The sequence below is a fragment of the Falco biarmicus genome, chromosome 4 (assembly GCF_023638135.1).
Source record: "Falco biarmicus isolate bFalBia1 chromosome 4, bFalBia1.pri, whole genome shotgun sequence".
Taxonomy (NCBI): Eukaryota; Metazoa; Chordata; class Aves; order Falconiformes; family Falconidae; genus Falco; species Falco biarmicus.
This window is the reverse complement of record NC_079291.1, coordinates 87,795,884-87,923,591: the sequence shown is the minus strand read 5'-3', so window position 1 is coordinate 87,923,591 and position 127,708 is coordinate 87,795,884. Positions and strand designations below refer to the sequence as shown.

At 52.0% G+C, this 127,708-nt stretch overlaps 1 protein-coding gene across 1 annotated transcript; it reads right to left on the bottom strand.

The window, feature by feature from the left end:
- Window positions 1-16,064: 16,064 nt before the first annotated feature.
- On the bottom strand, window positions 16,065-82,893 carry HS3ST4 (heparan sulfate-glucosamine 3-sulfotransferase 4). The gene is made up of 2 exons (XM_056338705.1): window positions 82,013-82,893; window positions 16,065-20,252 (listed from the first exon to the last, which is right to left on the bottom strand). Exons 1-2 carry the CDS (start codon window positions 82,648-82,650, stop codon window positions 19,616-19,618), a joined length of 1,275 nt encoding a protein of 424 aa, XP_056194680.1. The 5' UTR covers window positions 82,651-82,893; the 3' UTR covers window positions 16,065-19,615.
- Window positions 82,894-127,708: the final 44,815 nt, after the last annotated feature.

The window sequence follows — 127,708 nt, the reverse complement described above, 5'->3', positions numbered from 1 at the left end:
GCTTCTGGTAAAATATCAATGTAATGACTCAGGGCAAATGAAATATAAGGAGGTATCTGAGCTCAAGTTAAGCATCCTAACAGAAACATTTAAATCAATTGTAATCAGTGTTTGGTGTCTCCTGGAAAACCTCCAAGGAAGGTGGTGCAGGGAGAGCTGTGCTTTTCTCTGGGGGACAGGGTGTCAGTGCCATGCCCTGGCAGACCCGGTGGGGATGAGCTGTGCAGAGGTGTGGGGGCAGTCTGTGTTTCCCTCTCTTCATCTCCCAGTGCAGACAGCGAAGGAGGGGAGGGCTTGTGCTCCTCTCCCCCTCCTGCTTCTCCTCTTCGACTTGCAGCAGTGCTTGTCCTGCATGTGGTTCCCGCATCAGTGTCAGACTGTGGGAAACCCCTCTGGGGAAGGGCTGTGGGCTATAGTAGGGTACAGAGGCTTTGCACCACCCTGGACCTCCTCCTGCCCCACGTGGCCTGGGGTCCCATGGCACTGAGCCCCCCACCTCCCCTGCCCTGGTGCTGCAGGCTCAGATCGCCCGCAGCCTCCTGGCTTCCCTTGCCAGTTGCTGCCTTTGCTGATGGACAAGTGCAATTGGATTTCCAAATTACATCAGCTCGGATTAGATTCAATATCCCTTTTCTCTAGCTAGACAACCCTTTAATTCCTTTTCTTTCGATTGTGTGGGGACCCTTCTGTGCACCTCAGACCCTTAGGCAGGAAATCTTTGCTGTGTGGAGGCTGCTCTGTGCTGCCACTGCAATAAACCGGAGACACGGAGCTCCAGCACAAGTGGCGGGAGACTGGCAAGTTTTCCCTTCCAGCACTGAGATTTCTGGAGGCTCCTTCTTGTCTGGCTGAGCTTATCTCCCTTCCAGGAGAACCTCTGCTAGCTAATTTATAGCATAGTTGAGCAGTCCCCCTACATCCTGAGCAAGGATGGTTTGGGAAATTAAATTTTGTAGGAAATGCATCAAAAATCTGATGTCCTCAAGCAAGACATCTGTTTCTCCAGCCAGAAAAAGGGAGGCTATAACTAACTGCAGCAACTCGGTGGTCAGCAGAGAGAGGAAGGAGGGGCAAGTGTGCTGCTGGGGCTGGGGGTGGAAGGGGATGCAGTAAGGGGGGGGGGGGTGGTAAGTGCCTGTGGTCTATTGGCACTGTGAGTGTGGTGCTGGCCTAGCAGCCATGTTACACTGTGCCTGCACTGGGCTGGGCACGTTCCTGATGCTGGCAAATAATAAATAACTATAATGATTATGGAAGCACTGTGCATGTGCCCCTAGGGCTCTGCAAAAAAACTTTTACATCAAAATCCAACCGTAACATTTTCCCCCTTGCCTAATTCACAAAATATGCCCATAAAAACAATAATTTATCTGTACAAGGACAATTCCCTGGGTATTTAAACAAAGATTGATAGCTGCTGACTGTATCCTGTCCTAGCAGAGAGTGAGACCCAGTGGAATTCTCTGGGACTTCGTGCAAATGCAGAAGCATTTGGGGTTTGCATAGTCAAAAATCGTTAAATGATATGATATTTACTACCTGGGATTAAACTCTGGGATAGGTCTGCTCCCACCCCCAGCTGTGTCTCCTAACTTGCTCATGACACCCCCCCTGGGCTCTGGGCCTGGCTCAGGTCCCGGTTTTCAGGAAGGGAGCTGAGAGCAAGTGCTTTCTCCCTGTCTTCAGGTTTGACTTTCATATCATGGCTTTTCAACGTACTTAAATCTGCGTGGTGTTTAAAATTCAGCTATGTTTGTTGGAATTCAATTACCCCTGAAGATTACACAAAGATTATCAAAGTTGTAAACAGCAGAATATGCTCAGAGATCAATGAAGCGCAACAAAGACCATATTTAACAGGAGAAATAAAAGTAAGAGCATGCTGGCAAACTCTGACAGTGGAGCGTAATGTTGCATCATCATGCTGAAGGTTGGAGAGTAATTGAAATCTATGTTATAGCACAATATATCCCTGCGCAGATTTGCAGTCGTGGAACACAATTTCGGCTCTAATATCCAAGCAATTCATTTGGTTTAAGCAGACCCAGGCTCTGAGGTGTTCTTAAGCACCGGTGCAGAGCACTGGCACACTTTGCACAGTGGCAGCTCAGCGGTGTTGCTGCGTGCATTTCCCCCCTGCCATGCACCCTCTCCTGGCAGCCTGCCAGGAGCAGAAACCCTTCACCAGAGGAAATTCAGGGTTTGGGGGGGACAGGAAAATTATCCTTAATACAAATGAAGTATCTTGCCTTTTTTGTTTGGGGTTTTTTGGTGGGAAAGTTTTTTCAGCTCTGCAGCCGTGCCCACAGGGCATTGCTGGGGTCAGCGGTGTGCCGGTTGCCCCCACAGCCGCAGTGTGCGGGCACAGCTGATTCCTGTGCCTGCAGAGCTGCCCTGCTCCGGGGCACTGCCCTGTCCCCGGGGTAACACCCTGCCCGGTGATGGTGCCCTGTCTGGGCAGAGGAGCTGCTGCCTGAGGAGCTTGAGGTGGCTGAGAGCAGCGGGAGGCACTAAGGGTGCTGAGTCCCAGCCGCCAGCCCCTGCCCCAGAATGCGGCTGTCCCCTCTGCGCAGGTGTCTGCTATGGGATGCTGTGCCCTGTGGGACTCCCTCCCCACGAGCACCTTTCCTGGTCACCCTGCAGTGCCCCAGCAGAGATCTCCTTTGGCCAGGCGCATCTCCATCATGTTTTGTGGCTTTCCATTGTCATTCTGGAGGCAATGCAGCCAGCTGATTTTTCTTCTCTGTAATATATTGCCACTATAATACCAAGTCTAGCAGAACAATGAACTCTGGAGGATGGAGATACCTTCCTCCTGTTTTGCAAACTAAACAAAATTTTTATTTGTGCTCAGATTTGTGGCTGCTGCAGGGGGGAGTCTGGGGTGGGGAGGAGGGATGGGTGCTGGGCAGGGGCTGGTGCTCCATCCCTTGGTTGTGCACTGGGACCAGGCGCTCCTGCTTTCATCCCTGCTGTCCCCAGCAGCATTGAGATTCAGAGGATGCTTCCTTTTGTCAAACACCGTGGGGTTTCAGAAGAAACCCTTCAACCCAGATTAATTACTGTTATCTGTACCCACTGGGGCCTGGTCCACCTGCCTGTCTGCTGCAGCCAGAATGTGCTGAAATTCTCATTCTCTTTCTGCCTTTCTTTCTCTCTCTCTCTTTTTTTTCTTTTCCTATTTACTTGTGCTTTAATCTGCATATTATCATCAGTGCAAAGACCTCTGAAATAACATCTGACAAATGATGCCTATTAAAAAAAAACTCTGCACTGTCCTCTTTCACCGCCTTCCAATTTGGACTAGCACTATAACTATGCATCAATAGACAAGCAATATTATGTTAAGAACATGATAAAATACCAGCAGCTTCATAATGGCAGCAGCCAAATGGTAATTTCTGCTTTAGAAATTGGTCATTTATTTTGCTGGTCTGTTCTTATGTTCAAATTAGATGAAGTTTAATATACTGTAAAATTGAATGTATTCTATCCTTTTCAACAAATATGGCATGTATGAAATGATTTATGGGTCTTACAAACCTTAAAATGTTAAATAATCTCCTTTTTCCTGTGCCTTAAGTCAGTGATGCCAAATAGTTTAAGTACAGAGAAGCAAAACTTTATTAGCTCCCATCCTGATCATCACTTTATTTTGCTGCATTTATAGAGGCAGAAACAGTATTTAACATATTAGACTGAGTTTTAGAAGCAGCCATATTAATTGGTACATTAATTTTACCCTATTAACTGTAATTGGTAGGAAAGCGATTCTTCCCTGGTGAATGTTGTAATTTATGTTTTAAATTTTTAATAAAGTCATGATGGCACTGCAGATGCCTGAATGAGGGTGCTCCTCTCAGCTCAAACACCTGGCCGCTGCTGGGCTCCCCCTGGCTGGTGCATCGCAGAGCTGCCCAGTGGCATCTCGGAGCACCAGCCCGTGGCTCTGTCTCTGCCCAGCATCCTCCGTGGCCTCCAGGTCTGCTCCCCCACCCACGGTACCCCTCAGCATACCCCACCGGGGATCTCATATCAGCTCGGTCTTGTCTGAACACAAACGTGCCTCCTTCTGTGCTTCCTCTACAAGGAGTCACAGCCTTGGGTGGGCGTGAGGATGCTGCAGGTCTGCGTCCCTTGACCTGCCGCTCATGGGCCTTTCCAAGGTGTGCACCAGTGGGACGCTGAGGGTGCTACGGCTGGGGTAACCTCCAGCCCTGACCAAAGGCAGGTGTGCCAGCTCCTCCTTGCGCATACACATACCGGGCTGTCACCCCTGTGCAGGATCCATCCCAGCATCGTAACTGTGCACGCTCTGGATTGCTCCAAGGGTTGACAGAGGTTCTTACAATGCCTTCCAGCTTTGCACACATGAGCGTGCCCTGCAGCAAAGCAGGCAGTGAGATCCTCTTGTAGTGATTTGGGTGCAGCAGCCCTTGGAGAAATCCATGCATTCCCCTGAGGTGAGAAGCTTGTCTGAGCCTGAGCTGAATCTGATCTACAAGTTGTTTTCCATGCAGACAAGGATATCAGCTCCTTAACAGCGTAATAAGGGAGACAATGTCACTCTGGCTGACATCGCTCTTCACATGCGCCACCTCTGGGCTCCCTGCCAGCCCACGGGTGAAGCCAGCTTGCGTGGTCCAGTGTCTGATCTGTCTTGGAGCTGGCAGCACAAGGTCCCTCCATCCCTGCAAAGCTGAAACAAACAGAGCCCTGACACTCCTGGCCAGTGAGCAAGATGCTTTGCTTGGAAGATGCAGAGCAAGGGTAAGCATTCTGGATGGTTTTGCTAAAAATTACTGACAATGTGCAAATTCCACCTTGATTTGAAAATAGGCATTTATACCTGTTAAATTCAAAGTTTTCAAATGTCTTGTGGCATCCAAAGCTTGCAGCAGTAGCTTGTGCATATTCAGCTTCCTGCAAGGCTGGTGAGAGCAGCTCCTCCAAAGCGGGAGGGGGTTGGTTTGATGGAGGCTGCTCTCCCCTGCAGGGTATCTGCTCGGCTAGGGGTCAGGAAACAATTCCTCATCCCCAGCTTGATAGCACATTAAACCCTCTCCTAAGGTCTGGCCCCAGATCCCAGGGAAATCACTGAGGTGACTGCCCTGTCTGTGGGGTGGGGTAATGGATGATGCAGAATCAGCCAAGGAGCAGAACAAGGGTGACTCCCTACTGGCCTGTAGTTATTTTAAAACAACTTCTCTCCTTGCCCTTAGCCTTTTCTCTGTTTCCTGATCAACAGCTTGTCCCTGAGGATAAGCCTCAGAGCAGCACAATCTCCTGCAGTCCCCTGGAGCTGCAGCCCTTTGCACCAGGATAATAGAGAAGCCTTTTATTCTGTTTATTTGCTCTATATAATTTTTCCTGCTCTTGCTGACCCTTCTGGGAAGTGTTCCACCCTTCAGTCTCTCTGCTGGGTGCCAGAATTGTTGAGCTTAGGCTATATTTGCATTTCATATCCTAGTTAAACCAACATCATCAAGGTCAGAACACAGTGTTGAATTGGAATAGGCTACGAGGCAGCACACACACCCACACCCCCTCATGGCACAGGAGCAGCACAGAAACCAGACCTCTGCTCCTGGGGGGTGCCTGTCCTTGCCCCAGCCCACTCCCAGCAAAGAGGAAGGGGCTTCTGCCTCGGGCAGCATCCAGGCGGGGGCTGCTTCACTTGGCAGCCTCAGGGTCGCTGGCAGCAGGCGCTTGGCAGAAGGGGGGCTTGGCTCTGGGTTTGCAGCCCAGGCTCACAGGTCTGAGGGCAGAGCCCCTCGGCCAGCCCATCCCTCTGGACAAGGTGCAGGGCGAACACGGGGTATTAAGGAAGCGCCGAGGGACAGACAGGCTGGCTCTCCCCTGGGCAACTCTGGCTGCTCCAGTGATGTCCCCCCTCTCTGGGAGCCTCCAGAACAGCCAGGGCACGGTCAGACACCTGCTCCTGGCCAGCTCTGAGCTCCGCTCCAGGCAGCATGCATGCCTCACTCCCTCCCCTCCACCCCACTGCTCTGCTGTCCCTGTTCCATTTCCCACTCTGGCCAGGGAGGTTGCTCCACTCAGGCTGCCCTTGCTCACACCAACCCATCCTGCCAAGCCCCAGCACAGCGCAGCCGTGGCCACAGGTGACAGTCCCCTCAGAGGAGGCACAGGGCCCATGTTTAAATCCTTCTGTAAAAACGTATGAGGCGAAATAGGCGAATGAGACAGAAAATTCAAGAAATACAAGAAGTATCCCTCTTGCTCCCTAAAGGTAGCTGGAATTTATGCCCCACTTCAGAGCACAACCTCAATACAGAGATGCTAATGTGCATCTCCATGTGTGCATGTGTGTTCATAGAAACAGGCTTTAAAAGACAGCAGCTGTATAGAGTGCAAAGCTACACATAATGATTTTTGCATCCATGCACAGTCTGTATTTCCTTTCATTAAGAAACATTTCTTATGGAAAAGTAGCTGGATTTCTGATGTGAAAAACCAATTCTACTGAAGACTGAGAGCTGTTTAGAATAAACACCAGACACTGTGTGATGGAGACATTGCATGGAGACTTAATGCTGGTCACATCTCTCTTCTCTGCCAGTAAGTCAAGGATGTGTCTTTGCTATTGTATATGGTGACTCATCTTTCAAATAATCATCTCTGGAAGAATTTTGTGCCAAGATGAAAAAATGCCGGATCCCAGAAGCATGTCTTTCCATGAGCACAGCCTAGGAGGGAGCTGTGGGGCAGCCCTGCTTGTCCTCCCCCACGGGGGCTGGGGTTGGAGGGCGCACGGACTGGCATGGTCCACTTGCTGGGGCAGTACCTAGTATGGGCACAGGATGGGGAAGGAAGGAATTAAAATTCTGGCAGGAGGTAGTGCTGCCTTGTGCAGGTCCCACTTACCGTGATTTAGCTGGAGAACAGGGTCAGGCAGCACCCCCAGGCCACTGGCAAGCCCACAGCACTCTGCCATGCCTGGCTGTGCCCACCTGCCTCAGAGCTGGAGCTGTGACCTAGTGAGCATCCTGCCAGCACCTGGAGGTTTCCCTCATCCTCAGAGCAAAATATGCAGATTAGCTGAGTAAGTGAAGTGCTTTATGCTAATTAATTCAAAAGACTCACTGTTCCGTAACATCAAACCTACACAAGGAGGATGTGTTGGAATTAGCTTCCCCTGGAAAACATTTCCTTGCTGCTTAACAAAAAGTTACACAAACTTATTAAACACATAATGAGAAGGTGAATACCAGGGAAGCTGTAGGTGCTCTGAGGGCTAAATCTGAGCAGCTGTGCCCAGGGAGAGAGCAGGACTCCTCAGTGGCACCGGGAAGGCTCCAGCAGCAGTGCATGCCTAGTGATGCTGAAAACTGCCAACAGCATTTTACTTGTAACCCATAAGAAACCTGTGGTGTAAATGGCCCAGAAACCAGCATGGCCAGGCTCCCCTGGCTGCACACACCACCTCCGTCCACTCTGTATCTCACTGGGGTGGTAGCCACATGGCTGGGCCATCTGCATACTCACAGGGTGGCAGAGCTGTCCTTCTCCAGGAAGTTTTAAAAGCAAACCCACAACCTGCTTGTTTTAAAGTACCTGTCAGGGGTAAAGTACACTCACATCTGAAATGAAGCCCAACCCCAAATCACGTGTTTGGTGCTGCCCTGTGATTTAGCAGAGATAAAGCAGCCCTTAAGGTAAGAGAGAAGACAACATTGTGTGTCTTTGTTAATAGTGGGAGCACACTCCAACGCAGCAGCATGTGTCCCATGGCGCTGCTGCTCCCTGCTGCCTTCCAGCTCTGCAGCTCCTCCTCTGCTGCAACATGAGCTGACACCACCATTGCAGGCAGGTCTGGACTCAGACCATCCAGTGCTTGCTGAGGGAATTCAAAGGGAACTGCAAATATCACCTGAAAGCACTACCAGAATTGCTGACCGGGCTGTGGGTCCTCTCCAGAGCACAAAACTGTAAAGCCCTGAGCAGGAACATTTGCTGTCACATGGGCCCAGCTGGGAAGGATGGGTGGAAGAGGCTGCTTCAAAAGCAAGGGGGGAAAGACTTCAGTGGAACTGATTTGATAGCTGCAATCAGGCCAGGAATTGAAGGAGCTCAGAAAAGAAAGACGCAGTTGGGTAGAGGAATGGTAGCAGGCAGTGCACAGCTCCTAAGATATCCTCTGCATGAGCACACACATTTAAATCTCCAGAAGCCCTGTCCTCCTGCAGAGATCACTAGGCCAGCATGAACACAGGGATAGGAGTCTATTATTTGGCCTGGTTTTTTGCTTGTATATTCGAAATGCAAAAACCTTTCCCACCTGAAAGTGGGAAGTCCACCTGATTGAGGCCGATGGTGCAAGTTTGCACAGGGGGTGATGGAAAGCTGCAGTTCCCAAACCGGCTGTGCAGTGCACAAAGTGTATAGGTACACAGGAATGTCCTAAAAACACCCGTGTTCTTGCAAGGCACGGGCTTTAATGGGCAGGCTGCACCCCCATGTATAACGTACCCCAGGAAGGTGCAGTTCAGCTTCTTCGCTCCATGGCACGGGAGGAAAAGTCTCCTGTGCTGCGGGGTTTGAGTCAACACTGAGTCCGTCTCTTCTTCCCCGGCACTGTGCGCTGGTTTGTACCTAGCACCTCCGGAATGCTGACCCATGCGTGTTATGGTCATGGCTCCCACTCATATTGCTGTGTAGCTCTTGTTTTCTGTGTTTAAAATAATAAAGTGGATGCTGCAGTTTTTGGCAGGACCAACGGCTGACTTTCTGCTTTGAGAGCTCTGCTGCTGCAAACAGAGCAAGACAGATGGACAAGCCAGTGGCATATGCCATCCCCTCTCTGAGTTGTATGAAAGGACATTTTTCGTAATAGAATGGGGACAAAACTCACAGTTGTTAGAGTACTTCTAATGTATGTTTCTGGGAACGTGGGCTTGAGGTTGGTTTTTTTTTTCCTTTCTGAAAGTAATTCTCATATTGTAGATCTAACAAATCTGTTTTGCTACATACGTTGTTGTACCTGGAAGGAAAACACCAGACATGATTTCATTATTATAATCTTGGTAGAAGAAAATGTTAGCTAAACTATTTTTGTGTCTTACACCGTAGAGATCAAATGGATGAGCCAAGTGCTTGCTGCTGTGTAAGCTCTGCAGCTCAGGAGCTGTAGCTCTCCAGAAACTGCAAAGTCCCTCTCAGCAGGACCTCCTCTTCTGTGAACTCTGACAGATTGTGTGAACTGGAGAGTGGCCAAACTGCAGCCGGGTAAAGAGCCTCTTTGCATAGTCACTAATGAACTGTCTTTGCAGATTGGTGTCATGCTAGGCGGAGGCTGCTGTAGTGCCAGTGTTTAGGATTAAGAAATTGCCACAGCTGGCTTAGGAGATGCAGTGAGCTTTTAACACAAAGCAAATTTCTGAACAGAAATTTGCTAGACAAACAGGTCAGCCCACGAAGGACAGCCAAAATCATCGGTACTTGTGCAAAACACTATGTTTCTCGACCTTCTTCAAGGAGATCATCTGCTGAGAGTGGCTCATCTTCATCTGGCAGGCCCTGTGGTTGCCTTACTCTGGCAGTACCCATTGCCTGCAACTGATTTTGAAGCCATGGGACAGTGTGGAGCAGACGGTCACAGTGATGAGAAACTAGATTAAATGAGCTAGAATTAACTGTGATGAGACACTTCTTCCCAGGTAAATTAGGAACACTGAGGAAATAGAGAACTTCTCCCTCCTGTACCACACTGCTGGACCTGGGGAGAGATTTCCCATACAGGCACATCATCCATCCCTCCGGCAGCGAGTCAGGCTGCAGTCCGAGCCCTGTCCTGGGTTTTACCCCCCGGCTCCCAGCCTGCTGAGCAGGGGGAGCTGGAGGCAGCGCAGCCCCCCGTGCTTTCTGAGCCTCCGCATCTGCATCTGCCGCCCCGCAGCGCCTGTCGCTGCCCGGTCCGGCTGGGAAGGTCCCCGCAGCCCCGCTCCGCTGCCGGGGCAGGGCATGGCCGGGCTGGGGGGAGCAGAGCCCCTTTGGCGGTGGGGGAACGGGCTGCCCTGGGCTGCGCTCTGCTTCAGCCCCGGCGTCGGGGCTGAGCGCGGGGAAGATGCTGAGCCCCGCTTTCCCTCCCTGCTCTGCACTGGAAGCTGGGTACTCTGCTCCTCCTCGGAGAAGGACGTATCGGGGTGCCATCTAGTGCCAGACCTGCCCGGCCATGCGGGATGCTGGGATGCGGGCACTGCTGCCCCTGACACAGCGAGAGCAGGGCAACGGCCCTGCGCAGGACCCAGGAGCTGCAGTAGTCAGTCCTCACGGCAGAGGTGGGAATTCTTCCACCATCTCCCATAGTGTGACTGGGATGTGCTGCGTGGTCATGGACCACCCTCCCTTCCATTTGTCAGTGAGGAGGGAAATGATGGCAGTGTGTCCTGCGTACAGAAGGCAATGGCTGCTTGGTCGCATGGTCGTACGCTGGCTCTCACCGCCATGCTGGGTCTTTGGCCAGGGTTATATCCCTGGCCTGCATGCCTGGCCCTGCCCAGGGCCCCAGACCCCACTGGTCTCAGACCCCTCTCTGCTGCAGACAGCAGGAGCTGAGCATGCCCTGCTCCTGCTGCGAAGAGCCTGGGGGAACTGAGCCCTTGGCGTCCTGGGCTCGCACTGGGGCTGAGGCACAGCAGGAGGGGAGCGGGTGAGAAGGTCCGCTCATGGCAGAGCCCCTGCTTGTCGGGTCCGCACACATAGTGTGGATCCTGCTGTGAGCAGCCTGTCTCCACCAGAGCCAAAGCTGTGAGCATCGTGTCCATGAGCAGGAGATTCCCCTAAGGAAGAAAGCATGGCTGGACTCTGGCCAGTGAAACTAAAAGCTGCAGGTCACAAATGCAGTGGAAAACCTTAAAAATATTACTCAAAGGGGCTGATGTCCAGGAAATTGTCACGTGAATGGAAAGATTCCTTGAAAAAAGCTGAATTTGTCAGAGGACTTGCTCTCAGATGCTTGTTGTGCTCAGATGAAATCCTTCAAGAGGGGAGTGCAGTCACCCTCAGTGACCTGTGTATTCTTCACTCCTTTCATTAACTGCAACTTATTCTGCAAGTAGCTTTTTAAGATAAAGGCAAAAACCATCTATTAGCTTTCCCTCATTAAACTAGGGTTGAGCTGAGTCCAGCTGCTCGGCAAGGCTTGGTGCTGCAAAGGGTCCCTGGGGAGGGGGATGGATGCTAGTTCCTGGGAAGGGGGAAGGTTGTTATTCCCTGGGGAGGGACACAGGCACACCGGCTGCCCTGCCAGAGGCTGGATTGGTGATGACCACGGCAGCCAGGGAGAGCACGGCTTGACCAGCACCTGACAGGACAATGCAGGCTGCTTTGGCAGCACTGCCCAGTGTGCTTACAGCTTTGTAAGCCCTTGTCTTCTGTGAAGTGTCTCCCGCCACCACTGCTGTGCTTCATTTCACCTCTGCTAATGAGGGGCTGCGAGCCTGGAGCTCTGTTGTACCTGCGGCTCAGGCACCCAGCCAGAGCACCAGCCCACTTGCTGCACGCTGGCCCCACAGACCCTCAAGACAAGCTTTGAAGGATGCTTACACTATTAATGGAGTATATTTATAACTGTTTCTCTCTGTCAGTTGGGTGGAAAATTGCCAGATGTGTCGTTTGCCTTCATTACACAGACATCTCTCGTGTTATCTGGATCAGTGCTTTTAAGCGGTGTGTCACTACTAGGGAAAAGCTCATTTCTTCTGCACAGTGTTGATGTCTGTGGGATCTGCCTTAGAGAGTATGGAGAGCAACACCCTGGAGGCAAGTGTCCATATGGGACAGATCTCTGTCCTCTGCCAGTCTGGGTATTAGTCTCGTGGAAGGAAAAGGGAGTAGCAGAGCTGGGAGCCTCCTAACGGGCTCCAGAGCAGCCAAGGCTGCCTGGACTGGGGTCTGCAGCCTTGCTAAGTAGTACCATGCCCCTCAGGCCACCTCACCAGGGATGGCTGAGGGCTGGCTCCACACCTTGGGGCCAGGCTGGCTCTGGGCAAACGCAGCCAGACTCAGGGATGCTGGGTGGAGTGGCCAGCACAGCGCGGGGCTGGTGCGGCTGGGGTTGGCTGGCCAGAGGGCTCTTCCCAGGGCCAATATGTGCTCCACTGCCAGCATGCTGGTGGCTCCAGGGCAGAGACCACAGCCGGTGGCTCCAGGGCAGGGACCACCCTGGGGCTGTGTCGCATGCTCAAACACAGACTTCAGTGCCTGCTGCTCCTTAAGGCTACAGGATTAATTACCCTTCTTGGCAGCTCCAAGGGCCAAACAGGCACACTGCTTCAATACAGAAGCTTCTGTAGCTGTTTCCTGGAGTTGCTACCATGTGTCACCCACTGCCACTCTGGAGACATCAGGCACCACACATGACCATTCACCAGCTGTGAGCGCTGCCGAGGAGCAGCAAGGGCTCCCAGCTGGGCAGGGGGTCCTGGAGAGCACAGACACCCCATGTGTAGGAGAGGCAACTCAGAGTCATGCAGATATCCCTTCCAACACAGAACAAGGCAGAAAGATAAGAATGGCTTAAACAGAAAGAAATTGTCTCCAAATAAAATGTTTTTCCTCATTTCCCACGATACAGTGAAATTTCTTCACGGACAGATAGTCAGAGTAGAGTCCATTACACTCCATGCTTTTTGCCTTGAAACGTAAATAGCTGCATATCATATAAGTGTTTGTTATGAGGAAATGTGTATGCTAGAAAAAGTTAACATTAAATCATTACTTCATGCAGAAAGATATTGCTAAAGGGAGAGGATTACTTACTATATTAATTCTGTCCTTCAGCTACCCGTACATCTCTCTGCACATAATGACTTTAGTCACAAAATATACTGTTGAAACAACCCCAGTTCCTCTCAGTTCCCATTTCCTTGGAGACTGTGCACATAGTGCACCCTCCCTCCTGTCCCTATGCCCAGGCACAGCAGAGGGGCAGCAGGGCAGCCCACCTCCCAGGCAGCCCACCCTGGGGAAACCCACAGGAGGACCATCCGTCCTGCTTCTGAGGATGGGGAGAAGGAAGGGGATCCAGTGGCTGAAGACCCTTTCCGTCCCTGCACAGCTGCTGAGGGATGGGGATGCCCTCCTCTACCCGAGGGGCTCCTTGGCCATGCTGAGGCAGATGCCCACCCTAATGGTGAGTCAACAAACCAGCCTTCCTCTGCCAACACAGGAGTCGAGGACAGGCTGCACAGCTTGTCCTGCAGCATGGTGAATTAGCAGCAAATAAATGTCGTCTTCCCAGTGGCTGTGGTCTCTTAGGAGTGCACAGCCTCGGCTGCTCAGATCCCCAAACTGGCACGAGGCAAAGCCCTGGCCACAGTCCTCCAATGGATCCCACAGCGCTCCTTTGCTGGGGTGTCTAGCAGATCCTCTCTGACATGGGTGGGACATATCCTACTCACCTGGAGCAGCCATGGGGTTGGGAGCTGGTGTCACGGGGAGCTCTCTGCGTTAGTTTGCAAAGCCCCGATGTCCTTCTCTTCTGCCATGCTAAAGCATCACTGGGTTAGAGCAGAAATTCCTGTTAAGCTGTAGGTAAGTCCTTCCATGGAGAAACTTTCTGATTTAGCAGCCTCTACCCTTGCATGGGGTGCAAATGGGCAAGTGCTCTTATATATCTATTGGGCTATTAGACCACGCGTTATAGCCAAAAATTTCCAAAATATCCATGTTGGTGTTGTAAAGTAATAGTGAAGTGACCCTCAAATTATTTCTTCTGATTTCGAGTCTTTTACCTGAAATTGGAAGAGCTTCTTAAAAGCCATCAAGAATTTTCTAATCAGATTTTTTTTCCAGTGAGTGACTCATAGAGGGATACTTTCCGAGGTCAGCAAAACCAAAAAAACCCTGAGCAAAAGGCATCACAAAAGATGAGGAGGTGAGAGCATCGGTTTGTTTTGATGTTTCTGCCTGGAACAACTGGGATGTCACAGCCTGTTGGCCCAGGGTGCAAAAGCCACCGCACTGCAGCACGGGGTGGGGGGGCACAGGCACCCAGCACCACACCAAGGAGGCAGTGGCAGAGGGCAAGGTGCTGGAAAAAGGACTTTATTCATGCTGACAAATCCATAACAGGTCATTGCAGGTGTGCAACCTGGCCAGCTAAACAATCTCCATGGTGCTTTCCTTCCAGGCTCTGGTGTCAGAGAAAACATTTAGTTCCAGTACGTGAAAGCTGACGGCTGGAGCTCTTCCCTGATGCTCTGGTTTCCTGTATTTGCTGATGTAGGTGCAGAAAGCTCAGTCCTGCTACACACAGGAGGGGGAAAAGCAGTAAGCAACAGGGTCTTCTATCACCACCTATTATGTCATCCTTATTCAAAGACCTCTGTTTGAAACCTGGCATCGGCATATACGGAACATGCTGCATCTTTGCTGGTACCTCTTCAATCTGGTTTGCAAGACATCCAGGAGGATGTGACCTTGGAAGGCAAGCAGAATATGGAACCTGCATAATAAGCATCAGTGGCAGCCTGTTGGGTACAGGGCAGTTAATAAATAATGAGGATGTCAAAGATAACAGCAGGAAAGTGGGAGCAGGTAACAGCTTTGCAGCCAGATTTCTGACAGCCGCCTGGCAACGTTCAATTAAGAGGTGTGTGCCGCCATCCAGCCCAGCGTGGAGCGTGGCTGCTGCCAGGGCCAGGCTGTGGTGATGCCGGCACCAGGGCAGCCTGCAGCACTGCGTTTGCAGCATGTACTCCCAAAGGCCTCTGCTGGGAGAAGGCAAACGCTTTGCAGAGCCACACAGGTCTTCTGGGGAGCAGATCTCTGGAGGCAACGAAAGGCACCTGGCTGCAGCTGCCAGGAGGAGCGATGCTCGCTGGCCCAACAGGGTGGGTGTGCAAAGGGCACGGAGCCCCGCATGGTGCAGGGGAAGGTGATGTTGCAAGAGACAGCCGGATCCGCTACATGTGGGACTCACTTTCTCGGGGCTTGCAAACCAGGAGCACGTTGACTCTGGTCCTGTGCCAAGGGGCAGGCGCTGCTGGGGCAGCTCCTCGGGATTATGGTCGCTGCTCACACAGGTGTTTGTTTCAAGGGTTGAATTAAATCACACCACAATTCAAATATTAGGAATCTGATGACATTTGAGGTGTAATTGATCTTCTGATGACTTTTTAAGCATCTGGTAAGAGGGGACTGCTTTCCAAACAGCAAAATCTACACCAAAATGATCTTGATTTGAATAATAAGTATTCCATCCTTGTTTGGTAAATATACCCAGTGTTAATGGTGCTTAATGGTGCCTGTAATTGGTGTCTAAAGTTATTTAAAGGTAAATTTACTAGAAAATAATTAGCAATTTTATAGTTCGCTACTTCCTAATTTTGTTGATAAAAGTTTTTCAGTGGTTTTTATCAGATGACACAATAGGGCCATGCTGTGAAATAGCTTTTTTTCAAACTAGAGGGAAACTGTGCACACAAAATAAGATAAAAAAATTTTCCCCCTAATTTCTTTGCCTGGCAGCCAACCCTCCCTCTCCTTTTATTATCCACTGATTTATCCTTAATCAGCAGAAAGTGAAACTTCCCAGGCATTGCTCAGTGATTTGTTCTTTGTGACCTTGGGAGGTGAATCCCAAGCTTCAAGGCTAGTGAGGAAAGCTGTCCCCCACTGCAGGGACAATTCTGCTGTCCCCAGCTGAGGCAGCCCTGGGTCTGGGGGCCAGTGGCTGGTCCCTGCCTGCAGAGGAAAGCGAGGGCTGTCCTCTTTGTGGGTCTCTGACCTGGTCCCATGGAAGGCATCTCTGGGGACACTGCCCAGCAGGCTGCAGACTCCCCCATGCCTGGGACCCTGCAGGCAGGGTGCTGGCCCGGGCGGTCCTGGTCCCAGTCCTGGTCCCGGCTGCAACACATGCCTTTCCCCAGCCCTTTTGACGCTGGTGGGCTGCATCCTGCCGGGTCAGGTGGGAGCAGCTGCTCGGGATGGATGGGCTGGTGGCAGGTCATGGCCAGCGCACATCATGGGAGTCTTGCTTGTGGGGTGTTGGTGCTGCTGGGGGGACAGGAGAAATAGAGCAGAGAAATGCAGCTGCTACAACGTTTTATTTTTTAGTGCTGTGGGTTCAAGTGTTCAGTTCGGGATTTTCATATTGTTCAGGTACAGAGTGACACCGACAGACAGAGACGCGTTTGGGAGGAGTTGACAGCACAGCAGTTTGGTTTCAGAAAAGACAAACTCTCCATTTCCAGCCTCTGAACCATAAAGTACCAATTTTTCCAGAACAATGAATCACCCAGTCTGTGTATAAAATTAAATATAATTTATGCTTTGCTAATTGAAATCAAATACAAAATTCAATTTCCTGTGTATTCTAATGCTGACATTTGAATATTTTTTAAAAAAAAGTGTTATTAACCTGACTCTCATTTGGCAGGCCACTCTCTGGCCAGATAGAAAATAATTCCCCTGTCAAGGCCCTGCGTTAACATGGCACATTCGGGGTGCATTTCAGAAAAACAGAAAACCGAATGCCTGCCCCAAGACCCCCATGCTGCCCCCCCATAGGTCCCTCTCCCTACCAGTGCCACAAAGGGGCCGGTGGCACTCTGGCACCTGGGGGTGGGGTGTCCCCTGTGTGTGGGGTGGTTGGTGTCCACAGGGGTGGAGGAGCAAGGTGTACCCTCCCACCAGGTGCTCAACAGTTCCTCTCAAGCTGGAAATCGTAGCCGATATAAAAAATAAACCTCTAAATATATGGCAGAAAGAAGGGGAACAAGAGCCACGGGCAGACAGGTGAGGCACGGGCAGGATCATCACCTCCCATGGACCATGCTGCTGCTGTAAACCATCAGGTAGCCCCTCCTGGGGGGCCGGAGCCCCAGTCCAGCACCTGGTTCCAGCTGTGGGATGGAGCTCCAGATGTGATCGTGCTTTGTCCCAGGGCAGGATGGATGTTCCTGCCTGGCCTGGCCACATGCTGTGGCTTCCCTAGCAGGGTGCTTCATTGGGTTGTAACTCTCAGACAAACACGCGTTTTCAGATCCCCTGTCACTCCAGTGAGGGGCATGATGACAGAGGTGACCGTGGCTTGATGGCAGTGGAGGACCAGGGGCTGTTCCCAGAAGCCAGCACAAGCTGCTCAGGGAGACATGGGGCAGCGCTCAGACCAGAGCAGACCGCAGCTGGGGTGTGTGGGGAGACCTGCTGGGTGGGGATGGGCGGTCCTAGGGGCCCTTTCAAGCTCAAAGAGGCCTTGCTAGGAGAAAAAGGCTGCTCCCAGTTAAGCTGTGGATGGGGGCTGAGAGAGTCCAAGCCCTGGCCACAGAGGTGATGCACAGTGCCACGCCGATGGCCATAACACCAGCAGTCACGAGCAGCCACCAACCTGCCACGTGCCAGCCATGCCATGAGCTGGAACACCGTCGCCCTGGAGCCAAGCCCCTCTGGCAGCAGCCAGGGCAGTCAGTCCCACCATCTCCACTAGCAGGCTCCATTCCACACCGTCATGGCCAGCCTGCCGCTGTGTCTGGGCTGCAGCATGCTGGGAACGGGCAGAAATTTCTGGATATCCCTCTGGTGAGGAGCCTGGACACTGATCCTCAATGAGCCTCTCATCCTCCAACTGAATGTATCAAGCAGCTTGCACCAAATTGTGTTAACAACAGTTTTCACTTAGGAGATGATCTGACATTTTAATAATGTGTGAAACACTGTAAAATTATTCCTATTACATACTTCCAACTTTCATGTAGTAATTTGGGAACTTGTGGGTCTGTGAAAAACTGTGTTTTGTCAGGAGCTGTTTTTAAACCTAATCAAGCTAGTAGGAACTGGCATGACATTAGCAGGGACCTTGCGGTGCCCCTCCAGCATGGCCCACGGTGTAAATTTTCCAAATCACTTCAGCTCTTTTTTCAGCCAGTCCAAGGCACCAGCACCACTTCATGGCGTAACGAACCACACGACAGGCCATGAAACCCAGCGTAGCTTCAGCTTGTTACCCAACCTAACAGTGATTTCATTTGGTTAGCTGGATCAGCAGGGATTTCTTGCCACCTTAATCAAAACTGAGTCTTGGTGCTCCCACAGCTATCTCACGCTGCATTGCTGATGCTTTCCATCAGCCAGGGACTCGCTGCCCGAAAGAGAATGGGGGGCTCGCGCACAGCTACGCTCCACCCAGGAGGCATCCTTACCACTCAGTAAACAAAGTAAGTGGCCAGCAATATTTGAGTGCCCTTAGAAATCACCTGTGTGAAGGGAACATCTCAGCAACAGTAGCTCTGCATTTTTCCTTTTGTTCCCTCTCTTCTTTTTCTCTCAGTAATGGAGATGGAAACGGTGCAGCTGTGTCAATGCGCTGCTGGCCTGCTCTCCACTGGACCCAGCATGCAGCTCTCGTCACATTGCTGGAGGATCCAGTTGTGATATGGGCTTGTTCTACAGTTTCTACCAGGATTTGCAAATTTGGTTGACTTGGTCATTTCCACTAGAAAGCACACATTTTTTGTGTAGAGCAGTGCTCACCCTGGGAATTAATTACATTTTTGTAATTCTGAAGTAAAGATGAAGTCTGCTTTCCTGTTTTGCAAACCCGGCTGTCAACAGCTAGCAGCAGAGATCTCGTTTTCAAGGTGCAAATGAAGGGCAGTGCCAGGGGCCCCGCTGGTCAGCCCTGCCCAGACCCTATGCTGAGGCTGACCCCCACGCCTCTGTCCTGCAGTTCCCACCAGGAATGCCTGGCTCCAGACCACAGAGCCAGGCACAGCACCGTGCTGCCAGGAGGTGCTGCCTGGGCACACGTCTCTCCGCACCATGCCTCAGCAGCCTGGCTGGGTGCTGAGACCCCGGCTCACTCCAAGCAGGTGCCTGGGAATGGTCTTCGCTACGGCTTCCAGGAGGAGGGGGGCAGTCCTGGGGAGGCCCCAGTTCTGATCCCACTGAGCACCCCAGCAAAGGAGGAACACTCTCTTCCAACAGTGTAGATAGATACACCCACTAGTCAGAGGAGAATCGGGCCCAGGTGTTTTGTGGCACTTGGTAAATACTAGTTTTAGTGCAACAAGTAATTGAAACATCTGGTGCAAATGAGATTTCTGTACATAGTTCCTTTGCAGCGTAACTGGCTTTATTCCTTTCACACAGAAATACCGGTGTGCCTGTGGATGCACGTGTCCTGAATTTACCAGATCTGATGCTGCTGTTGGGGCAAAACTAAAAGCCAGGTCAGGAGAAATCAAATCTATGGGTTTGTCCCAGTGCTGCTGGGTTTTGTGAGCACCCTGCTGCTCAGCTAGCCATAGCAGAAGATGCTGGTCCTGCCTGCCTGGCTGTGAGGGGGACACCAGCAGCAACATGTCGACTTGAAGCATCCCATCGCCCCGAGGAGCCCCACTCCCTCCACCTCCTCCTCCTCCCACCTGCCCACTGATCCCTCAGCATCACGGTGGGAAGAGCCCGAGTGCAACCCACAGTGACGTGCCACTAAGGTTTCAGAGGTGGAAACATGGGACAGCTCTGGCTGCAACCCTGAGAGTGCAAGAGTCTTGCACTCACAAGGCTGAGCCTCTTACCCCGAGTGAGTTTTGGGTCTCTAATGATGATTCACTTCTCAAAAGAAAAGAGCTTTTTTCCTGATTTCATGGTTCTACTTATCACTTTCTTCCTGCTCCCACTGGAAATCTTGCCCCGTCATTTGGTAAAACATGACATTGAAAGGTTTGTAAAACTTCCGCAGTCTGTGAATGACGTCTGGGTCTATTTTGGGGTGAGTTCGACCCTTGGATTTTCCCAAGCACCGGGGAGCACTGCTGTCCTCTGGCTTCTTTAGACAGGGGAACCCCTTGGTTTTATTAAAATAAAAATGTTTCTCTGTCACAATCCTCTTGAGGCCTAAGAAGTCCTGGACCTTGGCCATTTCCCCAGCCGGGTCAGTGATGAGCCTCTCGCCACTGACAAAAAGGATTTGGGAGAGGGGAAAGTACTGCAGCCAGTTCTCCAAGTGCAGGGCGTAGATGCCGATGCGGATCGCGCTCCAGGAGGCGTCAATCAGCCCCAGGGTCCGGTTCTTGAAGGCCAGCACCTCAAAGGTGGGGATCTCTGGCTTCTTGGAGAGTGTCTGTGTGTAGTCCGAGATGGCCCGGGTGACTGGGTTCCTCACCACCACGATCAGCTTCGTGTCCTTGGCCATGGAGTGAATGCGCCTGGGGGCCTCGTTGGTGACGAAGTAGCTGGGGGTCTTCTCCATTGTGATCTGGCCGTCCAGTGTCTTGGGCATCACATTCCTGCGCAGAAGCAGAGGAGGGGAGGTTAGCAAGAGGCCAGGCATGGGCGGGCACCTCGGTGTCCCTGCTGCCCCGTGCAGGTGTTGGCGGGATATGCGGGAGGAGGGATGCTGCCACACCTGCAGGCCCCAGGGACCAAAGTACTTCTGGCTTTGCTCCTTCTTGGACCCTGGACATGATGGGCACCTAAAGTGTTAAATCAGCCTTGGTAACACATTATACAGTCAATTCGCCATAGGCATATGTAGACAAAAGTTAATTGACAATAAACCTGTACAATACCTGCCTGTTCAGCAAGCCATCTGCTTCCATTTGCTCAATTAAGCCTATTCACTTCAGAGCCTTGTACCAGAGTGGTGCAGTTAGGATTACACAAGACCTTTTTGTTATGATGACATGCTTTTAAATGTCTCAGCTAATAAAACTTAATATAGAATAAGATCCCTTGCTTCTAGTACAATAATTAAATTTATTTACTATCTTGTGTGTGAGAAAGAATGACTTTTCTTTTATCTCTAATTCACATGCTCTGTCAATAATTAATTGCTGCTGGGTTTTGAGCTTCCTGTGCGAGCACTTTTATTAGCCAAAAGGAATTTGCCTACTGGATAAATTAGCATGTAGCAAGACTTTCCTGGATAGCATATTACCATATTGTAAAATGAAACTGCAGTGAGATAGCATTTATATCTAAGAAAATGAAGAGGTAAATGCTTGTCCCAGCTGCCCCCCGTTAAAGATTATCATAGCAAGACGGAAGGTAGTAAATGCTGTCCTCTGCAAGAGCTTTACAGCCTCTGTCACGCCTCCTCAGCCGCCGGGCGCTGGAGAGGTGGCAGGGTCATATCACGAGCCAGGCACCTACCCACCTCCCGCTCCTGCACACACCATGGCCATGGGCAGCTCCAGCCCTGCCGCCATGCCCCCCGCCCCGCAGGGCTCCACTCTGGCACCTGCTGTGTCACCTGCAATGGAGACGCTCCAGTGGGAAACCGGCTGGGTACTGAAAGCGCTGAGACACCCCACGGCAGCGACCCATGCAGGCACTGACCGCGCAGCGCCGGGGGAGCACCACAGCCTGGCCGCCCTTCCCATCGCCCGCTGCACGGACCGCACGAGGTGACACAACACAGGAGGCCATGGGGCCATGGCACCCGTGGGTACTGCCACATCTGCCCGAGTGCTCCCGTGCAAGGCTTCCTGTCTGCCTGTGCAAAGTTTTACAGGCACAGCATTGGCTGCGGCTTCAGTGTATTTTAACAATTTCTTTATCTTAAGCTTTTCAAATGCTCCTGCATAGACACACTCAAATGAAGCATAGGTTGTTTAACTTGTTGCTGGCTCATTTGCCCCAAAGGCACGATGCCTGCCTGGGAGGCAGGAGGAGCGGTGTCAGCTCCCAGGAAGCACTTGTAGCACTGGCCAGGCCTCCTGCTGCAGACATGGAGGATGGCGGCGATGCTCAAGGTCTTGCAGGATTAGCCCTTCATATTGCAACTATTTCCAGTACAAACATATGGTGAAGGAACAATGTGAATAGGCTGGAAATGGTTCTGTAAGAGCACCTTGGGCACCAGTGACCACAGCGATGCTGACGTCAAACTGCCAAGCCCCAGGAAACAGCTATATTAGCAATTACGTGGCTGAAGTCTGCAAGCAGAGGTGGCTGTCGGGAGAGGACCAGCTAGGTTTGCTTGTCAGTGATGCCTCATACTTGTGACTACTTAAATGCATCAGTTTGCTTTAAACCTCCCTGTAAAGTGTGTATTTAGTGTTGGTGTACTCCATCCACCTGGGCTGGTTTTATGAAGGTGCTGCTGGAGGAGGTGCTGGGTGTCCTGTTGAGGCAAGAGCAACGGTGGGTTTGGTGCTACTGCAGAGCTGCTCGTGCCTTCAGCATTTTTGTTGCAGAGGCTGGTGGGGTCCTGTGGCTCCCATCTGCAGGCAGCATCTTTCCTGTTGAACAACCTCGAGCTGAGTCCTGGCAATGGAGGTTTGTAGGGGAGCAGGCCTGCAGGACTTACCTGTTTCAGGGCCAGCACGTCAGTGGCCAGGCCCTGCCAAGGAGCTCGTCCCTCCAGCATCCTGCCCTGCCAGAGCTGCCTTCCCCACATGGCAGGGCATCTGCAGTCCTGTCTTCTGCCCAGAGCACTTCAATGCTTTGCCCCTGCATTGCATCAGCCATTTGAGTAGCAGCAATATGCAAGAGCAAGCATTAGTCTGAACCATGCATCTTAAGGTATTTTTCCTTTAAGAAAAACCTCAACAAATTAAAAGGGGTGCAAGCACTTGGGAACTGCAGATGCTGCAGAATTACAGAGTGACTTTCATGGGGAGGTATCCAGCACCAGGATTTAACAGCCCTGTGGGAAGGAAGCATCTCTTATGACTATCCACATCACAACAAGGCCCACAGAGTGATCAGGGATTGAGTGCTCAGGTGCCCTGTACAAATAGGGTGCTCTTTGGCTGAGCATGAGGTTGTGTAAGGGAACGGTGTGAGAAAGTGTACAGAAAATGAGGCCACAAGGTTGAGCACATGGGCAGGCAGCATTTGCCCCGAGGGGAACAGGAGGACAGGAGAGCATTGCTGACAGCCAGAGTGGGGCTTCCCCTCCCCAGTGCTGCACAGCACCAATGCTCAAGCTTCCCACCCCAGCTGGGGGCAGTGGCCAGCTGGGCACAGGCACCACTGGCTGCAGGGAGCAGTGGCTGATGACTGACCCTGCAAGGGCATCCCACCAAACCCCCGGAGCTGCTCTGGGGGTCACCTGACATCTCAATCTCTCTGCATGGTACTTATCAGTGTTTGTATTCCCATGGAAATTGCATTCACTCAACAGCACGTCTCCGTCTCCGAGAGCAACTGGCCAAAGACAACCCTCAATTTCATGACATGACCCACTGCAGAAACCTCCCTGCTGCAGAGCTGCACCCTCTGACCTTGGCGGGTACTGCCTTTGCATGCGCAGGGGGCTTGCAGGGCACCAGTCCTTTCTGTGTTGCCCACAAAATACAAGCATGGCTGTGTAAAATTTCTTTTTTTTTTTTTTTTAGTATTGCTTAACAAACTTGGAACTGAAATGCTAGAATTTCTGCACAGAAATTAGGTCTCGGTCTTAACGTGACAGAGTGGTGAAAGCAAGGAAGAAAGCTGCAGGGCTGAATGGGAGGGGGGCTGCATCATCCGTCACCCACCCAGATGCCAGAAGGCAGTGGCACCCTTGGCTGCGCTGCCTGAGGTTTAGCCATTGCAGGCATCTGCGTGTTGCAGCCTGCTCCTCCAGCGAGCACAACTCAGGTGTGGTACTACATCGATCTTGCCAGGGTCCAGGCTCCAGCCCTGGGGGAAGCATCTGGCACTGGAAACCACTTTGGCAGTGGCTGGAGGTAGTTTCCAGCCCTGCTGGGATGAGCACTGCACATAGCCTGAGCCACAGTCCCTGCCCCAAAGAGCTTCCAGAAGAGTGGGAGCCTGTGAGGGAGCAGCAGCCAAGGTGCTGGAGCCTTGGGGCTGTGCGATTGGCATTGGAGAACTCGTGGAGGAGTGAGGCAGAGAACTGAGACCAGGGAATAAAAGCGCTTCCAATCCAGTGACTTTGCCCAGGGCGCTCCCAGAACAGGTTTCTATTGAACCATTAATTACCAAAATCAATGTGTTACTCTTCTGTTCCTTGCTTCACAAAATAGTTATTTTATCATCAGTTATAGCTAGTAATTTGTATGCATTTCCTTTTTAACAGATTCTATCTCAAGGTAGTTGCAGACCATGTTTCACCCCGCTGCTTGCTGTCCTGTGATAACACCCAGAGCACCTCCATGGTACCAGAGGTGCCAGCCCCCAGGGACAGAGGTGCTGCAATTTTCAGTTTTCACCAGTCAGTAATGCAAGCCCCTGAGGAAGGACCAAGAATTTCTTAACCAGGTATGGGATTACTCTGCCCATGTTCCTTTCCTCCCGACTCCTATCACCGAACATTTAATGAAGTCCTGAAGCAGAAACTTTTATACTGCTTACCAATCTCTGCAGTTAGTGGCAACACTAGAAATGGTTAACATGCACAGAGGTATCCAGTCCCTCCTATGTCTTGCTAAATTCTCTGCTCAAAGACATCAAGCAGCAACAGGGTCCATGGACTCATTCCTCAGTGCTCGGGCAGTGTTTCTGCTTTGTGCCAGCCCTTTATTCACTGCTGTCCTGCTCCGTGAGGATGGGAGAACGGAGCTTCCCACCTTCTCCCTTTATCCCAGTCTTCCTTTTGCACCATGGTAAAATTTGGTAGGGCTGGACCAGCTCCAGTGCTCCCTTTGCCAGGTCTCCACAGGACTACTGAAGGTCTCAGTTCATGGCGAGTTCTCCAGAAGCATCCCTTCCAGGCCAGGGGCATGTTTGATCCTGAGCTGATAACAAGGGTGAAGTCCTGGGGAGGCTGACCTGGGGCTGTCCTTGCTTCTCGTGCTGCTGGGAGCTTGGATCAGTGCTTTGAGACAAGAGGGTCAAATGGGACCAACTGGATTGCAGCGAACCTGTGGCACTATGGGGAATGGGATCAGGGAGCTCTGATTTCTGAGTGAAGAGGGCAGCAGCTGAGACAGTGGCAGCCTGGAAAACAGGAGAAGGAACAGTGTGTAGAAGTCCTACCTTGCAAATGGTGCTGGACTGCCCAGCAAGCACTGAACACTGTTACCCCATGGTGTTCAGTTACCCTGCCACCCACACAGCGGCACAGCACACTTGTTTGTGCTGTCTTAGACAGGATAAGCTGTTTTCCTCTGCAATTGTCTGAGCAGAAGGAGAGACCAGCACAGGCAGAACTGGCTGGTGTATGCTCCTGTGAGTCAGACACCCTGGCAGCATGCAGCAGGCTGTCAAATGTCAAAACATGGCCATTATGAGATGCTAAAGCTCTGCTGGACGATGAGCAACGGGCTCTTAGACAATAGGGCTCAAGGGGACCATTGCCATGGCCATCTCTGACCCTCTGCATGGCATATGCAGACCTGCCCTGGCCCACCCTGGAGCAGCCGGAGCACGACCTCCACCAGCACATCTGCTCTGCAGACAAGGGCCAGGGGTTGCAGAGGGGCCAGGCAGCCCCAGGTTGCTCTGGGCCAGGGCGTTAGTTAACACCACTCCCTGCTACTTAGCACCTAGGCTGCAGTGTGAATTGGTCTAGTCACAGCCACTAGCTTATTGGTTTTCTGTAATACATCCTTGTGTCTGATCTCTCTCCCGGCTGACAAGATGCTGTTCTGCAAATAAGTGCCTGTGGACTCTCAAGCTAAAAAGCTCAGAGCAAACGGGGGCTGGCTGGACCCCTGCCCCTTGTGCTGATGCTCTGGCTGTGCAGTCAGACCGGAGGGTGTTTACTGACAGGATTTGCACTGCATTTGCTCTTGCTCCCCCCGACCAGCCTCTCCCCAGCACGGCGCGTTGTCCGCAGCCCCTGGGACGTTTGGGCAGGTACCCAGGGACCCGGAGCTCGCACAAGCCTTCATTTGTTCTGTATTATGTATGGACTGTGTCTGTGATTTGTGGGTTTTTAGACCGCAGTGCTCTGAAAGAGATGAAAGTGAATCAGAATTCAGAGGAAGTTCTGCTGCTTTTCTTCACCCACGCTGCTGCTCCTGCCCATCCAGCTGCTGGCAGGCAGGGGCTGGGTGACTGCCAGGAGTGGGGTTCCCTCTCCTTCCAGGCACTGCCATGCCACAGCAATAGCCCCTCCATGGACAGTTTTGTAAACAAGGACTTTGGTCCCCTCTGCTGTAGGGTCAGGGCAAGACAATTGTCTTGCCTTTTATATTATACTTACTTAGGTTTTACTTTAAATTATGGTTTCAATAAGCTGTTGCAAAAAAAACCCCTCAAGCCTCTAAGCCTTCTCTCTGTGGTGGGGACACTTCAGACAATACGCTGCAAGCAAGTTGTAATGCTGATGTTCAAATGTAAACCAAACACACCAGGAGTTTATAAAAGAAGCATGAACAAACTATTAATTACAATGGCCCCTTCCGATGATGTTATCATGATACACAGGAGCCCAGAAATTGCAGAGCTAATAATCTGAAAGTGTTGCCACATTTAAGGACTGTGTTAAACTCCACGCACAATAAAGACAAATGGATAGATAGGTTGGCACTGAGGAGAGACAGCAGCGAAGTAGCGATCAAGGGAAAGAGGAGGAAAAGCAGATTCAGCTTCTGCTGTACAGTTTTAAGGGTAACACTGGGAGCTGCGGTGTGTCCTCAAGACACCCCTGGCCCTGCAGAGCACCAGAACTACTGCAGCTCTGGGATGCACAAGCAGAAATGATTTTTCCTAGACTCTGCCTTGTTTCAGAGTTACTGTCTAGGTGCTGCCTTTCCTGGGCAGGCACACGGATTACCCTGCTGATCTCCCAGCGTGCACAGGCAGCTATGAGGGAGGCTTGAGCCTGTCAGCCCCAAGAGCCAGCACGTCCTGCATGCATCCTGCTGCATGCAATAACTGTTGCCAAGCACGCAGCAGAGAGCAATACCAGCACCATTGGCTCCTGTTGCTGAGAATAACAAGGGTGTTAAACCTGGAGCAGCCGAGCCTCTGGCACGGCAGGCGTACTCCTCAGAGTGGTTAACCTTCACAGAGCTGCTGCCATGTGCTCTGCCCTAATTGCGCCTGTGCCGGCAGAATGCTAACCAGCTCTGCGTGCTTGGGCAGGACACATCGCTCCAGATCGCTCCTCTCCGGTGGCTGCTGCAGAGCAGTTTGCAGTGCTGGGCTGGGGCTTTGCTCCCAGAGGGGACTGCATAGCCTCTTGGACATGCTTTGGCTTTTCTTGCAGTATCTCTTTCCCTTTTGATGCCAGGCTGACTGATGAAGAGGCACTGCCATGCTGCTGACCATGCCTGATGCACCTCTGCAGAGCAGCCCAGGAGGTGAAGCGCTGGAATGGACACATCTACTCATGGCTCTGCCACTGGTCTCTACTCACCTCCTGCCCCTTCCCTGTCTTCATTGCTACCCACCTGAAAAAAAGGGGCAATGACAACAAGCTGCTGGAAGGAGCTCCACCGCCACCTGGCATTAATGACTCCTTCACTCAGTTAAGGAGATGGGCGTCATTTCTTCATGCTCTTTGGTAGCAGCATCTCTGCGCTGTGCAATGTCAAAATGAAACTTTTATTGCCATTCCTGGGCTTCGATCCAGGAATTACCTGGTCCTTCAAGCAGATGATCAAATATGTATTATTGGCTGCTTGCTTGGGCTTTTGATATGTCTCTCCTTTCCTATTCATTCCCCAGTTCTGTGACCTGGAGGCTAACGAGGGCCAGGCTGCTCTGCATGCCCCCCGGCACCCCCACTGCTCATGCGGCTCCCTTTGTGGGATGGGGGACTCGCTGCCATCCGTTCTTCAAGTTTTTTTGCTCCGTGCATAAAAAGGGCCCCCAGCTGCCAGGCAGCAATGGGCAGGACATCTGGCTCCTGGTCTTCTCTGGTTTGTGGCAAAGGCTGACTCTAAGCCCTCATTGGGAAAATGTGCTGTAGTAATTGTTCTTAACTGCTGGCTTCAGACAAGCTCTTTATTTTCAAAGGATACATTTTATAAATTTGTGAATTTGCATGTTGCCAAAATCCCCTTGTGGTTTATTTAAATCCAGATTATCTTGTTTATTCCTTCAGTCACAGCTGTCATTTATCTCTGTGTAGGCAGCTTGTTCACAATGTTGCAGGTTTCCTGCAATCCCACTCAAAAGAAGTCTTTGTTAACTGTATTTTCATGTTCTCAGCAAGAGAAAAAAGTTCACAGCAACTCCCAGGGCTTGGAGAACCACAGAGAAGGACATGGATTTGCACGATTGCTATTCAAGAGGCAATGGCCAGGTGCTGCAACAGTGTCACCTGCCCGTGGAGCTCATCTCTGCTGCTCCTCAGGGCGGAGCAAACATCTGCTTTTGTCTTCAAAAGACAAACATGAAGTCATTTTCCTTTTTATTATTAACACATTCCGGTATAATTGCTTGAGCTGTCAACTGTGACCTGCCAGTAATACAGCAGGCGTGGGACTTTCAAGGGGAGAACGGCATTGCAACTGAAGACTGCAATACGCATTAAAAGCAGAACCTATTTGCTGTAAGCCCCCAAGTCAAATCTCTTGTTGAATTTGTTCAAACATAAATTTACAGCTGAATTTACATAGGTTTAATGTTTTATAATCTTTTTGGTCTGTGAATCTATATTCAGGACTGAGTGCATTAGCTTAGAAATATTGTGCTTAACGCTGAAAATAATTTTAATCTGTCCAAAGTCCAATCCTTTGCACATCACTAAACCTCAGAATCCAATCCTTTCTAATAAGAGACACAAAACTTGCATCCGTCGCTGCCTAATAGATTCATACTACTCTAATTCAAATGGCTTGCACATGTCTGTTAAACATGAAACGCAAATTGTAAAGCACTTCCAGAAAAGCGGGTGCCAGTTCAGACTGGAGCTAAAGCAAAGCAAACCTCCCCCAGGAGACCCACTGAAGGAATTCAATGGTTTGGAAGCTGGTGGCTGTGGGAGGAGGAGGTGAACCACCCTTCTCTGTGACTTGAGCTCTGCTCTTACAGGACTTAATACCCAAAATTAAGGGCTGCCTGGGGCCGCTGGTTTCCCTCTCCAAGACAAGCAGCTTTCCCTTGTCCCAAAGTTTGTAAATCCATTTGGTATCCATACAAAACACTCTCAAGAGTGGCAGTTTGAGACTGCAAGGACACTTCCTTGCTCCATGCCAGCTACATCCCTGCTGAGCTTCTCCCCAGTGCCTCCCAGGCCGTGCAGGACTAGGGAGCCCAGGACACTACAGCCAGAGCCAGGGGCAGCCCCAGCTCCTGCTGCAGCCAGGGCAGTAAGGAGCAGCTGGGACTTGGGAGCATCTCACTGTCAGCCATGCCCCTGCTGCTGCCGTGCTGCCTGCTCCCCTCTCCGGGGCCGCCTGGAGCCGTGCCTCCAGCAGCAGTGCCAGGATGGAGACTGGTCCTGTGTTGCCATACCAACGCAGGTGCTAACACCGTGTTGACTAACTGCGAGCTGATCCGATCAGAGAATGGAAGCATTGAGTTGCTACGGTAACCGAAATGCCAAATTGGAAATTGTGTCGATAGCAAAGTTATCCAAGAGGAGGCAAGCGTGCATAGCGGGGTGCCAGCCTGCGCCTAGCCAGGGGCTGCTCAGCAAGTGCCTGCCCAGGCCACCCAGAGCTCCTGCTTGTGGGTTGATGAAACAGCTCAGGACACTGTGGAGCTCTTGGCTGCATCCCAGGTGCCAGCCTTGGGACCTCCCTTTCATGGGACACTGCTTCCCTGCTCCCTCCTTCCATCTCCTGCTCCTCAGTCTTCACTTCCCTGGCAGATGTGGCCAGAACGTCTGTGCCTCTCATTGCAACAAACCCCAAAGGACAGGGCTGTCCTCTAGCGATGGCCCCGGCAGCCCGGGCTTGCAGGGCATCGCTGGTGCTGGCTGGACACATGCCTGGAGGAAGGATGCCGCCTGCGAGCATCATTCGAGCTGCTCTCCCAGACGCTGAGGAAAATGCCTTTGGAGTACAGTCTATTTCTAATGTGATTTTTCATCATCTCGCCCACTCTAGAGTCCAACAATTGCAACGAGAGGGATTCTGTGTCTCCACAAAATACAAAATCTTTAACGGCTCATTGGCATGTGCTTAAGTTGGCCTGGATAAGAAGTTACTCCTGAGAGCCCACTATTGATTCTGTCAGGGATTCAGAGGTTTTATAGGCATCGCTCAGGATCTCTTTAGTACTTGTACCTTCTTAATGGCTCTCATCGCCGATAGAACTGAAAACATCCCCCCTGCACACTGGGAAGCAGCTGAAACTGTGCCAGAAGACAGTGCTGCGCTGCTGCCATGGGAGTGTGGCTGCCTTCGATGGCCAAGCCTCCCAGGCAGCCCTGGGGAGAGAACCCTTCTGTGATTCCTCTGGTGCATCATAGGAGGTGGAGGAGCTACCAGGGCTGGGGAAAGAGGTGGATGAACTTCACTCAGGAAGGCTCCTCTCCTCCTACCACTATGCAACAAAATCAGTGGGCAGCTGGCTGAGTAGCAGACAAAAATATAAATATGCTCTGATTTCACTGGGACCATCTGGCACATGCATGATAGGCGGGTAAGAATGCTATAATCATGGAGCAGAGAACTAAGCTGATCCATTAAAGTCTTTTAGCAGAAGCAACTATGGAACCTGTATTAATCCAGCAATGCTCTGTGAACAGACATCACAAGGTTAGATCCATTCAGTTGCAATTAAAAATAACCCTCACTGTTCAGGCTGGCTTGGATAGCTATTACAGCATTGTGTTCCCCAAAGACTCTCATGTATATAGATTGTTGATGCTTGCACAATGCAATCTGAAATTATGATCTTAATGCTAAATCTTGCTTTCTTCTGTTCTTTCCTCAAGTGGATCTCCTCTGGGATATGGCTGTTGCCTTGTACCGAAATCCCTCGCCTATCTGACTGCACAGCTCACACACAAATTGGACAGTCTCCAGTTAGACAGCGCTGCTATGATTTCACTGCCTTCCTAATGGGGGGTGCCCTTAACCACCGCCTTCCACATCCACAGCGTGGTGCATGCACAGGGGTGTTGCTAACTCCTCAGCTGCCTGGCCTGGCCCAGCAGCTTGCCCAGAAACAGCTGCTGGAGCCCTGCAAGCCCCAGCACAGCTGGAAGTGCTCAGCACATCATGCACCGGCTCAGGTGCCTTTGACACCACTTGGCTTCAACTGTGCAAAGCAATCTCACTGCTGTGGATGGAGATGTGTGTTCAGTGTGACATCATTTTACCAGTGATAAAATTGGCCTGATGTCTCCAATTTTAGTGTAAGATTTATTGCTGGTCAGCGCTCAGCCATGAAACAAGTTGTGAAAAAGGCTGGAAATGCGTATTTCTAACCCCACTGCAGTCAGAATTGTTTTGACTAAGCCTCACTACCATTCTCTACAGAAGCACTGCAATCCTATTCACTGGGAAGATCTCAGTGTCGTCTAGCAGATTTAATTACAGTATTAATCACAGTTATAGCAAAGCAGCACTAGTCTGGGTGCCCTGCCTCTCGCACACGTGCTGGAACAGGGACTCGCTGACAAAGGCAGTGATGAGCCCTGCTTCCTTTGACTGAGGATGTTCAAGTCAAGGTGGTCTGTTCCAAGGCCAGGTTTCCCTTCAACATAGGGTCCCTTGAGTGCTAGCTCATTCATTTTCCACTGTCACAGGAGGAAGGGAGGGGACCTGGATGTCCATGACTTGGTATAAATCCAAGGGCTGGGAAAGCAAGCAGCCCACCCAAGAAGAAGCACTCGCCCGCTGAGGACTGTGTAATCATGTTGAGCTCCACACTGGAGGGAGGCTTGGTCTTGCAGACAATTTGGGGAGCAAATAGCAGCTATTTAATGAGCAAATAAATAACAAACTGGCTCTGAAACACTTGGGGTGTCTCAATACCCATGACTCAGTCATAGGCAGCTTACTCTGCAAAGTGGGTCCTGCAGAGAATGGAGGTGCTCCTGTTTCTCCCCACAACTGTTTCCCCACCTGCCCAGAAGATGCATCAAGCTGAGGGTGTCACTGCACCATCACCCCTGGGGATGCACCTGTGAATGCTCGGTGTGGGGCTGGCTGCAGACAGCAGCAGAGCAGGAGGGGAGCAGGGTGCAGTGCCCTCCCTACACCTCCTTGGGAAGTACCAATACAGCTGTAGTGGGATGAAAATATGCCAGGGGGGAAAAAAACCCTGACACAAGTGATAAAGTCTTGCTGTTGGTCTCTGAGATCAGCCAAACCTGCCATGCACTGCAGAGCTATCGCTAGCCGGATTGGCCTGGAAAGCCACTTGCAGCCACAACTCCCCCAGCTCAGGCAGGAGCAGCCCCTGATGGTGGTCGGTACCCGGGGCTGCACAGGGGCATGGGGCTCCCTCCACCTCCCCCTTTCACGCCTATGCTTGCAGGACAGAAATCCACTCTGAAACACCAGATCCATTGCACGTTGTTTGTAGTAGGCTGTTGCAAACCTTTCCTTCCCACTTGCTTGGGAAGACCTATTCCCGAGGTGGGAGCTGGCCTCAGTGCCGCAGCAGGACAAGCCCCAGCGCAGCTGGCTGCATCCTCCTGCCCTGAACGCGGCAGGCAGGCATCTGCACGGGACTGCACAGGCACCTGTGTTTCCATCCAGCTTTGCCTTGCTGATTGCTAAGTATTATCTGTGGAAGTTTCAGGACTGTTAATAATACATGCTATTGATATTGCAGGCTACGGTTCCTGGAAAAGCTGTTTTGATATGGAAAAGATACAGCTGAGGAGAGAGTGCTGCAAACACAGTCCAGTTCACTTTAAATACTGATTTGACTCAACTGGACAGTTCAAACCATCCTGTTTCTCAAAGACGGGCCCTTCCTGAGAAGGAAGGCCATGAAAATAGAGTATTAAAATGTAGTAGTATGGAAACATATATTGTGCGGAGTCCTTTTTAATCTTCTGGAATATTTACTTCTGCTAGGAAAAAATGCCTGACAATAATGGCTGCCTAAGTGAAAGCACTGCTGCTGTATCATGCTAAAAGCTTTTCAGGGAAAAACAGTAAATAAATTCCACTCTTCAGATGTATCTGGATGTTATCCTAACACAGTGCCAGAGTAATAGGCAAGCCATCAACAGCTAAAAGGCTGGGAATTGTTATGGAGGGACAACAGAGGAGCGATATCTGCAGAATAGGTTGAATAACATAAGTAATTGCACACATCCTGCTGCTGAGCTCTTGCACCTCCAGCAGCCAGGGAAAGGAGAAGGACTCTCACCCCATCGGCACAGAAAGGTTTGACACAAAACTGCCAGGAAAGGCTGCCATAGGAACTCCGGGCAGGCCAGGCGCAGGCAGCCAGGAGCACAGTCCTCCTGCGGCTTCAAACCTCTGCTGTTACACGTTTGATTTCTAGCTGTAGATGAGACGGGTCCATGCAGGCCCAGTGGTGCCACAGGCAGAGCAGCTGAATGCAGGAGCAGCTGGGGAGGTGACAGGCTCTTGGGGGACAGCAGATGCTGGAGTTAGCAAAGCCAGTCCCAAATCCCTCCACATAGACATTGTGTGCCCAGATCTTCCCGACTGCATTAATCTCTCAGCTGTCCAAAACACAATATCCCACTTATTAATCTACAGCAGGGCAGTGGTTCCATCCAGCCCCTAGAGCCCAGCACATGGCCTGGGCAGAGCCCTGTTGCCCTCCTTCACCATTACGGGGCAGCAACAAACACCACTGCCCCGGCCCCCTTGACTACCTCTTCCCTGCAGCTCCCGACCTTCCCTGCTCAGCACCACAGGCAAGCTGGCTGCATCACTTCCAAAGTCCCCAGAGCACCCTCAAAGCACCAAGAGGTGACATTGTGCCAACTCAGTCCCAGCACGAGACAAGCCCCATGGTGGCCAAGGCACCCCCAAAGTGACTGCCAAGGACTGCGCAGACCTGAGACTCCTCCGTTCCCACCCAGGAGCTGCTCTCCTGCCCCAGGAGGGAGCGATGCCAGGCTGTTGCTGAGGGTACAGCTATTTATTATTTGCTTCTGTCGATTATTTTGGGGTTTAAGTTCATTTATTATGTATGCAAAAATGGTAATACACTGGCATCTGAATGTCTTTTAGGCATACAATATCCTTATTATTCAAAGTGTTTTTTCCTCCATAATTGAATGGTTTACCTTATTATTACTTTATGTTAATGACCCAGCATTTCCATTTTTCTATAGGATGCTTAATTGTAAGCAAAGTGCAATCAGAATCAGAGATGCCATCTGTAATTGACAGCATCATAATAACAGTCAGCATCACAGGAACAAAGTACCAAAATCAATGGCAGTGGAGAGAAAGCTGCCTCTGAAAATACCCAGGAAGCTGTTCAGGGCTGGGACAGAGCCCCATCCACACAGGATCCTCTCTCCAAGCAGTGACAGTTTGGGCATTAACACAGATAGAGTGCTATTTATATCAGTTTGTACATTTAATCAGTTTTTTTGCAGTTTTCAGCGAGATGTGAACTATATCCCTGTCCAAGGCATTTGGTTCAAATCAGCTGAGACAGAGAATAATCAAGATTTATGATTCTCATTCTGACGCGGATCACACAGTCAGTGCAATCGGTACAGCAGAGCTTCCTCTCTGAGCCCCAGTGACATCCCTTCACTCTCCCTCGCAGAAGTGATTTAACGTCCATCTCAGGAGCTGTCAAAATGCTGCTGCAGCTCCAGATAACCGCGACTCCGGGCTTTCCCCACTGGTCCCCCACTGCACGTAGCCGCACACTCCCTCCCGGGCAGCGACACTGGAGGGGCACCACGACCGCGCTAGGGGTTGTTCAGCAGAAATAAATGAAATAGCACTTTGCAAAATAAAAGGGATTTCATCTTTTTCTGCCTCTCGGTACAGCTTAGAGCAGCCGGGAGAAGGAGTAGCCTGTGGCATGTCTGACCTTCCTTGTACAGAGCATCCTTTGCTGAGGGAACTACATCACAGGTTCTGCACAAGCCACTGGTGTCTAAGTTACACCTGCCCCACTACAAGGGGAAGGGGGCTTGTAACAGAGCAAGCACTGGGTCTGCAGCAGGGAAGGACCCTGGGAATGGCTCAGGAGGCAATTCTAGCAGCAGAAAGGGTTGTCAGCAGTTCCAGCAGACAGCTCTGTTTCCAGGGGCTCAGCACTGGTCCAGAGAGCCAGAGCTGTGCTGTCCAACACCTCAGCTGGGAAGCAAATGTTTGGGTAAAAATTAAATGATCCAAAAGCAACTCTATTAAAAAAGAGCCAGGTGATGGGAACATAGCAGCAATGAGGCTGTTTCCAAGCTGCTTTGAAAGCAGTCATGCCATGTGCTGCAGGCTGGACAGGGTGTGCTGCCGCTGGCATTGGCTCTTGGGATGCTCCAGTGGGCTCTTCCCCAGACATCTGCTCCTGTCAGCACAAGACAGACACTAGCCCAGGCCAGGCAGCTCAGTGACAACTGCTGAAAAGGCTGCTGGCACATCATTTGCTTTTGCACGTGAGAGAGACCCTGCAGGCTACATCCACACCACCCAGCAGACCTAGGCAGGACCACTCTATGGACAGCACAGCACAAGCCATCTCAGCCAAAAAGCCCCATCTCCTGTGTCTGGTTCATGAAAACAGAGTGCTGCAACCCTGGCAATGAAGGCTTGGCAGGGATGGTGGATTCATCCGATAAATGGTGTGACGGGAGCTCTGTCTTGATTGTAGTAGGCGGTGAGCTGGGAAGGGGAACACGAGCTCGTCTTCCCTTTCGCGCACCCTCAAAATAAAGGCAGACAAATATGCCAGCCACAAAAGCAAAATAAATGCTGTTTACTTGCAATACTGAAGTCTCCAGGTAGTGACTTTGTCAGTACAGGTCCCTGCTAATGTTTTGTTACCCTGAAGAGGGTTGGTTTAGCCATCTTTTCCCCACACAGATACACACTATGTGCAGCAGAGCTTAGATTTAGCCAGGACTCTGTTAAATTCACACATGCAGTATAACATTCAAGTAAGCGAGAAAACAGACTGATGCCATTCCAGTCAATACAGTAAACAATTGCTGGTTTGGATAAACAAAATTACTAGTGCTGAAGAGCCCTGGGCAGCACTGCACACTCTGATTAGTGTAAATGCTAAACACAAACCAATTAACACTCTCTAAGTCTGCTTATCTCATGTCACTTAGTGCTAAAATAAAGCCTAACACTAAATACACATATTGATTTAGCCATTAAATCTAGCATCACTCAAAATAGCTCATTATATTACTGAGAAACAAATAAAGTCATCTTAATTTTCAGAACCTACTGTATTATGAACAATGACTGAATTGCTCCATCCATCACCAAAGAGTTACTACTGATACCAAAAGCAGACTGATACTACTCAGCCTAAAAATTAAACCTAGTAGGACCACAGGCAGAGGTGGCATGAGGGCATCCCTGTGTTACCTCAGGTAGCTTCGCTGTGGAAACACTCAGCACACTGGCCTGGCACTTGCCAACAGCTTACAGAGCCAGGATACAAACATCACCATTGCTAAGAGTACGATCGCTTTGCTGGTACCAGACACAAGTCATAGGCATCAATTAGCTCCTCTAAAGAAGGGGACAAGACTTACCACACAGTCCTGGCAAGCACTACCGACTGCTGGTACCCTCTCCCAGAGCACAGCCTGCACTGACAAAATACCAATCTTAGTCCTTGAAGAACCAAAGCTACTTTTGGTTTGATTTGGGTTTTATATGCCTGTTAATTTAGAAACTATCAGAAGCTGGTGATGGGAAGAGCCTGGCTGGAGGTATCCCGCCCTAACAAGCACTGGGACAAGGCAGGGATGGGACATGTGGATGTTAGCAGGCAGTATGTGATGTTTACATTCCTAATTACAAGAGCTAATTCTTCGGTTTGGCCAGGTGTCCCTTCTGCAGACAAGGTTAATGGGATGTGAGAGGCCACAGCTGCCACAGCACCAAGTGAGGAGGACAGGCAAGGGACAGCAGTATTAATCAGCCAGGAGCAATGCAAAAATGGTTATCTCAAGCTGTTTGGAGGCACGGATTAAAAATAAATCTCCCTGAGTTTAATATTCTGCCAGTCAGCTCCTTTTTGTAGGTGGAATCTATTAAAAAATTATCTTTCTGCTAAAATGCTAAAGTATTTTTGACATTTAACAGCTTGCTTCAAGCAAAAAAGTGCAATAAATACATGGGAGAGCTAATTGGCTCCAGTACACCCAACATCCAGTCCATCATGAATAAGCAATGCAGTGCCAGCTTACTGATGGCTTCAGCAGACCCTGAACGCCTCCTCCTGAGCAAAGGCGCATCTGCTCCAGTCTCTCCAGTACACCCAGGGTAACTGGGAAGTTCCCACCGTGGTCCAGCAGTGAAAGAAAATCAGCTGCAAACTGCATGTTTAGACCTGGGGGTACCAGGGGGTGTTGCAGTTTGGTCTTACTGAAGGCTATACTTTGAGGTACTTAGTTTGCAGCAAGAAACAGAAGGAGCTGCTTGGCAATGTAGTCTTCTCAATAAAAATTAATGCTTTAACAAGAAGCCAAATAGCTACAGCTAATGTACTTCTGAATGAGGTCTAAATTTTATTCATAAGCATCAGTGTCAAGACTAAAATAACAGTTTTATGGACACTATGAGCATAAACAGCTCCGCTGATTCAAAACCAGAAACTGCACTTCTGAATGAATCAACTCATTCATTTGGAACAAAAGCATCATTTTAAATACATGCTTCAAATAAAAGAGAAAGCCAGAGACAATGTTCTTCTTGTGAGCCTGCTTCCAAGAAATGTGCTGCAAAGGAAAGGGGAGACGAGCTCCTGGCGAGGGGATGGTGACCGGGGATATGCTGGGGAAAAGGAGCAGAGAACACTCAGAAGCTGCCTGGGACATGGCTGGAGGTGGGGTGGGATGGCGTTCCCGTCTCCTGAATCATCTACGTGTGGAAAAGAATCCCAGATAGTAAAGTGCTATGGTGCTGTGGAAAACTCTGCTGAGCTCCAGCATTTAGGACATGCTGGCTCTGGTTCTTGTTGAAACAGCCTCCATTCATATGGGATGGGTTGCACCGTGTTTAGACATTTCTCTAGACTGCTGAGTACCAGGTATTGGGAAATCAGAAGGAACTGAAAGAAAAATAAGTATCAGGGCTGTGGACATCACTCATGCACAGAGCCTCTGAATGTCCTTCCACATGGATATGTGTGGATGCAAAAGCATCTGCATGGATGGCTGTATCCATGCAGCCATCATATGGGATGCAGCAATGTGTGATATGGCAGCAGCTACACTAAATTTTTGTCTCTGAAAAAATAATACAAATTAAAATAATACAAAGGAGATTCCTGTTTCTAGCATGTGTTTCCAACTGTTGCTGGTCCCAGGTCTTTATGCTCTACCTCTCCCCATATGCTGTTTTCCCCACCCTCTCCCTGCTGCCCCAGAGGCAGGGAAGCTTGGGCACGTTCCACAGTTTCGGACCCTTAGTGCTGACTTACCTGTCATTTCCAGATGTGCTTTAAGTGGTGGCCTGGGGAGTGCTCTGTAGTACATTGCACTAAGGACTCTCCAGAAGCTTAGTCTGTATCTTGATATGAATATTGATAATGCACAGATATCCATTGCTAGACCAACAAAGCTGTTACAAATGCAAGCTAAAAACAGTGACAAAACTGGAAAATGTGGAGAGTTGTACAGCTAACAATTAACTGATAAAAGATTTTTAGAAAAAAAAATCTTTTAGAAAAAAATAGTGCCATAGGGCACAGCTGAAGCTGAGGCAACAGAGGAGCCGTGCCTTGGAGATGGTGACCAGAGTGGTTTGGCTGGGCAAGGGATACTGAGGAGGCACAGTGACACAGGGGATGGGGCTCACTGGGAAGCTGAAGCCCTAAGTCCGCGCTGCTCACCCCCTTGCAGTGCCTCTAAGGAGCGTCTTTGCAGATGTCCAGAGCTCCTCCCGGCCACCTTCATCAAACCCCACCAGAGACCCCGGCAGGCTCCTGACGATGCCTTTGCAGAAGATGCTGAGGGCACCTGCCCTCCCCTGGCACACAATGTGGCATGCGTGCGTGGGCTGTAGCGTGATTGTGGCAGCCAGAAAGACTCCAGAGCACTGTCAAAACTCAGCTGAAAAACACATTGTGTATTCAGTGACAAGTTTGTTAAGTTGTTTGTCTGCTAATGAAACCATAACAGGCTCTGGACAGTTTGTTTATTTTACAAGGCCAATTAGGGGCCGTGCAAAGCTCCCAGCACCCCCCTGCTCCCACACGCTTTCTGCAAGTGGAAACGGGACCAAGCACTTTCAGTTGAGACTGAAACACCCCGAGCGAAGCAATCCCCATTCAGCCCTGAGCAGCCAGAGCTCCTAGCCAGGATGAGGCCAAGCTGAACCCTCCCACACCGGGCAGCCCCTGGTTCCCTGACGCTCCCCATTAGCTCCAGGCACCGCAGGGCAGCTCTCCCTGCACCAGGGCTGGGAGCACAGGCAGCCCGGCTCTTGCCACTGCCGTGTTTCCCGTAACTGGAGCAATATATCTGTGGCCACAAATGAAAGATCAATATTTATTTAACATACACACTACCCTTTAGAGGCCCTTAATTGTAAATTAATCATCATTAACTGACAGTAATTGAACATGCTGAAAGCTATGATCACAGCTTTGCCCTGCAGCGGGAGCCCCTGGCAGCAGAGGGGAGTGGGACGGAGGTGGGAGGCAGGAGCAGGATCCGGCACGAAGCACTGCCAGCCCCGCACACCCGCCTGCCCGGGCAGCAGGGCTGCTCAGGGGATGCTGTTGCTTGGGTAGCCTCAGCTTTGCTCAGCTCATAGCAATCCTGCGCCGGAGGGACAGAGCTCTGTGGCTGGCGGACACTCACCAGGCTGTGCCAAAACAAGAGGAGCAGGTGCCTCCGGTCCTGCTGCAGTCCCAGAGCCCTTGGTGGGAGATGCTTCTGCTTTAGCCCTAGTCTCACCTTCCGTGGGGAAAGGCTTTGGCCTCCAGACTGGACAAGCCCCCATGGCCCGTGTGTCCAGCACGGGGGTCTAAGAAGGGAAACAAGAGGAGTGAAGGGAGTGTCACAGGAGGAGTGCATCGTCTGCGCCCCGCCTGCCCGCCCTGGAGCTCCAGAGGGTCCCAGGCAGGGGAAGCACCATCACCTCACTCGGCTCAGAGCACTGTCTGCCGAGGCACAGCTCTAAATCTGTGAGGATGCCTTTCCTTTGGGAGGGAGAAGCTGCAGTTTGTTTCTTTCCAGATTTTACAGGAATACAAACCAGGAGGGCAAGTGCCAGCTCTTTCCTCCCTGGGCTGCCAAGTGAATCAGGTGTGAGCCTGCCCGCAGGGACCACCAGCAGCAGTGTTTTGGAGTGCTGCGTTTTACACCAACTTGCACACTGGAGGGCTTTTGAGATATTGGTGTCTGGGGGGTTAGAGCAGCTCTACCTTGCATTTCTGGTGTTACAGTGATTAAGCAACAAAATATAACTTAGTCCTTGGTGGGGAGTGCAGGAGAGTGCGGCTGATCTCCAGTGCCAGCAGGCTGTGCAGAGTGAGCTGACAGAAAGAAATGCAAATTCCCTTTCTGTAAGGATGACAGTGGCACGAATGCTGACTTTATTAAAATGCAGAATTATTTCAGGGCCTTTTGTTTAGCTCAGAGCCTGGAGGTAATTTATGCGCAAAGATGAAGCAGTGAGGGCTGTGCTTAGCTGCCTGGCACTGCCAGCATTTCTTGGCTCATGCTCCTGGTGTGAAGGCTTTCCAGCTCTGGAAGGAAGGTCTGGGAAGCTCACAGTCTCCCTGCTTGTTCTTGCTGAAGAAGTTTTCCTGTCCTCACAGCACCTGCGTACGGTTCCTAAGGACTGGGCATTGAACATTCAGGCTAATTAAGTGCTCACTTATCAAGCAGGCTGGTCTACTACTCCACCATGCCAGAGCCTTTCCCTCTCAGCTTGCCCTTCACCGGCTGCTTGGAGAATGGCAGCCTGACTGCACTCAGGGCATGGAGGCTGCTGCACGGGAGATGCCATCCCTGAATGCTACTGTGCGGCATCCACACGTGCCTCCCCTGTGGTTCCCTCAGGACAGAGAGGGGAGCATCGCCCCCACGCAGCCTGGCCAAGGAGCCCTTTGAGTCATGGGCAGCAAGGAGGAGACCTGCTCCCAGCCTCGCTACTGTGGCTCTGCCACGCTGCCAGGTGAGAGCTGCGCCTCCAGGCCTGGGAAGGGCAGAAATGTTGCCTGCTACGGCCACTGGACTTGGCATTGCTGCTGGATCTGCCCCAAGTGCCCTCAGGCCAGGCAGTTCATGGACTTTGCAGCCCATGAATTCTGTTTGGATTTGGAGACTCATAGCTGGCAATCAGAGCCACTGCAAGCTCTGATCAAAATCTGGGGCTTGATTGGCTCTTCCACAGCTTTGGCCTCTATATTGAAGGGAAGCTGGCAGCATTTGGCAGAAGAAACTCCAGAACCTGGCATTGAGATGACAATTAGTTTCTTATGATGAAATACTAAAACTCAGAGGGATGCAATTCATTTGCCCAGGTCAGGACTCCGGTGCGGCTCAGAGTAAACAACCTGGTCCACAGCAGAGAGCTGGGCGGGTTCTTGGGAAGGGACCTGGAGAACATGAAAGGGGGGGTTCCCACGAGCCACATGAGGTGGACGCAAAAGAGAGGAAGATGCTGCCTGAGGTCTCTGAAGCGCAGCAGCAAGCACACTTGCTTATGACCACAGTCCTGGGAGAGACTCCAGCCAAGTCCTGGATGGCCTGGGGGAGCTGGCAGAAGGTGCAGGCTGGCGCATTTCAGGCTGGTGCAGGCTGAGCTGGGGGGTGCCAGGGGTGAGGTGGCACAGCCAGGAACATGGAGGGATGTCAGGGCAGGGGCAGGGGCTGGGTGCTGCTGAGGCAGTGCTGCGGAGATGCACTGAGGCATGGGGACCGACACCAAGCACTTCACCTCCGCCTGAACCATCACTGCTAAGGCAAACAAAGGCTCCTGGAGCTTGTTGACAGGGAGGTTTACCGAGATGAAATCTTTGCATCAGGTTATGTGCTCTTGTTTTGAGGAGCTTAAACTATGTCCAAGATCAGGCTAGATTAAATCTTTGACTTCCACGGCTGTCCAGGAAGTCTCATCTAGGCTGATTTGCATTTTCATCTGCATACTAATGCTAGGCTTATAATCAGCAAGAAAACCTTCCCAGCTCATTGGTCTGAAGGTAAACATCTGCAGTGGAAAGTAAACAGGGAGGAAGGGTTCTGCCGCGGTGCTGCTCGAACAGAAGCTCCCCCTGTGCTGCACGTACAGGATTTGCCGTATCCTGACTGACAGGACATCGGGGGCTCTGCTGCCTTAATCCGGAGAGCTGTGTGTCTGGCATTAGGATGCACACTGCTGGGGCTGTGTTTCGAGAATATTACAGTGTGTTTGACACAAAGTCTGGCTTCACTGAGCCAGGTTTATCACCTGATAAAAGCTGCTACACCCAGACATTACAGGCAGAGCAGAAGGCCCGCTATGAACAGGGGAAGGAGCCAGGAATAAATCCAGGACTTCTGCTTTCGTGCAGGTGGGGTGCAGATTTAGGCTGAAGGCGAAGAACCATGCTCTCTGGTACCTCCTGAGTTACACCAGGGCTGTGCATACATTGATCAGCAGCAGCTGATGACAAGCTGCAGGTCTGCAGGAGTCGGGGGAGGAAAGGGGGTGCTGTGAGCGTGTGGAGCTGAGGCTGGAACCAGCCACCCTTCTGGAGGGAGAGGCTATTCTTAGGTGGGTATTTGGACACAGTTCAGAGGAACCTGCCTTGTCACATTTAAATTCCTCTCCCTGTGGTGGCACGGTGACAGAAGCCTTCCCGTATGGTGCCATGAGAGGGAAAGCTTCCGCCTGCCATTGTCTGCGGCGGATACCAAACGGCGCACTGGGCGCTTGCCATCGGCAGCGGGCTGGCAGCCACATGGGTCGGCACCACTGAACAGCCAGCAAGAAGCCCCGTCCCCACCTCCCGCCTGGCCAGGAGAGCACAGGGAGCAAGTGTCACACACATGGCACGGACCCTGGCCACAGACCATCATTTCAAGGCATTAAATACACCATTTAACTTCCCCAAACACTCCACTAAACCTCTTCACTTCTAGTTTCTCTGCGTTTTGATCTCCTCACCACACATGCTGCCAATTACTATGCAAAATAATCATGTTAATTTCCAACTCCGTTAGCAAACAGCCAATAAAAATCTCTGACGTTTGCCAAGAGTGGGGGCCCTGGCACCCAGAGCGCGAGTGCGGTGCTGCCTGCGGGGAGGCTGGGCCAGCAGCGATGGGGCAGCACCACCAGGAAGGAGCTGGAGAAGCCCCAGGTTGCATGGAAGGAACGTGGCCACGGCCTCGGCAGCACACGCGTTCTATACTGTGAATGGCTTCCAGCCAGCAGGGCTGTGATATGCCACAGGAGTGCCTACCTGTGCCCTGTCCTGCCTGAGGCAGCTGCCCCAGTGCACCGTGTCCCACGGCGGCTCTCACACTGCCATCGCAGGGCAGCGCCATGTCACCCCTGCCCCGACCTGAGCTCATGCCTGCCCTGGTTCCCGGCTGCAAGGGTCAATGTCAACAGGCCTGGTTCCAAAAGTGGGCGCTGCATTCCCACAAACTTTCCTAGAGGAAATATTTCTCCTGTACTTGAAAGCATCCTGAAAGTTTCCAGCAAATTGGGGCTACAGAGAAGCAGAGCAGGGGTCAGCCCACGCTGCGCCAGAGGCAGATGTACAGCCGTGCCGTGGCACACAGTGGTACGAGGAAATTAATCACCATGGCTAAGCTCCTTTCCTGCCACTGTGTCACTGCCGAACCACCCTAATTGTGCTTGTTAAGTGGAGTGTCTTCCTTGCACTTGCTCGGGGCCATGGCTGTTTCAGATAAGACAGAGCCTGGATCAATGCTGTTTGACAGGTGATGCACTCCCAGCCAGCCTGTTCACGGGGCCTCGGGGTGCTACCGGGTGTTCGCAGTGCGCAGTCCCTGAGCAGGGAACATGGCACAGCGTGTGCCCGAGAGTGCTCCCGCCCAGCAAGGAGGGACAGCCTTCCCAGAGCCGAATGACCCCAATGTCCCTGGTGCACCGTGGGGAGGGACATCACCAGCATGGCTCTGTGCTGCCCTGCTAACACCGCTTATCTGCACTGCTGTCCCTGCGCTGCTTCTGCTGGGAAAGCACCAGCCTCCCAGGGAAACCTATTCTCATTGCCAGGAACGATAAACCCCGACACTGTCCCAGCCCTTCTGGAAAGGCCGTTATTTCTGTTTGACTCCCTGGCCTCTGAGAGGCTTTGCCACAGAGGACTCTGTGGGCTCTGCCCGTTTGTTTCTGCACTTAGCACGGGACAAAGCCACCCACACATTTAATGCTTGCAGCATTGGAGGTAATCCCATTAGGTGTTTCTGTGTTATCTGAGTGGTCACAAATACCTTGTTCCAAGGAAGAGATGGCTGTGCTGGCTCCAGCTAGCAATGCTGGGTTTCAGTCTGGTCACTGCTGCCTGGGGGCAGGTGCTCACACTGCATCCCAGCTAGCAGTGGGCTTGGGAGCAGGGAGAGGGGCCATGGAGCTGTGGCCAGTCTGAGCACACATGCTCACCAGGGTGGCCACCAGAGACTCCTTCCGAAAAACCACTGAAGCCCCCGGCTGACTGGCTGCATTGCCGCTTGACCCCAGCAGCAGCCCTGGTACCCAGCCCCGGTACCCTGCTGGACCCGGCTCCCTGTGCCTGCCCTGTCACACCCTGTGCCCCGGGGGAACCGTGGGGGGCCTGTGGGGCCAGGGCCAAGCGGCTCTTCCTGCTGTCACCTGGGGCTTTTCCAAACTCCAGGTATTTGCTGTGCCTTCTGCAGCTCGTGGGCACGGGCAATGCTTGCTGGAGGCAGTGGGACATTTTGCGTGCCTAAGACGGAGCTCCCGGGCAGAGCGGTCTCCATCTGCTCCGACCTGCTCAGCTGCCAGGCACCGTGGGGATGCATTTCAGACCAAATGCATCTCCAGTTTGGGAGTGCTGGGGGACCAGCAGTGATGGATGGTGGTGGTGGCGGCCCCGGGCAAACTCAGGCTTGTATGGAGAGACATCTTCTTCCTGTCACAGAAGAAAAAAGCCATAATCCGCCCTAAGTGCTGCTGTGATTTTCTTATCCATCACAGTGGCAGCTTATTTCTACCTGCCTGGGACCTGTTAGTGCTCAGGCAGCGGAGAAGGTGAAGTGGGGCAGCTGGCAGGAAAGCAGTGGGAGCACCTGATGGGCATCCCCTGCTCCCACTCACTGCAGCCAGACCAGCAGGATGAGTCCTGCTGAGCAAAGCCAGAGGCAGGTGCCCGCAGGTGAGGTCCCAACCACGCCAGGGTGGGGGTGCAGCATCAGCTATGTGCACACCCCACCCCCAGGGTGGTGGAAAGCCCAGGTGGGTTCCAAGAGTGGGAGAGCAGATCTGGGGAGTTGGTACAGCAACAGCGTCACTGTCACGCTTAACAGCCCGGCAGGGTATGCCAGGGCAGGGTGGGGGCTGCTTGCTTGCTGTGTTTGCCAGGAGCGGTGCAAGATGCCGGCACGAATTGGCACAGGGGGCAGGTGAGGCCAAGGCAGGCAAGAAGGGTCTGCACCATTGCATAGCCCCACCGCACGCCAGGACATGTGAACAGAACTCCACCATGATTCTTCCCTTCTTCGGTAATCAAACCTGGGGCAGCACTTCTCTGAATTCAGTGGCTTCCTCTGGATTAGCTCCAGAACGTACCGCACTGCCTTTGGGAATGTGAAACATTTTCCTGTAAAGCTACAAATTCTTGTTTGTTAGCTAGCAGTGTGACCAGAAATGCTATGCTCAGTGAGCTCATCTGCTGACAGTGTCTCTGCTTGCTGTCTCCCATCTCATCTCTTGAAGGGTTAAACTGTAATCTTGAGGCAGGGAAAGGGTGCATGCTAGGCAAGGTCTGGGGAGCTGAGCCTGGATCCTGGGATGGCTGTGGGGACTGGGGATGCCAAACAGACTGTCAGACTCCAAGAGATACACGTGGGGAGACGTCACCACAAAGGAGCAGTAAACGGTCTCAATACTGGGCTGAAGTTTTAGAATCCTCATTTTACAGTGGCGAGTGTTCCTGTATGTGTTTGCATATGTCTGTATGTCTCCATCCCTGATGAGAGAGCAAACAGCCCAGCAGCAGCAGTTGCTCGAAGATGCACACAGTGAGAGCGTCCCCAAAGGAGTGCATCCAGCTTTGGGAAGGGCCTCTCCCTGTGTCCCCTTCCCTCCCTCACTGGCCTGGCGGGTGCGGAGCTGCAGCCTTCCTCTGCTTTCCCCACTGGCTGTGCCAGGGGTGGCCCTGCAGATCCCAGGCAGCAGCACCTTTTGTGCACTGGGTTGCTTTTGAGCCACCAACTAATCCAGCTGGCTCCGATGAATTTCTGGAGAGCAGCTAGACTCCTGGCCTGGGTCTGCACTGGAGCTAGGTGGCCCTGGGCTCTGCTGCTCCCAGCCCCACTGGGCTGAGGGGCAGCTGGCAGCTGGTGGCTCTTCCCTGCCTCAACACCATCCTTCAGCGCAGCCCCTGGGAAGCTCCATGGCCTCAGCTCCACACAGCGATCCTCAGCTGGGCAGCAGCAACCTGTGGCAGATGCACAGGCACTGCCAGGAGCGAACCTTCAGCCTGTGAAGGATCCACCCTTCACAGCCCACTTACCAGTTACACCTCCTGCACAGCTCCTCTCTATTTACAGACATAAATCCTCAGCATATCACAAGAAACGGTTCAGCTTTGCCAGACAGACTTGTAAACCACTTTACAGTAGCCCACGACTCTGACAGACATTTTAATGTGGCACCACTGTGTACTGAAGCTACACCTGAGTCAGCAATTGCCTTGTGAACCCCTGTTCCGGGGCTTGTGGCACTGCCACGAGACCTTCAGCATGGGTTTAACTCCCTGGATCCTGCCACCGCTTGCCAGACCCCCGATGCAGCTGTGGGGGGTTGCAGCTGCCCTGGCTCAGGACTCCCAGCCAAGCCTCCAGCCTGCCCGGTGCTCCCTGAGCCACATCAGCAGGAACCGCTGAGAGAAGTTCCAGGGGCTTCTGCCTGGCCCAGGGAAGGGAAATAGCAACTTTTAAAAAAAGTCAGTTAGCTGTCGATTAGTTTATGCTGAAGAATGTAATTTGTCGCTAGAGTACTCCTGCACTCCTGGAAAAGGCAAACATTCCTCCTCCCTGCCTGGCACAAATGATGTGGGCATGCGACCACCAGCCTCACCATCCCACTGCCCGCGGAGTGATGGCCAGCACTGCTGATCTGGGTGCCCCCTGCCATGGGCTGCCCTGGCACAGCACCAATGCACCCCAACCCACGCTGTTCCTGGCAGATCAGGCTTTCAGCACTTGCAACAATCGAGAAGAGAGTGAAAACCAGAACTGCAGAGTGACTCCCCGCTTTGCTCCGTGGCAGCTGCACGAACGGCCGCCAGCTGCTGGCGAGGGGCTCGTGGCAGCTCTGGGTCAGGCTTGGACACCGACTGTGCTGAGCCTCTTGCTCCCACACCTGATTCTGCTCTGTGCCCATGCTCATTTGCTCTTTTCTCTCCTGCTTTTTTACAGATGCTTCTCCACACCCTCCCCAAGGGCTGCTGTGCTGCAGCCTGTGGCTTAGCCAGCTCTGGGTGAGGAGAGGGAGGGATACACTGGGTGCTCCCACATCCCAATGGGATGCAGCATCTTATCCTGGTTGGCAGAGCCTGGTGGGCTCTTCTTTGGTGTTTTGCAAACACCACTGTTTTCCAGGCTGTTCCCTGCAGCGATGGCTTGGCAGACCCACCACAGAAACAGTCCCAAGTTCATAAGCTCCATCTCCAGAGGAAGATGTTCTCCTTACAGTGGCTTGACTTGCAACATCTGTGGCCAAGCAGCGTATCGCAGGTGTGTCAGGATAGGAAATCACCATTAAAAAATCTCCATAAAAAATAAAGCAAAATAAAAAGGTTCCATTGTAATCCTATTAATGCATCTCCACACAGGTTGCTATCTCCTGAAGAACACTTCCCATTAAAGAAATCAATTTAGTATTCAGCTTTCTTCCTGTGGTGCATATTGAAGTGGGATTTGACAATGATGGAAAACAGATTTGTGTTAAATACTGCCAATAATGTCTCATAGCTCAAGGTTACAGCTTCTTGTGAGCGACAGACGCTCGTAATCCAACGCGTTGAAAATACTGCACTCCACTATCAATTATCTGGAGTTATTAGGTTTTAAAATAAACTGCACATCCGGACTTCAGGCCACACGTTTATTTTACATTTTCCTTGCAGTTGCTTCACTGTGTTCTGGGCTTTCTGAGGCCGTCTGCTGCCAGCCCTTGCAAAGCGCAGGGCTGCTCTGTGGCACAGCTGTGTCCGGCTCCAACTGCAGACCCACCCCAGCCCATGGCCCCAAAATCCCACTTGGTGCAGAGTCTGCATCCTTGGTGCCCCCAGATTTCAGACCCGGATGGAGCTCTAGACTTCAGAGAGGCTTACAGCAGGTGTGTAATTTCCTGAGCCTCTTCTGTTCAGCTAAACACAAACTGCAGGTTTCAGATTCACCAGTTTAGTCAGGAATTTCAAACAACTGTTTTTCTTCCTCAGGTTTCTCAGAAGCCCACAGTAAAGCAGTTTGCTTTGTGTCCTAAATCCTAGCTTTGATGCTTGACAAAAGCTTTCTTTTCTTTGATAAACAGAAATGAAGCTAAACATTAATGGATCCTTTTCTTCTCACTTGAGAAGGCAGGGGAGCCTTGCAGGGGACTCAGAAGACCTTTCGGAGCATCTTTTTATTTTGAGGCTGGGGAAGTATCAGCTGAGCTGGCACCTGTCCCCATGAACTCGCTCTGCAAAGGAGATGCCCAGGCAGGAGCACAAAGCGACACCGATCCCACGGCAGCCAGGTGCCAGCATCGACACCTGCTGCCAAGCGGGATGTGGGGAGCTTGGTTTCAGCGCTGCCACAAGGAAGAAATGGGGCAACGTGGGCAACGCACAACAGGCTGGATTTCAGCCCCTGCTTGGGGATGCACGGCGTTAGGTGCCTGCGGAGGAGGTACTGCTGAATGCCAGGGAGCAAAAACAACAGCCAGAGCTGGGGAAACAGAGACGTAACTGACAGGTTCATCTGACAGGTGGGATGTGCAAAATGCATGCACACTTAGGTATTGGGGCCAAGGAATCTGGACCCCTGTGCACTCACTGCTAGGCATCTTCCCACTGATCTCTAATTTACAAGTCAGTAAAGCCATACAGAAGCCCTGTCCCATTTCTGGATTGCATTTTTGAAACAGTGTTCCCTGGGACAAGAAGTTTGTGGCACGAGTCCTTATGGACATCACTTTCCCCAAGCAATAGCAACAAAGTCAACCAGCTGCAGAAGAGACTACAAGGGTGAGCAGAAGGCTTGAGTTAGCCCAGTCTGGCTACGAGGTGATCATAAACTGGGGCACAGCCGAATCTTTTGCAGACCACAAAGACGTTCATTGGTCCTATAAAACCCAGGATAACAGTGGATTTTCTTGATTCCTATCTACCAGCACTTCATTAAGCAATTACAGATCTACAGACATTTCTCTTCTATAAAGTGTTCCTGCATCAATGGCAACAGCCTGCAAATATTCTAGAGGCATAAACAGAGTAATTAATCAGGGTGCTGTAATGGCAAGAAATTAACATAAGGAAAACACAGACTGAATATCAGAGAAAGTTTTCTGGCAGCAAACCACGTTAATCAGAGAATTGCCATCCCAGGGAATGGGGGAAACTCCACAGCATGATACAGGTCAGAGATCCCTGGCAAATTTCCTAGAGGGAATGCACAAATGCTAGCTCATGAGATGGACAGGATGATCCAATATATCGTATGACTTTTCTTAATATCAGTCACTGGGTGATTTCTAATGATGATTCACTGCTCTGGGTAAAGGCACATTCATTCACAGCTTTCCTGACAAGGCAGCAAAGTGCTCACCGAAGTGCCCCCCTTGATAAGAGCATTTGCTACCCGAGTCTCTCCATGCTCATTCTACCACCCTGCCACAGGCTGGGCTTTGCAGCAGGTTATTCCTTTGCAGCATCAGTCCCTGTGCACATGCTGTCAAAGCTGCAGACTCCCCAGGTGGTCAAGAGCAGCCCAGAACGGGTTGGCCACTGTTTGCTGAACCCAAGAGGCACAAGGTGCTGCCAGTGCTGGCTTCTGGTGGACTGGCTGATCCCAGGCCGGGCATGGCAAATGCTGTCTGTAGCTGAATGCTAGAGCTTGCACCCACCGCAGCCCCCTTGCCCCGGGATGCAGCTGTGCAGGTGCAGTGAGCACTGGGAGGGCTCCAGGACCAGCTGCACTGGCTCCTAGGAATTTCTGGTCCCACAGAATAAAAACAGTTTAATAGTTTGGATTGGCCTTTGCACATGCATTAATATTTTGGGGCAGGAACAGGGGTAACTGCAGTTCTGTGGAGGAGTCGCAGCTGCAGCCTTGCCTGGGAGCGGAGGCCTGCAGAAAGCGCAGTGGGACAGGGCTGGTTCCAGGTAGAGCGCGTCTGCCTGGCGGCTACCTGGAGCATCCCGCAGCTCCCCAGCAGAGACCAGCTCCTGCATGGCAGCTGCCAGCAGGAATGCTGTGCTCTAGCCAGCCTTTGAAAGAGTAAAAATTACAAGATGAAGGAATAAAATTACCCCAAACCATAAATTCTATGTTTACAGTGGCTTTTCCAGAAATTTGGGCACACTGTAGTGAGTGCAAGGGCTCTGCTGCACCTGCACCGACCTCCTCCTAGGAGACCCCTGTAGACAGTGAACCCCATTTCTGAACTCACAGACCTTGGCTGAGGTTGAAACCCACTGGTGGTGGTACCCCACCTCTTCTCTGCTCATGTCGCCCACACAGCTCTGACGATGCTGTGCAAAGCTTGCTTGCTACACGCGACCATGCGCTTTGTGCATTTTTCAGGTGGTTTTCAAGGAATGTGCCCAGTGTGCCTCCCAGCCTTCCTTTAGCCAAGGAGACTCCACTGCCCTGTGCCACGGTGCCTGTACACAGGAGGGCCAGAGCCTGTACACAGGAGTGTTCTGCAATCATGGAAACCAAAAAAGCTCTCGATAGCTGTGGCAAAGATATTAATCCAAAGGGTTGGGACATTCAGTTGCTGCTGGCTGCTCCCCCCTTGCCTCCAGAAGGCTGGACCCTACCTGTCTAGATGCTGGAGGCTGAAAACAGAGAAGACACTGGCTGATTTTACAGCACATGCCAGGAACTTGGTGTAGTAACAACTGTCGCTAACACAGTCTTGGAGTGCAACTTGTGCAGCTGCAATGGATGGCAAGGTTACCTTTACCTACCATCATGGGGGAGGCAGCCGCTTGTAGGATGCGTCCCCTCAAACACTGACAGATCATTTGCTCTGTGCATCCTGTTGCAAACAGATGTCTCTGTGCAACAGAGCAGCCATCCGAATGCTAAAGCAGTTTGTTCCCAGCGCTCCATAAAGTTGTTATATTTGTTCCCAGAAGTTAATCTTTAAAGATTTTTAGAGCGATCAATAACCAGTGGATGTATGCAGAGCAGTCTGGAGTGGCATCCAGGAGCACCCTGGTGCAATGAGCACCCATGCAGTGCCAGATGGTGGTGACTGGCCCCTGCAGCATGGGACTGGGGGGCACAGTGGCACTGGGGGCCTCAGGGGAATGGAACACTGAGCCCCACGATACTGGGGGCTCTTGGCGCTGAGCCCAGAAGCCATCAGGGGACCTGGGCAGCTCTAAGCCAGGCCAGAGGTGGCGGGGGTTTCCAGGGCACACCGAGTCCTGCTGGCTACAGTAGCTGGGGGCACCCCGATCCCCAGCTACACTGAGGTTCCCACATGCCTGTTCTGAGCTGCAGCCTCTGGCTGCTGCCCACTTCCCAGACAGGCTGTGGGAACACAGATGTCTGCAAGGAGCAAGGGGAAGTTTGGCTTCAGTGTGGCAAGCAGATTAGCAGGGACCGGAGAGCTCAATGCCCGGAAACTGGAAAACCACTTCATTTGCACTGGGCAAACAGCGTGATGCTGGGCTGTGCTGCTGGCAGGGATGACACATGCTGAACAAAACACGACTGTTTCCACAGATCACGTGGTGCACCCTGGTCCCACAGTGACTGCTGGAAAACCAGGTGCCTTTGCACAGGCACAGGTAATGCTTCTTCACCCTCACGGAGCTCCCCCAGGTGATTTCTTGGGCCCTTACTCTTCTCCTCCTGAGAAAGAACTGGCCCAGCTGGTTCTCGGTCCCTGCTCCAGCACTGCCGCTGGCTTCCCAGACCCAGGAGGGTGGGGTGCTGCCTGTGAGGGTGCTCGCCCTGGGGGCTGTTTCAGACCTGAGCTGCCCATCGCTTTGGCACGTGGCTTTCGAAGAAAGCAAGGATGTGAGCATTTCAGGAAAACACCCCAGGTCCCAGCAACCCCCCTTCCATCCTCCGAGAAGGATTTCCATATTCATGAGTCTTATCACTCCCCTCAAGCTGCTGTGTGAACGCAAGCAATTCAAAAAGCAGCACCACACAAAGGCAGATTTTGAAGCCATCGGGGAATCAGTAATATAGTTTCTCAAAGGCGCTCGCCCTGTGCCTGTCCTGCCTGATTTAAGCTTGTGTTCCAGCACCGCTAGTCCCAAGGCAGTGACTTAGTCCCCAGCAAGGCCAGTGTGGGTCTAACGTCCCTCGTGGCACTTCCAGTTTACAGCCAGCAGCAGGATGAGTCCTTGTGCTGCCTGCAGAGCCGGACACTCAGACTTCCCACGGGCACAGTACCCGCGCGGGCTGGCTCCTTGCTAGAGGCAGGGTGGGAACAGGCTCCTGGTGAGGTGCTGGAGGCGACGGGTGCCAGCTGGGACAGAGCTGGGGCAAGCCTCCAGCTTGCCAGATCAATGCTGTGACCAGCTACAAACTGCTGCACTCAGCTAGCCCGCGGCTGGCCTGCCCGGACAGCGCTCCTGGGCTGGGATGGCCACGCAGCCTTTGCTGTTTGCCACCTTCAACCCTGCAAGAGTGTTATATTTAGCATTTTACTAAGAAGAGCCATTATCATTTGAAAAAACATTCCAGACTTTGTCAGTGCTTATCCTTGTCTGACTCCACAATGCTTGTTCAGGCTTTTATCTCCTGTAGACTAGATTACAGTAATGCCTTGCAGCTTGCTGGCTTGCCAGGAGGACTGATTACCAGCCCTCAGCCCCGCGGGGCAGTGCCACTGTCAGCCCAGCGCCTTATCCCAGGGTTGGTCTCAGGCGATTCTCCCTCTTGGAAAGGTCTCAAAAGAAGAGTGCTCCGGGTTGCCAGCTTTAATGCGTGCTCCGCACAACTAGTGCTCCTAAGTGCCCCCATCACCCCAGCTGCAAAGCACTGCTGGGACTCTGCAACCATCACTGCTTTCATTCAAGGTTTGTCCCGCAGCAGAGGAGCCTTTGGTGTTTCATCGGCTGCCTTTCTGCTGTGCCAGGAGGGTGGCTGCTCTTAACAGCATCCCAGTTGTTTCCCTGCTCGCCCCTCACTGCAGGCAGCGATCTTACCTGGCGCTGCAGACTAAAATTGTTCTGGCATTCATGTGCCAAACACATCTGTTAATGCTCCTCTGGACTGGTGTGAAACTGCCTGGGCAGTGACTGCCAGAAACCTCCTCCTCCCAGGAAAGGTCCACTTGCACCTTCAGGCAAGGACCGCAGCCGGGGCCCTGGGGCCAGCCACTCTGCCCGACCCTTCCCCTGCATGTGCCCACGGGGAAAGGAACATGCTGGGCACCGTGCTGCCCCATCACACCCGCAGAGCCCACTGCCCCACACAGGGCTGCCCACACGCACCGGACACCCGCCAGAGAGCAGGTGGTGCCATGGCTGGAGCGATGCTCCTGGGCCATCCCCACGGGACTGAGCCGCGGGCTCTGCCGGGCTGGCTGGGCAGCTGCTGGGGAGCAGGGCTGTGGTGAGACCTGCCCTGTCCAGCTCCTCGGCTTGCAGTGCTGCCAGCTGCCCTTCCCATCCTACACCACCTCCTGCGCAAACCGCCGTGCTGCTCTCCCTGCACCATTCTGCTGCAGGCTAAATTAATTTATTTCTAATAAACCCATGTTCAAATTACGGAAACAGGCAGGGGCCACCTGATTTGAGGGCTTTACACTCCATTAGCCTTACTGCAGTCAGCTATGGGCCAGGCAAAGCCCTCCACTGCAGCCCCGCGATCGGCTGAGATGGGGTCCCACAGCCCCCCTTCCTCTGCCAGGTGGGCTTTTACAGCTGAGGATCTCAGCCACTTCTTTGGGCCTAGGGACAGCCCAAAGGGGGTCACCGCACGCTCGATCACATGCCCAGCTCTGCGAGATCAGGAGCAAACACCGCATCTGGTTTATGCCAGTGACGGAGAAGATGACCCAGGCAACAGGGAGATGGAGACAAGCTAGCAGCCCTCTGATCAGCGCTTGCAGCTCCTGTTTCAGGGAAAGTGCAATGGTAATACACAATACAGAAAGAATGTGAATTTATAGCCAGCGCTGCTTAATGAGCAGGTGCTCCCAACAGGCAGCTACAGTCAGCAGGATTTACAGAGGCAATGCTGCTTTGCAAAGGCAGATACTGGGAAAGGGGACACACCACAGGGACAAAGGCTGAAGCACCTGGGTGGGATTTACCCCTCCCAGCCCCAGGGTATCTCAGCTTTGTCAGCCTGAACCCAGGCAGGCGAAGCAGAAGCTCTTACAGGCAGCAGGTTCATTTCAGCACGTTGCAGTCAGTGCATCTAAGCTTGTCTGGCTCCCCCCACAACTTATCTGAACTCTTCCCAGATGGCTTTTATCTTTAAACTACTGTACAGCAATACAAAAAAGACAACAATAATTTAAGATCCTCTTTGACTGCAGGCTTATACCAATTCACTCTGTTTGCCGAAGGATGTTACTTCCCCTTCTTTATATAGCCTCGGTGATTTTTTCAGCGTATGCAGATAATCTCATGCTCCTCATAAATGCAGCCATAAACTTTCCTCCCTCTGCCCCTTCAGAAGTGCATAAAACCTGCAGGATAACCAGCATCATCCCCGGAGGCCTCTCTGAGGAGGCAATGGCTAAAATGGGGCAGCAGCAGCTGGGCAGGTCTCGGGGGGGAGCTCCCAGAAACTGGCCCCCATCACTCAAGCCTGAGCAGAGAAGGGAAGATAAGTGCAAACTGAGGGACCTGAATTTGTGTACATTACAGTACTCCACAACTGTGGCTGCCGTCTGGGAAGGTCTCCACGGGCGATGCTCCTGGCTGGGCATGTGCTGGGCAGTGTGGGACCTCCGGATCCAAAGGGCTGGCTGGCTTGAAGTCCACGCCGGCTCCCTCTCAGAGCCTGCCAGGTTTGTCTGGACACCTCTTAGGGCCGTCTGGAAGGAAGCCCTGCTTACAGACCAGCTGGGAATGGTTCTCTTCTGAAGAGATTTTGGAACACAAAAAGCTCTTCCTGTATGGATGAAAGGTTGACATCTTGGAAAAATGTTATGATCTTTCAGTGAATTATTTGGGGTTTATAGAAATGTAGCCTTCCCAGATTTGAGCCCTGTTCGTTTTGGGTTTTTCTCACGTGCTAGGTCTGAATTAATTAAGCATTCAAATTCTGACTAATTTTCAAACCTGTTCACTAGAGAAGCTGAAAGAAGGCATTCTGTCAACAATGGAGCTTTTCCCCCAAACACTTTAAAATCAAAGGTTCATCAAAATCAACTTTAGTTTGCAAACTGTTTAGATTTTGACTTAGCAGCTTTTTTTCATGGCAAAAAGAACGGTTAAGAAATGCTCCCAGGCATCTCTGCTGCAGATTCTGGGAGAGCAAAGGGGGCTGGCACAGATCTCTGATCCTCAGCCAACTTCTCCAGCACCGGATTATAAGCATCCTTCTTCCTCTTGCTGGAGCGTAGACAAAAACTGCATGTTCTTGTAAAAGCCTCCAGCCATAAAGAAGACAAAATGGTGTAATGTTGAACAGAGCACGATCTCCTGGCTATGGCTCTGTGTCCTTGGGGTTACACAGTGGCAGCTTGGGCCACTGCTGGCCCCCATCGCTCTCAGGTACCCCTGGTGTGGAAGTGCATCTCTAGCTGAGCAGCAGGGTTGTGCTACCATGGACATCTGGGTGCCCTGTCCCCAGACAGCAAGTAGACCTTTCCATGGGGGTGAATTATTGAAAGCCCCTTCCCTGGCAGCAGAAACCTCTTGTCTCTCCGCTGGCTGCTCTTTCTTAATTCTTCACTGAGAGCAAGAACTAAAAGGAGCATTTGCATTTTCCCCTGGCGTCTGACGGTGAAGCTACCAGAAGTACGAACATCTCACACTGCTGGAAAAGGGCGCTGACATGCACAGGACCTGCACTCAGTGCCGACCTGGGCTCCGCAGTGCCCTGTCAGTGTTGGCAGCGAAACTAAAGGTTCTTTGGGTTCTCTTGCAAATGTCACGCTTGACCATCCCTATCGCAGGGATCGCCCAGGATCCCTAGGTTCAGTGCTGCATGTGCAGCTCCTCCAGCAAACATGTCCCACTTTGCTCCCTGCCAAGAAGCAGCATCTAGTTTTTCCAGGAGTTGTCTTGCTCATTACAGGTGTCTCCATCCTGCAGATGACAAATCACTCCCTGAATGTACGGGCTGCACAGCATGTCTCTGGTTGAGTTGAGATTTCACCCAGAACCACATCCCCAAGAGTTATTATCTGTTTCATTAGATTAATGATTGCAGAACCACCAGCAGCATAGCAGATGAGGCGTTTACTTTTGCATTCGCGTACAGTAGCAACAGTTGCATGGTTTTGCTTAAATCAGGGCAAGAGACTGACTGGAGACTGACAGAGTGAGGCGTGATTTCTTGCTGGCTTTAGCAGCAAGAAGACAGATTTATGATGCTTAAAAAAATACCAACTGGACTGGGAAACGGACAGAAATCTTCTCGGTCTGTGCATAATGACACACAAAACTTTAACCCCTGACATACTATAAATGTCTTCCCAGTCTATTCTCAGATTAGACTGGTGGTAAAACCCCTCCTAATATAATGGGGTGAGGAAAGCAAATTAGAAAACATCCTCTCACTGCCTAGTCTGTCATCTGCGCTGCTAATAGTCATGAGCGGACCACATGGTGGGCATGCTGAGATAAAAGGAAGCTAAGAGATTGTTTGTACCATTAATACATCTCATGATAAATGATGTGTAAAGTTTTACTGCAAGGTCTTAAGGAGGCTGTGAGCATGGAATACCAGCTGAGGGAATGCCAATTTCGGGGAAGGACCTGAAGGCAAATCTGGGGAGGCTGGGGAAGGGCTGGGAGCACCCCGAGCCCAGAGAAGAGAGGCAGGGAAGGTTAATCCCATCTCCTCCAGGTCCATGTGATACCCCAAAGCCAGACTCAAGGCATTGAGATGCCAGATCTGATGGGAGGCAGATGAGGGAGGTCAGGACATCACATCCACACCAGGGAGGTGAAGTTGGAGATTCCTGCGATAGCTGAAACACTGAGGCAGCCAAGGCTAATCCCGGTAGCTAAATATGCTCTTAGTGGGTTTTCTTGCTTTATCTTTTATTTTTTTTTCCTATGCTATGACCTAGTGTTAAATGGAATAAAGTAATTTTTCATCCTGAAACCTTGCCCGAGATCTCCGGACCCTCCTTCCCTTTGGGAGTGGAGCATTATTGAAGAGGCTGTACTCTGCAAAGTCACGGGGGCTGTTCAGAGCACGAGCTGCAGAGATCCCTGGTGTGGGGGCTGTGTCTGCAGAAGGCACAGGCGCTGGGTAGGGTGGGCTCCCTGAACCACTCACACTGTGACTCCCGGAGCGCTGTCCTTTGGAAACTGCTCAGCTTCTCCTTAGCAAATGCTTATGAAACTCAGGGCTGTTGCTGGTGTCTGCCAAGACTTCCTTGAAACAGCAGCTAAGTAGCAGCAAGAGAGACGCTGGCAGAGTCTACGCTTTCTGTGCTCATTCAGGCTAACTCTTCTGGTGCTTTGTCCCGGGCTCATGGCTGTCGAGAAGCAAGTGGTGGGTCAAAAGGCCCTGGTGCATATCGGTGAGTTGGAGCAAGCTGGTGTCTGTGCCTCCATCCAAAGCCTGTGTTTGAGCCTCTCAGCACTGCTCCTGGATCAAACCTGAGCGTCCCTGGGATGCTGCCACCCACCTACATCTGCTTCTATGTGCTGCGTTTATCGGTACTAGGTCCTGCTGTGTGGATCCTGATGCTGGTGCAGACACCTGTGACTGGCAATACTGCAAGCCCCTCTCCCCAGCTGGGGCTTTGTGAGATTCCCAAAGCAGAGGATTAATGCCATGGCTATCTCGTAAATGCCATGCAAACATGAAGAGAATCGAGCAAATGATAAAATGGAGATGAATTTTTGGGAGCAGAGAGATTGAATAAAGAAACAAGGCATCAAAATATGCAGTTTATGCAAAGGGAAGATATATCTTGACAAGGACTAATATTTTATGTGGAGCAAATAACTCACCAGTAACAGATATGCACATTTAAAAATGTGGTATTAGGATGAAGGTCCTGGTTTCCCCACTTCTCATCAGAGTCCCTGACAAGTACAACCTCCTCACCCTGCACTCAGCATTGCCTTGTATTTAAACATCCTCCTCTTCCCTGCCCTTCTCCCTCCCCAGCAACTCTCCTCTCCCTGCAGGAGCCTGGTGTGCTGTGACGGGATCTTTGCTCCAGCTCTCCAACGTGGAGGAGCGCTTCCTCCCGACGACCAACAGAGACAACTCTGTGCACAGGTTTTAGGTGCAGAAGTGCCCAGCCCACATGCTCCGATCTCCCCATCACACCTGGCGCTGCACCGTGCCCACTGCTCCCTGCTGCCAAGGACACTTCTGTCTGCATGGGGCATGCTCTTCACTTCAGCAGCGTCGGTTATTTATGCTTGTGCAGTTACTATACATTGAGACTGTTTTGAGTCCACCCCAGAGGAAGACAACGTGCTAAGGGACCTGTGAAAACAGCGACCTATGATGGTGGAACCCGGCCCGGGGTGTGACTGGGAGTCAGGACTCCTGTTAAGCTCACCTTCATGTCTTTAAAGGACTCTGCCACGAGGCAACCAGGATGCCTTTTAGAAAGTGTGCTTTAGCAGGCTCCCAGCGTGCTTCCTGTGCCAGACCATCTGTCTGTGCTCCCCATCTCTCCTTGCCACAGCCAGAGATTTACACAATCGAGCCCATTTAACTGTCACTGGAATCTTCCTACCTGGCGCGAGGGCTGTAAGCCTTATCTGCATTTAGGAATTGCACTAAGCCAGCAGATCTCCTGCATATTTGCTCTTTGAAACCATGCTATGAAAAGCTCTGGCAGGAAGGCCACATAAAGGGAAAGCCCTACATCTCCAGCCTACAGATAAAGCTTTGCACCATACAAGACATTTTGATATTTTATGCTAGAATTTGGCGTTGCTCCAGAAGAGCTCTGAGTTATCTTAAGCTTCATAAATGCAGAGCTAAAGCATTAACGGGGGAATTGCTCCTAAGTCAAGGGTTAGAGCCACCCAGCAAAAAGGGTTCTTATGGGGTAGTCTTCCACTGGCTTTGGGGGGATAAGTGCATATTTACATGCCCCCAACCCTGGGGAAACCACAACACACTCACCAGCACTAAGCTGAAGGGCTTACTGAAAAACTACAGCAAATCAATTTGTCCAAGCTCCTAAGTACATAAAAGCATCAAAAAGTGAAAATGTATTTTAAACTACGGTGATTAATTAGGATGATGGATGGGGACACAAATCTGGTTATGTGGCTTCCTTTGCACAGATGCAGAAGCTGTTCTGAGCAGAGGAATCCGAGATGTTCAGAACAAGATGTTGCTCCGGATGGTCATAGCTTGCGCAGCCACAGAGAGTGGTGGGATGCAAGACCACGGCTACTGAAAATGTGCAAGAGGCTCCTGCCCGCATTAGCACAGCTACAAGGTGCAAGTGAATCAGATCTGAGCTCGCGCCCACCCTGGGTTGCCCATTTTTGCAGGAGCGGATGGTAGGAGCTGAACAGCTAAAATAGGCGGTCTTTAAATAATCTTTAAGGAGAGAAGCAAGACAGCTGCTCAAAGGCTTGTGCCAGCCTGGAGCTGAATCTCGCTCAGGGAAAGGTGCCGCAGCAAAGGAGACCTTGCGTCTGATCAGGAAGCTCAGTCAAGAGCTGGAGTGTTTAAACAGCAACAGCAAAGGAACTGGGAAACAGAAAACAGGAAAGAGCAAGCGGCTTTTAAATAGTGGAAATGTTCTGCTATGGAGGAGGAGGACTGAAGAGGGAGGATTAGCCATCTATAAATACAAGCAGCACTGAGTTAAAAGGCTAATTAGAATAGCAAAAAGAAATACAGCAGGACATTTCAGAGGCTATTTCAACTAACAAAGAGTTTTTCAAATCTGTTTGCAGGAGTGAATATGAAAGAGAAAATTGGATCCCTGTGAAATGATTTCAAGAATTGGAGGAGGAAAAAGGTAATGGCAGATCTCTTAAACAGCTAGTCAAGGTCCCTGACATCTTCATCTGTTGCAAAGGTAGAGGGAAAGATGATGGGCCTCGGTTTTCATGTCTTGGGAAGAAAAAAAGCTGGTAACAAAGGATGGGTTTGTGAAGAGATGGGGCACGAAGGGAAAGGCCAGGCATTCTTCCCCAGGCAGCCTGGAGAGAAGCAAGCAATCAAATTCTTCCAGGCTGAGCTGGAAGGGCCTGAGCCCTGCCCTCTCGCAGGAGGCTGGGGGGCTGCCGTCGTCACCCCATGCCACTGCACAGAGTGGGGCATAGCCTCTCACTGCCACCCCGCTGCCATCCCCAGGCCTGGCCCGGGCTGCTCCCGGGGAGGGGGCTGCAAGTCCCGGAGGTCGCCCCAGCTGCACAAGACCAGCTAACAGGCGTCAGAGCCCACACGGAGCACAACCATGCTCTGGAAGTGAGTCATTGAGCCTTGGTGATGTATTGCCTACAGCCTCAGCATATGCCAGAAATGGCTTTTAGCTTCCCCAAAAGCTGAAACAGATGGTCCTCAAGTTCCTAACCTATTAAACATAGACATATGCACACATACATGTACATACATATACATATATAAATACACCGCCACCTCCCCAGTTGGACACCCCCTACCCACCTCATCCTGCAAATACACGGCTGGCCTGGATTGCTGCAAAGCAGCACTGTGAGCTGCTCCGTTCCCCAGCAATGAACACCCTGTTCTCTTTCTCTGTGACAGACTGGTTTAAATGCTCCTTGACCTGGTGGCACTTCTGCTGAGGCAGGCGCGCAGCTGGCCTTCCAGCAGCCTGGTTTGCAGCCCTTACCCAGCTTAGGTTTTCTGGCAGAAATTGTGATCACATGTGATATGTTCTGCAGCTCTTCCTGGACTGAGGGTGATGCCAGAGCGGCTGTGAGGAAGGACATCTCCCTTTATTGCCCAGTACACTCTAATTTGGGACACAGGAGCATTTCAGACCTGCAAAGAGCCCAGAGCTATCCCGAGACAGTTTTTCCCACATAGCTGCTGGCCAGAGGCAGCATGGAAAAGGAGATTGCCACTGGAGCAGAGGCTAGTCTGGATTCACATCCTTCATCTGAGCTCCCAGTAGTCCAGGCTGTAGCATGAGGGTGTCATCCAGACTCCTCTGCAGCTGGAGAAGTGGGACTGGCAGCCCCAGAGCTCACACCAAGGTAAACAGCTGGGGATAAATGGGATGATTTTTATTCTTCATCTGTTCCTGATATCACTGGTGGCTGCGGTGACCAGAGCCACAGGTCATGATGACATCAGGCTGTTAATTGGACAACAGGGTGACAACTGGGAATGATTCAAGAACCAGGGATGGGGCAGGGGGGAAGAGGTGGTCACAAGGAGCAGACGCAGAGTGCTGCTGTCTCCTCCCTGGTAGACAGCGTGAGCTGGCTCTCCATCAGCGTGTACATGGAGCGTGCAGACAGGGACAATGCAATGGCTGGGAAAAGGGCTGTCTGGGAACTTTTGAAATTAAACTAATTGCATTGCCTAGCAAATCATAGCAGCTATGATACTTTGCTCTTCTCCAAGGATGCAGAGTGGCTTTATGAGCGTTAATTAACTCAGACTCATACAACACGCCTGTGAGGCAGGTACAATTACATCCATGGAGAGGGGAAGTCAGCAGCCCTAAGTCCCACAGCACAGCAGCACAGAGGCAGCGCACACAACCCGGGAGATCTCGCAGTACCCGCAGGACTGGCACCCTCCCCAGGGTGCGATTACAGCCCAGGAGTTCCCACTCCCAGGACTGCACTCTAATTAACCATCCCAGCTCCCTGCACACATGCATCCATATTCATCATGACTTCCTAGAACAAACATAATGCAAACCCATGAGGAATAGTTTTACTAATAAACAGCCATCAGCTGCAGCCCTCTGCCCTGCCTGGGTCCAGCTGGGTCTGTCTGTCCTCTTCACCCGAGTCTCCTGCTGCGTCCATTCCTCTGCTCCTGCCCAGCACACCCACCCTGAGCAGCCCACAGGACCCTGCAGCTCCATGTCAGGCTGTTCCCAGCACCTGGTGTGTGCTGGGCTTGAGGCAGCAGAGGTAGGACATAGCGCACAGGCCCTGGATGCTTGTGGCTCTGCATCCCTGTCCTCTCCCCACTAAGAGTCACAGGACTCTATCCAGCAAGGCACCTGGGTTCCAGGCAGTGTTTTCTGTGGTATAGAGGCAGAAAAATTCAGAGACATGCACCTAAATAAAATATTTTTAAGTGACTTTCCCGTGAGGTGTCAGCAGCTCTTTAATATTATGCTGCCTTTGCTGGCTGATCATGTCATCACTCCAGCTGGTGGGGAGAGAGGCTGCCAGCTGCCTACAGGAAAAGGAAGATAGGAACATCTCCTCTCGTCTGGAAAACCTGTGCTGGCTCATCCTCCAGCACCACTCTTGACTCTACAAAAGAAGGGCTTCTTGCAGTGGGTAGCAGGGCAGCAGTAAGAGGGTTGGCAGCAAACGTGTGCAGCAACAGATTGCTGCCCTGTCCCCAACAGGGAGTGAAGCAGCAGGTCCCAGCCACAAGACACACAGGATTTTGCTCAGAAATGAAGAGCTTTGTCTCAAAGGGGTGGAACTTGATGTAGCCTTCTGCATCACACCATCCCTCCAGCCCTGCCCAGCTGACAGGCTGGGATGGCTGCCCTGTCCCTGGAGAGCTCTCCCTTCCTCCAGCAGCCAGCAAAGGATAAAGCTGCACACTGTCCTGCACTGGGTGCCTAGCTGGCCTCTGTCCTAACCCTTGGGCTGAGGACGTTTGTGATTATTAGGGGAGAAACACCATACATGCTAGGAGCAGTACCTTACACACACAGGGATGCCCTGTCCTGCATCCCTGAGCATCCTCCTGTGGTCCCTGCTAGAAGGCAGTGTACCAGGCTTGGTGACCTGCCCGTGCAATGACCACTCGTGAGGCGTCATGTCCTCCCCACTGTGCTGGTCACTGTTGTCACTCCAGCAGGTGGGAGGCTTTTGTACAGCATGGGGATGCCTGCTATGAATGTCAGCTTTAATAGCAGACTTCACCTTAGCTGGACAAAAAAGCTCTTTGCCCTGTGGCAAAGCCAATGCAGCTGAGCTGCATAAACTCACCAGGCCAAATCTGGCCATTTGCAATTTGCACTTTCTTAGCACGGGGAAGAAATAGTTATTTTGCCTAATTACAAGTTAAATGCCAAATAAATGCCCTATCCTGTATGGTAATTGCAATGTCACTGAGTGATTAATGCCTGCTCTACAAGCTGAGAATCTGCACAACATTAGCAAACTGTAATAACCCAGCTCCCCTGAGTTACCAAGCTCTGCATAGCCTTTCTGTCACCGGTCATTTGCTGGGCTCCGGTGAGCCAACACAAAGGGTGGTCTCCAGACGTGCCAGAATATGTCTGTGGCAGGACACAAGCTGACAAACGAGGGCTGTTCTGCACTAGTGTCAAAAGCTGTGGCTATGCCTGACTCATGACCTAGCCCAAAAGTTACCCCCTGGCCACGGTGCACTGGGGTGGGCAGCTGAGCTGCACTGGTTGTGTGCTTTGCACAGCACCAGCTGCCTGGTACCTGGCCCACAGCAAGATGTGGGAACATACTGGGACGGCCCCGCTCCCCACATCCCCACAGAGAGTCCTGGCTGGTCCCTGCAGGTCAGAGCAGAGAGCTCCGGCACAGGCTCCCAGTGCACTGCCAGACCTCAGCCCCAGCCGCTCCGTGTCCCTGGGGCATAGAGGCACCTGTGCCCATGCCAGAGTGGAGGCTCCTTGAAGCTGCTCACACCACAGCCAAGCGACCCATCACGGCACTGACTGATATAAGGCTGAACATTAAAATTTATTCTCCAACCGATCTCACGAGCAGCACCCTCCTCCTGATGATTTCTGCAGAACCGACATTATTATTTGTACCCAACGACAATAGTTCAATCCAAGGTGAACGGGGGGGCCCAGCCCCATCGCGCCCCACCAGCCACCCATGGGGGCTGCTGCTGCAGGAGGCCAGGGCTGAGCCCCACTCCCTCGCCTGCAGCCACTCCTGAGCAGGCAGCTGCCAGGGAGAAAGAAAGGCTTTCAAATTTGGTTCTATATGTATATGAGGGTCTCAAATGGTGACGCTTGCTAATTACATTTTAGAAAACAACAAAAGAAAATTCTAAAGAAAAGCTCAGCATTTAGTCTTCATCCCTCCCCACACACATATTTTTTCCCTTTTTAAAAGAAATAATCTTTTTTAAGTATTAAAAAACTCCCCAGTGCTGCTGGTACAAATGCAGTATAACCTTGAATTATATGTAGCAGGGCTGGCTTTCATTATTTATTAGCAAGATCAATTAGAATATTCTGTTTGCAGAAGAATATAATCCAATATGTACTTCAAGCACCAACAGCTAAATATATGCTTATTTAAAAATCAATCTAAAAGTCAAGGTTTCCTTTGTAAATCCTTACTACAGATTAAAAAAAAGCTTTGAGTGTTACCACCTGCTGAATGCTGTAGTCTCAAGGAGACAGTTACACATTTTAAAACATGTCAAATGGGAATTGATTGTAAAAGGCAAACAATTTCCAAAAGCCCCCAGCACAGAGGTCTCCTGGCTAGCTGGCACGTGTGAAGGCTGCGTGGCTCCCACAGATGATCACCCTGGGACCACAGCCCAGCCACCCTGTGGAGAGCAGGGACAAGCACCCCCCACCCAGGCAGCAACAGCCACCCACCACCTTCTTGTCCCTGCACACCAGGGAGGGCACCGGCAGCACCCAGCTCCCGCCGGCACCGGCAGCGTGCCAGCCATGCCCAGTGACTCACCACCGGCTCACAGCATCCCAGCGGAGGCTTATTTTTCATTGACTTGCCTGGGCTGACATGGAGCCAAAGCATCCGCCTGACAGCCCAGCCCAGGATCCGCAGTGTCCTCGCCTTTCTCCCCCGAGTCGCAGGTTTCTAAGATTAATTGTCATGTATTATTTATTGACCTCAGCCACGACCTTGGCCCGGCGTCGTTTCCTTCGCGAGTGCCTCTATGCCATGGCTGCGACAAGCCCCGCTCCGGCAGGGCGGCGGGCAGGGGAGTGCCAGGTCGGCACCCCCAGCCGTGCCATGGGGCTGCCCCACGACCCTGTGGACAACCCGGCCGCTCGGTTCCTGCTCCCTTCCCACCCTGCACAGCCCTGGCACCGTCTCCCTGGCTGTGCCAGCACCCGCTTTAATCTCTCCCCTGCTGCAAGCCAGGCGCGGGTATGCTCAGTGAGCTTGCAGGTTCTCCTTCTTTCTTAAGCTCTTTCTCTTTCGTCTTTCATTTTTAAATCTCATCTCCAGGTAAAGAGGGTATTTGACGGGATCAAAAGGTGACCTTTAACAAGGTTAGCAGAGCCTCAAACAATATCCCTGCAAGTTCATGCACACTCAAGCGTTAAAGGAAACTGTTCTCTGATCTCCTGTTCCTCAGTGGAAAAGTTGTTTCACAAAGATCTCTGCCAAGAGTCCATGCAGCGGGCTGAGAAAACTTTCTTAAAAACCTAACACCTAGAGCTAGGCACAGATTGTCCTCCAGTTTCTGAGAAAGCAATCATTAAAAACTTCTCATGTATTTCTTCCCCTGTTCAAGTTCCCAGCCTCTTGCCAATTCCCTGGGTCTAACAGATTCCTGACTAACCCCCATCTTTCACTTAGCTAAATAAAATCACTCAAATGCCTCTTAGGAGAAGCATTATTGCCGTGGAGGGAGGTCAGACAGAAGTAATCAGAATGATTAGAGAGTGATTAGTGGGCTGGAAACCCATCCAGAGTGTGGGACCGAGAGCCTGCGGCTGCCTGCTGGGCAGAGACAAGGCGGCAGCACTGCCCAGGAACCCCTCTGGTCCCATCCCGCTGGGGCTCCCCAGTGCCTCCTTGGCAGCCCTGGGTCCCGCACCAGCCAGAGCTCCTCCCAGTCACACCAGGAGAGATGTGGAGAGGGACCGGCAGCATGAGCTGGTGGATGGCAAATCCCTTCCTGAGGAGACTGGGCTATTTGACCGACGAGCTGGAGGTCACTCCAGCCTTGGCCAAGACCAAGACCTGCAGACCTCTTCTAAGCACCTTGTGGATAAATTTCAGGCGGGAGAACAGCCTGGCCTGAGGGACGATGTGGGCACATGGCGGCATAGCTTCAGAGCTTCCACTGCATTGTGGGGTCAACCAGCTGCAGCACCACATCCCTCCAGGGCCTGGGCAGATGAGGATGGGAGCAGGGAAGGCTGGTGGCCAGGCTGTGCTGGGTCAGCACGGTAGTCCCATTCTCTCTGGTGACAGCCCGGAGCCAGCACTGGCAGCGACAGGACCCCTGTGCCACCAGCAGTGCGAGGGGCCATGCACAGCCCCCCTGTCTGCAGCAGAGCTCACCGTGTCAGGGCGCCTAAAGCAAAGTGGACATACGGGAGCGGGTAGGCGGGTGGGAATGATACCAGCATTAATCATTTCCGTGCCACTGTACACGAATGCAGCAGCGCACAGCCTGTGCCGCTCCGCTGCCAAGCACCATGCATGGTGGACAAAGGCACGGGTGACCAGCTCTGCATAAAAGCCACCTGTTCAGCGTAGCCAACGTGGCATGGCTCCACGGGGTGAGACCAGGTCCCTTCCGCATCTCCATACCTCTGGGGAGAGGGACGAGAGGCACCAGCTCCGGGTGCTCTGGGATGGGACACACCAAGCTGTGCTCCGGGATGGGACACACCAAGCTGTGCTCCCATCTCCAGCCTTGTCACTCACACACATCCCCACAGCACCTCGCAGCAGGGGTGGCAAAACCACCCCAGGCAGGCCAGCAGCCAAGGGGTTAAAGTGCCTTGTTATTCCTTTCATACCTGGTCTCCAGGTATTTGCAGACCGAATTTCCCAGAAGCCAAGGCTTTTTACTAGTGGATCTGCTGTAGAACCATGTTATGATAGATTGCAAGTTCCTTAAAGGTCAGATAACACAATACAATTGGATCATATTAGTGAGCGCAGCTACCTGGTTTTACTAAGAAAACCTGTAAAGCAGATTGTTGCAGAGAAACATACATCGTATAATAAAGTCAGTGTAATTGTCTCCAGAAACAATCAATTCCTTTACGAAAAATAAGTCCCGTAATTGTGGGTCAGCGCAGGCACTGCCAGGGCAAGGCACCAGCAGGGTATGGAGTGCAGGTATTGCAAGTCTCTATTTCACAATTTAGGTTACAGTACATAAATGCATTGCAGAAGACCTAGTAGGGAAATAAACAATTTCCAAGTGTATTGTTGAGAGACAAATATTCAATACTTAATTTAATGTATGGTTTGCAGTTAGCGGTTAATCTAAGACAACGCAGAGTGAGTCGTGTTTCACACTGCTATTAAGGAAATGCAGAATTGATTGTGAGTATGATTGAAGATTTCTGAAGAGCACAGTTCCCAAGTCCGTGATGACCCCTCCTTTTTTTTTTTTCTAATTTGCCTGTAATCTACTCAGACAAATCCTTTTATCACATTTATTTCCCTTCCAAGTTACAACCGGTGTGATTAATTACTCAACTTTGCGGTCCTACTTACCCTGCTGTACGCTCTAATTTTTCTTCCTTTTAAAATGGTTTTCCACCGTCCCACTGAAAGTGGCTGTTAACACCCGATCGGGCTGGCAGGAGGTTCCCCCCACCTTGCCCAGCAGCCCTCGTCCCACCCACATCTGGCCATTCTTCTGGAGGCAGTGGGCACCCTTACCCACCCTGTGGGGTGAAGGGCCTCGAGCCTCTTCTGTGGGGAGAGGAACAGCACAAACCTCTTTCTCCAAAAAGTCCGGCACTTGTCAGACCCAGGAGGGTCGCAACCACTCTGCCAGCCTGGAAATTCTCATTTGGTTCTAGATTTAATCTTGTAATGAAAAAGGAATTGGAACCAGCACAACTGTTTTAACCTTCCCTAATCACAGAAAGAGGAGGAAAAGTAATTTTTTAAAACATGTATATTTGAAAACACAAAGCCACGTCTCCTCTCATCCACCTTTAACACCCGTGTTGGCTGTTTGCCATCCGGGAGGAGGAACGCCGCGCTGCTCCCACCCCATCCTGGCTCCCGCTCCACCACGTGCCATTGCATCCCAGCCAAACAGCAGCAAAACACACGCAGAAAAGCAATTAGATTTAAATCTAGTTTCCTCTTTCTACCTTGCCTTTCTCTTTTCTCTACTTAGATGCTCTTCAGTGTTGTAACTAATATGATTTGTGTTTAGCACAGTGTGAAACAAGAATGATTTATGGGTCTGTTTGCACTACACAGCTACCTGACGCCATCTCAGCCCCCCGAAAGGGCATTCCAAGAGCAGATTGACGAGAGAGTTCTGGCATTACATGTAATTATTTGTATACCCTGCCCACATAATCACTGTTGCTCTGGCTCTCACGATGCCTGTGTACTTTCCTTATACCACCCCAGGCCCTGCTTTGGGAGAAAAAAGGATCCTTGACCAGCCCTTGCCCACGCTGTTTCCATGAACTGATCTGCTGGGTTTAAATTGACGTTTCAGCTCAGATTAACCTGTGCCTTGGCTAAAACAAATATGGGCTCAGTCTGCATTTCATTACCAAGAGCTCATGCGAAGGCTCTGCATGCTTGGGAACAGATATAGCTCAGTGACTCAGGTGCCAAAGTCCTATTGAAAGTCTCTGATCGGCCAAATTTTGTCTGTAGCTCTGAGTGGCTCTGTCAGTGAGGATCCTGCGCCTCTGCGCTAGCAAGTGCCCTTCATTAATTCTTAATGCTGCCCCAAGTACATCCAGTGTCCTCCCTGGCTTGGCAGCCCGCCCCTGCGAAGCGGGGCAGACAATAAACAGAGCCCCCTCCCTTTCCTCCAACATATATCAAGAAGCCAAATGAAATAATGAAAGAAACTCATTTTAATGCCACAGAGGGAATTGTTTTATTGCTAAAGCAGCAAATAGAACTAATTGAATCTGCTGAAAAAAAAAAAAAAGAAAAAAAAGAGCAAAGGAAAGGATAGGTGCAGTACACAGACAGAAAGGGCGAACTGGAGCCTGAATATTCATGGGCCTGGAAACTGCAAATCCTTGAATGCAAAATATCTTCATAAATGATAATACTGCCAGTGGCGGTGCATGCACAGTGCTCGGAGACAGGGAGTCGGGAATGTTTGCATTTACCATATATATTTTTTAAGTAATATTATGGAACAAGTTCTCTGGTTCATTAAGCTGCTTTGCACCTCCCTGGTAAAACAAAACAGGCTGGAAGCAGGCACCCAGCCGGTGCCGATTCCCACTCACAGCAAGTGCTGGACAAGGTGCCCACACTGCCTGCGTCCTGCCCGCAGGTGGGCAGCAGCACCTAGAGGAGCTCCACCAGCCCCGTGGTGCCACATCTGCAGGGAGCAGGCACGCCTGGGACAGTTCTGCTGCCCACCAGGGACAGGCAGCTGCCTGCTGGGTGAGGGGGCTGCGAAGGCAGCTGCGATTCCCCCTCCCTGCTGTGGGCTGAGCACAGTCCCACATGGCTGGGCTGCAGAGCTGGGGCACTTCATCCCAAATCACTTCCCATTTCACATGCCGCCAGTTAAACCTGCCACAAGCTTTTAAACTCACTGTTTGCACTGAACCTTAATTTTCAGTGGCAACCTATATATTACTGTAGGGGGTTGCATTTTAATTAAGGTAGCATTCATGTTCTTCATTACAATACTAAGTCATCCAGCAAGAAACACCAAGGATATAAATCCCAGTAATGAAGAAGGAGCTGGATATTCCACACATGTAAGCACAGAGGCACCAACACACAAAGTGACCATTACATGAAGTGAAGGGGGTGCTTCGGGAGAGAATGGATTAGAAATGCAGTTTATACTCTGAAGGGCCACACAACATTCATTTGGCACCACCACAACTGCAGGCTCCGGCTCGCCATCCCAAAGGCGCAGCAAGCAGCCTGTGGTACCTCAACCCACTTCCTCCCTGACCCCTGAAAAAAAATAGAAGGCACAACCAGGCTGCACAGGGGGGCTGCCCCGTGCAAAGGCTCCTCCCAGACCCCGACACCCACGGGTGGGAGGGTCGTGTCTGCAGCAGGGACCCTCCACTGGCAGGAGCCAGCAGAGCCACAGGAGGTGGGGGGGGGGGCTTCCCCCGCACCAAGCCCCCGCAGAGTGCCACACACCCAGCATTCGGGGCGACTCAGGGCTGAGCTTGCCCCAGCTCGCTAGAGGACAGAGCTACAGGATGAAACCTGCCTGTCTGCAGAGCCCCCCTGTCCCTTCCTGCACCAGCATCCCAAATCCACACCCTCTGGGCACAGCAAAGAACTTCAGGCTCTCCTGCACCTGCCACGCACTCCAAGCATTAGCAAAAGTTAATAGGGGGCATTGGCAGAGCCGCGCTAGGAAGCACCTCACCAGGCTACCCTGGGGAAGGACCTGGAACCAGGCAACAGAAGACTCACATCCACCGCAACGCCCTGTGGAGACCTGGGCCAGCAGGACTCCCTGCTCCTGAATACATTACCCCCACCACAGTCAGCAGCTTTGAACTTAAACATTAATAAACTAGCTTCTTAAACACTCTGGCAATGGAAAAGCACTTTCTTACCATTGCCTACTGCAAAAAATGGCTGAAGAATTTCTGTTTGCATTTTCCAAATGAAGCAGTCTGTGGCAGAGACGTGGCCGGTCTCCCACAGAGACAACCGCATCCCCAGACGAGTGTGTTTCAGAATATTACATGGGAACAGGGTAGTAATAAAACACCTTGATGTAACTTTACCAGCAGTGGCTCTAGCAGAAAAGCCTGTAATGATCTAATAACACATTTCCCCTGCTGCCACTCCAGCCTCAAGAAATCCAGGGTAGTCTGAGCCTTAAATCCATCCCAGCTCTTCCTTTGTCATTAATTGTTAGGCTATTTATGTTACACATTTTACATACCAAATAGACTCCAATTTCATGGTGGGCTAGACTACAGAAATGCTTCTTTTAATCTTTTTTAATTCTAAAGTAGTATCAAACTTTAATATTTTCTAATGGAGTATACGTTTACTCACATCTAACAATATCACTACAATTTAGGAGCAATAAAAGTCAAGCTCCCATATGCACGATAAGCTTGCAGCTTTATTTCCAAAGTTCAATCAGTTAACCTAGGAGAGCAATAGCTTCCCTACAATGAGTGACGATGCAGAATAATATTTAGATAGCGATAAACCCCTTTTTGCATAGGAAATTGCATTATGATTTGCTGGGTCTCAGAAATTCTCAGCGAGATGCTTTAGTTTACCAATGAAGTTACTGCCTCAGGCATTTTTCCACAGTGCTTTGATTTTTTGGGGGGTTTCTAGAGGATTTTGAGCCGAGTAAGGAACCTTTATTGTTTCTGATCCCAGCGTGTGTAGCAGACCCAGTGGCACTGCCTGCACACCCTCCTCCCATGCTGACAGCGCTAAGCGGGTGGAGGAGCATCCCAGAAAGCTGCGGTGAGCAAGGGCCAGAGCCCCCTCTCAGGCTGGGGCTGCTGCCCCTCCGCAGGGCAGGCAGGTGGGCACTGCCACGCTGCCAGCCGGGGCCTTCCAGTGCTGCCCTGGGCTCTGCCAGGCCCAGCTGCCCAGGACAGAATGCACACGTCATTACAACAGCAATTGCAGCAGATGCCTGGCTAGCTTGGATTGCTCTGGTTTGGCCAGACATTTAATTTATCTTGGGTAGCCATTAATGAAGACTAGCAAGCAGGAGTGCTGCCAAGTGCCTTCCCTCCGCTGCCAGGCCCTGGGCAGGTTGAATCCCCTGCTGCCCATGGCATGGGTCAGCATCCAGCACCAGCCACCATGCTTACATCTTCCTTCACAGCAGCTAAAGCACCTTCCCCCTCACACTGTCCAGCTCCCCCAAGAGCCTTTCCAGTTCATGCTTGGCCATCAATTGCAACACTTGCCCTTTCCGCATGATTTTAATGGTGAAGGTAAAAGAGGTAGAGCCCTTTCCTAGGGCACCTCTGTCTGCACTGCACACCACTTGGCTCTGCAGGCCCCCAGCGCCACGGAGCAGAGGCAACAGTCGGTGATTTGGGATTAACACAGTTCAACTAAATAGCCCAGAAATTAGCTTGGAGGTGCAAGTGCGGACAGCACAGGCGAGCAGCAGCAGCAGGATCAATGCTGGGGGTCCCCAGGGGACAAACCAAGTGAGGGCGAACCAAAGGCCAATTAAAGACCTCCAGCAGCAATAACGGCAGGATCCATGGTCTGCCATCAACGTTTCATGAGTCAGCACTTTGGATGTAAAAGGGTCAGTTTGTTTTTAAAGAAGCGGGACTGGAGCCGAGTAATTAACAATTAATAACCTGCCCAAGAGACACTGCCCCTTCCCCTCCCAGATGAGCCAGGAGGCAACTCCTCCTCAGCATCTGAGGGCTCAGAGGTGGGTCCTGAACATGGAGGGGGGGGGCACAGCTGATACCCCAGGGCGCAGGGGCACCCAGAGGAGCCCTGAAGCCCCTGGACCTGGTGCCTCCTTGTAGTTGGTGTTACACAGATTGGGTGGGTTTGTCTTTTCCTTGGCTGGGTGATGGCAGCTCATGCTGTCAGCTGCTGAATCCAAATGAGAATTTAACACATGCTTCTGACGCTGATGTTAGCTTTCCACGAGCATGCTGGCTGCTCAGCTTAATTATATGAATGTCCATCAAGAACAAATACAAAAAGGGCAGAGCTGAGGCTGAAATAAAGTTATTTGCAGATGTGGATGAACACTAGTAGAAAGTATATCATATTACTGTACCCATCTCAATGCAAGATGAAAGGAAATATGCTCTAAAACAAAGGAGAGCTGCAAATTCAGGCTAGCAGAGCAACGTTGCTCCACTCAGATCCAAAATGATTACCCACTAATAAAGGAGGGGGCCAAGTCCACTCCAGCCTGGCTCTGGAGGGAATGGAAATCAGATATTGGCTTGAAATGTGTTACAGCAAACTCCATAATACAAAACAAGGTCTGGCAGATAGAGTTATTTTTATCCAAAGCCAGTTCTGTTTAGTAGGTCCGCGGCTATAACTGATGTCCCTTTGCTATTTCCTCTTCCCTCCAGTCCCCCTGTCTCAGTTTCTCCAAGGCACTGGTGAGATTGGAGCAGACAACCACGGGTATATTTTGGGAGGATCCTACATCACTTAGCTGTAAAAATCAATTGTGAATTTTGCATCCACCCTCAGCATTTGGCCTGTTTATATTGCCAAATAAATTCTTTAAAGAAGTACTGTACTTCACAGGAGAACTTGTCAAGGTAAATACCTTCATTTACATAAAATGTGACTAGCAATTGAAATGTTAAAGCCATAAAGAGCAAGTTTATGATCCATCCTTGATGCTTGGATATATAATATGACAAGGGGGAAAATAGTGTGCCTTGCAACATTTACTAAATTGGTGTGTTGACTCTGGGGATGGAAATGGAAGATTTGAAAAAACAGGTTGGAGGGGTTTTTTTGAAGTTAGGTTGGGGTTTTTTTTTCCTCTTTTTTCCATAAATATGAATCCTTTTCACAGCTTTCAAACAGTTGGCTTTTAAATACTCTCCTTCAGCTTGGAAACAGCAGTTGCCTAAATAAGCAGACAGCCAGGCAGGGACTTGAGTGGGAAGGAGCTATCTGGCATGTGGGACATCCTGAGGGATGCTCACCTTGGGTCACGGGGGGGCAAGACCCCAGCAGGGGAGGGTCACCCTGGCCATGCACTCCCACACACTGGTGTACCCCAAGAAAATGGAAGCAGCAAGTGGTGCCCGCATGCTGTTACATGTGCAGCAGAGGTCTGAGAAGCAGCTCCTGCAGCCCTGTTGCTCACAGCTGGCTTCGCTGCTCACAGGGAGGCTGAGCTACTCCTGGCATGGGCTGCAGGGCCTGATCCTGCCCACATCTCTCTACCTCCCACGCCCCAGGAGAAAAGGCAAAGCCACGCTTTGCTGGGGCTGACCCCCTGCCTTCGATCTCTACAGTCATTTCTCACTCTGATTGAGAAGACTCTTCTGATTTAGGGTTTTCTTTTAAACTTTTAAAAAGGGAGGGGAAACCAATTTAAACCACTTCAAATCCTAAATAGTACTGTAAAAAAAGTGAATAAAAAGGATAAAATGTACTGTTACCTACATACATACCCCAGTGAAATTATAATATCCACACTTAACGCTCTGGAAAGTTTGAAAGTGCATGTTCCTCACCTGAACTCAGTACAAACATTTCAGCCCTTCATTCATACTCATACCCTTCTCAATTCATTGAAACCACTTCAAGCAAAAATCATTTGAAAGAAATTACCTCTGTGTATTACACCACGAACAGTGAGAAATGTCCCACATGAGCCTCTCCAGCCCCCAAAGCAATAAAATTTCCGCTGAAGTGCATGATATAATGACTCAGGGAAAAGAAGTCCCCATGACAACAAGAGGTAAGAGAAATCCATGAAAAGCAGAAGACTCCGACCTCTCTCGATACAAGGTGTCACCGATTTGTGCTGGAATTTTTACTTTGAAAATCAAAAGCCTTTGTCCATAACTTTGAGAACCTGTTGTTCCTCCTTTGCTAGTCTGGGCTTCGAACAGAGCAGAATGAGTCTCGCTAAATCAGAAACCGAGCAGGGGGCAGGCTCATCATTTAAACCCATGAACACAACCACCTGACTCTTTGCGTCTCTTTTCCAAAGGGGCTGTTTTTCCCCAGGCCTATTTTGGGTTTTTCTGTAGCATCTACATGCTTGAGCAATACTGCATTCACACGCAGAGCAAACCTCACGAACTTTGACACTACAAATAACACTTAAACCATTAGCAGCAAAACGCTGTAGCGTTAGCGCATTATTGAGCAAAATCCTACAGAAAGAGTGTTTTTGAAAGCACGGTGCAACAGGTAGATGATTTCAGGCCTGGCAACATACAATGGTTCCCTACATGCTCCAGAAGTTATTGGAAGAGGTGTCTCCACCTTCCTTGGCCAGTTTTCTAAGCCTTGGGTTCACAACCTTCCCGAGCGCTTCTGCGGAGAGGTGTTGGGCTGCTCCCACCTGCGGGGTCCAGCCATGCACTAGGGCTTGGCGTGGGAGTGGGCAGGACCCAGGCAGGGCACTGGCAGGACATAGCCCTAGTGCACCCTCCTCCACCCTGCAGAGCCAGCGGTGCCAGCCGCATCCCTGCCAGGGCTGTGGGGCAGCTATGTGGGGGCTGCCAAGGGGCTTCAGCACACGGCCTCGCTGGCTCCCACTGGCTCTCTGTACTGCATGCCCACCATCACCGCAAACAAATACATTTTACACGGAGGCAGGAGCAGCAACGAGCTCTGCAGGAGCAGGCGCTCCAGAGCTCTCCCCTGCCAGCGTGTTGTCCCTCGCACTTCTTTCATGCTCTTTGCAAGAAGAGTGAGCACAGTGCAGAGGGGCTACAGGTGCTGAAAGCAGCTGCCATTCCCATGGCTACAATCAAGTAGCCTGTGGATAACCATCATCAGGTGACAAAACCCTGCAAAGAGGCCACATTCATTCCTGCATCCCATCCCTTCAGCTGAAACAGAGCAGAAAGGCTGGGAGGAGACTGCTGCCCAGCAAGGGTACAGGGTGGGTTCCCCTGGCCCAGCACACAGGGTGGGGGCCAGGAGACTCCCAGCTCTGGCATGTGGCAGAATCACTCCTGTAGCTCTGGGTGCAGAAGAAAATCCATGCCTGATGCTGGAGTGACCTCTCTCCCAGACAGATGAAACACCGGGACCAACCAGCAAAGAGCCTGGCTCCCTGCTCACAGCCTCCAGCCTATAACCCACCGGAGCCCGGACCCTCTGCCAGCTTTACTGAGAACCAGACCCAGGCATCAGTGGGAGGTCACTGCTGTACTTCTGTGCTTGCTCTGCATGGAAGACTTGGGCTAGAAAAAACAGTGCACATGTAGGATCTAACCCAGACCTAAAGGTTTAGGAAAGGTGGAGGGGACTAAATATTGAAAGAGCTATGTTACATGGAAATACTTGTACAGTCTTCAACCCACATTAATCCCAATGCACTGGATCTGCAGAGGAGAGAGGGCAGCTGAGTCACTACATTTCAGCAAAAGCCGACTCACAGCAGGTCCCAGGGATTAAAAAAAAAAAAAAAAAAAAATCAATACACTTTCCTTAAGTTACCAGAAGTGCAGAGGGCACAATATACTGGGAAGGCCTTTTGCAGAGAAACACGGCAGTTACCAGGCTTCTGCAGTGGTGCCCATCATTAGCGGCAAACCCTGATCTATCTGTCCACTGTAGGTGTTCCTGTAGTGCCCATCAGTAGAGACTCACAGTGCTGATGGAAGTGGTTTGATTTTCTGAATATCCTGAGCTGATCAGAGAGGCCACAAGCATTACCCAGCAATGCAATTACAGCTCACAGTGAGGGTCACGCTGTGTGGGACCGAGGCTGGAATGGCCCCAAGCTGTTGCTGTCCAACAGCTGTTAAGGGATGCTGCAGGGGGGTCTCATCACACATCCTCAGACATGACCGGCACCATTTCTGCCAGCAGCCACAGTGGCGAGAGCCGAGCACTCCGAGGGAGGTTCAGGCCCAGTGCATGCAGAGACGGCCCCACCACACACAGCAGGAGGGTGGGTGAGATGGCCTGGGGCCCCTGGCAGAGCAGAGCCTGCTACAGCGATAACAGTGCATGACAGCCGCTTCCCCGATACAGACGGGTTTCATGTCCACAGGGATGTGCCTGAAAGCATTGGCTCCACAGCACAGCCAGCTGCTCCTTGGAACCGCTGGCTTGAGAGCACATGTTTATTACTGGGAGAAGAGTTCCCTGTCATGGCATTATTCATTATTTATATGAGGGTAGCAGCTCACAGAACAACACACAGGCCTGACTGTTAGGCAAAATGCTCCAAAAAAACCCCAGACAGGCGGTGAAAACAGCATTAGACATGCAAACCATTTCATTGCCTGTCATGGTGACTGCTCCTTGCAGTGGCTGCAACAGGGCCGCTCCATGCATAAAGCTACACCCCTGTGTAAGTGCTTAGCGTGTGGAGGCCTAGGGCAGAGCAAGAGAAACGTGGTCTAATTACAGAGACATTGCTGCAGCTTCTGTGTGAAGGCTCCACGGAGAGGGAGGCAAGGAGTAAAGCAATGTGCACGTACACATAGAATTTAACTCCTGGTTATTTAGAATAATCTTCCAATCAGTGAACTTTGAAATGCCGCAATTTAAGTTCACCACTATCAGATAGTCTCTGCATTCTGGAGATCATATTTTTGTTAAAACTGTAAATTTGTTTTCAAAATACTGTTACAAATCCCTAGTTTTTGGCTAAACATAGGATGCCAAGATAGCCTTGAAAGTGTGAATGGACAAAACTGAACCAGCTCACTGTGCCGAGCCTGCGGGCAGCTGGGAACAGCAGACTTGGAGCGCTGGGCTGTTCTGCTCAGCTCAGGGAGCTACTGAGATGCTGAAGTGCTGAGGTCTGCGCTGGCTGGTTGCACCAGCAGAATGACCCAACTAAAACACCATCTGTCCCAGTGCTAAGAGCCCTCGCTCTCCCCACAGCCACCCATAACTGTATCTCCTTCAACACCTGCAGACTGCTCACCCAGCAGTGTCTGAGCATCTGCACACATGAAACTGTCCCACCACTTAAACCACTGGCAGCGCGGCAACCGCACAACACCAACAGGATCACCTCCCCTTCTCTTCCAGTCACATGAAGCTACTCGGGACCACACAGAAGCCAGGGCTCCCCTGCAGACCCCACATCCAGCCCTCCAGTACACAGCCACTCCAACAGCTGTCACAGCACACACCAATCCAAGGGCTGCAGCACCACAAGGTGACAAATCTGTCCAAGTGTCGGACACTGCAGGCAGTTTGCAGTTTCCATTAGCCACAACATCCTCTCATGCTTGTGTCCCCTCATTTCATGCCCAGGCAAGGAACTCAGGCATATCCCAGATAGGGCTACCATGCTGGTAGTCAGCTAAATTCCTTCTGTGCTCAGAGGCCTCCAAAGTCTCCCCATCATTCTGCTGTCCTTGTTGCACTCTCAAACAGGGTCTCACAATTCATTTCCAACCGCAGGATAGCTTGGGGCAGAGCTCACGGCATGGGACATGCCCACTGAGGCATGAGCATCATGCGGGAGAAAGCATGTCGCCTGTGCAAACGCCTCCGGTCCAGCCTGGCAGCAGGGAGGTGACCCTGTGCCTGGGCGTGCAAGCAAGCAGAAGGACACTCGAGCGCTGGCTAAGAATCAACAGCAGTTCCTACAGGGAAGGATGGCGTATCCTGCAGTTTAGAAGAAATGAGTAGGTGAAAGAGCGCTGCCAGCAACTTCCAAAGGAAAGGCAGATACCTGCTCCTTGCCACAACCTTTGTCCATGGTGGGACCAAGTTCTGTCATATTGTAAAGGATGAAGTTAGCAAAAGAGAATATTTTCTGCCAGGTATCAGTGTCCTGGACTCGAAAGACAGACAAAGACATGCAAGTAATGCATACACCAGACAGAAGTATCGCCACACCATTAACAGAAGGAAAGGTTAAAAGTCAATTCCTACTCAGCCTTTAACACAATTTAATAGTAGTCAGGTTATGTTCTACATTAAATTTCCTAGCTTGCCTCTTTTTTTTTTTTTCTTGTCAACAAAACTTGATGTACATGGGGGTATTACATGCAGTTTAAGGAAAGCTGTAACATTGAACTCATCTTTCAGACCACGCAACATTAGGACGTACGGAATCACAAATAATTACACAAACAATTCTGGCAGCATAACACTAACCAATCAAAACAAGCCTTCGACCCCGTTCACGTCAGTACATGTGTAGGAAGACCTCAGTTCGGTGATTTTTACATAAACTTTGACCACAGCGCTAAAGCAATCACAACAGCACAGCTTTCCCTAAAGGTTACCAGGAAAACAGAACAGACTGCAGAGAGCTGGTGTAACAGGCTCACCACACTGCACCAGCCAACAGGCAGAAAGCTGTATTTGCAACAACTTCAGCCTGAGCGCTGTCCCAGTATAGATTCTGGCCACAGGATTTATAGCTGACTAACCTCAAGGCAGAAAAATCATGAATGGGACACATATAAAAGAAATGGTAGTGCTTAGGTGCTGTCTCCATTTTACAGGCAGAGAAACTAAGGTGGGGAAACTGCTTCTCTTCCCTACAACTCTGCCAGACTGGAAGATTTTTTCAGTGTTGAATGACAAAGCAAGGGAATCCTGAGGGTCTGCCGTTTCCTTATTTCGCTACACAAGAAAAAACTCGACAGTATTAGAAGCTAACAGTTTGTAATGCATAAGAAGAAGTGTTATATGCAAAATATAAACAAGTGATAGAAGTCACTGTAAGGAGATGCTGGTATAAACACTTCAATAGTTGCTTCCTTGCTTAAAGAAAATTGACATTTCTGTGGATAGGAAAAATCTCCAATTACTCTACCTGGGACACAGCTGCAAGCAGCAGTCTTCTTGGTGCACTCAATCAGTAATCTCAGAGGAGGTCAGGAGGAAATAGTTGCTACTGTGGATGGCGATCTCTCCCCCCTCCATTTTTGCTCAGTATTTGCACAGCACAGAGCATACCAGCCTCCTGGACCATGACAACAGCCCAGCAGCAGTACCACACCAGGGGAAACCTGTTGCTGCTGCTAAGGTGCAGATTGCCAGTGCCATGCGACCTGGTGTCCTATCCCAGCAAGGCTGAAAAACTTTTGCAAGGAGGAAAATGCTGTTTGGGTTGGGCAGGTGTCAAGATGGCTTTAGGTTAAACAATCAGGGCAAATCCTCAGGGCCACAATGACAATTAAGCAGCAATGTAATTTATTTATCCCATAGCCAGAGAATCCGTCCCCCAGCCTGCTCTGCCCAGGACCCTGACAAGTCAGCTGTGACCCAACCTTTTCTTCTTCCACCTCTCTACCAGTGCAGCACAGCACCAGTGCTAGAAATCAGCTAAACAAGCCACAGAGCTACTGCAAGGATGAAAATTTTTAAAATGCATTCTGCAAATGAAAACCTGTGTGCGCCTTTTACTCTACGAGAGGAGTTACACCCACTCTCTAGCCCTTTTCTTGTAGCACGACTGTAAAGATGAAAAAGCTGCTGCTTGCCATATTCAGTGCTTGATCTTCTTCTGCCTATTTTGAATAAAACCAAACCTTTTTGTGTGCCACTTTCTAGCCTCTTCTAGCAAGTTTCTAAACTTATTTTTCAAGGTAAGCCTTTCTTGCAGGAAAACTCAAGAAAATAAGACACTGTCTGAAATTTGTGTGTGTGTATATATATATAAAACCACAATAGCCACAGTCAATCCTTTATTCCTTCCTCATGTTTGCACAGCACCCTGAAAACACTCCCTGAGACAAACACACTTTCTCAGTGCTGATGTCCACTTCACTGAAGACCCTCAAGAAAGTCCTTCAGCATTTTAGCAAAGCCAAGTAAATGCTACATCAAATAAATGTTATGAAGACACTGCTTCCACAATTGCCACAGAAAATTGCCTGGAGTTCCTCACATTTAAATACCTTTGACATGAAGACTGTGTACTCTATTTTAATGGAGAATGACCAGAAAATCCAAGCAGCAACTAACTTGCTGTCGCTATTTATTCTTCCCTTTGTTTTCAGAGCAGCTAAACATGCTAAGCACAACAAAAAGAAAACTTTATCAGCTTAGCCACAGACTATTTCTTACAAAGAAATTGGTACGGGTTGCTTTTAACTGTAAACTACAGAACTACTAGTAATTTGCCAGTTCCACTGATGTACTACATTCTTTTTAGTTTTGAGATTTTTAAAGAGAGAGAAATCCCTGAGCCATCACAAATCCTTGATTTGCTAAACCTGCCAAGGCACTTCACTCTTCATTACTGCAGTCCAGTATTTTTTAATAATCAAGACTTTTAGCATAAGATTCCCTTAAAATGTTACCCTATATCGGACAACAATATTCAGAGACTTCTTCACAAACAGAATTAGATCTTGTCAATGGAAAAAAAAACTTTGACGTGGAACTTGTTGAATAAAGAGCAATCTTATTTGTGAAGTCAACCCTGCAGCCTGCCTGAACGCAGGCAACCTTCTTCGTTTCAAAGCCCCCAGCACCACCTGGAACAACTTGCAATCTTGTTTATTTCAGTAATTATTAATTACTGACCTATTTAGACATGTTTCACACCAAGTGCAGCTGAACTGCCGAGTGCCGCGTGTACAGCAGTTACAGCAGAGGGATGTTTTTATACATTTTCTGCCCTCCCCCCCAGAACACCGCATTTCAAACCACCGCGGCTGCCAGGCGAGGCACCCACCCGCCCTGCCCCGGCGGCGCGGTTCAGCTGTCGGGCTCCGCACCGGCTGCGGCCACGCAGACCCGCGCAGCGGCCCCCGCCATGCCATCGCCCAGGGCCGGGGTCCCACCGCCCAGCCGCCTACCGGGGGCATGCGGGGGGGCGCCGTGGACCCCCCGCCCCACGGCCCCGCGGGACCCCCTGTGCCAGCGCGCACGGACACGTTCTCCTCCCGCCCACGCCCCCCCCACCGCCGCGGGGTCGGGACCCCCGGAGCCCCCGCGCCCTCACCTGTACCACTCCAGCCCCTTCTCGTAGTTCCTGTCGAAGAAGTGGGGCTCCGTGCCCACGGCGCGCACGTCGGGGTGCGCCCGGATGGCCTCCAGCAGCGCCCGCGTCCCCCCCTTCTTCACCCCGATGATCAGTGCTTGCGGCAGCCGCTTCTCCCCATAGTCCGGCGTGGTGCTGCCGCCGCCGCGGGTCCCCGGGCTGCCGGCCCGGCTCAGCTCCTCGTCCGTGGTGCTCGACTCCTGCGGGTCCCTCTCGAAGGCTCCGCTCTGCACCGTGATCACCTCCCCGGGGGCCAGCGGCGTCCGCAACCAGGCGCCCGCCGCCCCTTCCCGGCTGCCGTTGGAGGCTCGCGTCGGCGCGGCGGAGGGGGCCGGGACGCCGGGGCTCCCCGGCGGGCTGGCGGGGGAGCGCGGGGCCCCGAGGGCCGCCGTGCCGGGGAGCGCGGCGGGGGAGCGCGGCGCCACCGTGCCGGGGAGGACGGCGGGGGAGCGCAGGGCGCCCGGGCCGGTGCCCCCCATGAGGCTGTAGCACAGGTAGGTGAGGCAGAGGGAGAGGCTGCACATGCAGAGGAGCTTCCGCGCCGGGGGCACCTTAGAGCCGCGCCCGCCCGGCACCCCCGGCTGGGCGGGGGGGGACATGGCTGCTCCCCGCTCCTCGCCCCGGGCACCGGGCGCACATGGTGTCAGCCGCCGCCCGGCCGCCCCAGCCGCATGGGGCGCCGCTGCCCTCCCGCCCCGCCGCCACCGGTGGGGGGGAGCCCCGCATGGCACGGTCGCCGCCGGCCCCCGCCGGGCACCGGGGCGCCTGGGCTCAGCGCGGCTGCGCTCCGGTGCCGCCGGCTCCGCACTGTTGCCGCCCGAGTTCCTGCCGCTAAACTTTGTGGCGGGTGGGAGGCGGGAGCGCGCTCCCGGCGCGGGGAGGGCCCGCCCCCGCCCCTGCCGCCGCGCCGAGCGCGGGGAGCGCGCCGGGCCCCGCCGAGCGCCGCGCCGGCACCGCCGGGCCGGACGGGGGCAGCGCCGGGGCAGCGCCGGGCGGAGCGGGGCAGCGGCCGTTCAGCACCGCGGACAGCGGCGGGAGGAGCCGGCGGCCGCGCCGGCCCGGTCAGGGCCCGCCTGGCTGCAGCCCCGCTGGCGCCGCTCGCCGGACAGCCCCCGGCAGCCGCCCGCCCCGTCCCGCCGTGCCGTCCCCAGGGCTGCCGGGGTGCGAGGCCTCCAAGGAGGCAGCGCCAGCCATCCTCTGCAAATCCTGCTCCTTCCCCTCAGCAGGAATCACCGTGCCGGGGCCCCTTGTCCCGGCCTGCTCCCCTCCACCGCCCCCAAAGCCTGTTCCGTGCCCTCTTGCCCCACTGCCCCCAGCCCACGGCTTCCGCCAAAATCCTCCGGCTCCCCGGAGAGGGACGTGCGGAGAGGTCCTCTGGGACGGCCCCGTGCAGCAGGGTCGGCGTCCCCTTGCTCTGAGGATCTCGAGCTGAGTGGGTGGGTTCCACAGGGCAGCGTGCCGTCTCCTGGGAGCTTGAGAGGCGGCAGACCATGGGCAGTGACAGGCAGTTGCTGGTATAGTGGAGGTAAGGGCCATTTGGCACGTGGAGAGTTTGTAGTTTAAGTGCCAGGAGCTGCACTAGTAGGTGAGGTCAATCAGAGCCTCTCACACTGCTCTTCCAGGACCTCTGTCCCCAGCCTCGGTGGAGCAGACTGGGGCTGAGAGCCTCCCTCCTCACAGTTTTCTGGAGCAGCCACCACCTCTTCCCAGCTCCATATTTTGGCACTTCCCACCTCCAGTTCTCAGCTTTGGCTTTAGCAAGGAATTTGTGAGGGGAAGAAATGCCTTAGTGTCTCTCACCTTCCTCCTATCCCTCATCCTGGGGTCTCCCAGGAGTCTCTCCCTCAGAGGTGTTGCCCTGTGGCTTTGGGGCACATCACAGCTTTTAGCATCCTGGCCACCATGGTCCCCTTCACCAGAACAGTTCTGGCTTCTCTGTGGTACAGAGATTAATTGAGGAACACAGTAGTTTGCTAAAGCCCTCACAGATGAACAAGCAGTAGCCTAACCTTTTGCACCTGAATGGCTGCCTGCAAGCCACCAGCACCAGCTGAATGCTGCAGGTTACCCAAAGAGCCAGCACCTGATCCAGGTAGCAAAAGCCACAGAGCAGCTGCATGTCAACACATAATGGGGGCCACAGCTGGGCTTCTGAGCAAGCACTGGAAAAGTGCAGAGTGCACTTCCAGCCTCATGTGGCTGTGGGTGCTGGGTACCTCATCCTGCCCATGAGCAGGAGGAGTATTTGAAGGCAGTAACCCTTCTCTACTAGCCTCCACTTTGGGAAACTGCAGAGGTGTGCATCCCATCGTGCAGAGGTGCTCTGGGTGAGAGCTGGATGAGAGTGAGCTGATGGAGCTCCCTCATGCACCCCCAGCTGACAAGCCATAGCCTAGATTCTGCAGGGGAAGTCCAGGGATTGCTCCAGATCTTGCTGTTACTGTGTGAAGCTCAGCAGGGAACACAGAATCACCGAATAGTTTGGTTTGGAAAGGACCTTTAAAGGTCATCTAGTCCAGCCCACCTGCAATAAGCAGTGACATCTTCAACTAGATCAGGTTGCTGAGAGCCCTGTCCAACCTGACCTTGAATGTTTTCAGGGATGGGGCATCTACCACTTTTCTGGGCAAACTGTGCCAGTGTTTCACCACCCTCATTGTAAAAAATTTCTTCCTTATATCTAGTCCAAATCTGCCCTCTTTTAGTTTAAAACCATTACCTCTTGTCCTATCACAACAGGCCCTACTAAAAAGCCTGTTCCCATCTTTCTTATAAGCCCCCTTTAGGTACCGGAAGGCTGTAATAACATCTCCCTGGAGCATTCTCTTCTCCAGGCTGAACAACCACAACTGTCTCAGCCTTTCTTCTTAAGAGAAGTGCTCCAGCCCTCTGATCATCTTTGTGGACTCCTCTGGACTTACTCCAATAGGTCTTTCCTGTACTGAGGGCCCCAGAGCTGGATGCAGTACTTCAGGTGGAGTCTCACCGGAGTGGAGCAGAGGGGCAGAATCACCACTCTTGACCTGCTGGCCATGCTGCTGGTGATGCAGCCCAGGATACAGTTGGCTTTCTGGGCTGAGAGTGCACATTGTTGGCTCATGTCCAGCTCTTCATCCACCAGTACCCCCAGGTCCTTCCCTACAGGGCTGCTCTCAATTCCTTCATCTCCAAGCCTATCTTGATGCCAGGAGTTGCCCTGACCCAGATGCAGGACCCTGCACTTGGCCTTGTTGAACCTCATGAGGTTCACATGGGCCCACTTCTTGAGCTTGTCCAGGTCCCTCTGGATGGTATCCTGTCCCTCTGGCATGTCAACCACATCACTCAGCTTGGCATCGTCTGCAAACTTGCTGAGGGTGCACTTGATCCCACTGGCTATGTCATTGATGAAGATATTAAACAGTACCGTTCCCAATACGGACCCTTGAGAGACACCACTTGTCACCAACCTCCATCCAGACATTGAGCCATTGACAACTACCCTCTGGATGCAACCATCCAACCAATTCCTTATCCACTGAACAATCTACCCCTCAAATCCATAACTCTTCAATTTAGAGAGAAGGATGTTGTGGGGGGCCATGTAAAAGGTGTAAAAGAAGTCCAGATAGACAACATTTGTCCATTTATATAGTCACTTCATTATAGAAGGCCATAGGCTGGTCAGGCAGGACTTGCTCTTGATAAAGCCATGCTGGCTGGCTGGCTGTCTCAAATTGCCTCCCTGTCCACCATGTGCCTTAGCATGGACTCTAGGAGGACCTGTTCCATGATCTTTCCAGGCACAGAGGTGAGCCTGATAGGTCAATACTTCCCAGGGTCCTTCTTTTTACCCAATTTAAAAATGGGTGCAGTGTTCCCCTTTTTCGTCTCCAGGGACTCCACCTGACTGCCATGTCTTTTCAATGAGACTGGCTTGGCAACTATATCAGCCAATTCTCTCAGGACTCTGGGATGTATCTTGTCAGGTCCCATAGATCAGGTTCCTCAGATGGTCATAAATATGATCTTCTCTTACAGTGGGAGGGACTTTGCTTCTCCAGTCTCTGTCTTGCTGTCCATCCACTCGAGAGGTGTGGTAAGAGAGGTTACCAGTGAAGACTGAGGCACAAACGTTGTTGAGTAGCTCAGCCTTCTCATCTATTGTTACTGGCTTGCAAATCCTGTTCATCAGGGCAAGTACACTTTCTTTGACCTTCCTTTTCTGGCTGACATACCTTGTAGAAGCCCTTCTTATTATTCTTTACATTCCTTGCCACATTCAGCTTCGTCCGCACCTTGGCCTTCCTGACCCCATCCCTACAAAACCAGGCAGTGTCTCTATACTCTTCCCAGGATACCTGTCCCTGCTTCCACTGCCTGTGCATTTCCTTCTTGCCCTTTGGTTTGATCAGCAGGTCTTGACTCATCCATGCCAGTCTCTTGCCTTCCTCGCCTGATTTCTTAAACCTGGGAATCAAGAGATTCATGGAAAGTATCCTTAAAGATCTGCCAGCTCTGTTCTGCTCCCTTGTCCCTGAGGGCTGTTTCCAGGGGATCCTATTGACTAACTCCTTGAACAGATGGAATTTTGCTTTCCTAAAATTCAGTGTCCTGACTTTACTCTTCACCTGACACATGTCCCTCAGGACTGCAAACTCCACCAGAGCAACATGTCATTGGAGTCTAGCTATGCTTGGTCTTATGGCAAAAGCAGCATTTGGAAAAAAAAAAATTGTCAATATTAAGTAGATACCCAGAGCTGGGAAAAATATTAATCAAAAAAGAGGAAGAGCACAGACTTTTCCCATAATGAACAAAAGCTCAATGCTGCTCTCAGCTGGACATGTGTTCTCTCTGTGCAGCTCTAGTTCCGATAGAGATTATTCCTTCATAATATATTTTTTATGGTACACATGAGACCTCTGAAATGTAGTGTCTTGTGTCCTGTAAATCATTTCCTGTAACTTGTGGATTCCTTTTCAACTGCATTACGGTAATGTGAATGTTAAAGGACTAACTTGAACTGACAGAAGCAGTCTCGCGTGCCCCACTCAGGCTTCCTGCCCTGCTGCTGGAAGGGGCTGTACAGCCCGCGCCCAGGGAGCAGGCACTTGGCCTGGGGGTGTCCCCAAGAGCTCTGTGGAGCACCCCGGCGAGGGACATGCTCCCTGCCCTGAACAGGCTAAGTCCACAGAAAGGGTGCTGCAAATTTAGCAATCAGACTGAAACTTTAAATGAAAATCCTGAGTAGGTGCAGGTTGGGTCATGGCTGGGGGAGCACATGCTGCAGGACTGGGGACAGACTGGTGTTCTCAGGAAGCCCTGAACAGAATGGGTTCACTCTGGTGCTCTGCTTAGCTCATATACATGTCCTTTCACAGATCTATATGTATAGATTTACACTGAGAGATGAATCCCTCTCATACATGGAGATACATTTATTCCAAACTGGAGAACCCACAGAGTCCGCTGGCATCAAGAAGACTGCTCTCAAGTTTCCCAATATCACACCAAAAAAACAACAAAAAAAAGAAATTGTTTTCAGTTCCAAAAATCTAAGATAAACCTCAAAATAGACACCATTTAATGAAGAGTCACAGTGCTTTGGTCTTTCTTATACTGAGCACATATCTAAACTGCAGTGCTTAGCAAAATGCCCTGGTTTGACATCCTTGTGTCTCTTCTGCTGTGACATGCTGCACAGAAGACTAAAAGGATTTGCAGGCAAATCATACATAACGGAAAAACTATTTCTTCTCGGGACCAGCTTCCTGCCCAGAGGAAATTTTGCAACCAGAATGTAAAGCCCTCTAAAACAAATGGTTTAGCCTTAAATGCCTGCTGTCTGGGCTCTGACTCTTTTTATTCATCATAGAATGTGTATTTCTCCTGCATGGATGTCAAACGCATCCATGAGCAGATCTGAGTGTTATCCAAGCGTCTGGTGGTGTTCAGCCAGTGGATGCAATAGGAGCTGATGGAGTGTAACAGTTTATTTGACAGTTCTGCTTTTAAAGGCTTATGTATTTACACTGCATACCTGCACACTTCTATTCGCATTAATTAGCAATAAGAGTGCTTCCCAAGCATTCAGTAAGTGTCCAGTCTAGCGAGGCCAGCTGATGCTGTTAGTCCTGTGGGGAAATTGCCAGGGTAGGTCAGTCTGGTGGATCATGTAGTTCATGCCCAAAATTTTGGCAGGGATAATGACCAGTTGCTTTGGAGGAAGATGGAGGAACTCTGTAGTGGGCAGCCATGGAGCAGCCTCCCCTCAGATGCAGTTTCCCACCATTTAGTGTGACTTGTGGCTGTCCCAGCCTGGGGGACATGTCTGTGATGCTCTTGCCTCCAAAGGGACAGCAGCACTGAGATTCGTGCCAAAATCTTGGTTATGGGGATAGGTGACACAGTAAGTCATGGCAGACACGGCAGGGTAAGACATGGCAGGGAAGGGCAGCCCTTCCCTGCACCAGCTGGAAGGGCCTGACTCTGCATGAGCTAAAGTTAGGGCTGTAATTAGAGCCATTTTCCTCACAGAATAGGCTGGAAAGCCCTTTCTCAGATGTTGCAGCACCTCCAAGCAGCACGAAGGTCTCTCACCCCTGGCTGGTACCATGCAAAGGCTGGTGGCCTGGCTCGAGAAGAGGAAGCAGAACTCCACTCCAAGGCAGTGACAGGTGAGGGCTGGCTCATTCACTGTTTAGAGATGGGACCGTCCGCCATTCTTATCACCTCTGATCCAGGAATATAAACTGGGAGAGGAACAAGGGCAGAGCCAGACTCCAAGACCAACCTCCAGACTGAAGAGCTCATCTGAGGGGACCTGGGCATATTTAGCCAAGTGAGAGGAGGGCTGGAGAGAGGATCCCTGCCCTCTGAACGCACAAGCAGATGAACACCAACAGAGGAAGAATATGGCCTCAGATAACAGAGTGCTGGCACAAAAACAAAGAGGTATGAATTGGCACAAATACATTTTGGCTGGAAATCAGATGGTTTCTAACTGTGGGAGAAATGTTATTCTGGAACAGATTCCTGAGAGGAGTACTGGGGGCAAGGCATGCAATTAGTTTTAAGATTGAGTTTGAAATGGACTTTATAACATGGTTGCCAGCAATTGCAGGGAAATGGGATTTGATGGCCCAAGCTGTCCCTTCCAGTTCTATGCTCCTGTTGTGATTCATGAGCATCAGTCTGAGCAGACGACCTCTGACAGGAAACGCTTTTTAATCTATCAAAGGCTTAACAAGACCCATTGATGGGAAGCTGGAATTAGACGCGTTTGAGTGAAACGAAAGTGTGGTTTTTAACAGGGACAGTAATTTCCTTTTGTAATAATTTTTGAAGGAATATGGCAGGTTACCTCTCTTGGAAGGCTTTACACTGTGACTGGAAGTCTATTGAAAGAAATGGTCCTGCTGGACCAAGCTCTAAGCTGGGGATGCGGTCCCTGCAGGAAAGCCTCTGGCCTGTGAATCTCTACATGTTGCTATCCCAATTACTGCTTCTGATAAGAAGTAAGCTTCCAGAGATTATCACCTTTATTTCCTGACTTTTACAAACAATAGAAATATATTTTTCAGAAAACTTCAGAGGTTAACCTCCCATAATTCATATTATTTACTTGTCATCAGAAGCAGTGAAACACCTTGAAAAGAGGTAGATCAATTCACATAGTGCTCTACCACCTTCAGGGAATGAATGAAGTTTGTAAACATATGCTGAATAGAAGATAAACAGTAAAAATGCAATGACATTTAAACTCTAGTCTAAGAAGGCACTCAAGATGTTTTGCAGTGGCATTCTACACTATCAAAGCATTTTCCCATTCATGGAAACAGCTTCAGGTTTAGAATAAGTATTTGTTCTGATGGCTTTTAGTAGTGGCTCCTGTGATCTGAACTATACAGCCTAGGAACCTACATCCATCTTCTTTGCCTAAAATTAACAAAAGGTGGAAGAAGAGCATCTCTGGGCAAGCTGCTCAGAAACCAAACCCCCTGTTTCACTGGTGCATTGTTCACAGTTGCTACGAAAAAGGGAACAGCTCTTAGACTTGGAAAAGTGTATGTGCCACAAATACATTGTGATACATGATTTATACAGTGAATAGTCCTGAAAACATAGCCAGAGGGAAAGCCATTCAGCCTGAGAGGTGCCTGCTGGCAGGGGCAAAAGAGGAGGTTAGACAAGGGGCAGTCATAGGTGACACAGACATAGGGATGAACTAGATGGTCCCCCAGGGTACCACCAGCCCTTAAAGTCTGCTTCTGTACACCTCACCTGGCCCTTAGGAAAGCTGTGAACAACGCCAGGAAAATTCCTTCCATTGCTGAACACCTGAATGACATATCTGCTCCTTCTAATCCTCCCCATGCTTGCAGTGCTGGAGCTCTCCCTCCTGCCCCTTGCTTTTCCTACAAGCAGCCTGCTGCCAGCCTGGGTCCATGCAGCACTATGGGGAAAGCCAGCCTCTCCCCAGGGAGGACCCTGTCTGCAGGAGGTGTGGATGCGGAAACATGAAGGCTCCCACCAAGCCCAGCCTGGGGCTGCCAGCCACCCCAGAGACGTGGCCCCAAGCAGCAAAGCTACACAGGGCTCAGCCTGACTCGTGTCCTGCTAAGGTGGGGGCTGCACATCGAGGTCATGCTCTGCCATAGCCAGACACTCAGACCTGATGCTCCTGAGCAACCTGCTCCCGCTCTGCAAGGCCCAGTTATTGCTTAGGACCCGAGCCTCCAGTTCCCCTCACAGCTGACCCCGGTCTCACTGATAAGCACAGGAGCGGACTGTTTTCCCTGTAAGAAGGGTGTTGCAGGACCTATCCCATCTGTCATGTACTTACTCAGTATAAGTGCATGAGTGGCTCTATCTGCACATTATCAGGAGATAATCTCCTGTTCTAATCTCAGCTCTTGCAGAATGAGGACCAGGGCTTGCAAAAGAAGCCTTTCACTGATTGCACAACAGGATGACATGGCAAAGCCACACTGAACACAGTGTTAGCTGGCTGTCTCTGTCCTGTGCTAAAGTAGTGACGATGGTAGGAAAGAAGAAAGCACCAGTGAGTGGCAGAGAAGCCATCTCATATTTGCAACGTGGCTGAGTACATTATCGTTTGGCTACAGAAGGGGAAACCGAGGCAAGGAGGGAGGAAGGCATCTGCCTATGGCCACAGAGTGACCTTGATCCCAGTCTTGGCAGGCACATTTCCATGTCCCAGATCAGGTCCGGCCACAGTGTAGCCCTGTTCTGTCGTGGCTTTCAGCGCTCAAGGCTCGCAGAGGCTGGCAGTGCCTCACGCAGAGACCTGCCCCAGCTGCTGGAGTTGTGGCTCTGTGGATAGTGCTGCTTCCAGGGCAGCTGTGACCAGAGCATAGACGTTTCCTGCTGCTGATGTGGACTGCAACACTGCTGGCTGCAGTGAGCCCATTCTGAGCCATCATGACACCATACAGCCAGCCACCTAAGGATGAGAGATTAGCAGGACAGCCAGGAGACCGCCTGGCCTCTCCACCTCACCATCTGAGACCCTTGATTGACGCTTCTGGTGTCCTGCTCACTTGGCGCTGGAAGAGTGTCTACAGCACTGGGACAGATCCTGAATGGGGAAGGAGTGGGAGTAGGACCCACAAACAGCACAGAGCCCAGGGTATGGCTTATCTGCAGCACGGCCTGCTGCCAGCTTTGCATCAGGATGCTGGAATAGAAGCATTTTGCCAGCATATGCTGTGCTTTCTAAAATGCCCTTCACCAGCTGCATGGTTCACTCCAGGAGAAGAACACACTGGCTGCACGTCGTAACCTGTGATTCTCCAGCATTGCCCCAGACATGGCTCAGCCCCTGGTGTCTTTGATCTCGTGGTATGGGATAGCCATAGAGACCTCATGACATCTGCTGCTCCTTGCCACATGCCTCAGCCCTGGTGGTCATGGGTGCTCAGCCAGAAGGGCTTTCACCCTACGGTCATGGCACAGAGTTGCCCCCCTGAATCAGCCTCAGGTTTTACAGGGACGTAACAATGAGGCTTCCCAGGACCTGCCCATGGTCTACTGCCCTTCACCGGCAGGAGCATTGCCCAGTGTGAGTCTTGGTAAATCATCCATTCTTACTCATTCTTTCCCTTCCCTGCACAGTTCCTCCTCCCCTCTTCACTTGCCGCTCAGCCAAGCCCTGCCAATTTCACTAATTTAATCTCTGCTCATTAGATGGATCCTCCACCTCCCTCATCATTTCTGTAGCTCTTCTGTGAGCTGCCTAATTTATCACTCTCTGCCTGGTAACGAGGTACCCAGCGTGTTCCCGCTGAGATTTATTCTTCAGAAACACCCATGCCACCTACTCTGCGGGGCTCTGCTCCTTTGACTGCTTAGGGACTCTTTCTTTTAGGATTTTGAATGATTTTACTCGGGATTGAAATAGGTTTAATAAGTGATCATGACTATTCATTTACTAGATTTTGATTCTACATCTGCTTTCCTTGGTTTTGGTGTCTTCTATAATCTTGAAGAAGAAACCTCTGCTGATGTATCCACAACCGCTGTGATGCAAACAATACCTGGATTCCAAGTGGGGAAATGAACTTTGCTCCATGCCTTAAACAACCAACCAGACAGCAGGCTCTGAGCAAGACAGCCATCACTGTAGCCTGGGATGGCGCTCAGGGAAGTCTGAAGTCTTTTCTTTTCTATCAAAAATGAGAAGTTCTTGTTCTCTCATGTTAGAAAATCTATACTAAATTTTACAAACCTGTCTGTTTCATCATCATCCAGCTACCAGTTAGCTGCCAGCGTGGGGTGAGAGCCTTGTCTGGCCAGCAGCACTGCAGCCAGCTCAAGACCTCTTGGGAATCTGCTGCAGTGCAGAGCCAGTTCCTGTTACCCCTCCACCAGCTGCAAACCAAGGAAGGCAACCACCTGTCACAGAGGAGAGAGGTGACATTGCCAGTGCTTGCCATAATTGGTGGTGGGATGCAGTCCTCACCACCACCAAAACATTCCCCAGAGGTGGAAGGGAGAGGCAATCACTGTTCCTCACCACGGATGTCTCAGAGCATCTGAGCCTTTTTAGAGGCAACAGAGAAGAGAGGAAGCAGGAAGGGAGCCAGAGCTTTTCGGATAGTTTAGTTGAAATGAAACCCTTATTGATCACAAGTATGCAGGACTCCTGCCTCTGAAAGCATTCCATGGAGACAACAGTTCACATTCCTTAGCTGCAAATGATGGAGCAGTCCTGCTCTGGGGTACAGAACATCAAGGGATTAAGGAAAGAACCAGGAAACATAAGGGGTGTTTGCCACCCATTCACCAATTTGCATGCAACCCTCTGATAAATTTTGCAACCTGAGCTTGTCCTCTGCTGGGTCAGAATACAGTAAATGTATTCAGCCTGTAATTTAGTCCAGCTGTAGGTGTGATTTCTAGGTAGAAATGACTCATGTAAAACATTTGGCTTCATCTGGGAGCAGAAAACCACTGCAGTGTGTCAAGTGACTGACTTTCGCGAGCTTGTGTCACCACATGTCAGGATAGAGCACTATCTGCAGCTAACGCACACGGTCCAAGGGAAATAGCCCATGCTTCCCCAAATCGCCTCCTTTCAAGGCTGTCCGGAACGGCAGAATGGCTGCCCACCTCCAGCAGCCTTCGTCACCCACCCACACCCCCAGCCTTTCCCTCCAACAACTGCTAATGGGATGGCCAGTGTGGTCCAGTGCCATCCTTGCTGTGCACTAGCTCAGTTTCCAGGACTTCTCAAATCTTCAGGGTGGATTTTGGGGTGCTCCCTGGGCTGGCTCCAGACTAGAGGCAGTGATCAAGCAGGAAAGGCTGCTGCCTCCTGCCAGGGGCTCAGGACACAGCAGGGAAAGGGTGGAGGATGGGAATGCCTACACAGGGATCCTTGGTCCCTTTTGCTGTGAGGATTTCCCACCCTGGTCTCCTCGTCCCCATCCTGTGGATGGCAGGAGCTGTGCTGGTGGCCAGCGCTTGCTTTTGCAATCCCCTGCCTCATTCCCCATGTCAGTGTTTCCAGCTGTGCAGCTTTCTGTCACAGCCAAGCAATGTGACCTACTCCTGGCCAGGTTCAGTTTTTCTTCAATGATGTTGGAAGTGACAGCCCATAAACTTGAAAGACTATCTGAAATGTCTGAGGAAAGGAAAAGCAAAAAGGCCCCACAGTGCCAAAGTAAGGGACTAGGTCTGGATATCTGGCATTTTGTGATTCAGAAATCCACTGTGCAGTGAACAAAGTGGCTGCCTAACCGGCTGCTTAAACAAACTTCAGATTCATCTGAGAAGAGTTTCTAGAGACTCAGATATAAAGGTCAAATAGTCCTTGCCAGCCCATGAGCCTCTTTTACAGAGAAGAATCAGCTATAGCCCTCGTTACGGAAAACAGTCAAAATAATACAGTGATGCTATGTCCAAGAGAAAATAGATAGTGCAAGTTATTCCATCTTCCCTTTCAGTGATATCAGTTTAGAAAAAGCTGGGCTATTTACAGAGAGCATTTTGCTTCCAGTACTTCTGAAGTAAGTGAATTTTGAATTAGTTTAAGTGCAGGATAAATCAGTGAAAGAGGAACATCTTTACACTCCAATAAGATGCTATTACTCATAAGCATATTGCACTCTAGCTTGTGGACTAAAATTATCAGTGCATGATAGGACACCAAGGGCATGAAACACAGGGGATCCATGAAAATTAGCAAAGCACCTTCAGTATGAAGAGGTAATTTGGAATATTGATTGGTGGTGATGGCAGCCCAATGCTGAGATAATCTGGCCAGATCCTGTGATCCTGGGTGCTCCTGACAGCTGTGAGAACTCCCAAACCCCTTCCAAAAGCAGTCCGTATTTCTTCAGATTTCACATCAGGGGGTGAATTAGGAACACAGAAATAAATGTGGTGCTGTTGTTAAGGACACTGTGTCCACTGTTACTCTTGTTTATCACATCCATCACACTGGCATGGAAGAACCACAGGCAGGAGCTCGCCTCCTTGTTGGATACACTGAAAACACATCTGGTGACAGGGTCTGGTGACATCTCCATGGCCTGGGACAGTGCTTCCCACTTGTGGCTCAGCCACGCCATATCAAAGCAGCAAGCTGATGTATTTTGTGCTGAGATATCCATTGGGTTCCCAGCTGCTTTCTGAAGCTAGCCAGGTGACCTTCTCAGGGGCTTGTATTTGGCTCTTGTATTTCCAGCTCTGCAGCAGAGGTGTCGGAGACCTTTCTGGGAAATGAAACACAGCCGTACACTGGATGCAGAGAGGCACGGAGAATCTCTCCCTGCTCCCTTGACATCTTTCACCCTACTCCTCACAAGCTGCTTGGATTTTGTGTCAAGAGGGTGATTCCGCAAATTAAATCGGTTCTTGGCTCCTCTTTGTTGGCATGGCAACCTGGGAGGATAGATGGCACAGCCTTGCTACAGCTCTCATGGCTGGAGACACATCCCGGCTCCTTTGTGCCTGTGCTCCCACTGATCTAGGCAGATGATGCAAAAATTCCAAACAGAGCAGCTCTGTGAGCAACACTGGGCCCATCTCCTGGGATGGCTGCCCAGCATCCGGGCTTGGATTCCCTCTGGTTGAAGGGCTGAGCTCAGCTCAGGGTGAGGCAGGAACAAATCCTCGTGCAGAAAACTGGTGCCCGGGCAGCAGAGACTCCGGAGCCTCTGGAAACAACTGCAGCAAGAGCTGCACATCAGCACTGTCACCTCCCAGCTCTTGGACCTCCCGGTCCTTGGCAGGGATCTGCTTTTCCCTGCTGTCTCAATAAATGAATTTAAGCATTTTCTAGCTCAGCAACTAAAGCCTTTGCTGGTCTTGCATTTGTGTTTGATTAATGAGATAGCCAGCAATCTAAATATCTCTTGAGGTCTCTGTCTTTCCTGAGTAATTCTGAAGTTATTGCTGTTTACATAGAAGAAAACCATGTTGCCTTACAGAGAGCATTACTGTGGTGATAGGAGTGGAAACTGATCCTCAACAGCAGAGGCAATGGCACTTTCACAGATTTTCAGTGAACGCTCATCATTTCCTGGAAGAGAAAGACACCTTTTGCAAGCTGAGAGTTGCCCACCCAAAACCCTGCTCCATGCCTGAGTCTGACTGCTGCTTCCTTGGCAGAGGCATCAGCAAGCCAATGGGGCCAGGAGTCACCATCATGAAGGTTGGACTCGATCTTTAAAGGTCTTTTCTAACCTAAATGACTCTATGATTCTATGAAAGCCCCTCTATTGTTGATTTCTTCAGGCTGGGGTTGGGAGGATTAATTTCCACAAGCAGGCTGGTTGTCAGACCCATTTGAGATAAATTCATTTGCAAAATTATCATGTTAAAAGGTTTTAATTATTAGGGACACATTAGGAAGACAGCTGGGATTTCCCTTCTGTTGCTCCCACCAGGTCTGATCAGTCCTGTTTTTTTCTCACATCCCAGCATAAATCTGGAATAATCCTCCAGGTCAGAGGAATCAGGCTGCTGTCAAGGCAAAACCCAGTCTGGAAGAGAGTGCAGACAGACAGTGATGATTTGGGGGATACTTTTACAAAACCAGACCTTGTTCCTGAGCAGCAGACGTGGGATTAGTACTGACGCTAAGCCACGCAGATTTATGCATGTGTAACCTTGAAGCTGCTTTGCCTTTGAGAAGAGCATGCTGCAGCCAGGCGTCACACGCAGCTCCCCAGTCTGGCTGGTTTTCCATGAGAAGCTTGGAGCCAGGTCAGATCCCCAGGTCTGGTTGGTAAGAGCTGTTGTCCTGCCTTGGCTGCCATCAATCACGGTCCTTTCCTGGGGCTGCAGACCCGCTTGGGGCAACTCCTGAGCAGACAATTGTCTGTGCTTCTTCTGCTCCTTTACACAGAGACCCCCAGCAAAACCTGCAAAAGCCACTAAATCCATCTGAGGTTGGGATTGAAACACCGAGTGAAAAAAAGGGGCTAAATTAATGCCCCTATACTCTCAGTGTCCTCTACTTTTTTGAGCCATCCCTTTGCATCTGGCTGTTACCAGAAGATCACATTCCCTCCCATGTGTACCAGTCAGCCCAGCATGCCTGAATGCTTTATGAATGCTGGGCAACTGGGAGCTGTAGGGTTGCCTGAGGGAGCAGTGCTTGGCTTTGCTGACACAGATCGCTCTGCTGCCAAAATGCAGGGCAGCCTGGTGCCAGGCTGGGTACGGCCACGTGGGGCCTGGCACCATGGCAGTGCCTTTAGGAAGGGGTGGCTGGGAGGTGCCCCCCCGGTTATTTATCACAAGGCTTTCCCAGAGCGCCCCGCTCCCACGCTGCTGACCCTCCCACCAGCATCGCCATGTGGGACAGTGGGCTGAGCCAGGGCCAGGCAGCCAGCCTCCCACTCATGTCCTCTGCTCGGGTGGACATGAGGCCAAACTTTGCCAGCAATGCAGCGTTTGATACCTCCCTGTTCTCTGGCAGCTTTTTGCAGGCATTCTCTCGTGGCTCTGTATGAAATAATTTCAATTTAATGAGCTCAGTTAGCTGCAGATTAATCGAAAACAATTTTGTACAGGTTCCTTCTTCATTATAAAAACATTCTGGTCTGTCTTCTCATTTCTCAAACTGCCTCTCTCTGGTCATCTTCCTTCTTTCCCCTCTCCCCTCATGCTACCAATACAAATTACCCTTCCCTACATGGGCTGTCTGGGAGAGCAAAAGCCTCAGAAACTCCTTAACTCCCACATCTTCCCATAAGAGCGGTACAGAGAGCTCCTCCCAGTGCCGGTGGAGTCATCCCTCAGGACAGACACTTAAAATTCCTGCCATGGAACAAGGCAGCGTTTGCTGCAAAGCAGCCTCCTACCCTGCACGCCGAGAGGTCCTGCAGTGGAGCCACAGCTGGCAGCAGCTGGAAGAGCCCTGGGCTGGGCTTGCATGGTGATGGCAGAGCAGCCCTGGCTGGGATGGCGAGGGAGCTCCCAGCATCCTGGCCTCACCCGCCTGCGTCTCCCAGTGCTGCTTCCTCCCGTCAGCCTCCTGCACACCTGAGGTCTGGGCAGGCGAGGGGCCCGCAGCCCTTCTCCTCTCTTCTCCTGCACCCAGCAGACTGTGAGCTCTCTCTTCTTCACAGCGCTCACACCGCTGGGTTTCTGCCCTCACGAAGGCCAGCCTCAGAGCTTTGAAGTCTCCTGGTGCTTTTGATGTGCTCACAGGAAAGAGAACGTCTGTGCAATCCCACCTCAATGCTCTGGCCAGTCCAGGAGTCCCTCACTCACTAGTTTTCATTCAGGCCCCCAAAACTGCAGCTTCTGCTGCCAACCATGTTGCTGGTCCCTGGGAAGTGGCAGCACATGCCAGGCTAACAACGCTGCAGCCCAAGGGTTTGCAGTGCCAGCACCACGAGGCTGTGTGGCACACACTGCAATCAGCTTTTCAGCCCACTGGCTCCCCTCCTTGCAGAACCAGCTCACCCAAGTGATTTCCTTCCCCCCGCAGCAGACAAGCTCTTCTGCACACCCACCCACTCGGATAAACCCCTGCCAGTGGCTGCAGTGCCCACCCTGCTGGGAGCTGCTGCTCCCCGGGGACATCCTGGGGCTCCTGTCCCCTGTGCAGCTGGGCCACTCCTCAGCCATGCATCACTGTGCCAGCTCCTGGCTGCCTGGTCTAACCACCATGCCACCCCAGGAGGGACAGGGGAAGGGAGCTGGGGACACGGGGCAGATGGGGCACAGCATTTTCTGTGGGGATGGATCACAGGTGCTGCCCCAGTGTGTGTGCACTGGCAGGATGGATGATGCAGTTCATACTCCAGTACTCTCTCCTCCTCTGGTGAAGGGGGCTGGGAACTGCCTTCAGTAAAGCCAAGTTTTTTGCCCCAGAGACGCTCGAGTCTGTGCTGGCCCACCCTAGAAGCAGGTAAGCAGACAGAAGCTTTGAGCTTGATTTTTGGCTGCTCCAGGAAAGAGGAGAAGTGATGCCCTGGATCGAAAGTCTTCAAAGCCCCCGCTCCCTCCAGGTGCTGGCTGCTGCCCCTTGGAGAAATTCCCTGGACTTTCCCCTGCAGCTTTGCAGAAATCCCCCATGACGGCATAGTTACAGCTCAGGCATAAAGAAAATATTCATTATCTCTATTATCTCCCAAGCAAATTAGCCAGTGTGTAACATAAACATCCCTGAGCCCTCCAGCTGCAGACGGTGTGGAGCCGTGTGAGCAGGGCTGGGTCTCAGCTCCACCGGTGCTGTGGGGCAGGAGGAGCTGCCCCCTGGCCACCCCTCCAGCAGGCAGGCAGCCACTGCCCCAGGCACTGCCATGTCCCCTGCCCGGGGCCGGCAGTGACCATGTGGCCACTGTGCTGTTGTCACCACCTCCTCACTCACCAGGAGCCACTGGTTGAGGTGAGTGACTGTCCCCTTCGTCAGCTGGGCCCCGAGCCATCCTCCCAACCAGGCAAGCTCTGGTCAAAAGGCAATCCATCCCGCAGCCTTATCGCCGCATGCTGCTTGAACCTGATTTACTGTTATTGGCAGTCAGCAACCTTTGCCATTTATATTCAATGCCAAGCTTCAATTTACAGTATAGTTTCTGCTTCAGCTCACCCCGGCCTCTATCTCCACCTTCCACATTAATGCAGGTTATGCGTAGAATTCATCTTGGAGTTTATTTTTTAAGAACGTCAGCCAGGCTGGCTTTAATACATTCCCTCATCAAAGCAGCACAAAGCTCAATTTAAATTAAAATTAGCAAATTGCGGATTGTTACCCGAGCCAGCACCCCATCCAGTTGCACTGAGCTGGCAGTGCCACCAGTGGCACGGTGGCCACTCCGCGCTGGTGGCACTGGCCCAGGGTAGCTGCAGTCACCTCTGCTGGGAACCACATGAAAGCGAGCAGGAGAGGAGCTGTAAGCTTGCAGCCAAACACAATTCCTCCGGTTGCAGATGGCTAACCACCACCTGTGGCATGTCTCTCCGGCATGTCCCTCAGCAAGCCCCATGTCCCCGCACCCCAGCCCACCCCATGGAGCTGCCCAGGGGCTCCTACAGCCCTCCCATGCAGGGAGACCCCCACGGGTCACCCCGTGCCTGCCACACCAACCTGGACACAGGAGTCCCTGCACCCAGAGCAGCACGTGACGGGCGATGGGGCAGCTGTGGCTGCAGCTGCGGAGCCCCTCGGGGATAATGGGGCGGGTGGGAAGGGCGGGTGGGCACAGGGCGTCAGGCAAAGGTGAGAAGGACAAGAGCCTCCCCGGGTCCCAGCTCAGAGGCCTGCAGGTTGGGGGCTGTCTGCTCTGCAGAGGGTTGAGAGGAATGCGCAAAGTATTTTCATAGCTATAAAACATTAAACTGCGTGTCAGCATTTCCTGCCAGGGGAAGAGCCATGCCCAGATCAGGGCACGCTGTGCAGCGATGGAGACCCTGCTCCCCAACAGCATTTAGTTTAGAATGAAGGGCAAGAAGCAGCAGCTGGGCATGCAGGGGAAAGCAGTAACTGTTGATTAGGATAAAAGAAAGAGAACCCATAACTGCCTGTTGCTGCCTGTTCTTGTGTTTGGGTCGGGAGAGGGGACAGTGGCTGTGCTATGCCAGGATCTTCCTTGGAGCATTTTATGTCATTTGACTTAGTGGTTTTACTGGTGGGGGCAGGCAACAGCTCCTGGGTTTTGTGGTTTTAATTCCAAGTATAGATTTGCTCTGGTGGTGGTTTCAGCCTTGGTAGGAGGCTCAGTTAAGCCTGCACTACACATTTAGATGTGAGCAGCCCTCACTTTCTTTTGGGAAGGAGAGAAGCTGTGAAGGAGCCCTTCATAGGGAGCACTGCCCCGAGTTTTATCAGAGCTTAAGGAAGAGTCTCCACCTTTACAGTCGGCAGAGGTGGCACCTCCTGGTGCAAGGGGCACACAGCACTTTCTCATGCTCTGGTGGTGGAGAGCAAGCTGCTCTGCCTTCAGCCTGAACCTGCCAGCAGAAATCTGTAGTCACTGCTGCTTTCCTTAAAAGAGAGTGGAAAACGGGTTTATAGCAAAAAAAAAGAAATTAAAATACTGAAGCAATAGCCTGGTGGTGAGGAGCACATAATCCCCCTGCATTGCTAGAAAGCTGAAAGCAAAAATGAGCATAAACAGAAAATCTGTAATTCTTCTCTGAGCTTTGCTGTCTCAAAGCTGTTCAGAAACCCTCATGAGATGTGCCTGCAGAGGACATCCTGAGGTGAGTCACCTCCTGTGCCCAGACCCCCGGGTGTGGGGGGGAGTCTGGCAGAGCGGGACCGAGGGCTCTTAATGCTGGCCAGCTTGGGTGCACTGGAGGATGCTGGAGCCACCAGGGCCTCAGAAGATGATGCAGTGGGTTTGTGTGTCTTCTGCAGAGAAATGCTTTGTGTGGCCATGCTGACAGAGACCTGCAGAGACCCCATGGAAGAGCTGGGGAGTCCCTTGTGCACCAAGGCAGGAGGAGGCAGGACTGAGTGGAGCTGGCTGAGCTGGAGACAGTGTGATGGGTGGCAGAGTGGGCTTTTGAGCTGGATTACACAGACCCATCAGTTTCTGTGCAATTAAACAGGCTTGGTGGTTTATGGTGTGCCCCCCACTAGAGCCAGTGGGCCCCCAGGCCAGATGCAGGGTGCTGCAGCCCACCAGCACCAGCTGCTCTGTCTGGGCTTGAATGCAAGAGACGCAAGAAAGGGTTGGGTAGGGGTGGGGGTGGTAGGGGTGTGCTGAGCTCCTTCCCTGGGGGAAGCTCAGTGAGGATCTTTGGCTGGAAACTTGCGGGGCGGGGAGATGCGAAGGTTCCCAAAAAGGCTCCCCACCAGCTGGGGAAGGGGTGGGTCTGTGTTCACTGCTGCAGGGAAGAGGTTTCTCTGCAGAAAGTCATGAGCAAACAACAAATATAATTGCAGAAAAATTCTCTTTCCCACATGTTGCATCAATTAATATTCTTTTTGGAGAGCTAACCATTGCTCCTTTGAGAAAGGGACAAAAGAAATATCATTGACAAGTTTTTCAGCCTCATTACAATATTCTGTACAACAAATGTGCCCAGTGTACCAGAAAATACAGATGTTGCAGCTGTCATTTGGGATAACCTGATTATCCTTTTATTTCTAGCTTTGTTCAAAATAAATTAGCTGTGGTAGTCTGTTCAGAGAGATAATTAGAGTCAGGCTAAACATCAGAATGTAAGAAGCCTTCTCTTGGTCAGAGACTTAACTGAGGCCAAGCCAGGCTGAATACTCAGCCCTATGCATGAGTTTGCACAACCCACCACATTCGGGACATACTTTTCTCCTCTCCTTCCACAGCCTTTGAGGATAAAGAACTACCAGTGGGGGATGAAGCTACTGCAGGCTGCTGCGTGCTGCTGCCTCTGTACTGTAGCAGGGCTGCTGGGCAAGGTCTCATTTCGCCAAGTGTGGTACAAGCACCCCAGGAAAGAGGAGTCCTTGCCTGCAGCTGCTGGTGGGCAGGAGAGTGTGGGGAAGGTGTGCGGGCAGTGGGGCGGGAGGGCTGCGTGGAGCTGAAGCTCTCACAGGATGCTCCCTGCCCAGCTCCATGTCACCAGAGGGTTTCAGGAGGCAGAGGAGGTCTCTGCAGGAAGATTTTCCCCGCACTGGGAGTGCTTTGGGAGGGAGCTGCGGGATGCTGCGGCTGCAGGTGAGATGGGTCCGGCGAAGGCTCCCGGCAGGTCTCCAGCCAGCACCTGGGCTCTGGCTGAACATTTAGGCTTGAGAACTGCACTGCTTCTAAGGCCCGATTTGCAGTCTAATTAACAAACAGCTTCAGCACACTCTGTGCACCAATTAAATGCTTCCATTCCAGTTATTAACTCTACTCACTTTTTAACAATCAAAAAAAGTGAAGACATTTTCTTTTTAAGGCTGATGTTATTTTGACAGCTGTTGAACATGTCAGTCTTAGCAGAAGCTAATTCTTCTGAGTCAGGCCATAGTCAAATCTCTGTTTTCTAACTGTAGATGTTTAAAGCCTGAATGATTAGATAATCCAGAATACAAATGAATAAAGCCTGAGGAAAAGGAAAAACAAACCGTGTTAGTGAGGTCCCATCCCATATGTTCTGACAAAAATAATGCAAATAACTGCAGATGTTAAAGGTCTTTTCCAGCCTAAACGACTCTGGTGCATGTGTGGCAGAAGACCAGCGTGTCACCTTACGGTACTGGGTTCAAATTGTTGGTCTGCCTGTACTCAGTGTGCTGCTTTCTGGAGTGCTCCCCCTGTCCCCTCTAAAAGGGATCCCTTTCAGTGGTGCCTGCTCAGGGCTGATCCAAGCTACAAACTAGCAAATTGAGTGCGTTGCATGGAGCCAGCTGTTGTTAATTAGCCTCTCACCTCTGCTGTAAGCCCCTGCTGCAGGTTATTAACGTGGCCAGTGGCTGTGGCTGCTCCTGCCCAGCTGACAGGGATCAATCCCAGCCCCCGTGCCCTGCAGCTGGGTCATGGGGAGCCACGGCCGCTCCCTGCTTAATGAAATTACAGTTCATAAAATTTGCTGTCTTACAAATCAATAGTAAATACATGCCGAGCCTTCCCAAGGAGGGTAATAATGTGCTTACCGGTGTTGGGGTTGTGGAGCGAGGCCTCTGCCACGGGCACAGGTGAAGTGAGTTGGGCTGAGCCTCACAGCACCTGGGGATGCTGAGCTGTCCCCAGGACTTTCCCTCCTGTGGGGCTCTTTGGGGAGGGTCCCGGCTCAGGAAAGGTGAAACACTTGCTCTGAACCAGCTTGTGCAAGCAGCCTGGATCTCCCAGGAGTTTATTTGCACCATGGGGAATTAGAGGGGGGGGAGAGCAGCATCTGAGCTGCCAGCCCAGCATGCTGGGTGCATCCCAAGCCCTGAGCAGTGGCTGCACTCGTGTGTGCTGCACAGAGCTTGTGTGTGTGTAGCTGCTCCAGGTGGCCCAGGAGAGGCCAGACATCCCTGCCTGCAAGGGGACATGTGGATCACACATGCCTTGCAGTCACCTTTTCCTGCAGGCTGGGGTTTTCTCTTTCCGAAGGATAGATGCTTCTCTGCTCCCTGTGCATTGCTGTGCATCCCGCAGGTCCCACACACCTGTGCCAGCCCTGTGTGGAGCTGGTGGGATGCGTGCTGATGAGCTTCCCCTGCGGCAGAGATGGGCAGCCCGAGAGTGGGAGCTGGATGTGGTGTGAAACAGCAGTAGCGTTCTAGGAAGGCTGCCGGGTTTGATTAGGAAACAGCGTTTCTGGGGATGCTCATGTGTGCTCTCAGCAGAGCGTGGAGCTGTTGAGGCCGAGCAGCCTTCCCCAACGCGGTGAGAACAGTGGAGGGTTGGTAAGGGAAGTAGCAGGAGCACCCAGCCTCTTGGCAAGCTTCACCGAAGCTATCGTCCTCCTGCCAGAGCCCGCAGCATCACACCCAGCACTCGCCAGGCCCTGGCTGTCAGTGCCTGCCCCCCTGGGTGTTGGCGCAGGCTGGAGCTGGCAGAGGAGCCACGTCTCCTCGCCCTGAGTTGCTCTTCCCAAACTGCAGTTGTCCCTTGGGCATGAGGTCTTCTTGTCCCCTACAACCCTGCCCAGGCTCCAGCGAGAGACCCCATGTTGTGGGGCTGTTCGGGGGCAGCTGCACAATTTGGGGTAAATCCCCTGGGATAGGGTCAGGTGCTGCGAGCTCCAGGCCCAGCGGGGGGCTCAGGAGGAGATTCGGGCTGGGGTTGCAATGTCCTGTGCACGGAGGCAGGAAGGCCCCAAGGTGTGTTCCACCGGCTGCAATAAGCAGGACGAGCTGTGGATTTGCAGGGTGGCTCCCTGTTGCCTGCTTAAAATCATCTTGCTTTAGGGAAGTCAGGAAGGGAAACTGCCTGATGAGAGACTCGGTAGAGACAGTTCACATACCCGGGAGTGGAGTGGGAGACCCTGCCTGGACGGGCCCGCAGGGGCCGGTGAGGGTGGCTGCAGAGCAGGTACCCAGCAGTGCTGGGGCTGGGGCGCTCGCCGGAGCAGAGCTGGCTGCCTGTACGTTCATAAATATTCTTGATGCAGGCAAGACTGGCTGGGCTTTGATTGTGGTTTTGCTAGAGAGCTTTTGCAAGGATCTTTATCATTCAGTGTCTGTGTAAAACACTTTCCAGAGTCTAAATTCTGCTATAGAAAAACTATTTATCAAGTGCCCCCCCCTCTGCTGATACACTGGACAGGAGTTGCCAGCACGCTCTGACAGCCGGCTGGAGGCAATATGATAGATATGTGGCTAATAATCAATCGATACTTTTGTTTAGGCCTCTGTCTATCACTCTGGCATTGTGTGAACTAATTAGATGATAAAATGTGATGAATGTGTATTAAAGTCAGCTTCCTCCTGTTAGCACTCCAGGGACCCTTTCCATTTTCTAGCTGACCTTTTAGATCTCAGCTTTATTGTACGTGAACGCAATTAAATCAATTTGTCAGATATTTGCATTGCTCCTGCTAGTTCAGAATTCAATTAGTCAGTGTCACCTTACCGTCCTTGTCAGCCTCTGCACCAGCTCAGGTAAAAAAAAAAAAAAAAAGAAAAAGAAAAAAAAAACAACCTCAAAAAAAGCCTGTTAAAACCAAACCAAAATCTGCCAAGACTCGGATCCTCTCTCTCTGGCTGGTTCCTCCATGGCTGTCACTGTTTGCTGCTGCTCCCCAGGCCCTGTGCCGGAGGCTGCATCCCCACCGAGCGTGCAGCCGTGACACCTGGGGTCTGCCCTGCGCCGGAGTAGGGGGAACCTGCCTGGAGCAGGGGAATCACTTGGGTCTGATGGGACAATTAGCAGGCACCCCTCATTACCTCTGCTGTGGCTGTGCCAGGTAGAAATCCTGTCTAGCAAAATTATTCACACAAGCAGAATGAAACTGTAACAGCCATTTCCATGCTACAAGGGTTTTAAACAATATTCAAATTAGAGCCAACCTTGGCAATTATTTTTTCTTCCTGCTGTTCTAAAGTGCTGGCTCCTTTATCCATATTTTATCAGCCAGCAAGGAGCTCTGATAGTTAAGATTCTGTTGCTTGCTTAGATCCATGAGAGCACATCCAGAAAGTCTGTTTGAAATTAGCATACAGGAATGTGTCTGGCAAGCCAGGACTCAGTCCTCACCCTCCGCACTTGAATTTGGAGTTACTTCTTAATGGCAAAGCAGCTGCTTGCAGCTCCAATGCAGCATGCTGCCCTTCCTCCTAGGTCTGTGCAGGGGCTTTCTCGGGGGCTGCATCAGGCACAGGCAGCAGCGGATGGAACAGAAGAGCTTTTGTCTGCAAAGGGTGGGTGAAAGGGATGGTGGCTGGAAGAGTGGCCAGAGCTGGCAGGATCAGGTGCTGGAGGGCTGTCCCCCGCTGCAGGGCTGGTCAGGGGTCAGGGCTGGGTGCTGGGGGGCCAGTCTGGGCCAGCGACAGGCATTGCAGGGCTCTGGGTGAGCAGCAGCAGAGCTGGCAGGGTCAAGAGCTGGACTGATGCGCCCCACCTGGAAGCGTCCCTCATGCTCTGCTCCTCAGCACCGTCCCTAACCCCATCCCCGGTGCCATGCGCTGCCTCCACCCTTACCCACGGCTGGTGTGTGGCGAGACAGGCACATTTGTTCTTTTTCTCCTCCAAGGTAAAAATTCAGATGTGGGAGGGTGCAAGCACCAAGGCTGCTGCCAGAGCTCTGTGTTAAAGTCTCTGCTCAGTCCATGCCAGGTTCAGCCTTGTCAGTCACCAAGTCCCAGCCTCATGTCTGACCTGAACCTCCGCCACACTGGACTCATGCTCTGACTACTGCTGTGGCCAAACCCAGCTCCCAAGGGCTCTGAGGGAAGTCATCTCTGGAAACCACCTACCAAGGGCTCTGCAGCTGCAGATGCTTTGCAGGTATTGCTGGGGCTTCCCAAGCCAGTGAAATGCCAGCAGGAGGGCACTGGGAAGAGACCCTGCGAGGGGACTGGAGTGGCAGGAGGAAGGGGAGCTGCTGCACTGCTGCACCCTGCAAGCACGTGGTGCCTTTGAGCAGCAGCCAAGAGAGAGGGGATGGAAGCTTGCTGGATCTGCTGTTTGGATGACAAGTGTTTTGCTTGCACAAGCTCACCTTCCTCCTCTGAGTTCTGGCTGAGATATGAATATCTGAACCACGGCAGGTATAATTAACAGATGGAACTAGCTAATTACGTCCTTTGCATGTGAACAGAAGACGCAACTGTTAATTGCTATTTGCACATTTATTATTCCAAGCACTGGGACTGCTGGCATTTACTGTGACATGTGCCCTGTTTAAAAACAAACAAACTGCACTCCTGTCTGTGCTGTGGTACAATTTAAGGCCTAATTAATATAAGCTGCTATGTTGCCCTGTTGCTTTGAGAGGGTGTGTGGAGGGGGTGGGCTGGTGTCGGTGGCAGCCCCCAGGCCCCATAGACAGCTGTGTTGGGGGCTGGTGGCCCAGCTGCGCAGTGGGGACAGCACTGCAAGCTGTGCAGGGGAAACGTGCGGAGCCATTCGTAGGGAGCCAGCTGTGGCCCTTGTGCCAGCGCTGCAGGGCTGCAAGTGCTCCCAATGAGCCATACTGGCCTCCAGCAGCGCATCTTCACACAGTTATTCTGGAGACTACTTGGGAGCCAGCATGCAAGCTCTGGACATCAGCAGGGGCACCCTCATTTGCCACTCTGTATCTGGCAGCTCAGAGGTCTGAGACCAACTGCAGTTCAGGAGTTTCTTCCAAAATCCCCGTCATGGGTTCGAACATCCTTCACGCCGAAGCTCCTCCAGTTTAGGGTAAGTCCCATCCCACACCTCATCCCTGCCTCTGCTCCAAAACCAGCAGCAGGAGCAAAACTTCCCATCAGGGGAAGATTCCCTTGGAGCCTCTGCCACGCTTTGGCAAGGACCAACCTGCACGGTGAGAAGTGACTCCTCTGGCTGGGGCTGATTTGGGTGCTGCAAAGACCAAGGAAGGGTTCATCAGTGCAGCCCTCTGCTCCCCAGACGGGCACAGGGTGCGCAGCATTGGAGCATACCCGCAGCAAACCCTAGGCTGGTCTGAAAAACCCACTCTGCCTCTCTGTGTCTCTAAAATATAATAAAGAAAATAACCACCATGTTTTCAAAAGTAATGATTAAATCTCTAGTTTTGAATAGATATTTGTTTGAGACCAGTGCTCAGAGCGTACCTTAGCTAGGTGGTTTAGTTATATGAGTACTGAGATGAATAGCAGAGGAATTTCTACCTTTTTCTATTAAACAGTTGAGATGGATTTCAATGACCACACTTACACCAGGGGGTCTGAGCTAATATTCTCTAGGTGGAGGCTTTCTGTTGTGATTGGAGAAAGTGGTTTCTGAAGTGCTGTTATTCCTTAGTGAAGCAGGACATATTGCACCAACCTCTGCTTTGCTATTAGCATGAGGTGAGAGAGCAACTCCCCTGCCGGGGCTCTTGCCAGCACAAAAAGGGTCTGAAACAATGACAGGAGAAATGACGAGCTCAAGTCCTCCACCCCAGGCTCCAGGAGGGGCCAAATACCATGGAATGGTGGGCTGGGAGTGCAGGGCTCCCTGGCTTGCCCCAGCTGGGGACAGAACCATCCCAGAGCCACTGTCCCTCCCAGGGGCTCTGCAGGCAGGGAGCACCCAGCTCACTGCCCTGGGGAAGGTGGCTCCCTTCCGTTTTCCCAGAAGGTTAGCATTTCCTTGGTGTTTCCAGTGAAATGGTTCCTTCAAGCCCCTTTTCCTGGAACAGGGGCTGCGCTGGCCCCCAGCCCTTTGTGCAGCCCTGGCATTGCAGCGCAGAGTGGGGGCGATGGGTCCAGGTGCCTCTGTCCCCTCCTGCTCACAGCCCACAACACCCCTCCGAGGTGACCTTGCGACTGCAGAGTGAGAGCAAAAGCATCCTGTGACCTTGGGACCCTTCCTGGCTGTGTCAGAGGATGCTTTCTTCCAGTGAACGGGGCTCATTAGCAAGAGGAATAAACTGGACTGAATAAGCCTCTGGATAATAGTCTGCGAAGAAGTGCCCAGTGCTGGCAGGCAGCAAGCAGGGCCGTTTCCCCAGCCCCACGCATCTCCCCAGCACGGTTTCACACAGTAGAGCTGAGATCCTCTCTTCAACAATGTTGCTGGTACCTCAGGGCTCTGTGGCCAGGGTCTGAGGGTGCTTCATCTCCAGCAGTGACCGGCCCAGCGTAGCTATCCCTGCAGCATGCTCCTGGGGCCAGGCAGCAGCACTTTCCCCATCACCCCACAGGACTGCAGTGTCAGAGCCCCGCAAGCCTCTGGGAACAGATACAAATGGCTGTTATTCCCTTTGGGGCTAAGGAAGCAAAGCCCTGGGTGGACTGGTCCCACAGAATGCTGGTTGTCATGGGTGGGGGACAAAATACTTTGGAGGCAGGGGAGTGCTCAGAGGGCATTGGAATGAGCCCCAAGAAAACAAGTCTGGGAGGAGCACAGGGGAGAAGGGTAAAAAGTTGTGGGTCAGTAGTAGGACTGTCAGAACTGGCAAGACAGCCATCCTACATCTCCTAAAGTAAGTCTCTTGTTTTCAAACATCTGCACTCAATGATGACAAAGCCAGCCCTGGCCAGGCATCGTGGGGCTGCAGCGGAGCTGTGGCAGACCAGGGCTGGCATTGCAGGCTTGCACTAGAGATTTGTGCAGTGTGTTTTGGGGTGCAGCCTGCAACTGCTGAGTGAGGACAGGAGGTTAGCCCTTTCCCTGAACATGCTGGGACTGCAGGGGTAGCCTGTGGTCAGGGAAGCCAGGTGCTGCTCTCTGAACAGGAGCTGCAAATCATTGCCATCTGCCTTCCCCTTCCTTCAGTGTAATGAGCTGTGGTGCTAGCATTCAGATGCTTGTGCTGATCATTGAAATATCTGGGGAAGGTCAGGAGATGGTCTGCATAGATCCTCACTCAAAGAGCTCCAGCATCTGTGATCATTCCTCATTGGTGCCCTTGCTCCCTCCTGGCAGAGCTTCTCCCAGGGCCTGCCTGGTGCTGCTGGTCCCCAGGACATCATCGGGACAGGGCACCATGCCAATGCACAGGGCAGGCGCTCAGGGAGCTGCAGCCTGCCAGCATGAGGCTGGCCACCCACGGAAGAAATTCTAGCATGGTTTCTGATAGTTCAGTAGCCACCACATACAAATCCCACAGATGATATTCCATGTGCATCCAGTATATTGGGTTAATGGAAACACAGACAGAGAGCAAGTCCAAAGCCACAGGCAAGATGCTTCACATGTGATGAATCCCAGCTGCTGCAGCTCAGCTCTGCACAGCAATGCTGTTGCAGAGCTGCCCTCTCACCGCCCTGGCCCTGCCTGGCGCTGGGAATAGGAGGAGCACTCCTCCAGAGGCTGTGGGATTCAGTGCTTCTGCACCATGCACATTGCCAGCACCGTACTCCTGAATGGGGCTGGGGAAAAATAAAAGGTACCGTTTAAAAAAATATCTGCAGCATATTAAAAATCAATTGAACAGATGTGTGTAAGTGTTGTCCTCAGCAGATGGGCAGTTGGAAACCCTCCGGGATAACAGCAGCCTGGTTACCAGACCAAAGAGGAATAGACATGGTTATAAATGTATGTCTGCTGGGTACGAACAAGGGCTACAGAGTGGGATAGCTGTGGGTACCTCAGAGACACATAGCTATATGTAATGCAGTAGCCTGTTTGGTGCTGCAGGAAGGTCTCGTTCTCTTCCTGCCAACATCCAGCAGCACACAAAAAAAGCAGAGGGACAAGGGTTGAGTGAATTTTCAAACCACTCTGTCTCCCCTGAGCAGCATTTCAAAGCAGCTGTCTCCCACAGGAGTGCAGGGAGTGTCTGGGGGACGTGGCACACACAAGCCCTGTGCATGCCTGGCACAGGGAACAGGGCTTGCACCAGTGCCCGTAGGGGCCAGCGTGGGCTCAGCCCTGCTCTCTGTAGTCTCTGTTAGAAGAGGAGAGGAAATGCGCAGCCGGGGCGTCAGGCCCTAGCCTGACTATAACTAACGCTGACAACCTTGCCTGCTGCTCCTGATTGTGTTCTGCCATGACCGTGCTACTGTCTTAGAAAGCAATCTTACCAAAACCCTTCACCCTCTGCATGTTGAGAAGTGGCACCAGCAGTCTGCAGCACCTGGCAGAGCCGCAGGCTGCAGGCGAAGCCCCTGGGTGCAGTCAGCTCTGTGGTGCCTGGGGCTGTGCCCTGTGGGCGTGCAGGAGGACGCTGGCAGGGTGCTGGGTGCCCAGCTGATGGGAAACCAGGCTGGGGAGAGCAGAGCAGAGGGGCCAACAGCTGGGGCTTCTCCCCACACAGTACTGGGCAAAGCCCTTGGATGCTGGGGAGGGGCTGAGGGGTAAGGGGCAGCATGCCCAGGGTGAGCTGCCTCATGCCCCAGCATCCAGCCAGGCTTCCTGAGACACGCACCCACCCATGTCCGCTGGATGAGCCCCTCTGGGGCAGATCAGGCAAGGCAGCCGGCAGAGTTAATGCTAGTTCGCTTTGGGAAAGGGGCCGCGGATGAAGGAACAAGTGAAATATTTATAAGGATGTGGGAGATTCTCTTGTTATATGCAAACCAACAGGCTGCACAGCCTCTGAGCAGATCTTCTGAGTGTGACTCTGACAGGCTTTGCAGAACTGGTGTGTACAGAGCCGATGGGCCACACACGGCTCCTCACAGACCGTGCCACACGCCACCCCTACGCCCGTCATCCCGATCCCTGCTGCTCACAGCTCTCACACCTTTGGGTTACCCATCTGGCTGATCCTGCCACGGGTCCCCAGTACCACTGCAGGCTGGCTGGCACACTGAAGGGGCAGCTCCCATGGGGAGCGCTCCACAGCTGGGGTGGCAGCTGGAGCGGTGGCACTGTCCTGCAGCCTGGTCCCCAGATCCACCGAAGGAAGGTGGCCAACACGTCCGAGCAGCTCGCCCGTCGAAAGGGGAGTTGATGTGGTGAAGGAATTAAGTTATCAGGAAGTAAAGAAGTGACGCTTCTGCTGAAGGGCGGTGAGCAGGGCAGGGGCAGGTTGCCCCCAGCCCCGGGTGGGTCTGGCCCCCCTGTCCTGCCTGGCTGTCGCTGGGAGCCAGGCAGCGCTGGACCTGAGAGCAGCCCCTTGCTGCCATCAGGTCACTGCTGCCAGTAAATACCATCATTTGTATTAATTGTTTTGTGTTTCCTATGAAGGGCTTGGGCTTTTTGAAACTGCAGTTAACTTTTGTGGGTATCTAATGAATATATTCCACACCTAATACTGGTAACTGCCATGAAACAGATGTTTGGGAGTGCTGGGCACTGGTGTACCACTTATTTTAGGAAATATATTAAAATTACCCTTGTGAAGCATGGGGACCCCAGATATCAAAAGCAATCTCTTCAAGCTTACCTCAACAGGGGAATTATGGATTAGAAATTTCAAAGAGCTAAGAAATGTAAAAGTTAAGTTTGTAGTACTGATGTTAACTCAGACCCAATTGAATTTAACTTGTCCATTTTCCATGATATGTCTTGATACACACTTTGTCATGAAACTCCAAATAGGAAATATTTAATGTTCACAAGATGATTAATTTTGAGTTCCTGTTACAAATATGTATTTTACATGCCTCTGATGACTTTCAGAGTACAGCTTAAGTGTTGCAATGCTATTTTATAAAATCACAAAAAGGGAGGGGCAACATGGAAAAGAAGGAACAAACCCAAACAAAGTACCTTGGCATTAAAACTGCCTTCAGAATTCATATTTAATGTCCATTTGGGGCACACGTCCTGCAGGTGTGGGTGAGCAGCTCGGCAGCAGCACCTGGTCTGGGGCAGTGGTGCCTGAGCGGCCAGGGCTGATAGGACCCCACTGCAGCGGTTTTGGGGGGACTTGAGGGGGATTCCTGGTTTGCAGCTGCTCAAATCCAAAGGTGGGCTCCTGCAGAAAGGGAGAGGTTGTGGAGCTGGTGATGGCGAGCAGTGAGTGCCCAGGCCCTGAGCTGGGATGTTCAGGCATGAAATGTGTAAGCTCTTCTCAAGGAATTAATTGCATTAAAATAACTCTGTCCCAGAGAAGCATTAAATTCTGTAACTGCTTCTTTAATTGTTATTTTTTCTGTTTCTTTATTTAAAGACTCCAGAGTTGGTCCTGGGTACTTATAAATTGATCAGATATTGACTTGGTGAGTTGAATAAAATAACCACAAAGCAAAGTGGGAGCAGGAAGCTTCTGCTTTCAAGGAGGCCCAGGTGGGTGCGGGGGCTGCGGAGGAAGGCTTTGCCTTGCAAGGTGGGGAGGGCTTTGGGGGTGCCAGAGGGTGGTGGCTGCAGGAGAGTGTGGTGGACTGCTGCAGGGCTATGAGATGGGCACAGTGATGCACTCCCTCCCGGCAGCCTGGCACTGCTCCCCCGTCCTGGGGTGGGGGGCATGGGAGCCGCCTGTGGGCTCTGACAGCACCTCCCGCTACTGTGCAGGATGTTTCATCTCCTGCCTGTCCCTTGCCTGTGCACCTGCCTTCAGACAGCTACTCTTCATTCCAGCTGGTCCCACCGTGATAAACAAATGTTTTCCGGAGGTCAGGTCTAAATGTCCTTTTGTAGAGCTTGCTCCTGTTCATCTCTCCCTGCACCGCTGAACGCAGCTCTTTACAGCGTTGTGAAGAATTACAATTCTGCACCACAAAAACAGGAAACAGAGCTATTAATTTCCTTACAAGTCTGCAGGGCACTTCCAGGACGGATGCTGCCTTAAGTAAATGTTACCCATTTCAGGAGGGAAGGGGAGATGCATCCCACAGGGCCAGGTCTCTGGGGAGAGCCACCCTGCACCGCACCCGTGAGGAGCATCGTGGGGGGCCACACAAAGTGTGCCTGGGAAGGGGAAGGGAGTGGCAGGGTGAGGGGAGAGCTGAGCCCCTGGAGCAGACCCTGCTCCAACCAGGGGTCTGCAGCAGGGATGGGTTATGTACCTGACAATCTGGAATGCCAGGCACGGGAAGGGTGGAAAGCAGGTTAGGTAGAATTGTCTAAACACCCCCATTCTTATAATTGAAGCAATTGTGAATCATTTGAAATGCCAAAATCTTGACAGGATAATGAGTTAAATCCAGGAGTGTGAATTCAATTACGTCTCAGGGTGTCGCTCAGCAGGAGCTGCTGCAACACACGCCTGAAGCTCAGCAGCATGGGGAGCAGGGACCGCAGCCTGGGAGGTTTCCCGCTTCCCCCAGGGGCTGCCTCCCATCCCGGCCGGCTGGCACCTCGGGTGCCGGCAGCACTGCCCGGTCTCCTGGTGCTGCAGCTGGGACAAAGCAGAGCCGCAGCTTCCTGAGGTCCTGGGCAGCCAGAAATCATGGGAAGGATTTCTTAAACCCACCCTGCCCCTCACCCACTCCCATGGAGCCTGGGCTGGCTCTTGCTGGGGGCAGGACCCAGTGACAGTCAGCTGGGATCCAGCCTGTACCAGTACCCTGTGCTGATACATACTGGGCGAGGAGGCATTTGTCTTGCTGTCGGCTCCTGCCGCGGCTGGGCTGGCTGCACCCCCAGCTCCCAACCTCAGGGCCCCATCACACCACCCCAGCACTGCCAGCAGCAGCCACAGCTTTGCATCTGGCTGGTTATTAGCTGTGCAGCAGCAGCTGGGGACGTGCAGGGCATTAGTCAGTCAGTCAGTCATGCTGGCAGAAAATATGTTCACAACTTTCTCTCTCCTCTAGTGCTGCCCCTTCCAGCCCGCACACTGGCAGCTTCTCCGTAGTTATGAATGCTTGGATGGATCGATGGAAAGAGGGAGAGTGTGCCACTGGACCGGAGATGGATCAGCAGCCAGTGCCCATGGGACCCTCACGCTGAGGGGACAGAGCCCACGGTTCTTCTCCCCATATGCCCTGGGTGCCAGCAGCCTCCAGGGTGGCAGAAACCTTGGCTCCAATGTCACTTAAATCAGGGACCAGTTTATTGACAGAGCCATTGTGTGAGAGGAGAGGGGAAAAGCCAGGGCAGCTGCAAGGAAGCATCCAGGGGGCTATGGGGGGTTGGGAGGGTCTCTACACGTGGAGGACAGTGCTGGCCAGCAAACCCTCCTGCCCAGGGCTGCACAGCTGTCCCCCACTGTCACACTGAGCCCCGAGGCTGTCACCTGCAGTGGCAAGACCTGCCATCCCTTTTTCTCCCTCTGGAAAAAGTGTCCATCCCCACCACACACTCCCTGCCTGCTGCCAGCATTGCAGGGGGGCTCCCCTACAAAACCCACAAGGGTCCTTTGTAAGCACATGGTCCGCACGCTTGGGAATGGGCAAAATCTGCCTCTCTCCAAGGGTGCTTCAGCACCGATATTGCAGGAGCATTTGTAAAGCAAGCTATGGTGGTGCTGAGGGGTGGGGGGGGTGTTGTGCTGTCCTGGCACACTCTGGGCTCCATCGAGGGGCTGCAGTGCCCAAGCCCCCGCAGCCACAGGCAGCACAGGCTGGCAGCCCCTGGCTGCCTGCCCTGTCCATTCACACAGTGAGGAGCGTGCAGGGGCCAGGCCTGGGCCATCACTGCCACCCGCTGCCTCCCAGCTGGTTGGATCTGCATGAATTTTCCATCTTGAAAACCATCAGCCTTGCTTTCCAGCTTTACCAGATCCAGCAGGCTGTGGCTATTTGAAAACACTGCAAGCTTTAAAATAGCAGTGGCTTTGCAGGATGATGGATTTCAGTGTCTTTCTGCTTCAGTTTATTGAACAGGGTGAATTTTTATGGATATCTCTTTCCTCTCCTGATCTCTATTTGAGTATCTCCAGAGAACATGCGATTGGGCAGCACAACACCAGAGGACATCAAACTGGGGCTGGCCCAAGGGTAGGAGGGGAGTTGCCCATCCTTCCCATTGAGGTTAAGTGTGCACACACCAGCATGCTGTTTCCAGAGCCCATGTCACAGCAGCCCCTCCACGGGGAGCACTCTGCACCAGGAACAGCACAAATAGGATTTGTCACCTTGTTAGGAGTGGCTCAAAGACATCCTTCCTGCAGTCACCCGGGGCGCAGCTATGGGCCAGCTGCAGCAGGCACACGTGGCCGCCTTGGGGCTCAGTGAGCACCGAAGGCAGGTCCCATGCAGGGACCTGGCACCGAGTGGCTGCTGGTGCTGCTGGGACAGGACCAGCCTGTGGGACCAGCTGCCTGTGGGGAGAAGCAGGAGGCCAGGTCCCCGGGGCAGGGGATCCGGTGGTGCAAGCTCCAGCCCTTCCTCCCAGTGTGGGGGCCAGAGCATCCAGCTGGGCTCTGCTGCTGCTCAGAGCCAGGAATCAAATGCCAGTGGCAGGAACATGTGTCAGCACATTGCAGTGGCATTTCCAGGAAGGGACAGTGGGGCCAGCTGTGGGCTGCATGGTGAGCACCCGGCAGGTCCCTGTCCCTGTCCCAAACCTTCCTTCCCATGCAACCACGCGAGGCCGTCTGCCAAGCAAGTCAGTATGAATCAATCAATGTTTGCACCCTCTCAATAACTCTATTACATCCTCAAGGACAGATCTAAACCACCCAAATGGGCCTGAAGCAGATGCTTTGCTGCCAGAAGAGCAAGCGCATAGGAGATTGTAAATCACGCAACATTAATATTGTCACTGACAATGAAAATCTCTGTATCTCTGCATCTGCCTGTGAGTGGTGGCTTTCAGATGTGCTTAATAAGCTCCCGAGCTCCATTGCCCGCAGTGGAGGGTGGGTGAGGGCCACACGGAGCAGGCTGGGGCCACAGAGCAGTATGCCGGGGCTGGGTTCGTGTGGGGCAAGCCCCAGCCTCGGGGCTATGCGGGGTTTAGGAAGCACACCCTGTGCTGCCCACCTGGCACTTGCACAGGCTCGGAGGGTGAGCTGCAATCCCCAGGGTTATGTAAATAAAACCTTTTCTGACATATTTGGAAGAATAGAGAGCCTTTTGCCCCACTGCACATCATCCCAGCCCTGGGCTCTGCCCTGGGCTCCCAGCCTTGCCCACAGCACAGGGACGCCTTTGCCCGGCCAAAGCGTGGAGCAGGGCAGAGCACCCCCGAGATGTCAGGGACCTACAGAGCAAGCAGAGGCAGAAGGAGGAGGAGGAGGAGGAAAGGGCACTATGGCTGCAGAGAGCTGATGGGGACATGCACACGTGTCTCCAGCCCCTGGTGAGGAGCAGGCTGGCCTGATGGATGCAGAGCTGAGGCACTCACCAGGCAGGAGGGAGTTATTTCAGGAGCTGGAGAGGCTGGTGCAGGGGAGAGCCGGCGCTGCAGGCAGGGCCCTTTGCTTTCCCTCAGATATTATGCAAAGTGCCTGGCTGGGAGATTGATCGGGACATGCAGCTGATGGAGGCGGCTGAGCCTGGGCCCAGGGGATGAAGAGACGAGATAAAGCGCTTAGAAGGATGGCGGAGAGGGGGAGCTGGGGCTCAGCAGAGGCTGCCTGGCCCAGGGAGCCCTCCCTGCCCACTGGGATGGAAAGCCAGCTGCCCAAGCCCACAGCACAAGCACTGCTGGCTCTAAGTGTTCCTCTCAGCTGGAGCAAACACAGCCTCCCACGGTTCCACCAGCCCATCTTGCCACCTGGGCCAGAGATTCAGCCCAGGACAGCATCACTTTTGGCATTCTTTGGATGTGCAAGAGGCTATTAGAGCTGCAGCTCCAGAGCTGGCCCGGCAGGACTGAAAGGTCAGAAGACATTTTGTCACTTGTAAATAAATAATAATAAATTACCATGTTTGAGCACACTCAGAAATGCCTCTGTATGCAGAAACATCAGGCTGGATTAGTGCACAGCACTGACATGGGGACAGGAGGGGTCCTGCCACTGCCTCTTCCCTGCCTGTGGCTAAGGGCTCATCCTGCTGCTGTACGCAGCCCTGCCAAGGCTAAGCTGTCACTGTCACGCAATGAGCAGCACGGGACAGCCCAAATCCTCCTGAATGCACCAGAGATGCAAACTGAATGGGGATGGCAGCCTGGTCCCTGCTGGCACTGGGTGACAGGTGGCAGCAGGCAGGCAAGCCATCCCATGCTAGCCACAGGGCTGCACAATGCCCATCCAAGCAAGGTGGCTCTGCAGCCCCCACGCCCCAGGATGGTTCCTCAGTCCCCTCTGGCACCACGGCCCCATCCCCACCAGCCCCATGATGGGCTCTGCGTCTGGCTGCAGCACCAAGCTCCTCCGTGCCGCTCAGGCCGTGTCGCTCACATCGTGCCTGAGCTGCCAGCTGGATGTCAGCAGGGCTCCGGCATTTGGGGGCAGTCAGGGCCAGGGCCCGGGCTCCTGTCAGCGGGCAGCAGGGCAAGGACAGGGCTGTGCTGGGCCAGCGCTTGGCTGCCCTGGGGCAGGGGTCCTCAAACTACGGCCCCCCAGGGTCCTCAACCCAGCCCCCGGTACTTACAGACCCCCCCCGCCGGGGGCTGGGGGGGAAACCGAGCAGCCGCAGATGACCTCCTGCTCCTTCATCCGCGCCGGCGCCCTGGTTAAAAAGTTTGAGGACCCCTGCCCTGGGGGCTTCGTCTGCATGGAGCTGCGGGTGGAGGGGGAGCCAGAGGGAGCCGTGCTGCTGGTGCCAGCAGGCAGGGAGAGCGGGAGGCTGCTCTTCCAAACCCAGAGAGCCCAGCCCAGCCCCCAGGAGCAGAGAGGACCCCAGCTGGGACCTGCTCTTCAGGGCAAGGTGGGAGGCAGCTTTGCAGCAGATCCCAAGGGGACAGCGGTGCCCTGAGCAGAGGTGAGGGGCTTTTCCCACTGCATCCCCCAGGAGAGGGGCCTGCAGGGAGATGAGCCCTCAATTCCTGCAAGTTTCAGATCAAGTTAAAACTCAGTTTATTTTTTACCTCCGTCCATAGCTTGCCTCGGCCCTGGCAGCTGCTCCATCTATTGAGTGTCTCTGTTCAGGGTCTATACGAGCATTCATATGGAAAAGATCGGTTCCTTTGAGTCATTTTTCATTAGGTGCAATACTATGGAGCAAAGCAGAGCTGGTTTTGTAAATTAAAATGGGTTGCAGTTCAATACAGAATACTTCATTTGCAGCCAAGTTAAATAAGAGAATTGACATAAATATAATGCAATTACTTTTGCTACTTTCATAATGCCTTTATGAGGAAGATAACCATCCACATGAATACATTATCCCACAGTATCTCTGCATCATTTCTGGACTTAACTCTTTTGAGTAGTTATCAGAAGAATGGATACATTTAATTAAGTATCTTATTTTAGAAGTCAATTTTACTATGATCAGGAAGCAGTATCTTTAATTTTCAGTCAAAGAAGAGGCTTCCCTTTCGTCTCCAGACTGTTGTAATTTTAAGGATGCATCTTGAACAGAGCCACTACACGTGTGTGTCTTGCAGGAGAAGCTGTAAGGTCTGAGTGTCCCCTTGCAGCCCCAGAGAGGAGAGAGTTCCCAGGGTCCCCTGGCGTGCAGACCGCCTCTGGTTTCCCAGCCTGGCCGCAGCCCTGGGACAGCAGGTGCTGCCCTGACCATTCTGCTGGGTTATCCTGTCTGATGGCCAATGATGGGGCTTCAGCAACGGGGAGTAACTCCACTGTGGGAGAGGGTCAGTGCCAAAGCTGGGGTGCCGTGCCTGGAGCAGCCAGGCAAGCAGAGCCCTTTGCTGGGCTGGGCGTAACACAAGCCCCCTTGTCTGGGGTCCTCAGTGCCCACCAGTGAATCCCAGGGAGCTCAGAGGGCTGGTGGGTGGGGTGCTGCAACAAAGCTGAAGGGCAGCATGGGGGACCTGGCACTTTGCTGACTAGTTAGGCTTACTGTGGCTTTTTTACCTTTCTGCTGCCTTCACAATTAATTCTCAAGTGCTCCAGTTTGGTTATTACCTGCTGTGCCCCAACCCACCTCCACCAGCTTCCTTCATTAGCAGTGACTTCTAATCAGCACAGAATTAATTGCAGGTTTGCTGGAAGAAAGGTGAGTTTGATAAAGCACATTTCTAAGGGGACTGTTGTATTTATGTTGCTCTCAGCAAATGTTTCATGTGGGGACCAGGAGAGACGTGATGGGACAGGGAGGTGTGATGGCAATGCAGGGAGACAAGGGACAGGGAGCGAAGGGACTCCTCAAGCTGTACCATGGGTGCAGGCGAGGAGGGGGAGAGGCATGGGGCCAGCCCCAGCCCCTGCCCCAGCCGCTCTGGGCTCCCCCCGCCCTACCACGTTCCCACCGCCGCAGTGCCAGTGCTGAGGTGCAGCAGCCTGGCCACTGTGTCGGGAGCCCAACTCCACCACGAGGGAAACCATAGAGCTGCTCTGGCTGCAAACGCCATGCCAGGGGCAAGGGGGTGCTCACTGGGGAAAAGAAGTTTTATAATTAAAGAAAGAATCCTTGAAAAGCATAAATCTTAGTTAAATTAAGAAAATGTAGGTCTTAAAAGTGACAACCACTCATACTTTTATTGAAGGTAAATTAACTTGTTTTGTTAAGAAAAAAGAAAAAGGCGTATTTATGAAATGCCATTTTTTGACAAAATCAGTATTTCATTAAAAGGCATTTGCCTGTGCTCCCAAACGAACCCTCAACCCTCAGAAGCTGGTGCCTGGCCTGGCACCACATGCACCTCCTCCAGCTGCAGTACTAGAGCCAGCGTTGGGGCCATGTCGGCCACCGGAGGCCAGCAGGCACCAAAGCCCAGGACCCGAAGCACCAGCCATCACTTTCCACATGAACGCCATGGCAACAGCTGGTCCCTGCTGCGGGAACTGGGCTGAGCCGAAACCATCCACCTCCTGCGAGCCAGGATTACTGTTCCCCGCTTCAGAGCAGATCCTTGGCTCAGAACAAATCCTGCCCATTTTGTCTGCTGGCTGGGTTTGGAAAAGCAGGGCTCAGCCCCGCACTGCCCTCACCACTGCGTCTGGCTCTGGGGACTGTGGGGTCACTGCTTCTGCAGCTGTGTCTGAGGGACTCGAGTGCCTGGTGCTCTGTGGGCAGGGAATGAGCCTGCTGGGTGAGGAAGCTGCTGCCTGTGCTGCCAGACCCAGGGCACATGGCTGCTGCAGCACTCCTGCCTGCCCTGCCTGCACCCCCGCCAGCGCAGGCTCTGCCCCCGCAGCAGGAGCTCACAGAGCCCCAGGCAGCACCCGACAACAGGAAGAGGCTTCTCCCATTCTGGCTGCATTTCGTGATAGGCCTCATGATTTCTGTCTCCAGGAAAGAGCCTCTGAGGGCAGAAAGCCCCTGGAAGGTCCTGCCACCCCACAAAGACCCACGGCAGACAGCCTGGCTGAGGCTGCTTCGGGCTCCCCTGTGCCAGGCTTTGCTCATGAGACGGGGTTTGCTGTGTGCATGATAAACCCCTGCTCACGTCATGCTCACTTCAGTCTTAAAACACCGAGTACAAAGAGAAAGAACAAAATCCCTGAAACTGGACTAAAACCCTTTTGAAATGTGCTTGGTGCCAGAGCAGATGGAATCTGTTTCCTTTGGGAGGGGCCTCTGCAGGCACATTCCCTATATTTGCTTCTACATCAGTAGCTATTTTAGTTTGCAATGCCACTTCTCTGTAAGCGGCCAATAAAAATATCCTCCTGGAAGTGATGGGATTCATTCCTCTCTACCTAGAGCAAAGCTGCTTGTCTTGAGTGCTAAGTGCCTTCAGCTCCTTGGGGCAAGCAGCATCTTCTGGGGCCACAGGACAAGCCCCTGCTGTTGGGGATGTTGGGGATGGCCATGGCACCTCCACAAAGTCTGCCCAGTCTCAGTTGCCTGCTGTCCCTGCTCCCCTCGGCGCTTCTGGCCATGCTTCCCCCAGCCCCAGCTGGCTGCGGTGCCCCATGGGGACACCCCCTCAGCACCTCAGTGCAGGCAGGATGCCAGCTTGCCTTCAGCCCTATGCACTAACCAGGCGAGAGGCAAGGCATCCTCCAGGCCTCGCAGGTGGGCAGGTACGTGGTGCATGGGGGCAGCCCTGGCTCACAGTGCAGGATGGGGAAAACAAGTCCTGGCCAGCTCTGGCTGCAAGAGCACAGAGGGACACAGGTGCCACAGGGATGGGAGATACCAGCAGTGTCACAGCCAGGGTGTAGGTCATGGTGTGAGCAAGGCTTGGGTCTGGCTCAGCCCAGCAGCACGGGAGGGCAATGTGCCCATCTCCCGGGGTGGGAATCAACTGTAGCTTGCTGGCTGCAGCTGTCCTCAGTGGCATTTTAATGCCACAGCTTTTCATCTCAAGGCTGAGCAGCTAAGTTTTTAAATATAGAATATTAAGGGTTTATGACAAAATCAAACAACACTTGCTGGAGAATTGATTCTGCCCCTTGTTTCCCTCCTAGCTGGTGCCACTGTATTACTCCTTGGTGAGCAATATATCAGCCTTGCAGCAGTGCAGGATTTGGTTTTCAGGACACTCTTATAGCTGGCTTTTCAGCATGAGGAATAGCAGCCCAGCTGCAGATGGGAGGATAAAAAGTCCCTCTAAAATTCCTCCGGCAGATCCATACTCCATTTCTGGTGGTGTGAAAACAACTGTACAATTGATTGGCTCTTAAGTCCAAATTTGTGAGTTGCAGAAAGTCGCTGGCTCCAAAGTCACTTAAATTGGCTGTATGTCCCAGAGGTGCTGTTAGTTCTCAGGAAGCTGCAACAGCAGAGCCGAGCCCCTCTCCCGCACACCCACCTGCCTGAAAATCATCTGAGCCTCAGAGCGCTCACGTAATCCAATTGCCGGGGAACGGATCCCTGCCCTGCACAAGGCAGCTTCTGCATTTGGTTATGCAAGAGCAGATGAAGAATCCCAATCTTCCCCTTAGTTATTCCTTCCCTACTTTCTCCCTGATTGCTCAGTACAAAAGCTTTGAGTCATCTTTAAACCAAATTGCTTCACAAATGACAAATAACATGAAAATAGGCTTCATAACCAGGAATAATGAAAGAAATCATTCACTTTGATATCAGGAGATGGTCTGTGTTAAAGGAGCCCTTCAGCCTGAATAGCAGAAAAGCACATTGCAATTTTCATGTACTTACTGGGATAAAACATGTGACTCCATGGATGCTGCAGCTGTCATTTCGTGCTGGTCTTTGCACTTTGATTCTGAATTGCATAGGTTATCTTGACACTTGCTGATAAATTTTAAATCACCTCCTTTGCTGTGTGAGAAGGGACAGGGAGAGCATATCTGACTACAAACGTTAAGTTAATGACATTTTTTAGTCCTATCCAGAGAGCAGAAACAGCCTCGGGGATGGTGTTCAGCGATGTGTCCCCATCTCTGAGATCCGCCTGCCACAGCAGCTGTCCCCATCCTGGGCCTGCACCAGAGCGCCGTTGCCTGCACAGGTTCTGTGCTGGCAGGGCAGCTGGGCTCGCACCGGTGCCATCGCTCACGGGGACAGGCTCCAGGCTTGCCCTCCCACATGCCACAGAGGCTGCCCACCCACCGCCGATGCTGTTGCACTGGGGCTGCAGGAGCCATGCCCTCTGCACGCCCTGCCACCGGGAGCTGGGTGCCAGCAAAGCCAGCTGACGGGGTGATGGCAGAGTCCTCATGAAGCTGGTGGGACTGTAGCTGTCTCGGTTCCTTCCCCAGCAGGAGCGTGGCAGGCTGGAGAGCAGTGTGGTACCTCTGCAGTGTGCTGTTCCAGAGCCTGGAGCTCACCGAGCATGAGCTGGTGGCCCCAAGCTGCCCGGGCTCCTGTTGCAGAGCAGGGGTTGCCATCTCTGCCAGCCCCTGCAGAACAGCAGCTGGAGGAGACTGGAGGCCAGCAGGACCGAGTGGAACTGGGCCCAATCTGAGCTGCAGACATTGCCTCAGGCTCTGCCCCCCAGAGCCCTGTCGCAGGAGGGGACCCTCCACTGCCCTTCCCACCCCCTGCTCTCAGGTCTTCACCTACACACCATTGACCAACACAATAATCTTGGTGTAATTAAGCAAATACCTGAGCAGAAACTAATAATTTTCTAAAGCTTTTATCTCAGCAGCTATGAAGTTAATAGCTAAAAATAGGTGTGCCCATACTGACTGGCAATTAAAACATCGTTATTTTGATTCCATCCTGTTTTAGTGCACAAAGGGTTCTGCTGGGAGTTAGATTACCTTGATGTGGCAAATTTACTCATCAAAATATGTATAAAAAGTGGGACAACTCAGAGAAACACCAGCAAGCAGACCCTTGCAGAGCTCCCTGGTCAGGGAGAGCCACACTGCAGGGAAGCAGGTGTTGCTGGTATCCAGCATCATGCATCCACTGTACAGGTTCAGCCAAGTGAGGCATGGGGCTAGTGCCCAGCCATGGCTCCCAGAGCACAGGGTGGCCGTGCCCCTCAGGGCAGGTCAGTCACAGCCAGAAGCAGGGCTCTGCACCAGCTGGGGGGCTCACAGCACCCCCGGGCAGCACCACTCTTCCCCAAATCCCTTCTGGTCTGACTGGAGCAGCAGCAGCCCTGCTCTACCTTGGCAATACCTTTGCCCTTCTCCCCTTTCTCTCCCAGTTCATACAGAACAGCTCAGGGTTCAGAGAGGAGTTTTTCCTGAAGTTCAAGTGTTAAGAAAATCTCCAGTGCAAACAGATTAATTAATCTAATCAGATCCATCTCTCTAGAGGAATTGGATTAGTGCTTTTTGGATAAGGATTGTATTAAGCTGATAAGATAAGTTAGAAATGCAATGAGATGCTGATTTATTGCAAAGAGAGGACTTGACAATTCTCAGAAGTTCATGATCTCATCCTTAGGGCTGCAGGTTGCTACTGAGCAAATAAAACAGCATCCAAGATTCCTTTGGCATTGCAGAAGCCACAGAGCCCTGTGTGGCTGGGGAACCACGGCTGCCCTGGCACCTGCTGCGCCGCCAGGGCTGCACGGGCACTGGCCTGGCAGCCTCCATACCCAGTGCTGTTGGAAAACCGAACTTCAGGATCTTCACACAACACCTGCCCATGCCCAGGGGTAAAGAGTGGCTTGTATTTGTGGTGTATTATACTAAAACCCAGTATTTGCACGCTGTTATTCACCCTGCTGTTAGGTCAGGGGGCTGTAGTGGGGTTGTGATGCCCTTGGGAAGGCCGTGGGGGTGCTCAGAGGGAGCTGCAAAGTGTTTAACTGCCCCACAGCATTGACTGCTCTTCCTTGATGATTGCAGCTCAGTTCCATGAGGGCAAAGGCTGATATACAAATAAGGACAGCCAAGATTTGATTTTTTTAAATTTATTGCCAGCACATGAGCATATTTGGGGAAAGATTTTATTTGAAGATACAAAATTCTGCTCCTTGCCTAGCTCACGCTTTAAGTGCCAAAGAGACTTCTCTGCTCTCATCTTGTGTGAATGCAAAGCACCATCTGTTTCCTCTTGTACCACAAGTCTTGGCATGCAAAGAGTTACCAGGTGCTTCACTGTCTGTCTTCACTCTGAGACAGAAAAGTCCCTGAGACACTTAATCAGGGCAGCACATCCTTTACAGTATGTCCATTAAGTGGCTGTCCATGGGACACCAGGCATCCATTGCCCATTTAATCAAGTGTTATTGGTAGTGTCGCCCCACATTCAGCATGTTCAAACATACAAGGGCAGCCCACTGCCCATTGGATCCAGTGCCATTTCAGCAGCTTCCCTCTGTGCCAGCTGGTGGCACTGGGACTTCTTCTGGCTCTTCAGGAATGGATGGGAACGTTTCCAAGGTCCTTGTCTCCCCGGCAGGGGACTCCATGAAGGTACTGTGGCACAAAGGAGCTGGCTTCACAGCGTGCCCTGGGGCAAGGAACAGTGCGTGCATGGAGGGACAAGGTCACCTTGTGCTTCAGCACCTGGTGACTGGTGTACGGAAGGGGACAGGCCAGGAGGTCTCCTTGGCGGGTAGGGCATGGAGTGGGCAGGAGTGCACTGGCAGGGCAAGGTACCCTAGCACGGTGCCAGCATTCATTAGGTGCTCAGTAAGCCATGCCACGACGACTTTGTTAGCAGCTGTTTTCCCCGCCTCCGGATTTCCCTACAAGGCTGTTGCTTTTCTTGCTGCAGTTCCCTCAGCATCATTTCAGGAGCCTGAGCGAATGTCTCTACACAGCGACACTTGTCCTTTGCTCAGCTCTGTGCTCCCAGCACAGCAAAAATACAACTGAAACGCACACAGCAGCAGCTGCCCGGGGAAGTGCCATCGGTCATAGTTACAGGGTGCTTAACAAAGTGTAATGAAATAGCAGGTGCAGGCACTGAGCTTTCCGGAGTCCCATCTATTAGCAGGGAGGGGACATGAATGCTAATCCTCCAGCCCCGCTCCCCCACTGTGCTGTGAGCTGCGGCTGCACCCAGCAGCGGGCCTGGCTCTGACAGGGACAGGGATGTGGCTCTCCAGGTCAGCACACCGGGCCTGGCTCCTCCCAGCCTCAGGGCACACACTCAGGCCAGCTGAGGAAGCACCATGGCACCTGCTCTCCTCCCTCCTTTGCTTCTTCCAGCCACCTGGACAAAACCAGGTGATGGAGAAGGCTGGCTGGACACACCTCCTTCTCCTCCTCCTCCTGAGCCCGGTCTGACTTGTTTGTGCCCACTCGAAGAGCCACACAGAGGCTGCCTGCAGGAAATGCAGCAAAACCTCCTCTTTTCACAGCCCCCACATCCCCTCTGTCACCATTCCTGGGGTGACTGTGCAGCCTGGGAAAAGGCAGCAGCTGCCAGCACTGCGAGGACAGAGAGGATCCCTGAAATCACCACTCCACAGGCCCGTTCGTGAGCAGGGATGCCAGCTGCCTGCATGCCTCTTGAGTTTGCAAGGTTAATTCAGCTGGGAAAGCCTCTTTATGAGCAGACGGCAAACACACCCACTCGCCACTGCCTGCCTCGCCAGCCATGGCCTTTCTTGCCCCAGGAGAAGAGGATGAAAAGTTCACAGAGTGAATCTCTCAGCTGGAAGAAAGGCAGAAACAAACACAACTTGAACCATCACAGCAGGCGCATTGTTGCCTGCTGTTCAGGAACCAAACAGGCAAGCAGGCAAGTGGCTGATCTTAAATAGAGGCTGCCACTCCCCAGCAGCCAGCTGGGGCATCCAGGAGAGGTGGAGCTGCCTCTGGCCAAGGACCAGCTTTTGTTTCTCCACCCTGGGCACCAAACAGGGCTGGAGCTTCCTGCAGCTTCAGCAGGCAAAAAGCTCAGCCAGCCCCAAAGGTAGCCGGGCTCTCGGGCAGATGCAGAGCTTCTGCCCACAGTCAAGGCAAAGCCTTTCCTGAGCAAGCAGATCCAGCTGCAGTGCTCCTCTGGTCGGGAACAGCAACAGTGGGAACTGGAGACCCAGCTGGGCTGGGCATCTGGCTGGCCAGCTGCTCCAGAGGGGACACCATCTCCCTCGCACTGCTTGCCATTGCTGCTGGCCTGCCCGGGGCGAGGGAGCTCCCCCCCGGGCCGTTGCGGTTTGAGCATCTATCCCTCTCCAGGGTTTTTAGTGTGCCTTCACCACAGCAGTAAAGTGCCACACAAAATTAAAGAGCCCAGAACAGAAAGTTGCTTTTCTTTCTGTTCCTTCGGGCAGAGGAGATAAAAGGAGATGTCGTTGCTACCCAGCTTTGCTCCACAAGAGTATATTGCGCCCATATACCCAGGCAGCGTGACAGGCACTTAGACTCCACCACGCTCAATCACAGTAGTACAGCAGCAGCACACAGCCTGCAGGGAGAGTGGCTCCAGCTCAAGCCTGGCAAGTGCATCAAGGGGGTTTCTGCTACAGAGTACTATGCAGCACACTGCTTTCCTCAGGGCCAGGCAGCTGGCGGGTGCTGCGAAGATGCAGTGTAATGGCTGCGGCTGGACCCAGC

Bases quoted from the DNA above. Each gene is read 5' to 3' on its own strand.
- HS3ST4 (XM_056338705.1), bottom strand. From the start codon at position 82,650: ATGTCCCCCCCCGCCCAGCCGGGGGTGCCGGGCGGGCGCGGCTCTAAG. The intron at 20,253-82,012 runs GTGAGGGCGCGG...GCTTCTGCGCAG, and splicing joins AAGGGGCTGGAGTGGTACAG to GAATGTGATGCCCAAGACAC.